This window comes from Dysidea avara, chromosome 9 (assembly GCF_963678975.1).
Source record: "Dysidea avara chromosome 9, odDysAvar1.4, whole genome shotgun sequence".
NCBI lineage: Eukaryota > Metazoa > Porifera > Demospongiae > Dictyoceratida > Dysideidae > Dysidea > Dysidea avara.
The window spans coordinates 35,965,811-36,087,706 of record NC_089280.1 but is presented as its reverse complement, the minus strand read 5'-3'; the positions used below and the strand labels follow the sequence as shown (position 1 = coordinate 36,087,706).

Sequence of the window (121,896 nt, the reverse complement as noted above, 5' to 3'; positions counted from 1 at the left end):
CAACCTGTGCACCAAGTTTAGCTCCCATCTCCACAAATCAAAATCCCAATATTAAACTTGCATGGGGTGGTTCATAGCTCAAAAGATTCTGGATTATAGAGGGAAACTAAAGGGTTACAGCAACACTTTCCTGCTAGTGTGAGCTCCAGTGCTTTTCCTTAGCAGCTTACTACTGTTGATCCTTACTATGATGCACAAAGGCACTACAGGTAGACTCTATATAAGAGCCCAGGCTGGCTATTCATTGGGATCATATGCATTGATAATGTTACATCTTTACCTTAGCATATATTACCGGTCCTAGGCCTGAAGAACTCATTGCAACTAACTAACCAACCACTATTACATCCAGCACTGCTTCCAGGCAACTGGTCATGCTTGATGTCTCCTTTGACAACTCCCAGTTCATGACAATTGGTGGTACCTGCCTGCTACCTTGCCTGCCTGCTGTAAGATCCTGTAGTGCTAGGTGTACAGCTCCAGAAAATTCAGACATCCAAGTCAGTTGTTCCAGTTACATTTTGTCCACTGCACTATTTCATCATTCTTAGCCTTCCTTGTTCTTACCAAAGGATAATTGATAGTTGCGGCATGCGTCACAACACATCATTTTTTGCATTTAATTTTAACAAAGTGTGAACATGTAATATAGCTATCTAGCTAGACATAAAAAAGTAAACAAACTAATTATTAAAAAATAAAAATTTTAATAGGAAGTAGGGATGAGTGCACTTGCCACAAGAAGTAAGGAAACAAGCTCAAATTGTTGCAGATGAAATGAGAATGATCTCCAAAACAAAAAGTAAGGAAACAAGCTCAAAATTCAGTTGAAATGAGAATGATGTACGCAACAAGTAAGGAAACAAGTTGAACAAGATTAGATGGCTACTTGTTAAAATGAGATTACTTTTGTGTAGCATGCGTATTATATTGATCCCTACTTCCTTTTTAGCTAGTAACTGTTATGAATCATATTTGTGATGTAGCATGTTCATAAGTACACAATAATATATATTCACTATATACTTTTGCAGACACTTGTTTTTTTGCATAGTTTTGATGTCGTGTGTTTTCATCTACAGGTATGGGTATAGTGAATCGGAAAATAAAGCCCATACATAAATAAATATACAACTATCAGCCCTACCCCCCCCCCCCCCCCCCCCCCTACTAATAAAGAAAATAACATTTTACAATTGAATTTTTTTATTCTATAATTAATAGTAGAGGCAAGACTCGAACTTGCACCTTTAAACAATGACTCTAATGACCTACCATTAGTTGACTCTACCAATGAATGGCAAATGGATAATCTTTGAGACAAAGTGGTCTACCAGGGAATCCTCATCATGTTGGCTTGGTGGTTATTATACCTGACACCGGTCATCAAATTTTTCCGCCGATAGTTCCACTTCTTCACATCATCTTAGATTGCTAGCTCACATAATATTTCATTCTTTTATACGTACTATAGCTACCATGCAACATGAATGAACACATCAATGGATACTTACATGATACAAGTCAACTATAATTTTAGACTGAATAGTAAACAAGTTAAGCACAGGCTCAGCAGTCATTTCATACAACATTACTGCAGTGTCCATGGAGTGTACACTACTCAGAAATATGCAGCTGGTTATAGTACAGGCAAATCCTCTTGGAAGTAAGACTAGTGGTTTACAGTAGGGTTGGGAAATATTTCAATAAATCGCCAATATCGCCTAAGCAAGTGCTCGCAATACCATTATCGCATGTATTTTGCCTTTGCAATATTATTGCATAGGTAGGGTCCGCAACGCGAAAAATCGATATCCTCCAATCAACTACCTAACTATATTGTCATGTGTTAGGCTAAGTGTAACTTAAATAACACCAGCGTGGCAGCCAAGTTAGTCACTTTCTTGTGGTAGAAAACGATACAAATGTCTTTAAATCATGTGATTTTTCGTTGCAGTGGTTCGTAGGGTTCTTCGTATGCCACGATATTCACTCTCAACATTGTTCAAGTAGTCTATCATCAACTCAAAGTATCGGTGGTTTGATTTTATTGGTCAGTTTCTGGTGGCAGCACGATCTGTGCGGATTTTTGGCGACAAACAAAATGTTTCTTCCTCTAGAGCACAAGACAAGCAGAGCAGCAACTGCGCCGTGGGTCAGCAATGACCATGCAGTACTAGGTAAAGTACCTGCATGCGTAATATGGTTATAATTGAAGCTTGTTAGCCATCTGGCTGAGCCATCTGGCTGAGCCATCTATATGCTGAAATTCGGCCAAAACGACGCGATTTTTGCTAATAAATACCAGAATGGTTGATACATCAGTGAGACAGTCTCCAACAACAATTGGATACTAGCAAGGCTCCAGGTCCTGATGGGATTCCTACGCAAATACTGAAATTATGCAGAGCTGAAATTGCACCTATACTCCAGGTAATTTTTACTCAATCTTTTACCACCAACAATCTTCCAACTGACTGGCTAACAGCAAATGTTGTCCCTGTACATAAGAAAGGCAACCGAAACTCAGCTAATAATTATCGACCAATTTCTCTTACCTCTACCTGTTGCAAGGTAATGGAACATATTGTTTTTCACTCAATTATGAATCATGTAGACCAAAATAATATCCTCAATAATTGCCAACACGGTTTTAGGCCTAAGTACTCATGTCAATCCCAACTAGTAATGCTAACAGAGGAAATCTTAAAGGTAATGGACCAACAGAAACAAATAGATCTAATTTTATTAGATTTCTCAAAAGCTTTTGACTCAGTTCCTCATAAATGATTATTACAGAAACTATCACACTATGGAATACAAGGAGACCTTCATCAATGGATTAAGGCTTGGCTAACACAACGCAAACAAAGAGTAGTGCTAAATAATGTAACTTCCAGGTTTGTTCCAGTAAAGTCAGGTGTCCCACAAGGCACTGTACTTGGGCCATTAATGTTCCTACTTTACATCAATGACATATCTACAAATATCAACTCCTCGATTCGTCTCTTTGCCGATGACTGTATTATTTACAGAATTATTGATTCAGAAGAAGACAATAGTATCCTACAACAAGATCTAAATAAAGTCTTCCACTGGGCTAAAACTTGGCAAATGAAACTAAATGTTGAAAAGTGTGTTTTTCTACGTTGTTCAAGAAGCAAAACTCCCATGCTCACCACCTACAGCATTGACAATAAAGCTCTGGAACTGAAGAGTCAGCATCCATATCTAGGGGTCATATTCCACCAATCAATGTCTTGGTCCCACCACATCGATCATCTTTGCGGCAAAGCAACTAAAAGTCTCAACTTTCTTAAACGTAATATAAGTAAATGCTCCAAAGAAGTTAAGATAACAGCCTATTTAACATCAATACGTCCTCTGCTGGAATATGCTAGTTGTGTCTGGGACCCTCACCAGCTATACTTAATTAATACTTTAGAGAAGGTACAACGTCGTGCTGCAAGATGGGTAGCATCGGATTACAATCCAATGAGTAGTGTCACTTACCTGTTGGATCAACTGCATTGGAAGAGCCTACAGAGCAGAAGATGTATTGATCGTTTGAACTTACTATATAGAGTATTACATCACGCTTTGCCATCTATCCAGCTCCCTGAGTATTTCAAGCCTACTTCATATCCAACTAGATTGCATCACCAATACAGATATATAATTCCTCCAACTAGAACACTTGCTTACCAACAGAGTTACTTTCCAGGAACTATCAAGCAATGGAATAACCTCCCTAATCACATCATCGATACAGAGTCACTAGAACAGTTTAATAATTGTATTTTTGGACTAGATTTGTTGTAATTAACCCCCTTTTTGTTTTGAGGGTCCCCCCCCCTCCTGGATGTAACCAGCACTGAGTGCTGTCTTTCCAGTATCTAATCATAATCATAATCATAATCATAACAGCAAGAATACGAAGCTTATAAACATCTAGTTAAGATAACAGCCTATTTAACATCAATACGTCCTCTGCTGGAATATGCTAGTTGTGTCTGGGACCCTCACCAGCTATACTTAATTAATACTTTAGAGAAGGTACAACGTCGTGCTGCAAGATGGGTAGCATCGGATTACAATCCAATGAGTAGTGTCACTTACCTGTTGGATCAACTGCATTGGAAGAGCCTACAGAGCAGAAGATGTATTGATCGTTTGAACTTACTATATAGAGTATTACATCACGCTTTGCCATCTATCCAGCTCCCTGAGTATTTCAAGCCTACTTCATATCCAACTAGATTGCATCACCAATACAGATATATAATTCCTCCAACTAGAACACTTGCTTACCAACAGAGTTACTTTCCAGGAACTATCAAGCAATGGAATAACCTCCCTAATCACATCATCGATACAGAGTCACTAGAACAGTTTAATAATTGTATTTTTGGACTAGATTTGTTGTAATTAACCCCCTTTTTGTTTTGAGGGTCCCCCCCCCTCCTGGATGTAACCAGCACTGAGTGCTGTCTTTCCAGTATCTAATCATAATCATAATCATAATCATAATCTAACAATACGGCTATCTCGCCCAGTAAACGCATAGAGCAATCCAATGCATGAAATAGGCACTCACGTGATCAAAATTTGATTCACGGAAAATACAACCATAATCTGTTCCAATGACCTTAAAACCGCTTGAAATCAAATGACAATCAGTTTGTGTGCGTTAGGTTCAGCATCTCGATTAGCCCAGCAGTCCAAGACTCCCTATGATGTCATCACACACCTGCACTTGCCTAGACCACGCCTTAGTCAACAATTAACACAAATCTTTACAAAAGGAGCTCACTGCATGGTTCTTGTTCAGAAATGAAAGCAATTTCATGGGCATTTCCGTGATTTGAATTTCGATCACGCGAGTGCCTATTTCATGCATTGGATTGCTCTATGCGTTCACTGGGCGAGATAGCCGCATTGTTAGGTGTTTATAAGCTTTGTATTCTTGCTGTTGGAGACTGTCTCACTGATGTATCAACCATTCTGGTATTTATTAGCAAAAATCGCGTCGTTTTGGCCGAATTTCAGCATATAGATGGCTCAGCCAGATGGCTAACAAGCTTCAATTATAACCATACTCCGCATGCAGGTACTTTACCTAGTACTGGTCATTGCTGACCCACGGCGCAGTTGCTGCTCTGCTTGTCCTGTGCTCCACAGGAAGAAACATTTTGTTTGTCGCCAAAAATCCGCATAGATCGTGCTGCCACCAGAAACTGACCAATAAAATCAAACCACCGATACTTTGAGTTGATGATAGACTACTTGAACAATGTTGAGAGTGAATATCGTGGCATACGAATAACCCTACGAACCACTGCAACGAAAAATCACGTGATTTTAAGACATTTGTATCGTTTTCTACCAGAAGAAAGTGGCAAACTTGGCTGCCACGCTGGTGTTATTTAAGTTACACTTAGTCTAACATATGACAATAGTTAGGTAGTTGATTGGAGAATATCGATTTTTCGCGTTGCGGACCCTAGCATAGGCAATATTTATCGCATTTATCATCTAATTTTTGTCTCCTCTAGGCCTCATATTTTATACAGTTCGTACATATTATTACTAACTGTGTCAATTGGTTAGCTTGTTAGCAAAGAAGTTGTGTTTGTAAACTAGTTCTCAGTAAAAACAAGCAGTCATATGGACTTTTCAAACTATGTGGTTGTGTTTCAATTTTCGCATGCAATATTGCAATAATTGCATTAAATGACTCATGCTATAATTTTAGCCATATATGTCACAAAATTCAATATCGCCCAACCCTAGTTTACAGCTGTACAACATGTCTTATTATGATGACTGTTAAGAGACCTGAAGTCTAACTCATCTAATATGTAATACAGGGCCACAGGGGTTCAATTGGTTCCATGAAACCTCCTTTTGGAAGAGCCTTACAAGTAATTGATCAGCTGCTGACAAATTTCACTAAACCAAATTTGGTTGATCAGAAATACTTATTGCAAACATCTATAATGCAGAACACTTATTTTACATTCTTCACTACAAAACCACTTGCCCCAGTATCTTCATACGAAATTAGCTTCTCTAAACATAATGTATTGTCATTTCATGCTTTAAAACTATTTCTTCTAAGTGCTTCAGTTGCATTTTTAAAGACATAGTGCTAAGATTTAACAATGAAACTGGAGACTGATTACTTTTATTATTTTTTATTTTTTTTATTTATTTAGCTTTACAGCATGCGTGCAAGTAAAATCAAAATTGCATGCTGAAGGTATGCCAGCAACAGGTGCTGACATCCAAGGTGAAAAAAAAATTAATAATAAAACAATTTTAGTTACCGTTAATTACAGAATTATAGTTACAGTTCATTGAAGTTTACAGATATAGGCACACTGGAGCAGCGATGACATGGACAAAGAAGGTGAAAAGTGCAGACTCGATCAGAATTGAAATTATTGTAAAAATGAGTCCATAAGTGTTGGATTAATTGGCGTTTGATAATGTTAGTTGGTAATGAAATGTTAATAACTGGGAGGTAGTTGTAAAGTCGTGAGATTCTATTGAAGTAAAAGTGACGCTGTACCGCTGATGTTGTTCTAGCTTGTGATGTGTCCCTGATCTAGTAGAGTTACTGGTAAAGGTAATATGGTCTCTAATTTCAAAGTTGTCTGATGGCGATTTTAATGATTTTATTAAGAACATAAGGTCATTTATTTCATAGATGTACATTAGTGGTAGGAGGTTTAGTTGTTCCAGTCTGGATTTATAGGTAGAGGTGTAGTCATTTAAAATATACTTAGTTGCTCTTCGTTGTATGCATTCTAGTGATGTTATGTCTTTTATTAATTGCGGTCTCCACATTTGTGAGCAGTAGATTAGTTGGGATCTTACTAATGAGATGTACAAGTTTTTCTTGGCTTCCATACAATTGGTTTTAAAAGTTCTCCTGATAAGACCTAAAATTTTATAAGCTTTTGCAGAAATAGATGAATAGTGGGCTGTCCAGTTGAAGTCACATGTGAATATTACCCCATGATCTTTGTGGTGTGATAAACGAGGGATTGGCTGTCCATTAATGCTATAAATTGAATGGTCTAATGAGTCTTTGGCCCAGAAGCGAAGATGAACGAATTTGGAATAATTAAAAAATAGTTCTGATGTAATACTCCAGATAAAGGCATTGTTGATATCTGTTTGTAATTTCTCAGTGTCATCAGAAGATCTAATCTTACATAGACACTTGGTGTCATCTGCAAAGATAAAGGGAATTGCGAATTGAATATGTTCGGGTAAATCATTGATGAAAATGGCAAACAGTAAGGGTCCAAGGACACTTCCCTGAGGAACTCCTGATAAAACATTACATAGATCTGAAAATGAGTCCCCAACCTTGACGCATTGGTATCGTTGCTTCAGATACGCTTGGAACCACTTCCAAACTGTTCCAGTTATTCTAACAGCCCATAGTTTTTGTAAAAGACGATCGTGAGAAACTGTATCGAATGCTTTTCGAAAATCCATATACACGACATCAACTTCACATTTAGGCTCTAAAACGTTTTTAGCAAATACCAACATTTGTTGTAATGTAGATCTTTTGGGAAGAAAACCAAATTGGCATTTAGTGGAGAGTTTCTGTACATGATCAATAATATTGTTGTACACTAATCTTTCCATTACCTTGGAGAGAATACATAACAGTGAAATGGGTCTGTAGTTGGAAACAGAAGTCTTATCTCCAGATTTATATATGGGAATCACACAGTGGGTGCGCCAGTCCTGGGGTATGGTTCTGAATGATAAACTTGTACGAAAAAGATGGCAAATCACTTGAAGTAATGGTAGGGCACAATATTTAAAAATTTTTGGACTGAAGCTGTCAATACCACATGCTTTACTGATATCCAGGGTTGTGAGCAGTTCAAGGACATCAGAATTAGAGAAATTAATGTCTTGTACAATGGGAGATCTGGGCTGATATTCTGTTTCATTTGTTGGTACATCATCAGATGTGGAAAATATAGAATAAAAGTAGTTGTTGAACAATTGAGCTTTATCTGAGTCTGAGGATACACAGTCATCATTGTAAGTCATGTTGGCTGGTTATTTGTTATAAAATATTACTACTAGGTAGCTGAACTGTTTGCCAGGCTCCAAGTGAACCCCCCTTTTTTAAAGTCTGGCTGACTGGTCATTTACTCATTTTTGTTCCCCTCGTCTTCCTTATTAGAGCTAGTTCAGATGGGTAGAACATTTTCCCAGTAGAAGAATTTCATAATAAAGAATTATTATCTGATTTGTCAAAGACGGTTGCACCAAAAGGCTCCAAGGCCTACATGTGGGTCCTTCCCAGATTACAAAAAAACATGCACAAGAACAAAACTACAGATACAACTATATAGCACAATTATTGTAAAAAAAAACAAGTACAGTGACATGATTACAAAGACAATGAAAAAGACTTTAATTACATAGATGATGGTGGTGATGGCAGAAGAGTCCGACAAAACACTGGGAAATGGGAGAGAGATAAAATGGAGTATAGAATACAGTTCCAAAGGAAGAGCGTGTTCACAAAAAATAAAACCTGTAACAATTAGCTAAGAGTTGTAGTCAGTACACAATGGAAATAAGCAGGTGAGTGGCTTCTAGTGGATATTAAATTAAAATGAATAGATTCTGGTAGTGACAAAGACTGGTGCTTATATTATTGACTATAACATAAAATAGGCAGACAGACAAGTACTTACGTATATGGTGAGTAGAAAGGTCTGGGTCTGAAATACATTCTGCAGATGACTTTGACCACTTCCTGACAGTCGGATTCCAGCAACTACCACACACCCATCGGACAGCCTGTCTGATCCTTAGAAGTGTGTGGATTCCATACAGTGCATGCATATTCCAGTAGAGGTTGCACTAAACTTGTATAAGCAGCAGCTTTAGCAGACCGAGATGCACCCCACAGAGTGCTTTAAATAATTTGGTGTTCTGGTAGCCTTAGCCATGCACAGAGATTTTGCAGTGATCTGACCATAACGAGGTAGAGCTAATAAAAACACCAAAACCAGCTAGAGGTTTCCAATGTATGATGGACCCATTAATAGAAAGGTTTCAAAGTACTACAATAGTTAACCATTACCCCCAGCAACCCAAATTTTACATTATTTGTAACTGTGAATTCACATGTCTAAAGTAATCTCTCCAAGTAAAGAGGATATTGTATGAATTATGAGATATGAATTTTTTCATATTAGCTATCTGTGTGAAGGGGAAACAGTTGCCGCTTATATGCAATCAAATAGATATCTACCCTTCTACATGTATATTGGGGGATTCAGCACCCATAAAAGTATATTGCAAAAGGGGAGGGGCTAGTTATACTTGAGCCCTTTCAAGTTTCATTTTAGAGGTGATCCAAAGCCTGCTGCCTGCATACAAATATACCTACTCTAGTATAGATTATAGGTATACTCTAATAGAGCATCAAGTGAGCAGAAGCTTGAACATATTACCTAGTTAATCCTGTGCCAAAACAAGCCCAGCTGTAAAAAAAGGCGAGGCCAAGAATGCACAAGTACATGTTCATGGAGTAACTACAACCAAAAGACATGATATCAAAATCTGGCCAAGAAAGCATTTACAGTATAGGCACTTTTATGCATTCGTTTTCTATATGCTTCACATTATCACATCCAGCTAGCTGTACATGTGTGCTTGCAATATAAACAATACTACTGAGATGATAAAAGATGATTACACTGCATTGTTACCAAATTTAATTTAACTAAAAATTTACAATTGGTTTCTACTTGGCCATCTTTTTATTTTAATACACAGTGCAAAAAGATGGCCAAGTAGAAACCTATTGTAAATTTTTAGTTAAATTAATTTTGGTAACAATGCAGTGTAATCATCTTTTATCGTCTCAGTAGTATTGTTTATATTGCAAGCACACATGTACAACTAGCTGGATGTGATAATGTGAAGCATATAAAAAACGAATGCATTAAAGTACCTATACTGTAAATGCTTTCTTGGCCAGATTTTGATATCATGTCTTTTGGTTGTAGTTACTCCATGAACATGTACTTGTGCATTCTTGGCCTCGCCTTTTTTTACAGCTGGGCTTGTTTTGGCACAGGATATCATTATTTTTTGTTGAATAGAGAACATACAGTTGGGTATTATATTAGGCCACTCCAAATAAATTCTCTGTTTCCCGTCCACCGCCGCATCTAGTACTGTCAGCTCTAAATTATTCCATTATTCCGTATTTTTCCATTATTTTCCGGTTATTCTTGCATACCGACAGACTCAGTAAAGGCTATCTTGAAACAGTGTCAGCTCACGTGTCAGCAGTGCTATCACGTTGGCACAGACTTCACGTTTGTGCTATTTTGCAACTTTAAAAGGAAAGAACAAGCTTAAGCATGTTTTATGCAGCTTTTTATGGTTGTGCCAGGCAAATAATGGCTTGAAAAGCTGCTAATCTTATAATGAAATAATGGAAATGGACCGCCCGCCCGCATGCAAATGTGCCCCGAGTCCAGGACGGGAAATAGAGAATTTATTTGGAGTGGCCTTACATAGGAGACACTGACTGCATGCATGCATGCATAATAACAGCTTCAGCAACAGATTAGCTAGCTAAATTAGTAGTATAAGCTTCCAAGTTCAGTGTTTAGAAGCGCTACTAAAAGTAACTTGCTAAGAGAAAATTTATTCAAACTGTGAAAGTAATGTTCAATTCCCGCAAGGACTCACGTGATATCTCGCGTGATGTTTCACGTAAATAAGAACCGGCAAAGTCGAGGCTGCTGTTCTTCCTGAAGTAGTGAGTTGGTGATATAATTAGTCTAGCCGAAATCTGTGCGTGACAAAGTGGAGCCGAATCAGCTGCGAGTTGTTGCTGAATGTATGCCTCGGAATGGACATGCTGCCTGACTCGGCCTGACTAGTCTCGCGTGGCCAGACCGCTTTTTTCCGTATATTGGGTGGGGAAAAAAGGGTCTGGTGTAACTCCAATAGCTGTTTACTTCTGAGCTGTCCCCACATTCCGGGGACGCTAATTGAATAACATTGGTCACAAAGGAGGTGCCATGACGTCAGTAAAACTATGAAGTATTCCTACACTCCTGCTCCGGTTGTGAGTCTTGTTACACGATGAGGATTAACTTTCAAGACGCTATAAAAGAGATATCGGAGCAAATTAAGATTCGTTTAAAGGATAAACAGATCTCTAGTTAACTTACTGACGTCATGGCACCTCCTTTGTGACCAATGTTATTCAATTAGCGTCCCCGGAATGTGGGGACGGCTCAGAAGTAAACAGTTATTGGAGTTGCACCAGACCCTTTTTTCCCCACCCAATATACGGAAAAAAGCGGTCTGGCCACGCGAGACTACTGCCTGACGGCACTGAATGCATCACACTATTCTCCCAGCGAATTGCCGGATAAGTTTGTGTATAGCTAAGTCATTGTAAACGGCTATAAAACTACCGTCGTAATTTTAGACAGGAATCTCCTATGCCATATAGCTTCCTGGGATTATATACTATGCTTGTGTTACCTCCCATTTAAATCTACAGTGTATTACGGACCCGACACTCACACAACTTTAAACTAGTACCTTACCAACCAAGAATTGATGTATATAAATATTCCTTCCTCCCAAGAACTGTACCAGAATGGAATTATAGATTAGATGATGAGATTATTGAGACTGACTGTGTTGAAGAATTTAAGCAAAAATTAGCCCCTTCTATGTACAGTGGAAACTGTCTAAGCCGGTCACCTTCGGGCCAAGATTTCTTGGCCTTAATAGGCAGGTGGCTGCTTTAGACAGGTAAATTAGTGTATAAACTTCTCACTAGGGGAATTTAAAGCTGGTCTTTTTAAAGAGGTGGCCTTCTATACAGGTGGCTGCTAAGACAGGTTCCACTGTATATAGTTAAGTAACTTATCGTTATTCGTAATTGTATATATTTTTATAGTTTAGTATTGTAATTGTACATATCTATACAAGGGCGGATCCAGGGGGGGGGGGGCTTTGGGGGCTGAAGCCCCCCCCCCTTCATATCTTAGGCTTTACTTGATCAATATGCTGAGTATTATAATGAAATTTTGTCTTAACATAATTATATGATCACTAATAATACAAATACTCATAAAACCACCTTATAAACATCTTTCCAAGGTATTATCAGTGGATTTATGCTAGAGTTTATGCAACAAGGACCTGGATCAACATTGGAGGTGTACAAGATCGAGATACTCTAATAGAGCAGTCAGCTAACTACTCTAATAGAACATTCACTGGAAACATGTAGTTGGTTCTGTTATGGAATTTTTCCAAATCTGCCTGCACTTATGCATACAATGAAGTGCATTAGTCTGTTTAAAGGGCTTCATTCATGCATCTACTTGTGTAGTTAATATGTATGGCAATACTTAATTCAGGTACACAATTTCCATTGAAAATGCTCTCAGATTCAATCTTGTATTGTTCAAATTTCAAAATTTTCCACTTTCAACATTATTATTCTAACATGCACCTATTCAGTGTTGTGCAATTGTGAGAGGGTGCATTATGTACTTGGTTGTCTGTACCTACCCAAACTTTTCCATTAGCAAAATGCTTCAGAGAGCCATACCTATAATCTAAAGGCAGTATATAAAATATCTACAGGTATGAATTTTATGTAGAAATGTCTCCAAATTGCAGTATTTTAGCATCTATTTTCAAAATTTTCCTGGGGGGGGCATGTCCCCAGACCCCCTAGTTCCAGCATGCAAAGCATGCTGGGAAGTGTGCTTTGAGTACCTTGAGTTAGCCCCCCCCCCCCCTTTTATAAACCCTAAATCCACCCCTGCTATATAATTAAGTAACTTGTCGTAATTGTACATACTTATATAGCTAAGTAACTAATTGAAATTGTACACATGTAATTGCACATCGGCATTATACCCCTGGAGGGTCCGGCTGATTAACAATAAATAAATAACAATAAATGTGTAGGCCAGAGCCTCGTAGCTAGCTGGCTTGTTCTAGCTGTGTGGGTCAGACCGCAAACAAGTTGAGCTGAACCCTGAGAAAACAGCTAAAAATGAAAGAGGGTTTTTTCTCAATGTTTCAACCAACCAAGATGGTTGGTGATGACAACAAAGATTTCAAGAGCAGACAAGTGCTTTCACCAACAGTTCAGGAAAGGTTAATATGGCTATATACTTTTATGGCTTCCTATAATGTATGGTGAAAACTTTGACTATAAATAATGTGTCAGGCATTTGAATGATTAGCGGGTAAGTCAATACTACAAATGAGTTAATATTTTTGAGGGCTCAGCTCAATGCGTACATACAGTATACCGTAATTACTATGCATCAATTGATTGATGTGATAATAATATGAGCAGATCTGATGGACCCTACTATATAGTAACTGGGCAGATATAGAGAGTTATGTATACTCTGATATAATTGTTGAGTGTTGTAGTTTGCCAATGGTCAAAGCTAAATTAACCATTTTAGATACCTTTTTGTGATGTTGAAGGTGTCAGGCAAACTCCAGATGAGGGAAGGCAATAAAAGATTAGTTTTCAAAACAGGAGAAGAACATGCTTAGGCCCGCAAGGTACAGGCTTAATCTACTTACCCCTGTAGATGCACTATATTATATATAATGCACGTATCAATGTATTGCCCTACTATCCCCCCTCGGACATATATGGGGCTATAGTGGGCACAACCGAATGTTAAATGCCCCATGGTAGGGCAAACCTATTGTGTCAAATCCCCACCATTGGCTCCAGTTGCAACGTGGGGGATTTGACATAAAATACTTGGGTGCTTAATGAATGATTGTCAAATGCCCCATAGTGAAGCAGCAGTTTCATGTCAACTCGCCTTGTAAAGCCCCACTTACGGGCTTTACATCCAAGGGGGGTGGTGGGGTAACACATTGCTAGATGCATAATGAGTTTGCATCATAAACCTTGTGTTGAAATTTAGTCTGTCTTGCTTTTTTCATGCTTATAGCAGCTAATGTGATTATTCTCAAACAATCAGGACTGGAAAAACTACAAATTGTCTTCTACTTTTATCTATCAACTATCCAATCACTGCTAGTTTATTAAAATTTCATTTGCTGTTGTAACTTGTTTACCATTATGCTATAACCATTAGCCCTTCCTAGTTCATATGTCTCCTAGCAACAAAAGTTGTTATTATGTCAACAATGTAGGTGAAAACCACAAAAGAAGTCAAGTAATATACAAATTGGTCATCAACTGCTGCAGTATGCTGAATTCATCTTGGGAATGGATGCTCACTTTAACAATAATCATAATAGTGGAAGTAAGTGTTTGTTGACATGTTAGTCTGACTATGATTACATGTTTTTAGTTAGCTGTGCCTTACCATACTGTATCCCTTTCTGTATGTGCAGGGTGGATACTGATGTTGTGACTGTTGGCGGGTGAGTTTATGGTCAATGGACAAATCACGCAAATGGTGAAGAAAAAATAATATGTGGTACCAAGACCCCACTACTATTATGAACTCTTGGTGGTAGTATAATTCATAGCCAAACACTACTGTATCTGGCTTCTTGTGCTATTGTAGTCATCAGCGGCGGAGGAAGTTTACTGATATATATACGTACTCAAGATCTATTACCAGGGGGCATCAATTCAAATTGTTTAAGGAACGCTCAAGACTATTATGTAGATCTAATTACTTTATCAATAGAATCACCAACAATTGGAATAGTTTGCCTAATTATGTTGTAAATAGTTCTTCGATTAACACTTTTAAATCATTATTAGATAGTCATTTAATTGATTCAAGATTTATTTTTGTATAAGTTATTTAATTGATTCAAGAGTTATTTTTGTATAATTACTGCATTGATCGGGTATGCAGGCTGTGCCTTTACCCGTATTTAATCATAATCATAATCATAATCAAGTGGTTGATATGAGGGGGGGCTGGGGCTGACCCAGACTTATTTCTATAGTTTGGTAAGGTGAGACCAAAAAAAAAAAAAAAAAAAAGGTCGCAACCAACTGACAAGAGCTTTTCACCTCACCAGCTACCATTTCTAGCTGATAAACTACATAAAAATCCTTTCATAGCTCGCTACACACTGACTACTTTATTAGAGTGACTGCTCTATTAGAGTATCTCGATCTTTATCACGGTTTTCAGCCCCACTTCAAGAAAGATCATTTCGGTGTGATATCATTCTGAGGGGGGGCTTTAGCCCCCTAGCCCCCCCCCCCCCCCCCCTTTCCGCCGCCTATGGTAGTCATTTTTTAAATTTTATGGGATCATCATAATGTAAATGTTTACTATTACAATATATCATGCTATCATTAAGGAGTTTCTATAATTGTGGGTGGTTGCATGAGGGTCTACGAAGTGCTGTGACTCAGGGTGAAAGGTGATGCGCTGATGCTGGCTTTTTAAGTCAGCATGCACTGAAGTTTCACAGGCACTGAAGGGCTGGGGCGGGATTAGAGACGTACACGGGTAATATAGCAGTAAATTACTTCAACTGTATCACTACAGCGGGTATGAAACAGCTGGCTATAGCTATGTACGGCCCTACATGGGCCGGAGTCACGCTGACGAATCAGTGGAGGCATACCGTGGCGAATTAAAACAAATCAGTGACTGCTCACAATTAAACCAAGAGTTGACAGTACAGTGTCTATCAAATCAGCCAGCTCGCTATGGCTAATGACCTTGCCCACTTCCACTGTTTGGGTTTGGGAATTGAGGCGGGCGCCCACCGCGACGTCATGGCGGCAAGTTGGTAATTGGTAAAACCGGGAGCGGGAGCGGGAGCGGGAGATTGCTTGGTAAAATCAGGAACCGGGAATCGGGAGATCACGTGTCAATCTTTGCTGTCACATGTAACACACATACGTAGCTAGAGCGCCTGCAGTGCTGTGACGAAGAAACTAATATAAACTAGTAAATTATGAGCTTGAGGGGAAAAATAGCTATAGCTAGATAAAGTTTGCATGATGGCCGTATATTAAAGGCTTTCATTAGAGCTTTATAGTTATTAGCAGTGAATGCATAAAATTGCATTGTGTGGGTTTTTAGCACAGTAATTCACAAAGTGGCTGTTTTAGTGGACATAAAATTTCTGAAAGGTAATTTCAGTGAATACATGCAGCAGTTATTTGGCATATTGGATTGTCTTACAATAATGAATGATGAGCAACAGGCCTCCAGTCCTAGCTACATGGTTCTGCCCCAGTCTATACTAAAGTTCATGCACCCTACCAATCTAAAATCCATTCAACTAAACGTGATTAGACTTCCCATCATTGCCAGCAGACTTTCAATGGATAGACTGAAGTACAGTACACCAAGCATAATTATTCTCTGAGTATACAAAACACATTAATAAATCATAAAGTGTTAATTAGCTACAACATACAGTATGTAAAATCAAAGCTGCCTAAAGTAATATGCATATGACCCAGTTTTGTTCTGGAAATCATTAAGTTTAAAAGGTTGAATCCTGTGGCTTCTCATGCCATCATAATATAATGTATGACCATACCAGAAGCAAACTGCAGTAAAATGATTGTCACTACAAACAGTGCAGCCAGCTAGTTGATATCCATGACCATATATAGTTAAAACTTTTGGAATTGTCAATATTGATCTACCAGTCAAGGACTGGATATCAATCGGGATCATCCAAGGCACTCGATTAAGAAATGACGATGCCATTACCTGTGGTACACCACGGCACTCATAAAATGTTTCTCTGTTTCTGCCAGTTAAATTTAATCGGTCAGTAACTGCATGGAGAGATTCATTTGGTGGTTGGCAATGAAATTCTGCACCACAGTAACCAACCATATCTCCAGCTATAGGAAAAATTTCATTAAAGTTATCTAATCCAGAGCTGAAGGAAAACGTAGAAGGGTATTTTGTTACCTCCGTGTTATGATTAGGGCAATGCTCAGAGGTACATTTAAGTTTAATTACCAGTTTCCAGATATGTGTGAACAAGCAAAGACACCTATTATTCTCACCACCAAAACAATCATATTTCAAATTATTCTCCTGAGAAATTGTAAGATTTAGTCTTGATTGAAGCAAATGCAAAAATAGTGTTTTTCCTTCATCCAGCTTTCCTTTATTCATCAATACAATTGCTGCTTTGAGAGAGTTCTCAGCTTCACTGTCACCAAAGGTATCCAAGAAAGATTTGTACTGTTTGCAGTGGAGTGACAATATTGTCAGGAAGTTATCAGAAGTGCAAGATTTGTTTTCTGTGCCTATAAATAGAAAAGTCACTAAATATAGCAACATAAAATAGTATCAACTGTATACGTACGTTCTTCCTTGATGCTAACAAAATCTTGGTCATCAGCAACTCCTTCAACAGCTTTTTCTTCTAAGTCTTCTGGTTCTTCTGTAAAATCACAGATACTTAAAAATTGAATTCATAGCAAATAAGCACATTAAAGTTCCAATTGCTACATTATTAAATTAATATGCTTCTATAGCTTTACCTTGTTTTATTTCCTCTGTTGGACAACAGTCCTTTACTCTGGGTGGTTTCCTTCCAGATGGTCGCTCTTTGTTTTTTCTTCTGATTTTTGCTGTAGCAAGGTCATGTTTGGGTTTGAGAAAGCATCAACATTCTGCCCAATCATTATTTTGCAAGCAAGAATATGATAGCAGACACCTGAAGCTGGACAAGAGCAACTCTCTTTTGGATAAAGTCTGACTGCATATGGTGTAGTACCATCTGTGCCCATAACCATCCAACAGCCGGAATTTACTAATGAAACTTGCTTATTCTGTATAGCTTGATAAGCTAGTCCAAGTTGGCTATTTGGTGGTCTGTTAGTTGTCACATCAGCAGCATTTCTATTCTCATATCCGGTCTCTGTAGAACTGGTTTCATTGCCATTATTCAATTGACAATAAATGTCACCCTTAGCTCTAGCTACAATCTCATCTGGGTTAACCACTTTCGGTAAAATAGGCATCAACGAGGGATCTCGTTGACAAAACAAAAACTCGTCTTTCAGTTGCCACGAACCACATTGATGTGAACCTCGCACAATTTCCCGATGATAATAACAGCACATTTGAAATAATGAGTAACAAATAATATCAAGTGGCACTTGCTTCCAGTTCTGAAGTCTGTGCAGCACAGCATTCATGGATTCCGATGCATTATTGGTAATTCCATTGTGTGGGTTCACTACACCAGCAGATTTTAGTACCCATATTGACGAAGTCTCTTTGAAAATGGGCAGCAGATTTTTCTCAAAATAGTTACGAACTAATGCTTTGGATTGAAAAGGACCTTCCATTTTAAATTCATCCCAACAATTATCAAATTCTGTTTCTGTGGTTTGTTGCATCAATTCCTTCAGTACATTAGCAAAGTAGCTTATTTCACCAGCATTACAATTGGCTTTTTGTTTGAGGTAATAGTGAAGATCTTGTTCTAGGTGGTTCCAGCAATAAACTTGTTGGGCTAGTGGGAACACTGATGAGAAATTGAATTCTCTGTCTGATACAATTATTATCCTTTTTGAAGCTAAAATTGGAGACAACTGACGAATTGCTTCCATGAACTGCATATGGTCTACTTGGTAGCGTCTGGTATGGACTAGAAATCCGAATGGTAGAACAGGAGAATTTTTAAACATAGTGTGTTTGAAGATAAGGGTCGACAAGTAGAAATCACCCATATTAAACACAGTGTCATAATGAAGCGTCACAGGTTCTGTGGATAATTTCAAAGCAGTTTCTAGCTCTTCGATTATTGGCTGTCCAATCATTTGGACAATTACATTAGGATGCACAGAGAATTTTTGTATGAAATCAAGGGGTTCACCTTTTCGATTGTTAAACTTTAGTTGATGACACAAGTGGTACGTGTTAAACATTGCGTCATGGGATAGTCTGGTATGTCTATCCACTTCCTTACGAAAATTTCTAACTTGATTTTGATCTCTAGGTGTGAACACTGCATGTCGAGGTCCACCGCTGCTTTCATTGACCAATTCTTGATAAACAGTTCGATGTGGCTCCACTGAATCTTTCTGTAATATCTAAAAAGCATATTGCATATGATCAAGAGTTAATAATAGTAGGGAGGGAGAGTGTCTAACACTCAATAGGCCTGTATAAAATGAGCGCGTAGAGCACCCCGCTTATTATCGTATACCTTTGTAATTTCCTATAGTGTTGATGACCGCAATAAACACGTTATGTCACATTTTGTATGGCCTTGCAAAATCGATAGTTGGTGAGAAAGCAGTGATGCGAAGGTGGCTACTCCAGTGAGTGATGGGAGAACCAGAGAGAAATCGTTCATAACTTTCATCTGGCGCTTTTTCTTAGGTTGGGATTCTCCAGGCTGTGTTTCATCGGCGCCGCTTCTTTTCCTTGCCATTGCTTTCGTTTGACACTTCTTGGTTACTTCCGGCTCATCACTCCTTGACTGACGCCTCTTCTTGGGCGTTACCTCGGGACGTGGCTGAACGGTAGATTCGTGATGCAATTCTACCTGTGCTTCCGAGCGTGCTTCATCTCCGCTTTTCTTCATTGATCTTCTCTGACGCTTCTTCTTGCTAGGCTGAACTGTTTCTGCTTCAATTTCGGCCAGTACCGAGGGCTGTTCATCACAAATCGACATGTTTGATTGCACACGCTACCTCGCACGTTGCTCACGAGACTGATTTGTGAACAGCTAGTAGTATCGATAACGTCCTTCTGCGGCGTGCCTCATTTCACATCTCCCTTCATGCAATCAACATGTCTGGCCAAGAAGCCAGATTGTCTTACGCGCTCATTTTATACAGGCCTATTGAGCGTTAGACACTCTCCCTCCCTACTATTATTAACTCTTGATATGATCATACGCACGTTTTGTCTTTAAATCAAATCTCACCACTCAAATAACATTTGCATTCTATAACATAGGCCATTCAAATTTGTAAAAGTACTGGAATTTCATGACATAACCTTCTTGCAGAAAATTTATGTGTCATAAAAGGTAGGCAAATTTTATATGTCCATGTTGCCTCCTTTATAGGTTTGGTAACATATACATGTTTATTTTAAATTCAGAGAGGTTTTAGCCAAGCTTAACTAAAAGGCATAGTGTTGCTTTGAGCAATTACTTTTAAAAGATACGAGTGTAGTAGTGTAATATGATAAAGAGCAAAATGAAGCGCCTCAAGAGCAGAGCAAAATTAGCAGTTTTGCTCTTGAGGTACAGTGAATCCGAGCTATACACAACATATACACAATGCACATGCACATGCTATAATGTAAACACAAACAAAAGCAATATAGCTATATACCTTATCAATTATACTATGCACATTACACTCAGACGGTCTTTACAATGCAAACTACTATAGCTTATAAATGTGAGTTGATTCACAAGACTTTTTTTGCTCACCTTATCCTTCACATGTGGTGCTGATCTCACAAAAGACTTGGAATTATTCTTACTGTTCCGATGGCTAAATCCTTGATATAAGGTGTCATCCCCAACGTAGTGTAGCATAAAATGTTGCCCGATACCCCAGAACTCAAATTTTCTGAATCGGTTATCACCCTTTTTATCCACAGAATCAAGATCAATGGTACTACTTTTTTTCTTGAATTCACATCCTCCATGTTTGACAATGTAAGATCCTACATGTGCCCATCTGTATTGATCGCACCTATAATAATTGCAATGTACAATTTATTTAATTACTGTATGACTCTAGAAATATAGTTATGTAAACTTGTTTTGTTAAACTGAGACTAGCTAGCTAGCTATATTGTAACTATACTCTTTAATATCTAGACCTAATCTTAGCTTTTTCTTCTCTTGTTCCCATTTGTCCGAATCAGGCCCGAGGTTGTAGATATACAAGCTGCCGCCTTTTGGCTGAACAGGAGGATCTACACTAATCTGTAGCTTTCCACTGATAGCTTTCGAGAAGTAATTATGCGCCTCCGCAGATGTCAAGTTATTGACAGCGTCTTCTACTGCAGGAACACATAGCACATCTTCCTCCATTGTGCATGCGCGGCCGCACTATAGCTACGTGCAACTCTATACTTGCAACGCTATACTTGCAAAATCACGCCTGCCGTTCGTAGCAAGTGAGAGATTTAGTTTGCACGTGATTACAAGTGAGATATTTAGGAGAAGTCGCACGTGATCTCCCGATTCCCGGTTCCTGATTTTACCAAGCAATCTCCCGCTCCCGCTCCCCTCCCGGTTTTACCAATTCCCGGCAAGTTTGAATCTTCAAAGAGCACTCATAAACTAACAAACAACTTTTAGCGAAATTAAATGTACACAGCGGCGGAGGAAGTAGTTGATATGAGGGGGGGCTCCGCTGGGCTGACCCAGACTTATTTCTATAGTTTGGTATTAAGGTGAGACCAAAAAAAAGGTCACAACCAACTGACAAGAGTTTTCCACCTCACCAGCTACCATTTCTAGCTGATAAACTACATAAAAATCCTTACATAGCTCGCTACACACTGACTACTTTATTAGAGTGACTGCTCTATTAGAGTATCTCGATCTTTATCACGGTCTTCAAGAAAGATAATTTCGGTGTGATATCATTCTCAGCAGACCGAAGGGGGGCTTTAGCCCCCTAGCCCTCCCCCCCTTTCCGCCGCCTATGATTGTACAGATACATTGTGTAAAAAGCCCCTGATAGCCGCAGCCTTTTTACAATACGACTTCATGGTTGAAAGAAAATCGCTTCAATGGGATGCGATGACGAAGAAAATGAAAAAAAGAACGATGCACATTTGAATAAATATGGTAAATGGGTGGGCGATGGAACAAACTACTTCAATAATTCGCCTGAGTTTTCGTGTGGTAGTTACTCATTAATACAAAGGTTACATGCCCCTGGTTTCGAGGTGGAATCTTTTAGTAAGCCTGAGATTTCGCTATGCGGATTTTGAAAGATTGCGTAATCGATCCCTCATGTAAAGGACTCACAGTAGTGGTCGCGTGTTTATTTTGTGGGCGCGCGCTTTGTGCTTCTTGGCCTCGCGACTCACTACCGTGAGTCTTGATACCATACCTGTTTCACTGCCCATACAAAAGTCTCAATGGTAGCAGTGAAATTTATCCCGTATTACACTGGAAGCAGTGAAAAAGTTGTAATTGCAATTTCATTGGCTAGAATTTATGTTAACAATGTAGCGCCAATTATTGACGCGTGTTTAGCACGTAGTGACAAATTGCACCGTTAATGCACAACATGCGTATATGCAGCAAGTATGGTATTAACTGGGAATAGCAGGGGTAGCAGTGAAATTTGGAATAAATACCACGAGTGTTGTATTGGAAATGGTAAATTTCACTCGGCTTCGCCTTTATTATTTATTTATTTTTATTTGTGAAATTTATCCCCATTTCCAATACAACACTCGTGGTATTTATCCCAAATTTCACTGCTACCCATGCTATTACTAGTACCATATATATATATATATATATATATATATGTACCACTCTGCGTGGGCAGTTCAAAGTCACCGCCAGTGCCATAATTTGTAGATTTCACTGCTGCAGACCGCAGCGAGTGCATTGTAACTTATAACGCACTGGTTGCGGTTTTGTAGACCACAACGAGTGCATTATATGTTATAATGCACCGACTACAGTGCAATATACAGATATTGCACTGGCTGCGGTTTTGTGCAGCATAGCACAAGTGCCGGTGGCGAAGACCACTACGACACCTCACCTAATAGGTGGAAAGACACTTCACAGATCACTCGAATTCTTTTATAGCCTGACATGTAAAGGTCTATTGTGGGCCATAACGTCACCAATACGTATAATGTTTACAAGCAGCCAATGGCAATCGAAAAAGCCAACGCGGGTGGCCACAACTCTAGTCTACATATATATAAACGTACTTATACACCTTACTAGTCTGGTACCATCTTAGCCCAGATTAAACTGTAGTCCACTTCGACAATGACTCAATAAAACAAATATATTCTAAATAATACTAACCTTTATGTTCGATTGTGGTAACCAGTTTTGTCATGCCACCAGATTCGAGTTTAGCCAGTGTGAATAGTAAGAATTAGACTAGTATCGCTTAGTAGTTAGGTTTTGTTTACTTAAACCGTCTATTTAGCTGATTTTTTCGCTCGAGAGAATCACTATGGCGATTAGTCTGGTGCTTAGTCTATATGGGACGCTGAGCGCTACATGATGAGAGTCGAACAGCGAATGCAGGTTAGTGATATAACCCATAGCGTACTAGCTTTCAATATCTCTGGTGGCTGCAGTACTGCAAGGGGAACGTCATCGCAACGTCCGGCTTGGTTACCCACAATCGATGTTAGAAACCTGGCCTTTATAAGTGTTACAGCTGTCTTGTGAGACTCTCCCCACCTATTAGGTGAGTGGTACATAACAGTTATACAACGTGCACTCGTGCTCTGCCTGTATAAACGCACTTGCCTTCGGGCCTAACGGCCCTCAGGCTCGTGCGTTTATATCAGGCAGAGCACTCGTGGCCGTTGTATAACTATATAATATGTATATGTTATACTACAGATATCATGGTATTCGAAATATATACCAAAAGATATACATATTTATGAAAGGGTGCCATAGTGCGAGGCAAAAAAAAACGAATACCATGATATCTGTAGTATAATATGTTAATACAACATCTCGTCTCCCACTTGGAAGCAGTAACAGCAATTTCTAATGTTTTTACACCATTATTAGTACTGGTAAGTTAATTCCTTGTGAATAGCATGCTCAAGGAGTATGCACATGTGTTGCAGCCTGCAATCTTCTTGAAAATCGGTCCAACAATCATAGCAACTGTTGCTAGACAACAAAATTTAAATCTGACCTAGTTATATACCTTTTGGCAGTTACTTAGCAACCGCTGTTATGGTGTCAAAAACATTTTTAGATTAGTGGTGGTTGCCTAGCAACGGTTGCTAGACAACAATGTTGTTGCTAGGTAATAGGTATTGGTTACTATGGTGCCACTAGTTGTCAAGTCGGACATACCTAACTGGTAAAACAACTAAACACTATCAAAAAATTTTAGCCAATCAGATGCGTATATCAAATGTACAAGTGATATACTGATTCTATTGGCTAGTTTGCTGTAGTATATCAATAATATACCACAAGCTGCTATTGGAGTTTTTCTACAGGACACGATATTGATGTATTAATATGTATATGTTATACTACAGATATCATGGTATTTCGCCTCGCACTATAACATCTTTTCTAAGCTTGTATATCTTTTGGTATATATTTCGAATACCATGATATCTGTAGTATTTTTCGCCTCGCACTACAACATCTTTTCTAAGCTTGTATATCTTTTGGTATATATTTCGAATACCATGATATCTGTAGTATAACATGTTAATACAACATCTCGTCTCCCACTTGGAAGCAGTAACAGCAATTTCTAATGTTCTTACACCATTATTAGTACTGGTAAGTTAATTCCTTGTGATTAGCATGCTCAAGGAGTATGCATGTGTGTTGCAGCCTGCAATCTTCTTGAAAATCGGTCCAACAATCCTTAGCAACTGTTGCTAGGCAACAAACTTTAAATCTGACCTAGTTATATACCTTTTGGCAGTTGCTTAGCAACCGTTGCTATGGTGTCAAAAGCATTTTAGATTAGTGGTGGTTGCCTAGCAACAGTGTTGTTGCTAGGTAACAGGTATTGGTTACTATGGTACCACTAGTTGTCAAGTCGGACATGCCTAACTGGTAAAACAACTAAACACTATCAAAAAATTTTAGCCAATCAGATGTGTATATCAAATGTACAAGTGATATACTGATTCTATTGGCTAGTTTGCTGTAGTATATCAATAATATACCACAAGCTGCTATTGGAGTTTTTCTACAGGACACGATATTGATGTTGTATTAATATATATATATATATTACATTATAGCAAAAATCATGTAGACATACTAGTAGCTATTAGGCATGAGGCTATTATGCTCCAAAAATTGAGCATTATGCTTTTGAGCAGTGCTCAAAAAATCACCTATTATGCTTTTGAGAATTGCCCATTATTCCCAAAATTATGCCACCATAATTCGCTAATAATGCCAGTTTATTGCTGTATCAGACCGTTTTCATTGATGTTTAAGCTTCAAATACTCTTGAATTCTATATAGCTGGTTGCTGCATTAGAGTATTTCGTTTCAATTTGACTGCTTTATTAGAGTAAATAATATTCATTGACTGTTCTTTTAGAGTTTCTGACTGCTCTATTAGAGTATCTCGATCTTTTTTAACGGAATTGTGCAATCTGCAGATTTTCCTACTGTTAAAGCTTTATAATCACCTCAAAATGCTAGCATAATTCCTGATTCCCACACATACCTATTATGCCTGAAATTATGCTGACACAATCGCCGCATCCCTAGTAGCTATATGATGGTCAGACTAACATGCAGTTTTCACTTTTATAACACATGTATATTATTATTATTATTATTATTGTGATGTAGTATAAGTTAGTAAATGAAACTAATGTGATAAAGTGAATGATCCTACAACTGTCCCACAATGTTGTAGTGTATTATGTATCTTTTTACAATGAGTTCAAATTTGTTGCTGTGCGCAGCTGTTCCTGCTGCATACGGTAACGTTTACTAAAGGCATTCTGAGCTCCATACCAACAAGCAATAGATATAAACGCCATAATGACCACAGCATTAACTTCCAAACTAGAAAAAGAATAACATCTTTAAAAATTCATCACAAGTGCATGCTTATGTTTGATACCTGTAATAAAACAAGTAGCAAGGCGACATGAAGAAGAAACAGTAGAGAGCATACAGTATATGATATATCGTATTGCACCATTGTGGACCACAGGAATGAACTATGTAATATGTTGGTCCTTTGGGAAAGTATTCTATCAGCAAGTAGTAAGAAGTTATGAACTTGTTCTTTTTGATAATCTCTTTTCTGATTATATCAACCTTAAAAGATGACAAAAATAATGTGACGTACAGTACAGTAGTATGTTTTTATAACAACAGAAGGTATCGACACCTTACTGAGCATTATAGGTATTTCTGGCAAAAGAAAAGGCTTAGAAAACTCTTTACTAGCACTACTGTATTCCGAACTATAGACTACATTTCTTACCACTCTTGACTTACCCATACATAATAGATCACTTGCCAAATGCCATAACCAACAATGGGATAAGTAAAAAATTCAGTAAAACTCAAATTACAAATATTTCCAGCCAGTTCAACAGGACAAGTTGTATATCCTTGTATAGAGTTCCTGTACAAGATACAACACAATAACATTATACAGTAAGTAATTATAGTCAGTTTGCATTCACCTGAGCCATCGTTCTTTGTTAATACCTCTTGTTACATGGGCCAGCTGCCCAAACATGTGGTAGCACTGTGAAGCCTTTTAAATGCCAAAACTAATAGTCAAAAAGAGTGGCAGTACTGGTAAGAACAAGTGAGTTATGAGGTTTCAAAAGTATCCCATACATTTAGTATGGACGATTCAGGCACGCAAACATGTTTACAACACGAAAACATGCTTTTTCCAGTACAAAACCATTGGGAGTGAACATACTTATGCTCACCTCTTTGATGTTACTGTTTTTGGCAGTGTCTCAGGTGAATGCATACCAACCGACTATATAACCATTAAATATTAATACCAGACAGATGGTAAAACATGTAGGGGTGAACCTAAGCTGTGTTATATTTGGATTGTTATATACCTTTTGTATACGTAGCAATTGATCACGAGATTAGCAGCAGATACATGCAGGACATTTATTATTGGATATGAGTACATGAAATTGGAATCTACTGTGATTAATTAATAAGCAGTGTTGTTACAAAGTAACTAGTTACATATTACATATTACTTGCAACATAACTATTTAGTTACATATTACCCGAAAAATAAAGTAACTATTACATATTATACTACTTTTGTCTACAGCCTTAAGCTGTCACGTATGAAACTACCACCTTATCACGTGACATGATTGCATTGTTGGGAAATGTGCGAATCTTGGTTATAAGTAAGAAGCTGGTGAATAAGCTTCATTCAGTAGGCTTCATTACTTCGTTGTGGCTAGGCGTTACTCAGTGGATTACTAACGAGATTAGTAACTTCGTTACTTGTAGTAATAATATTACATAATATTAGACTCGTTATACAGTAACTATATTACTTAGGTAACACGTTACATTTGTAAGTAAAGTAACTTGAGATATATTACCTGTTTTTATAGCGCATTTCGTTATAATACTTAGTTACCACAAAAGTAACATCATTACATAATGCGTTACTCCCAACACTGTTAATAAGTCATTCCGATATTATTTAAAATAACAACATAAAGAAGGGTATTAAGTCACCAGAATAGTGTTAGGAGTACAGTAGCTATCAACATTAACACCTCATATAGAATACAGGTTTTGAAGCATTCAACACTTCTGAATTATTCGGTACTGTTAATATCATTGCAAAAGAACAAAACCAGCAGTTTGATTACAATGATGAATTATTGTGTCACAGAGGATATAATATCCTTATGTGAAATGGTGTAATGTAAAGTGCTGCTATGAGCTGATCAGCATAGCTAGTGTTGTATTCTTCTGCATATTGTTCTCCAGACTTAACTCTTGGTATAAAAAATTGCAACTTCTTTTTGGCTATTGCACATTTAGCTAATTTCATGTTTGAATTGCACTTGTTGCAAGTTGCTAAAACTGCACTTGAATCTGGTGCCACCTTTGTCTAACTAAATTTTCTTCTAACTGACTAATGAACTAGCTAACTAAATAACTGATGCCTTCAGCCAAGCATATTTTCACTGTTCAACGTCACTTCGGCCTAGACGTGTCTTTTCACCAACCACAGCAACTATAGTGCATGATGCATCATGGACTTACCTTTGTCCTCCTTTGAGTCCTATTTCTTTCTACATTTCTACTGTTCTATACACTACCTTGAAAGTGTTGATTTGTAGTAACTTGGCACACAGTGGCTTCAGTGCAAGCTGGCTATACATTACAAAAATTGTATGTAAATTTCTGTAGTGAGTGGATTGATTTCAGAGGCCCTTCTTGTACTGTTTTTTGTTTGTAATGCTGTATAGCAGGTAGGGAAAATGAAGTAGAATAGCCTTCCATTTCCCAGCAATTGATAGTCAGGGCGTGTATCTAATCACAATTTCCATAGTGACTGTATTGATTGCAGAGGTGCTTCTTGCACTGTTCTTTGTAATGTTGTATAATGGGTGGAATAAAGCTGAAAATGAAGCGAAATGGAACCAATACTTTTCAGCAATGATAGTTGGGGTGCTCATTATGTCTTCTGGCTGGCACCATCCATTCTTTCCTTTGATGTGGTATGTGTTGATGCTGGCACCAGTTCATTGTTACAAAAAAATAAACAAACAGCTACAAAGAAAATTTTGAATTTTACATTTGAGTAGGGATCATAGTCATAATAGAAAACAAGGGGAGTCATCTACACCTGCAGCTATACACTAGTACTTTAGTCATGGCTGGCTATATCAAGTCGGTTTATGACTGAAATAGGAATTAAATCTCCTCTAGTATACAAAGCTGCAGGTATAGATGACCTTGCTTGTTTCCTTGCTCTTTTTTTCTATGATTCCTACTCAAATATAATTATACTTCTAAATAATTAAGCACCAATATCAGCATTCCTGTGTTATCCAACATCAACTCAACAATGAACACAAATGCACGTAATATCTTAAACAGCTATACTTAGGAACTCACCATCTTATGGAATTGACAATCAGAACAGGTGATACGTGCATATAAATGGAGGTCATTTTGTCCATTGAGTGAAACACAAGGGGATTTTTCCACATCATAATTCCCCAAAGCAGTGGACCATTGGAAAAACAAAACACGGCTATAAACACACATCCAGCATTTTTGCCAGATGGAATCAACCACAGGTAAGCTAACAGAAGAAAGTGTGTGTAGTAGCACAAATCAACGAACAAGTAATGTCGGTTCCTTTGAAAGTAGTACCGATATCGATATGGAAGTAGAATGAATGCTTTCTGTTACAGATAAAAAAATCAATGAAAATACTGACAAAATATGTATATTTCAACATTTTCAGTGTACACTGTCACTAATTGTATTCCAATTTGACTTGTACTATATAACATCAGATTATGTCTTTATAATATTAAACCAAGGTAAGATGAGTATAGTGACTTTTGCTTAAAAAGCCTTTTTACTTACCATTATTCAGTTTTTTTTGTTGTAAAATAATTCCCGGATGCAAACATTACAGTAAGCACATTTTTCGTACTGATTCTTGGAAATATGACATGTGTGAATTGTGTATGTACTACATAAATAGCCATGCAGTTTTCTTCACATAGATAATAGTTAAGAACTTTTCCATGCACTTTTGAGTAAAAGCAGGAAACTCGCACATGGTTTGTGTATTATCCTAAAAGTTGCTTTGAGAAAGAGAGCCATTCTAGGTTTGACCTTTTTTGACTCAAAAACTGTCAGTTTTCATTATTCAAAATCCACAACTTGGTGCCTCTAGCTTTGAAGATGCAACATGTTGATACTTACTGAAAGAACTGTTCTATTTGTAAGAAATAAAGTTGACACATTTTCACTCCCCAATGCACATCATACAATGGTGGGTTTGTGTACAATACAGTCTGAACCAACACATTGCATACACTGAGTTATGTTATTCATAGTTACAGTTTTATTTGTTTTATTTTTACAGGTATAATTTTATGGTTTTACAATTGATGGAAACTTATGCAAGGTGCACACGGAATGTGATTAACAGTATGTAGACCATTAAGCTACATACATATATCTCAAAATATCATATCACTACATATACTGTAAGTGTAGCAGCAAAGTTACTTGGGGAAATGGAGCTCATCTATAAAAGCTAACTACTGCACTTGTACAGTGTAATAGAGCAATCTTATAATCTAATAGATCCCAGAGTATTTTATACATTGTATTTCCTTGACTATCAAGTCACTACTAGTTGATAGCATTAGTACATAGTATGGTCAGTTTACAAACTCAACTGTTACAAAGAGTGCGATAGAAATCTGTTAAACCCCACCCATACTTTTAGAATATATCTTGTTATCAACACCTATATATAGATTTAGGATTTATAGTGAGGTTTATAACATAATACAATAGATACATAGTTATTATTAATATATCAACTTACAATTGTGTGCAATACAAAGTAGAGCCGAGGAACCAATATGACCAGAACAGGACTCATAATTGTGTCCATGGCAAAAACCTAATCACAGGATGGACAAATATAGCTGGAATACTCAGTATAGAAGACAGTAACACTTAATAGTAGGGATCACAAAGGTTTTTGCCAAATACTTCAACTGCTTTTCTAAAAGCTACTAAAAACTTGTCAAATTTAAAGACTGATAACTATTCACAATGTCTTCAGATAAGCACTACTGCTAATGGTTAAATATTGCTTAGGTATGATACATGCATTTTTATTACAGGGGATACGCATGCATCATGCTTGTTCTTCCCTGTGTTCCATTTCTAGTACAAAGTGGTTGATTACCCATCAATGGCTTCATCCATTTACAATTTTGCACCATGCCTTCGGATAAATTTTGGAAACAACTTCACTTATTGTTCTCCATATGTAACAGGTAAATCATGGCTGAAACCAAAGGGAAATGACTGGTTGATCTGTCAGTAATTGAATGTCTGGGATGCACATCTACGTATATACACAATTTATAACTATATCTGATGCCATTCTTTACTTTAGCACAGTATATACTATACAGTTGCACGACCTCATTTCCTAAAAAGTTACAGCAAGTGCAAGGTCTATCATACAGTTCAGTGTAGTAGCTACTGTATATTATGGAGGATTGGGTTTTCTGGCCAAAAATATCACCCCAAAAGCCTGCCAGCCTGCCTGCCTGCCTGCCTGCCTGCCTGCCTGCCTGCCTGCCTGCCTGCCTGCCTGCCTGCCTGCCTGCCTGCCTGCCTGCCTGCCTGCCTGCCTGCCTGCCTGCCTGCCTGCCTGCCTGCCTGCCTGCCTGCCTGCCTGCCTGCCTGCCTGCCTGCCTGCCTGCCTGCCTGCCTGCCTGCCTGCCTGCCTGCCTGCCTGCCTGCCTGCCTGCCTGCCTGCCTGCCTGCCTGCCTGCCTGCCTGCCTGCCTGCCTGCCTGCCTGCCTGCCTGCCTGCCTGCCTGCCTGCCTGCCTGCCTGCCTGCCTGCCTGCCTGCCTGCCTGCCTGCCTGCCCGCCCGATGGCATACTGCAGTACAGACAGGCAACCCAAGGTGAATCAATGTGTAAAATTTATTACAGTAGATGCACACTGTTTATTTACAATGTTTAGAATTTTTGCTAGAAAGCTACACCATTTAGGCACAAGCAGAAAAAGATTTGAGGAGAAAATATTATTGCATGGTGGTTTTACAATATGAAAATACTGTCATGATGTATATGTGGGAAAATATAAGAATACATGTATACTGCTTGTTATAATAGATCCTTATAAAAAAATTCTGTATTTCTGAAGTGGGCTTAGAGGTTACTGATCCAATAAATATCTATATTGTGAATGGAGCTTTTCCCATTCATCTATCATTTAAAAGTCACAAAATGTATGGCAAAAACTATAGGTGGGAAATTAGGGGTTAAATGTCCATTAGTAGATCTGGCTACAGGTGTAGGAAACCTCCTTTGTGCAATTTACTACTATTTGCATAAATTATTGTATGGAATAAATTTGCACAACAGGAATTGAGCTCATTTGTTTCAGTGATATAATAATTTATGTGACCAGATTTTACAAAACAGATCCAAATTGCACATCAAGTCAAAATCAAATTAACACCACCAGTGGATAGCTACACTATAGTCTACTATAGTTGTGACCCTCAGTACTACTCAAACCACTCAAGGCTTGTTTTAACAGATGTCTTTTCTGAGTGGTGGGAAGAGCTCGAACGGCAGTTTCTGGCCTTGTGAAGAGCCTGGCTTGGCAAGAATCAGTGGTTTACTGGTGGACGGCCTGATAATGTTGGCCAGAAGTTTTTGTTGATTTTGCTACATATCAGCCACTAAAATGTCAACACAGCCCTATATCTCAATCCGAACTCCAATTATGGTCTGCAATTGAAGTTTATCTCTTGCCCACTCTACCACCCCCCACCCTTCCTTCCCTTTGTGAGCACTCATGATACTACCTCACTCATCCAACTGCTCTGATTTTCTATCTTATTTGGCAGGAAACTCTATGAGTAGCTACAAGTATTGGAAATGGTCTTAAAGGTAATAGATTGGTGCATCTCTTGTGTAAGTTTCATATGCGTGCTTGCTATCCTTGGAAAGTTGAATTCTTTAAAACCATTATCTTGAAACTTCTGAAGTATGATTTGGATTAGTTTTCCAAAATCCAGTCACATTTATGTATCAGTTATACCACAGCTGTGAGGGAGTTTGCAGATATATTCACCCTAAATCCCGAGGGCCACAGGCTTGAGGGGTTAGAAGTGTATATGTCAGCAATACCTGATGCAGTTGCAGAATTAGTGATGCAGGGGTGGATGCAGGAGCTGGCAAGGGGAGGGGCACAAATAAGATTAGATCCACACCATTAAAAAGGGGAGGCCACTTTGAGTAGCTGATATATTGCTAGCTACAATCTGTTATAGTTGATGTATACACATAGTAGCAAGCAATCACCTCTCAGTAGTGTTCACTGCATGTTGAAATTTGCCATTGTAGAAGGTTGTGAAGTCTTAAAAACAGTTGCAAAAGCTATTACTGGCTTAAACACCTGCCAAACAATAAATATTTTTAGAGGCACTTACTATGCATGAAGGTGCTGGGTGACAGTTTGAATTTGGTTTTGCAGGAGATATCTCTGTCTTTCAAACTGAAAGTATTTACTCCACGTCTGTAATTCTTGAACAATAAACTGATTTTGGCTTTACTGACATTCAAAGTGATAGATCTTCTAAAAGGAAATGAAAGGTTGTGGGGGGGGGGGGGGGGGTTGCACCAAATTTCCCATGCTGGATCTGCCATTGTGATGTATATCACTATAAACACACTCACCTGATACGTAAGTGAAAGAACTAATGAGCATTCACCTTGTTTGTTTTATACATCGGTATCTGATGACTGGTTTTAATAGTGTGGGCTAATGGCCTTCATATGTCATTATGCTCGTACACAATGCTAGAAAAATTGTGAATGTGGGATCTAGTTTTTAGTTTTACTACATTATATGAGCCTACTAATTTTGCTATTGGGAAGTAAATAAGTTAATACATTAAGTTAAGTACTTAGGACTACAAGCTGTTTAAATCTAGTTGTCCTTTTTTGTTGTTCCACGGTCTGCTCAATGACCAACATGTGGTAGGTAGAAATATTATACATCCACACATTGCCCAAATGATTATTTTACTGATAAGAATTGCTAACTATCAACCTGTCAAAATTTAGCAGCAACACTGAGCCTAGTCTAACCTGCAAATCAAAACCCACAATGTAATGCTCCATATATCAGGTCAAATTATATCATATCTTTGAACCAGTTGGGCATCAAAACCATGAGTAAGCTGCATTCTCATAATTATTACCCAGGCGATATGTTAGCTAAACCCCGAGCAGTACTTTTATATGCCCACACTAAAGTGGTCCATATATATTGCACTTGTATAGCGCAAGTATCTAATTATTGGCACACATCAATTATCGGCAAAATATGCATAAATTATTGGCACCATGATATTCAGGGTTTTACAAAAGTTTCTCAGGTTATTGATGCCTCATGTCCAACCTCTTGTGCTGAATCTGATCCCTTGGATTTAACCTTCACAGTGTATGGTAAGCCGCTAAATACGTATGTTTGGTATTTATGTCTACCTCTATTTGTTTGTATATCCATTTCCCTATATATCCTTACTCTCACAAAGTGAAAAGCAAACAGTGAACTGTAGACCCATTCCCAGATGGAGGTATCGATGTATAAGCATATAAGCTATTACATTTAAAAAGAGCTGTTGTTTAACGTGGAGTACAGATGTCCAAAAAGTTCTAAGGGTGCAATATGCACTAAGTTTTTAAAGTTCATGATGATAATTTGTAACTTACACTACGCCCCTCATCCTCAGTCATTGGAAATTATTGTTGATAAACCCCTTGGTAAATTTCTTCTTACTTTGGAGTAAGAATGTAGTACTCCTCATAGCCATGGTTTATATATTACATGCCTTGGTTAATTGTTACTAGGTTAGACTAAAAGTCAAAAATACTGAAGAGTGTTGTCATACAGTACGGTAGTACTGTATAGTAGGGATCATGCAAAACTGGATTTTTCCAGTCAAAAATATCACCCTAAAACCAGCCTCAATTTCTCTTCATGATAACTTGGCGGTATTGGTTAGGCACAGCCAAGCCCAAAAATGTCTTCAGACTAACCCCAAACCCTTCCAAAAAGTTTCATGGAATTTTAAAAATTTGCTATTTAACACAATTTTATTCTGACAAACTGATGCCTTCAGCCAAGCATAACTCGACAGCGGATATAGCTACAGGCTTGATTTCTTCACTGTTCGATGTTGCTTTGTCCTGAGATGTGCCTTTTCACCAACCGCAGTATGTACAATATGTGCATCATGGACTTTCCTTTGTACCCAGTTCTTTTTGCTGACAACATAAGGTGTTCATTTATACGTGATAGCGCATCATGTAGTGGCTTCCTGCTAATAATTTATTTAGTACGCGCTGTTTGACTTTCTGTGCTGGCTGGTACATTTGTTTCTCGTGTGTTTTGAGTTCAACTGATTGTTCCAGACAACGGGTGCAGGATAAGAACTCGTAGTAGAACAGGTATATGCTGATTAGTTGGCACGGTTTAATTGCTTGTGTTTCTTAATGGGTATTTCTGAGAGCATTTCATTCTATCATGGAACACTGGGCCAGCTGTTTCTCGTGTTTTTGAGTTCAACTGACTTGTTCCAGATGACTGGTGGACTGAAAAGAACTCGTTCTTAGCCTGAGTCTCACAGGTCCCTAGTGGGATAGCCAGCACTCACAGACACAGAGAATTAGTGTCTTAGCAAAGTAGAACAGGGACATGCTGATTATTGCTTTCGTTTCTTAATGCACTGCTTTCAGGAGCGGATCCAGGATTTTTCAAGAGGGGAGTCTCTGAGCTGGGTGGAAGGTAACCCCCCTAAAGTTCACATATGCAACTCAGCACATCCCAGCCTACAGCTGTAGCATTCATACATAAAATGTGCCCTTAGGCAAACTTTAACCCCCCCTACCCCTTGGATCCCCCTGGCTTTGCTGTGTAAGTTCTTTGTACTAAGGTATTTCATTCTATGAATGCTGATGTACCACTGGCCTGTATGCCCAGCTTGTTACAATTGAGATTAGTTGCTTATGGCACTTTCAGGACCTCCCATAGGGGGAGGGGGTCAATTGGGGAATTTTGTCCCAGGTCTCAGCCTGAAAGGGGCCCAGGAGGCCCCATCAAGGGCCGCTTGAATACCTGTTATAAGATCGATATACTCTAATAGAGCAGTCAAATCTAGATACTCTAATAGAGCAGTCACAGTATTCAGAAGAGCAGCGTAGCAAGCTTATAAATAAGGAGATATGGTTGGTGAGGGGAAGCTATTGTGATTTTCAGGATATAATGACCTTTTCTTTGGTCTTCGACTTACAGCTTGGGTGAAGTTGTGATTCAGAGTGGAAACCTCCTTGCCCCTGGGGCTCCACTTTAATTCTTTGCCCTGGGCCCTTTAATTTCTCTGGGCGGCCCTGGGAACTTTACACCTGCTACACTGATCAATGTATCTCGTGCATGTAAGTTACCATCCAGAGCTATTAAGCCATTGTTTGATTCAAGTTGCCAGAATTGCAATATCCTGAATTTTCAATGTTTGCTCCTCAGAACTGTGGGATCTGTTAAACTAATTAATTCTAATAATTGATGCAATGTGTGTGTTTTGTTTCTTTTTGCGTGTGTGTTTGCCTTGCCAGGGCTCCGGTTTCTTTAAAGCTTCTTGGTACCCCTGCATCTAGGCCTCTTATTTATTTCCTGTACACTTGTCTTAAACCATATAAGGCATATAAATCAATCAATTAAATCAATTGTTGTAGATTATCAGTACACCAATCTATGTGCAAAATTATAGTTTATGTTCAACAAAAAATTGATGGTGTCTTCTTTGATTGACTTTTCATAGCTACATCAATTCATCTTTATGAAACAAACTACTAGTTACGTAGATTGATCACCAGTTCTATAAAAAGAACAGAAACAAGTATAAGAAAAAATTATGAATTTTAAACTAGAGTAGGGATCAACTAGAATATAGTGCACTAATAAAAAGTACTGAAACAAGCTTGAGTTAGTATATGACAGCAAATTACAGTAGTAAAAGAAGTGAATATCCCTACTGTGAATTTCAATTATGGAAACTCCACAGCACAGTATGTATATTTACTTCTTTTGTTACAGTAATTTGCTGTCATAACATATTAACTTAAGCTTGTTTCAGTACTTTTTGTTGGTGCACTATATTCTAGTTGATCCCTACTCTAGTTTAAAATTCCTAATTTTTTCTTATACTTGTATAATTAGAATGATTATGCAATTCATCTGATAAATTGAAAATGGTTCCAGTGCACTATTTCAAACCATAATCAGACTTCCATGGCACATAATGTCAATACTAAATCACACTACTTACAGTAAACAATATCTTGTCTTTAAAATGATCATCGTCATTGAAATCTCCAACTAAGTCAGTACTGTTGTTTGATCCTTCATTGTTGCCATCTATTGTACAAACAAAATGATGAAACACACACACACACACGCACACAACAAAGCAAAGCTGTACGAAGCCACCCAATTAACAAACCGACACTGGGATGCCTGTTTACTCCCGGGCAATGCAATAGGTTACTGTTACATATTGATGATACATGTCAAAAAGTTTACCTATAACCAAATAGCCAGCTAAAGCAGATAAAAGTTTGTGATGATGTCTTGCTCCCTACATGCGTGTGACTGCAGCATAGCTATTATGCTCAGCCATGTGCATAATAGTTAAGATTGCATGTGATCAACCTGGTAACCATCCTGAAATGTTTTCTAAAGAAGTAACTTTATATATTGGTAATGTATAGGACTACACCTGGTGATGTTGTAGCTATTATTACTTATAGGTATTTCTCATTACACGTGTAATAACAATGTAATCATCCAAGTATATGCATGAGATATAAACAATTTTATATCCCAGTGCGAGGGAGTAACTGACATGTACAGTTTACGGAGAGAGAGAGAAACCATCATTATTAACTATTACAGTAGTACAATAATAAGTGAGTCCTCAGTCACAAACAGCCACAGATGGGGTATAAGTTCCTGTTTGAGTTCTTCCTTTGCATAGGAGTTCTAGTTCCTGTTAGTGACTTAGTGTGCTCAAGATTTAGTCAGAATTTAACTTTGTAGATAGATAGATAGATAGATAGATAGATAGATAGATAGATAGATAGATAGATAGGTGGACATTATATATAGGCTATGAAGTGTGGCAATGGACATTTTTACAAAGCAGCAGTTTTCAAAAGTATGATTTGTCTTTGTCTGGGGTTGGTGGAGTAACATTGTGTGGCATGCAAGGGGTAAAAAGTGGTGGGCATTACTCCTGAGATAGAATGATGGACTAATTGCCAAACAACTGAAAATAGATAGACTGTTTCTTGACATTAATCTTTTTGATCATCACTATACGTAGTACACTATAGTATATTAGTACACCATAGTATAGTACCACTGTGTATAGGATTAAGATTTAGATGGTGTAAGTGGTGTACTGGTATGTGTTTATATTAGCATTTCCATATTTGGCTATTTTCTCCATTGGTAAACAATACCATTAGTGGTTGATATGATGTTACAAACTAGTTTGAGTGGCCACCACAGAGTGATAAGTTAGTTATCACTGTAATTCTATACTGCTAATGCTAAAGAATGCAGTGCACTTTTTGGTTCCTTGTATATATGGCATCACTGAGGCTCTAATGTATGTATCACCTTTGATTAGCTGTTAACCCCATAATATTACTTTGGTGCAGCAATCAGTGATATTTCCTGGAACCACTTTTTAAATTGATCTTTCTTGGATAGTACTGTGACCACTAATGAAGTTTAATATGCAGCGATATTGAGGACTTGTTAATTATGACATAATATTATTTGTGTGGAGTTGTGTTTAACAGTTATGATAATACACATGTAATAGCATTGATTGTGCATGTGATAGCATTGATTGTGCATGTGATAGCATTGATTGTGCATGTGATAGCATTGATTGTGCATGTGATAGCATTGATTGTGCATGTGATAGCATTGATTGTGCATGTGATAGACCATCAAGTCTTACAGTTTGGCAATTGCAATTGACATTTTCTTTGTACTAGTAACATAATATTTCTTAACCTTTGTCTTTCCTATTTTCTAGTTTATGTGCACAAATAATGTTATACGTATGTGAGTGTACTTAACTGTCAACTGCCACTTAAACTGTGCAATGTGCATGAATAACACGTGTACAAAGAGAAAACTAAAATACATTGGAGCTATTGGAAACATAGTTTCATGGTTACAATATCAATAGGGCTAAAGTATACAGTACACTTTTTGGCATCTTGTATGGCTTTACTGGAGTGCCTGTTTTCCATAGGCTCCAATGTATTTTGACATCACTTTTGATTAGCTGTTAATCCGTATACTTTGGTGTGGCAATTAGTGATATGGGTTTTTCAGAAGCTTCTGGAACCACTCTACTAATTGATTCTTGTTGAATAGCGTTGGGACCACAAATGAAGATAATATGCAGTGATACTGGTGACCTGTTAATTATGACATCATTTGTTCGTGAGTTGTCTTTAGCAGTTAAAACAGGCAAGAGGAGAGCTCTTTTGTGAGGTAGGCAACATAGTGGTAAAGAGTTTGAATGATTTCTGGCCTTGTAGCCATTAACAAGTGATGTATTACTTTGCCAACTGAGTAAACCTAGTTTTCACGTGTGATCATAGTAGTGTTGATAGTGGTGTTTGCCTTTATCTAACTATAAAGTCTTACAGTTAGAGATTGTAATTGATGTTTTCTTTGTACTAATGTTTCTGGTAACCTTCCGTACTGGTCTAGCCTTTGTCTCCCCTCCTTAAAGTTTATAAGGTTTCATAGCAGTCACCAATACTGTGAATCATGCCCAAGTAACATGGGTAGAAAGAGAATATATTGCAGCCATTGGAAAACATGGTTTCGTGGTTAAAATAAAGTACTCAATTGAAGCCATAAATTTAATTAGATTCCTTGGTTGCTTATTGAAACTATTGATCATATTTCAGATTATGTGGCTTTTTTACCACGATAACATGTTTGATTACTCAGATCCATATTGATTGAAAAATGATATGTAAGAACATAATAAATTATAATTTTACAGAATAATTGAAGTTTGAGCAAAAACATGCTTAAGTAAAGCCAATATTAATTTTAGTAACACTAATTATGAGTTGTCTTGCAACATATGTGACTGGATTTTGGAAAAACGATCCAAATCGCACATTAGAAGTTTCGAGATAAACGGTTTTAAAGAATTGAAGTCAGCATAACTTGCCAAGGATAGCAAGCACGTGTATGAAATTCACACAGAAGATGCATCAATATATTACCTTTTAGACCACTTCCAGTACTTGTAGCTGCTCGTAGAGTTTCCCACCAAATAAGATAGAAAATCTGAGCAGCGAAGTAGCATCATGAGTACTCACAAAGGGGTGGAGGGTGGCGGGGAGGGCAAGAGATAGACCAGGGCTGTGCTGGCTCTTTAGTGGCTGATATGTAACAAAATCAACAGAGAAAACGTCTGACCAACATTATATGGCTGTCCACCAGTAAACCACTGATTCTTGACAAGCCAGGTCCTTCACAAGGCCTGAAACCACCATTTGAGCACTCCACACCATCCAGAAAAGATGTCTGTTAAAACTAGTTTGAGTAGTACTGAGCAATGGTGGATCCAGGATGGGGCATTTGGGGCAAATGCCCCCCCCCTCTCCACCTTGTGGAGGAGCCAGCCATACTTCTGATTAAAACAGCTAGTACATTTTATGTCAGGCCAAGATCAGTTTAAAACTTATGAAAATATGCACATTTTACTAGCATTTATTACAAATTCATCTGAGACCAAAGCGAACCGAAGTCATACTAACTGTAAAATAGTCACCCAGCACCTTCGTGCGTACTAAGCGCCTCTAAAAATAATTATTGTGTTGCTGTTATTTAAGACATTCAGAGCCTTTTAAACAGTTTTAAGACTTCACAACCATCTGAAAAGGCCAAAATGGCAAACGTCAACAGTGAGACACCACTAAGAGGTGATTATTTGCTGCTTTAAAAAAGCAGCACTGAACTATAGAGAATATGGTTCTCCCCATGCATGCAACCACCTACAACTTACCCTATTTGTGCCCCTCCCCTAGCCAGCTCCTGGATCCGCCCCTGCTGAGGGTCAAAACTAGTAGTATGATAGTGTAGCTAATCACTGGTGGTGTTTGTTTGATTTTGCCTGATGTGCAATTTGGATCGGTTTTGTAAAATCTGGTCACATATTACTAAAGTATTAATAACATGCTATTCCCAATTCTGGTCATCAGCTTTTTCTCTCTGGGGTGAGCATAGCAATGCTACAGCATGAAATGTAATATGAATTCACTCAATGGTATTTCTTTAAAGTTTTTGGAAAAGTAACTAAGTCCCTTAACTTCACTAAAAAGTGTATGTTATAAACCCATTGGAGCTCATTACAATGATCAGGTTAAGATCATCTAGATGTAGAGATCACATGATTCAATTTATTCAGTACTACACATGCGTTGCAAGGACAGAGCGCTCACTAAAACTTGTACACCTTTTATGTAATAAATGTTTGTACAAGACAACCTCACGATGTACAGGCAGACCAAAATATGTAAGTCAACATTATCATGGGTATCACATGATCACATATGTCAGTATGATATATAATCTTATTTAATTTCATGAGCTTCTTGACATCATCGCTATACCAGTTGATCATGTGAAGGTTGTCTGATAACTTCTGGCAGACTAACCAAGTGTATGACAGACAGAGTAACCAGTTTAGCTGTTGTTTACACTTATTTGCAGTAGTTCCTACATTGTATTTAGATCTAGATTGTCCTCCAGGCCCTTTTTTCTAGGGCAGTGCGTATTGATTAGAGATTAAAAGTACCCTCTATAAAAGGGTCTGATTTTATGTTTAATAAAAGGGATTACTCATGCCAATGTTCAACAAAAATCAATATCGCAGCAAATGGTTTATTATTATTATCATTATTACCGTGTAAACCTCACAGAGAGTATATAACACAGATAGTGGTACAAATGAGTTCTATAATTACAAAGTGGTAGATGTTGAAACACAACATCAAGCTTGATTTCGTTAATTTTGTTCATCACATGGTTTTACAGGTACATGTTGTTTGGAGCTGGCTGACTTTACTTGTTGCTTTGGAAAGTAGCTGCTTCCCTCAGAATTATCTTACCATGCTTGATTCTATAACGTTTTCCTTCCTTATTAAGATTAGCTAGTTCTGCATGAAGCATGAAGTTGTTTGTTCTTTTGTTGTTCTAGGGGAGTCAAGTCAGGTGTGATGAAAGTTTTGATGACGTGTGATGGGTGCTCTTTGCTTCTCAGGTTCCATTGGTTACAAAGGATGGCGAGTGTTTCTTCTCTAGAAGAGAGTGATACCTTGATTAGCCTGGGTTTATTACCTTGTTTTCCAATACGTATAGCATTAGTGACTGAAGCTGATACAACAATATACTAGTTGAATAAAGTGGTTAGATTCTGGACGTCTTCTTTTTTCTGGCATGTGCTTCTGTTAAGTTTGATTCGGGAACATTATGTACAATCAGATTTTGTCTCCCCTTTTCCTTTTCTTTTTCTTCCAATATGATGTCAGCAGTCATCAAAGCAATAGATTTGACAGATAAGGGATGTTTGCTGGAGAGTCGAGTAGAGAGCTCTTGTTTGGGTGGCTGACTACTTACTGTAGAGACATTATCCAAATCTTCTACATCATGGCAGTGTAGTCAGGTGTACAGTATGCAAATAACTATACTTTGATCATTCCTCCAAAGTAAGTTCAATAAGTTGTAGCTCTTATTGTACGCCAAGTATTTACAACATGTAGCATCTATGAAATGGAAGCCCTTTATGATGAATCAACTGATTCACTTCAGCAGTTCGAAACTGCAAATGCATACCATCAACTGAAACTGATTGCAAATGAGTCCAGAGAGCTTTACATCATACATTTTGTAATACAACCACACAGCATGTTAGCTATCCTATCATCCTTGTTTCATTAGCTTGTTGTGTACAAAGTCATTCTCATGCTTTGGATGAAGGCTGGCTATGTATCCTGAAATTCACTGCATTTCAGGCTTCTGTTTCCACTGTTCCATTTTCCCACACAATCTCCTTGTAGGAATGCAAACCACTTAGTGTAAACTGTAAACTAAAACCAGAACTTTTCATTTTTGGCACTATGAAAATACTCCAAGCCTCAATAGTAAAATTCTGTGGTTGTACAACCATACCGTATACTGTAGTGACTGTACTGGTTAATAGACCAAAAGCCTAGCAAAAACTTTGACCATTAACTAATTTGATTTGATTTATGGAAAATAACACTGTCTTTCATACAGCATTAAGGCACCGTAACTTCTGCAAACTTTAATTTATGAATCAGATTCAGAATTCTTGATAAATGCGAGTCGCATGATATACAACGTTTATATAGCAACTAAGAAAAAGTTATAGGATAACCCTTGTATGGTAAATTTACACATCCTGGTAGAAATATTTCAGAAAAAACTTATTTTATTATAAGATTAGCAGCTTTTCAAGCCATGCACAAACATGAATTTGTGCTGCGCTTGACAAGTGAGTTAACACTCTTACAAGGTCACTTTCATTGGCTATGTAAAGTATAAAGAGTAACTGGAAGAATATTAAATAATGGAATATTTAGAGCTGATAGTAATCAGATGTGAGCAGTGGATGGGAAATTGGAGTAGCCTAACACTTAAAGCAATAAAGCATTGCCTATGCTTGTGTATACGAAAATACAGCACTTGGTGAGGGTAGTCTCGTGGCACTCAGCTTCCCCTCGTGCTGTATTAGCCTCTCAATTAACATGCTCCGGTAGATATAACTCCTGTAAATTCCTGTATATGTAACTCCTGTACAGTGTAGATATAAGTATGATCATGCTGGTATTGCATGTGTAGCTATTACTCTCACACAAGTCACAATATTACGAAGATCATTGTATCTAGGTCAAGCCATTGACATGCACACACTGTGTAGCTATAGCTAGCTACAAGCCAGCTTATTACGCATGAATCTCTGTGGATCAAGCCATATGATTATATGCAGTGGATACACTGATCCGTCCGGCAGTCACGTGAATAAAAAACTTAGACAAAAAGGGTCCCAAATGAAAATCCTGACTGGGAATCTAACCCGGTACCTCCAGTGAGCCCAGGGTCATAACCACTGTGCTACATGGCTCCCAGCTACCCACCTCCCTTAGTTTCTACCTTATATACGTCATTCAAGAAGAAACCTATATAAGAATTATTATTATTAACATACCCAGTGAAGAAGAAAACAAAGCTGAACCCGACCCTAACCCTAACCTGACGCTTGCCTGTTAAGCATAATGATGACTTTCACTGTCTGTATGAAGCGAGCCTAGTATGAAGGTAAGTTTTTGGGTGAGTTCGAGGCGAGCTAGGGTTGGCCCGGATTCCGGCCGGGACGCTCGCTCCATCCCTAGCTCGCTTCGAACTCACCCAAAAACTTACCTTCATACAACTAATGTGTTTGATAGCTACTCGACGAGTTATGACACTGCCGGACGAATATCCACTGCGATGATTATATAGCTACGTTATTAACTAAATTACCAACCATAACTACTACACAAACTTTAGCTATGCATGCCTAATGTACTAAAAATTTACCTTGCAGCCGAGGTTTTACATTCTCAGAGCTCATTTTTTAGTTTCAAGGAGTCACACACCACTTCTCGCGAAATGTCTCGCCGCTATCCTGACGATGTCGAGGAGACTAACTAACTCTTATAGTTTTGTAATACGTAGTTAAGATTAGCCTGATTAGTCTCGCGTGGCCAGAGCGCTTTTTCTCCGCACGGCGCTTATCGATTGGAAATTATAATCGAAGTAGGCGCTTATAATTTCCAATCGATAAGCGCCGTGCGGAGAAAAAGCACTCTGGCCACGCGAGACTATAGCCTGATGATGAGTGATCACAGTGTAGCTAACGTTTATCAGTCATCGTTTATCAGTCAGCACAGCTGGTGTGCCCAGGGAAAAAAAGAAATTGCAGCATTAGGCCACACCAAGTCAAACCTTAGTTTCTGGTCACCCGCCCGCATGGAAAACCTGGAACCCCAGTTTATGAGGACTATTATTAATGTTACAGGCGCTTAAGTGCCAGTAGAAACCAAGGACACAGATTTTTTTAAATATTGTAAAAGATCGACCACGCGAGATACTCTAATAAAACAGTCAATAACTCGATAACTATTCTCACTTATTAGTATGTGGCGACTTCAACTTTAAAGAAGTTACTTGGTCAGACCTTTCAGGTTCAACTACTAATTCTCATATAGTACCTTTTCTCGACTCAGTAGATGATTTATTCTTGTTTCAGCATGTCAACAAGCCCACAAGAATTAGACAGGGTGATTCTCCAAGCCTACTCGATCTAGTATTCACAAACGAAGAGAATATGGTTACAAACTTGTTGCATCTTCCACCCTTGGGTAATAGCGACCACATTTGTATACAGTTTGATCTTTTGTGCTATTTGGAGCCGAAGAAGACTGACAACTTGAAATATAATACAAGAGCGGCAAATATTGATCTAATGAAGCAAACTCTTGGTGATGTTGACTGGGTATCCTTATTGGACCCCCTTGATATGAGCGATGCTTGGTTGCAATTTAGGTCAATCTTTCAGGATGCTCTTGACAATTGTGTTCCTACTTACAAGCCCAAGGAGAAGAAAAGCCTATACAGTAACTCTGAAGTGTTTAGTTTGAAAAGGAAAAAGAATCATCTTTGGAAAAAGTACCTCTCGACCCGTTCTCTCATAGACCTTGCAAACTTTAAATCAGTAAATAATCAGCTTAGAAGCTTGACTCGTAACCTTAGAAAAGACTACGAAAAGAATCTGGCTCAAGGTGTCAGATCTAGGCCTAAAGCATTCTGGCAATATGTTAACTCAAGGACAAAAGTACGCCCAGGTGTTACCGAGTTGGTCTCCTCGGATGGTTCTGCAATACATTCCGATACTGAAATGGCTACTCACTTTAACGAATACTTTTCTAGTGTATTTACCTGTGAGGACACCACAAGTATTCCAACAGTTGATTCAACTAGTTCCCCTCTCCTTGATGACTCCATTGAAATCACTCCTGAAACTGTTTTCAGCAAGCTAATAGCTCTACAAAGTAATAAATCCTCTGGACCAGACGGATGGCCTATAACTATTATCAAATCTGTAAGTGAATTTATTTCTGTACCATTATCTATCCTGTTTAATAAATCGCTAAATAGTGGCACTTTACCTTCAGATTGGAAGTGTGCCAATGTAACACCTATTCACAAAAAAGGTGCACGGAATCTGGCCTGCAATTATAGACCAGTCAGCCTCACTTCTATTTTCAGCAAGTTAATGGAATCCATTGTCAAAGATCATATACTGAACCACCTATCCACAAACAACTTACTGTCTCCCTATCAATTTGGCTTCATACCAGGAAGATCGTGTTCCACTCAATTGCTTCTGATGCTGGATTATTTAACTCATCATCTTGATGAGGGCTATTCTATTGACGTAATCTACTTAGATTTCCAAAAAGCCTTCGATACTGTTCCACACCGACGTTTATTGCAAAAGTTAACATCGTTTGGTATTCATGGAAATGTGCTAAAATGGATTGAAAGTTTTTTATCTAACAGAGTGCAACAAGTTGTACTTAATGGCCATAAATCTTCCACCATTCCAGTTACTAGTGGTGTCCCCCAGGGTTCTGTGCTGGGTCCCCTACTATTCACGATGTTTGTAAATGAGATACCATCAATTGTATCAAGTCCGGTGCTATTGTTTGCTGATGATACAAAAATCTTTCGAGTCATTAGAAATAGAGAAGACTATACTGCGTTACAGAGTGACTTAGACTTACTTCAAAGATGGTCACAACAGTGGCTTCTGAATTTTAATATTTCCAAGTGCAAACACCTTCACTTCGGCCCAGCCCACCACTATGGTCCTTACTGTCTCAACGGAATATTTATTGACATCAATGCAACGCACAGCGACCTCGGTATTGTTTTTGACGATCAGCTCAAATTCCATCATCACACCACTCAAGTTACTACCAAAGCTAACCGAGTACTTGGTTTGATTAAGAAATCATTTGAATACCTTGACTCTACCATGCTAACTTGTCTGTTCAATACATTAGTTCGACCTATCTTGGAATACAATAATCCTATTTGGGGGCCTCATTATATTCTAGACAACAGAAAGGTAGAGAAGATACAACGAAGGGCTACTCGTCTCATCCCACAACTTCAAGACAAATCTTACTCAGAGAGGTTGACACAACTAGATTTGCCATCTTTTCATTATAGACGTTTGAGAGGTGATCTAATATTTCTTTTCAAAATTCTTAACAATTATTTCACCACCGATTTTACTGATATATATACGTACTCAAGATCTATTACCAGGGGGCATCAATTCAAATTGTTTAAGGAACGCTCAAGACTATTATGTAGATCTAATTACTTTATCAATAGAATCACCAACAATTGGAATAGTTTGCCTAATTATGTTGTAAATATTTCTTCGATTAACACTTTTAAATCATTATTAGATAGTCATTTAATTGATTCAAGATTTATTTTTGTATAAGTTATTTAATTGATTCAAGAGTTATTTTTGTATAATTACTGCATTGATCGGGTATGCAGGCTGTGCCTTTACCCGTATTTAATCATAATCATAATCATAATAATCATAAGTCAAGGAGTCTAGCTAATGCAGCGCTCACATGATAATACCCTTAACTCTACCGCACTACTAAAACGTTTCTGACTAGTTTGTACTTGATTATAAATAGCTAGAAACATGCATAGTGGGCTAAGACTTCAGATTTGAATGAAGAGTTTCTGATGTGCATAGCTATAATTATTTCAATGTGGATCAGCTTACTTTGCTGACATAGCTAATGGGACGTTTCACTTGGAAAGCAAAGAGAGATAAACGTCATAATAATTGACAATTACATGAACAAATAATTACAAGGGGTCAGGAGTCCAGTCTCAGGGTTACCAGGTTATTACTAAAAAGTATGGAACCCTGTCACAAGTAACTATAAATGAGGAGACTGCTGTGCTCAGTTGAATTATACATTGCTGTGCTGAACTATACATTGTTGTGCCATGGAACCCCCTTCTCTTACTCGAGATACTCTAATAGGGTATCTCTCTTTTGATGAGCAGTGTAGGAAGCTATGTATCTACTTATAAATAAGGAAATATAGTACTGTATAAGTAGATACAGTACCATATTATGGAGAATACAGCACTTTGATCCTCCTGCATATTATTGCATTAAATTGTGCCATCAGATAATATCTTTCTATTTTACAGTTCATAAATTTCGTGTCCCAACCACAACTAACATTTTAGTGATGTCCATGAAATCCCTTTGGAAAATATGCAAGAGTTTCCTGTGAGTGAGGATGCCTCCTTGTATTGTTGTATCATTGTGTCTTGATGTAGGCACATTATTTTGTTGAGCTGTTCAGATAATGTTTTATTGTGCTACAGTTGGTAATGATGTCAAAGATGTGAAGTTGTTGTTCACCAATAATGACACTAGTAAGATTATTTTAATTCTCTTCTATCATCTGTCTAGCTCTGTTTGTCACTAGCTGATTTTGATTGTAGTTTATTCATGTAGCTTTGTGTTCTGGGTGAAAAATCGAATCTGCTGACATGGGCGATAAGACCGGTCTCCCCAGACTGGATCACATATATTAGAGTAGTTCAACAGAGCTCTAAATGAAGGATCTTCATTTATCCGAACAGATTCACTACAAAAATTGTCTAGTAGGCTAAATGTTGTTGTAGCTATGTACCCATTGCATGACATTGCAAATGCTAGTATTCATACTGACCCAACATAGGTTGCTAACTGGATACCATAAATATTATTGCCACAACTAAAACACTTTAGGGTCATGCTTACAAACTGTTCATGTACATGATGTCACAGTATTGATGCAATTCATGTTTAGACCACTCATACTAAACAGAATATAATTGGTTGTTACTACTGTAGAATTTAGATATTTGCACCCAAAAACTATAAATTCCACTACCATTTTCATCTCCACCATAACCCTATAATTATAGCTTCCCTCAACATGTATATACTATGGTGCACTGTAGCTAGTTGGTGTAGCTGACTCCCATCATGCAACCGTGCTTCATGTACAATGTACGTCAGCTTTGCCGATGCACCCCCTTTCCAACCCCTAACGCCATACCCTTAAGATGGCACCCATGTATATATAGTGCCAATGACAAAGGTTCCAAAGTTTAATAGTCTGGGCTGAGTAAGCACTGGTATTGTTATAGGTTTGTTAACATAAACAATTTCAGTGGAATTAATTCTACAGGTTTTATATTGAGTCAACCAAAGGATATCTGTCATGTTTCTGTAACATTTTTGGAGCAATTATTGTGATCTGATCTTCTGACTTGGTTTCTGCAAGGGTAACCAAAGTGTTAATTGTGTTAACAAGTATCCAATCTATTCATATTAACACATTCATTTGGAAACCCTATATCATTAACCAGGTGCACAGTATATTAAGTTCATACCAGAACAACAATGTTGTTGTGTACCACTGTGTACTTGACTTATTGTGATCACATAGCTGCAACAAATGAGAAGCCATACTATTGTTGACCACAACATGCTATACACTGCCTATAGTTGGATATGTCAAAGCTGTATAGTAGTAGTACAGAGTACATTCAATAGTAATGAAACTAGTGTTGCACCTATATGAGATTTTGCCAATATTCTGATAACTGATATTGAATAACGTTCTCAAGCCGATAAATGTAACTGATCCGATATAGCAAAACATATCTATTTTGTAGCAGTTTTTACTAGAAATTTGATTGTGAAGGACCAATTTAGCTTGTTTATAGCAGCAGTATTGCTACAACAACAGCTGACAGTACACTGAAGTAGTAATAACAACAGCTGACAGTACAGTGAAGCAGTAATAACAACATTCGTGATTCAAGAAATGCATTTGTAAACATCATTATTTGGTGTACATGATCATGTATTTTTAAATACATACAACATATCTGTATCTGCTGCGTGGTGCTGATCCAATACCGATATACAAAAAAACAAGCTGATATATGGTTTTTCCCGGCGATAACTGATCCAATTATTGGTGCAATAATAAATGAAACCGGCAATACACTGGTGTTTGCTAACTCTGATAATATTAGCTGACTACTTAACAGCTACTATACTTGATGGATAACTTGATATGCATGTTTAGTACCATGTAACATTAGCAACTCGAGTCTTATTATCATGTTAGCTATTCATAAATGGATTTATAAAAGTAAACAAACTAGTATAAAAAATAATTTATAGAATTAAAACATGGGAATAGAGATTGCTGCTCAAATAAACATTTATATAAATAACATTATACTGTTTTTTCTTTACTGTAGTTTCTACCATATCCATTGAGTCTAATATAGAGATCTCTTTGTGTTTAACATGCTGGCTTGGTTGACTCTTGTTTCTTTACTTTTTTCAGCGATCTCTATTCCCATGTTTTAATTTTAAAAATTATTTTTACACTCTATAGTAGTAGTGTGATATGCCAGATTTGCAGTCTCAGACTTTCAAGCCAGTTAAGCGTCTCATGCACTCAGTTGTTCATACAAGTACTCATTTTTCCTGCCAGGGTGTCAGCACCTGTTGCTAGCACCCCCAACACTAGCTAGATGGCAAAGTGCTGAGCAAAATAGCCTCAGCTGTTTGAATGACTCGATGATAAAGGAGTTGCCAACTGTGTAGCTATAGCTAGCTACTTGAAATGATCAATTCCAGGTCTCAGAGAAATCATGGTGTCGATAAGGAGATACTAAAGGACTGAGTGATTATAAGGCACATAATATGATTATGATAGTGAACGTTTATCAGTATGTTGTGCCTACCCTACATGTATCTCGGTTACCAGGCTACACAGGTTACTATGGTTACCTAATAGTGTGGAAGAAGCCTTCGTAGTGACCATACCGCATACGTAATGCCTGTTGTCGATCTTGGCCATAGATCCTTCATGCCCGAAGCTAGCCTATCTATCACCGGGGTAGTGAAATGGACCCATCAGAATTGGCAGTAAGTATACGAGGAGTCTACAAGAGTTATGGAAGAAGGAAGAAAGCGACACGTGTGTTGAAGGGTCTCACAATGGAAGTGGCGTACAACACTGTGTAAGTCGTCTTTCGTAATCTATTTTATTGTTATAGTGAGTGACATTAGCTATCTGTAAAATGCAAGGCCAGGTCTCAACTAGCTAATCCGGGTATAAACCATACCATAGATACTCTACCCACCGGGTAGAGTATCTATGACCATACGAAGTTAATCAGTTCCTGCGCATCACCGGCAGAACAGTCCGGGCGGCTAATCACGGATTCTTGTCGCAGTGAGAGGGAACCCCACGCGTATGATTACTGTTAGTCTTGCTAACTTTAGCAATTTGCGACAGTGGCGTATAGCTAGTATACTATGTACCGCTATGTGCTACGCGATTCACCATGTAATGACCCCAGTTGTTCAAGCACTCAAATTTTGTTAGCTAGCTACACTTTTTAACAATCTATTTTCTACAGTGGGATACACCGCGCGACCGAAGGAAGTTGGTGCCAGAGGTACGATACTAGATAATAAGGGTAGCCGCTTTGTCTTGCACAGGAAAGCATCAGATGATTATTGTGAGACTAAACCTAAGGGGAGCAAGAAACAAACAGCTGTATAGTAAAAGAAAACTATGAAAAGGGTTGCATGTTTTTGACTGCAAGCTCAGTGATGATTATTGTTTAGTTTGTCAGCATAGTATTGGCTGCTCTTAGCTACGTCCATAATTAATTATATTTGCCAATGAAGCAGCTGGATGTAGCTATCATAATGTTGGTCTTGTTCAAAGAAACACACCAAGAAATCAGCTGACAAGCATTTCATTAGCCACTATAGCTATACTGTTTCAATATTCACTATCAGACACATACCGATGAAATTACTTACTATTATATGATTGTCTATGAATTCGCACCATGAAATATCACAACTGATAAATGTTTAACTATTCATGGGTATAGTAGTGTTGCAACCAATTTGTATCCATGGAATGTTTATACCATGAAATTTGTACCTATGAAAATGTGATACTATGAAACAGTATATTACCATGAAAACAATGACCGCAACTTGTCCATGAAAATGCAATGATCAAGACACATGGTAGTGTGTCGTGCGGTCCAAGAAGCTGGTGTGCCACACTGTGGGTGTATTGAAAGGAATAAATGCGATTTTCACACATGTGGCTCCGTGATCCCTTAGCCAATTAGAACCAAATTTGCTGTAGATATGCCCGCTAAGTAGGGGAGTCCACATCAGCGTTGAAACCGGGTCGGGTCATCCGGGTCAACCGGGTCACATTTTCTCCGGGTCATCCGGGTCTGACCCGGTTTACAAATTATCCGGGTCTGACCCGGATTGGATCACGTGAGAAACGAAATTGATCGTTTGGCGACGTGGAACCTATAAACGCCAGTCGCGTAGCTCTTTCATGAGCCACGCCCACTTATTGCGTTACAAACATACGCTCAGCCACGCCCATTTATTAGTAAGTGCAGTCTGTAGCATGAAACTAGTCTGGCGTAGCCGACCCGCTACGCGCGCGGGTCGGCTATGCCAGACTAGCATGAAACTGTGTCCGTTTCAGTCTGCAAGCTTACGTGGAGCCCACTAATCGATTAATGTATGAGTTGTATATAGTCTAGGTCTAGTCTTGCAGCAGGATATTAAGTACTTTTGTGAGCCACACCCATTTTAATATATTGGGAAATTGCAATACTAAGTATGTATGAAGCCACACCCAACTGCTGTCTGTAAACTCACAGTAGCTACGTGGAACCAAACCCACTGACTGATTTTAAATTATAAACTTACCGGCTTAGTTATCACATAACTACTCGTTTACTCAACACGAATCGAACGTTCAAAACGTAGTCTCGCTCGCTCGAGAATACCCGAAACATAGCTCTTATCGCGCGCCTCGGCTTAATTTAATCCGGGTCACATCCGGGTCAAATCCGGGTCAGTGGGTCATCCGGGTCAGCAGTAGTGACCTGGTTTCAACGCTGGTCCACATACCAACTTTGAAGGAATTTCCCCAGCTGCCATTTCTGAGATATGAATGGCCAAAAATTAGGTTTTTTCTTCATTTTTTCTTCTGTACTTCTTTATACACACATTTTGCAAAAATCCACCATAAAACACAAATGGGTACTTAAATCGAGCTCAAATTTGGCACACTTAGAGATCACGAAGATACAAACTTTGGAGCCCCCTCCCCCTACATAGTTAATTCCCCTTCCCTGGATAATTTTTGTAACAACTTAAGTAATTATGTCTGTGCGTTATAATCATTTGTGATTTCTGCACAGTAAAAACAAATAATAATAATAAGTAATCACATCATCAAGGTTTGTTAATAAAAAACATTTAGTTGTCACCCCTACTAGACATATCGCTTATAGGAATGAGCTAAAAATTGCCCTAAAATAACCTTACAGTTTAGTTAAGAAGAATTCACAATAAAAACCACTGAGTTGTACTACAGAAACCAAGGATTAAGATACTCTAATAGTGCAGTCACCTATTAGAACACTCAGTAAGTATTAAGTCACCCTGTAGAGAGTTCAGCTATGTTACAAATCACCTCGTTAAGAGATCAGTTACAATCAAGTCACCGTGTAGTGAGTTCAGCTACAAACAGGTCACCTTGTAGAGGGTTCAGCCACAAACAAGTCACCTTGGGAGAATATCAACTATGAACAAGTCACTTTGTAGAGAGATCAGCTGCAATCAAGTCACCATGTAGAGAGTTCAGCGGGGCCAGGAACATTGGAGCCAGGAACAGAATTAATAGAGTCAGGATTACTGATATGAACCATTTAGTAGAACGGAATTGTGCAAAAAAATACATTATTTTTGATACAATTCTGAAACCTTCTACACAAATTGCACTTCTTATGACATTAATTTTAAGTTTTGATATAGTGCCATCACAAATTTGACCTTTGGTGACCTTAACAACTATTTTCGCATTGAAAATTCATCCTTTTAGTCTTTTTCATTGTTTTGCATGGTTAAGAACATGGTTTCAAATTAATAAAGTAACAACTTGGCTTTTATTTTAACTCAATAGATGATTTTGTTTCAAACTTATGACTGTCTATATTAGTCATGAAATTATATAAGGTTACCTGGTCATTGGTAATTTACACCTATGGAATGTACAAACTTTAACAAGTGAATTTAAAGATATGTTCTGCGTAAATCTGTATATGGAAATTCACCATGAAATATCCATGATATTGTACCATGATATAGCCATGATATTGAACCATGATATTGTACCATGATATTGTACCATTTTATAGCCATGATTTACTTGTACCATGAAAATACTTTTTCATGGGCTATGAAATTTTAGCTGTGTAATATTCATGGATATTTGTACCATGAAGTAGCCATAGTGTAATTTTTGTGGCAGTATAGATGCTTCATGGCCATGCATGTGACCAGTGGCTAACAGTCTTCCAACAATGAAACTGTACAATGGTACATGTTGTATGAGTGGTTCCTAGTAGAGTGTGATATCTAAGAAAGGTTGCTGTGTTTATTGAACATTGCCAGCCCTCAGTGTTTTTGTATATATGGGGGTTGATTTGTGCTCTCTATTATATTATCATCATTTTCTGTGTGCTTGTAGTTTTGGATTGTTAGGAGCTAGTGGTTGTGGTAAGACTACACTATTGAGATGTATCCTCAGTAGTCTTGACCCTGACTATGGAGAAATTACAGTATTGGGACTGGAACCAGGTATTACAATGAGTCATGTTCCTGGCAGAGATATAGGCTACATGCCACAGGTATGTCACTTGTATAGTACAAGATTAACCACAAAACAGAAACATATTTCGCAGGATATTGGACTGATTTCTGAATTTACTGCTTTTGAGTTGATGATATTTTTTGGTGTACTACATCGTATGCCATTTAAGAAGATCAGAGAACGAATACATTATCTAGTTGAGCTTTTGGAGTTACCACCACTTCAAAGAAGAGTTACTATATTGAGGTAATGCTGTGATTGTGTACAGTGTAAGTGTGTTATGTTCAATTGTGTTATTCCAGTGGTGGTCAACAGAGACGTGTATCATTTGCCGTAGCACTACTCCAGGAACCATCACTGTTAATACTTGATGAACCTACTGTGGGGCTTGATCCACTACTGAGAGTAAAGTATGTAGGTACATGTGATGACAGTACATTGGTTGATACTATACACTCACACAAAATGTGCTAGCATGCACTCAATTGAATACTCACCAATATTCATATGTGCATACTCAACACCTCACTTTTTCTGCTGCATGTCCTAGAACCAATCTTCATTACCACCAGACTATATGCCCTCGTGGGAAAAATCCCCCACATAGTCAAGGAATACTGAATGTCTATATACATGAATCCTTTTTTGGTGAGAGAATGGATCAGAGACCTGGTCCTTAGAAGCAAAACCTTCAAGGCATGAAGTATGCATGATGGCATTGTTGACCAACAGTATTAGTTCCAATACCGACATAACAATATCTATATAATAATTCTGTAACTCTTTTCCGGCACTGTCCCGTCGTTCTCGGTCGGATTCCAATAGGATTGGTACCATTCAAATCTAAAATTTGAGGCGAATCTTTTGATCCGGTATTGGTGGCGATTCGTTAAACTACGGGAAATATCCTTTAAACCACCGTAGCTACCGGAGTAAGACACGAATGTGTCCAAAACTTTCTGGAGACCTTTATCGTGTTACCAGCCTTCTCCATCCCAGCTTACACCAGACGTTTCTCTCCCCCTGTGGACGACAGAACGAGAAACGGAAAATCGAGGCCATAAAATTTTTAAACAAAAACTCCTCCCTGGTTTTTCCCCCGATTAGCTTCAAACTCGCTAGACCAACTACCCGTCCAAAACAATGTGTCATAAGGTGGTTTTCGTGTCTGTCATTACGTGTTAACCTTGGTTGCGAGATACTTATCACCGTCAATGGCCATTATAAGTTTACGATACGCGTGTACGGCGTTCCGGTATACACGCGTTGCCAATAGAAATCAGATGACGTATTGGTCTAAAAGCTTACAATGAAATAGGATTAATCACTTTTTCATGATTTAACCAATCACATCAGCGAATTTATCACGTGATCTGGTGTGTACACTATCATCCGGCAACTAAAAAAAAATTTTTTTTATCACACCCACCAGTATAAAAGGAGAGTTTCGTAGTGGGTGTGGCAAGTCTACGAGCTATGGTCGGGCTACTTGACAGTCTACAGAGGGAAGACTCACCGGGAATACACACTCTGCACCCTGCTGTGCTGTCCACTACAAGGATGGACGTCCTGAGACCCACATCACTGTGCACTGGATGAAGTATTTGCTGACTGCGACACGAATACAAGCAGATCAGTGACTACAGATAGACTTATAAAGGAGGATTACTAGCAACACCACTGCAAGGGAGAAGGAAACAGTCGTAATGGATGTGGCAATTTAACGAGCTATGATCACTCCAATCGGGCTGCCTAACAGGAAGATTCGCCATTATGAGAGAGGAAGAACGGAAGATTACGTTCAACTACTCTAATTGAACATACATCTACCTTACCAGGCTACGAATCGTGGACAATATGTGACCGGATTTGCGAAAAGGGGTCTTCAGCACAAATCCCATTTATCTACTTTGATGACTCATAACTTTTGAGTGGAAAAGGCTATTGACTTGAAATTTAGTCAAAAATGAGCATCAACATAGCTTAGTGGATGGAAAAAGTTTCAGGCTAATGTGTTTCTTGAGCACTGAGTTATGGTCTTCTGAGTTCATAGAATTGGATGTGTGTGGAAGACACCTTTTTGCAAATCCGGTCACATATCATGAAGTTGCTGTTGCAGTCTTCAATGTGCAGGGAGACACAAGATACATTTTCACTCCTTGGTAACTCCACAGGGAGAGCTGAAACTTCTAGAAGCTCTATTACTTTATCTCCCTTGAACTACCCTAATCGCGATATCTACCCTAATAGAACACACACAACCTCTCTACAAACAATCAATTTTCAATCAGTCAATCTCTCTAGAGTAACCACTCTTCATATGAAGGATTCATCTTGGTAATGCACCTTGATTCCGAAAGCAACAAAATACAACTCTTCTCTATCCAAATCCACATGGTTGTGTTGACCTTGCTCAGTACAGCTGATAAACTTGAATACCCATACTCAATACTGTACTGCATACACGCTTGGTCATGCGATAAGTAAACATTACAATACCATGACTAGGATGTAGAAATAGAACTACAATTCAGTTACTCAAATTGACTACATAAATACAAAATGTATGCGACAAAAGCAAGTTGAATTAGAACATAGCTCATTGTGGTGATGCATCAACCATTGGTAAATTGATCCTCATACCACACTCATACACTTTATGTTAGTTCATGCAACATCATCTAAATGAAGTTGAGTACATCCCTGCTGCTCAAAACTAATCTTTTTCATGTATGTGCATGGTTGTATTGGGACACATCTTGATACGTCACCTTCATGAGAACTGTGTTCTGCATGAGTACTGCACAGATGTGCAGAAATTCCCTAACTCCACCAACATTATAACTAGAATGAGTACTGCACAGATGTGCAGAAATTCCCTAACTCCACCAACATTATAACTAGATGTTAGTGCCACACATAATTGAGGAAATTATGCGTGCACATCAGTAGCTAGCGTAATCATGTCTTTGTTGGTAGTGATGTACAAATTCACACAATAGGACATAACAATTGTCTTAGTATCACGCGCATTTTGTGCGGGTACCACTAGTAGGCAGTAATGGCACATGATTTTGCTGTGCTCATGGTCTGCCACAGGTAAAAATCATGTGCCAATACTGCCTATACTAATTCCATTGTTATGTCAGTATCGATGGTCCAATATACTGAGCAGGCCCGTACCAAGGGTGGTTCAGTCGAACCCCCTATTTTAAACTGGAAATTTTATTTTTCCTGTAAAATGATCTTTTCAACCCCAATCTGTGTTCTAAACGGCATGTGGTATTAACCCATAGCACTTCAAGGTTATCTGTGTAAATAGAAACTACTTTAATGATGCATGAATACAGACAGTAGTTTTCTCTCTATCGCTAAGGCTTCTATTATTCTACTTACAGTATATATATCTTAATGAGGCCATCCATGACCATACTGCACTGAGAGCTACTATATATTTCAATTAATTCCAATCATAATTTGTTAAATATTTTCTAATAAGAGCCTGGAATAGCAATGATGAACACCAGACTGGATGGACACTGTGACTGATAGACTGTTAACTATAAGCCTGGCTTGTTGCATTCAATGATATGAATTCTAAAGTGTCAAGTGCGAGGGGTAGCCAACGTCTTGGGACTTTCGTACACTATCTGAGATATCTAATTAGAAATCCATTAAATATTTAGAAATCCTAAATCCAGAACTACATACAAAATCGTTTTCATCCGTTCATGAATTCAATTATGGCCACCGCTGTATACAACGATTCAAATCAACAGTGCAAAGTATACCTGTGTCTCTTCTGAAGTGTCTGATCAACTCTCAGCTACTCTCTAAGGTGTTTCTCCACAAGTATTTGAGGTAAAATGTCACGATAATAATCGAAACTAGAATTATATTGTATTTACAAATACTTAAATATTGGGACTCTCGTACACCATGTTGGATTTTGTTTGGACAATGGTGAAATGTAAGGCTTAGCTTATACATGTAGCTCAAATGAATGACCCCGAGCAGTCTTAGAAATGATGGAGTGTACATGCACTACAACCATATTGTATTCTCTTGTTTGCATTAGTGTGCGATGGGCTCATGTTGAGAGGAATTTGTGTCAACACAATGATGTATGAGTTTATATTTTATTTTTTTATTAAGGGTTTACAGCACAAGTGTTGAAGGTCTGTAGGACACCTGGTCCTACAGTCTCTTGAAAGTTTTTACAGAAAGTGTGTTTGAAAAGGTGGAGAAAGGAGAAAAAATCCATGACTGGACCTGGGCAGCCTCAAACCTGCAGCCATCTGATTAACACTCGAACGCTTACAGGAGTCTGCCAGGCAGTTAGGATGTTTTCTCCTTGTCAATTTCATGTATATGTATCCAAGGAACTCTAGAGAGTGACTTATTATCTCAAAGTACCCCATGTGGAACCAAATGGATATTAGTTTATTTATTAAGGTTTTACAGCACAAGCTCTGAAGGTCTGTAGGACACCTGCCTCTTGAAAGTTGTTACAGAAAGTGTGTTTGAAAAGGTGGAGAAAGGAGAAAAAATCCATGACTGGACCTGGGCAGCCTCGAACCTGCAGCCATCCGATTGACGCTCGAACGCTAAAGAGTACATGCATTTCTGCATTTAAGCAATTTGAGGCTATTCTCAGGACATTGAATATTGAACCTTTCTCAGTGTCTGGGATCACCTACTCAGGGGTGTATCTAGACCAATTGTGATGCCCGGGCAAACCACTAACCTTGCAAGCAACTAAGTGAGCAACCTGTGGGATGTTCATACGTACACTCATAAAAATTTGTTTTTAGTGCACAGCATGGCTAGCTATTCTGTATAGCTGCTAACTCTATCTGTATGGTGCATGAACATAAGCATTTATACAGCCTATCTAGCTAATCGCTACTGCATGATTGCTACTTAATCGATTGTGGGATGTATATGTAGTAGTAGTAGTAGTAATCACGTGCAGCGCCACAACACACTTAAGAGATCTTGTGTGATAAGTCCTCCATTGAAGATGTGACTCACTAAACATGACAATTCATCCACTGACTGGCTCTGCTTCAGTGAACTCAGGTCTACAAAAAATGGCGGCAAAACTGGCAAAAATCCTGGTGATCTCCCACCACTGTGACTAATACAATTATGTTTTAATAATAGCTCACATCACATATCACACTCCACTCCTAAATTGTACAACACTGACTCCACACCTCACTCCACACTGTTCCCCTTGTGACACGTTGCATCTAAATAAATTCGGGCGCTATTAGAGGACTCTGTTTAGAGCATTATCACGGACCTCGCACCATCAAACAATAATCAGACAATATCCAACTAACAGCAACTGTGAACACTCACACGTCACGTGGAGAACACATGACGCCATTTTCTGATTTTAACTGAACGCGCAGCGCTAATTAGTTTCATATCGCGCACCCCTTTTTAGAGAGGGTGCAAGTGTTGATGGCAGGAAGAACCCGAGGCAGAAGCTATTGGCAAATACCGTAGAATTAATGGTAACGGGGGTGGGGGAGGATTTATGTGCTAAACGCGATATTTTGAGCGGCTGCGTGACCCAACCATTTTCTGATGCCTGGGCAAAGTGAAGTGATCCCCGGGCAAATGCCTACGCCACTGCACCTACTGCTTCAATTTAGAACCCCCCTTTTGAAATTCCTGCATACGGGCCTGCTGAGTCAAAAAGGGCTGCAGAACAAGTTACTGTAGACCTTCAGTGCTGGTCACTGTAAAGCTCTAATAACAAAGGAAGAAAATCCATCCCTCCTGGAGGAGACTGCTTGACTAGACATTGGGTGGCCTGCAGTTTGAATCCTGGCCCATTTTCTGTTTCACATTATCAACTGGTTTAATATTGGTTTAAAGTCTCCCATACCTGCTTATTAGGTTAGGTAATTCAAGGGCTGCAACACAAGTTGCTGTACTCCTTCAATGCTGGTCACTGTAAAGCTAATAACAATTACAAAAACAACAACAACCACAGGTCAATAAATAATTTATGGGACCAGTGGTCCATTTTGTCTCAGTCTACATATTATTTTGATTTATATACTAGCAATAGTGACGTAAATATGGAGTTAGCAGCTATAGGCATTGTACGTATATTGGAACTTATGGACACCACACACACACACACACACACACACACACACACACACACACACACACACACACACACACACACACACACACACACATGCACGTATGCACACACGCACGCACGCACGCACACACACACACACACACACACACACACACACACACACACACACACACACCCTAAATCACATGTATTATTCTCCCTCAGGATATGGAGACATCTTGTGGAGTTGACTACTACTAAACAGTCAACAGTTATTATAACAACTCATTATATTGAGGAAGCCAAGATGGCACATAATGTAAGGAAATGTGGTTTCACCTCCAGTCTACTAGAATAAACACTAAATACAGCTATCAGTGCCTAAAGCTGTGCAAGCAAAATTTACGCCAATCACTCATCTATTGATTAGCTATCACTGTGTGGGTGTATAAGTTTCTGATGCTGAAAAATTAATATGCTCAATTTTGGGGAAGCTTTTTTCATGTGGGTAATAATATCACAGGTAGTAGTAATAGGAGTGTAGGGTGGGATTAATATAGGAGCGTAAAATGGAGTGAGTGGAATCCAGATATCCAATTCCTGTTCTCCATGGACCCTCCTTCCATTTCAATCACTTCCAAATGAAGGAGAACACAACTCAAGGCACACTATTCAGTGCACACTATTCCAACAAAGCCATAGCCGTAGGATGGAACAAAACCCCCACTCATGGCTTTCACAAGGTTTAGTAAAGGAACCAAACTCACCAGTTCTGGAGAAAAGAAGATAGTGTATTAGGCCAACAATCCATTTGTTGTAAAAGCTTTCGTTTGATTTTGTGTGCATGGAAGCCACATTATAGTATCTCAGAGGTTGCAACTTCCCACAAAGACTATTGACCAGAAACCATACAATCTCACAATACCTTCATAACACCTTAGCAGGCCCAAAATGCATTCAGTATGAAAACGCTTCCAATAGGTTGCTACAAAATAATTTTATTATTTAGCAAATTTTCAGCTGATTGACTAACTAAATGCCAGACAAGTGTAACTCAATAACAGCTAAGGCTGTGGGCTTGATTTTTTCACTGTTCAACATAGCTTCTCAGGTTGACAGGTGTTTTTTTGCAGTATACATTGTTCAGATCATGGACTTATATTTTTCCTCCTTCATCTCTCGTTTATCTTCGATGACAGTGCAAGGTGTCAACTCATGGTAGCTAGCGCATGATGGCTTCCCTAAGTTGTAACAGTAATCATCCGTATTTTCCGTAGTGAATGGGTTGATTGCAGAGGCACATTCTTCATTTGTAACGCTTAAGTATGGTCCATTCTTTCTTTTGATGCAGTGTACAATGGTTCACCAGCCATAATTAATCATGTTACAAAAAAGTAAACAAACAAATATAAGGAAAGATTAGGATATAAAGTAGTGAAACAAGGGAGGTCACGTTTATATACCTGCAGATACTACTGTACTAGTGGACATTTAATCCATAATTCAGTCTATAGCTACACCCATGACTGAATTAGGGATTGTATGTCCACTGGTATATATTTGAAGGCTGAGGTGACCTCTTTTGTTTCACTATTATTTTTAATGGCTATGATCCATAATTGAAATTAAAGTTCCTAATTTTTACCTTCTACTTGTCACTATTCAGTATTAGACTATACGTATGTCACTATTCAGTATTAGACATATATACGTATGTAAGACAAAATTGTAATTTACAATTCTGTGTGGGTATGGTTGTCATAGAAATTTATTTACTATTTTTGATGCATGAGCTTACTGCAGTTACTTGACATAATATACTTACAGTACACACACACACACACACACACACACACACACACACACACACACACACACACACACACACACACACACACACATACACACACACACACACACACACACACACACACACACACACACACACACACACACACTGCAGCTGGTATGCTGCAAGTTCATATCCATGGTTAACACTTCTGACTGTCATGGTGACTGATCCAAAGGGGATTCCACTCAGAGACATGGTGATGACTATACAGTCTATAATATAGTCTAGTTTATAGTTTGAGGTAAAAATTACTGTACAACATTTCACAGTTCAATCTTACCATTCTAGACCTACACAAAAAAAACTTTGAAGTTTTCAACAAAATAGTTTGAAATGTTATAACAATTATTTTTAGGTAATTTTTGTAGTAGCTAATTAATTTTATTAAGTTTGGTTTTTACAAAGAATAATAACTCTTTAGTAATAAAATGGTTTTGATTTATGATACATACTTGATTGCTTTTTGACTGTTCTATAAGAGTAGTGTTTTTTTATTTAAGAATTCTCAGATTTCTGGAAACCAGTAAAACTAAACTTGATCTAAACACATAGTTTTAAAAGCACTTTGATAAATTAAAAGATGAATGCTGATTTGTCAAATTTGCCAACTTTTGTTTCATCCAAACTTCTTGTTGTACAGCATGATATGCTGGTACAGCCTAATACCCCGTTCGCACTACCTTCTAACTCGGGTAGAGCACGGCATGGCTTGAAACAAATTGCAGTGTGAATCAATTGAGCCGTGCCGAACCGGGTCCAGCATGGCATGACAAGGAGAGGTGGGCTGGTACGGGTTGGCCCAGGATCAGTGTGAACGCATTCTGAGAAAACTGCTCTTCATAATGGCTACGACGTACCATAGTTCTGGTAGACTTTGTGACAATTACGCTCGAATGATGCATTAGTGAAAGGAGAGCCCACTAGCTTACACATGGCAGCTATAACATTGTACGACTTATTTCAGCTGATTTTACGCTTTCTTGCTACAATTCTAGTGCCTTTTTATTAAGCCCCTAAATAATCAAAAGCTTTTGCATTGTTTTAGCTTAATTATTATTTGGCGCTTGCACTATCGAGCATGTGTCAGATGTAGTAGTGTGAACAAGTGCCAACCCGAGTTCAATAACCCGAGTTGAAACCAGTCTGGCTAACCAGGGATAGTGTGAAGAGTACCCATAAATAAATTAGGGGTATGTAAGGCAGGCCAGGTGTATAGGGTTAAATTATATATTCATAAAACATGAAATTGTAGAGGTAAGGTTCATCAAAATGTTGGAGAAAGCTATTCAAAAATGTTGAAAAGTTCTCAAAGTATCAATGGACAACGATGACTAATCACAAAATTTAACAAAGGAAGCTCCTTAAAATGTATTTTTTATTGCCTAACATTACTTGCTGCCTGTCACGCTGATTTTAAACCCTCCATTTGTCAGGTTGGATTTATGAGGGACGGAATATTACTGGCTCAGTCATCACCTGAAAATCTGATGAGAGCCTACAATACTACAGTAAGTGTTTGTACAGTGTATAATAGGCCTGTGTCAAATATGCCAGTGTAATAAAAAACATAATAGACTAGAGTGCTATGCCAGCATAATGCTAGCATAGATATTTCAAACTATGGAGCTTAATTCCTTGAAAATAGATCGATATGCTCTAATAAAGCAGTCAGTGGAAAATGCAAACTGAACCAGAGCACTCAAGTAGTTGAACAAAGTAATAATAAAACAAAACAGACTACAGGGTACAACAACTAGTAAACTACATATCTACTTACTCTACATACTACTGCTACAATTACAGGCTGGGGAATACAACTAAGGGAAAAGGAGATTGTCATCAATATCAATGTCCTGAAGTGCCCAATACCTCAAAATCATTCTGGCATTGTTCAACCATAATGCAACAGAAAGTTAAGTTTAGGAGCACTCAAATGCATTAGATCAATGCTCTCTAATAGAACAGTCACTTTGTAGTGAAATACTCTAATAGAGCATTCACTGATTAAAATGTTCCAAGATTATTATAAGAAATATTGTTGACCTAGGAGCATAATGCAAGCATAATGGGGGACACTGAAGAGCATAATAGGCAAAAATTTGGGGGAATTCCTGAAAGCATTTTTGGCAAAAATTTGAACATATTTGATCAGGCCTAAGTGTATATGTGTCTTTGTGGTATGTGCCGTGTGTTATAAATTAATCACATTAGAGATAACAACATATGCTTGGGCTTGATATCATGACAACCAGCTTAATCCATGACTGAAGAACTTATGAGCTGTTAAAGTTTGCTTGTATTTAGTTTAGCACATATTTCAGAAGGCTAGTTATAGACTACGTCAATGGCATGGAGAGTGAAATGTTTAGACACCAGTTGTCATTAATTCTGTCGGTTTAATAACTGAAAGCCAAATGATTAAGTAGCTAGTTGGCCATGCAAGGTGTGTATAAACTGTATTTTTGAGCTTTTCGTGGAGTTACTATAGTTTCTTTAAATGAGAAGTCATTAATCCATTTACATACTGGCTGAATGCAGTAGAAATCCTGGATCCCAGGCTGTGTGACTCCTCAGGCACTTGCCTGATAAAATATATATATATTGTTGCAGAAAATAGATATATACTCCAACTTTGTTAATTTACAGTCCTTAGAGGCTGTGTTCTTGAAGCTGGCATATGATTCATCTAAGAGAGGAGACAAAGATGTTGACAATGTTCCAGATCAGAAGGAGTATTCTCTCTCTGAGGTACTTGCTAGCACAAACTATAACTGTAAGATTATCTGTGTTGAGTATAGCAAACTGGTTCAAGTGATAAGACTGACAGGAAGTGCAAAATATTAAATTGTAAGTAGTTTAGTGTGTTGTGTTTTATAACTGCTACAATATTGATAAGATGATATTTTGGACCTCAACCAGTTCTATACTGAAATTTGATTAGTTGAAATTGTGATCTATAAATCCCATAGTGCCACAATCATGTTCTATAAAGACCACACTCCGAGGTGATACAAAACACAACAATTACACACCTGTGCATATCACAACTAGTTTACCACAAAATTAATTCACTTTATTCAATACACTTGTATGCAAAACATCTTTTTGAGTACAATATTCATTACGGCCTTACACACTGCAGGTTTCCACTTAACACGATTAGAATTAACAATGCCTATATAATCTTCAGCTTTTGATATACTCAAAATCACCTGGGAAATGTCTACTCTTGTATATGAAAGTCTGGTGATTGGGTCCATGCATTTATATTGTGCACAACTCAGTTATATTGCAACGATTCCAAGTTGTACATGGGGAAATATCTGCAATTTCAAAGTTACAGTATTCTAGTAGCTGCAAGTTGGTCTGAAATGTAACTGGATTGTTACAAAATTTGCCATGCTTTGGTGTTTGTATGAAAATCCATATAATTATTTGAATGGACTCATGGAATGCTACTTCCTGGAGTGCTGCCTTTTTGGTGCCACTTGATGTGGCAGTAACAGGGTTTTAGGGGTATGCATTTATATCACATAGGCAAACAAACCGTACTATAATAATTCAGTCACATTTCATGTGCACATATGGCTTCATTTGATACAACGTGTACAATAGTTTTGATATGAAGATTGGCACATTTAAGTGGATAGTAACAGCCATACTAAATTAGAAGTCTTTGTAACGGCCTTGTTTCTACTAATTAATGCTGCATTTCTTGTTTACATCAAAGTATATACAACAGTTAGCTGTAGTCTACATTAGTTAGACTTTGAAACATAGGGCTCTGTTGAGTCTCTATACAGAGGGCCTTCCAATGAACCTTATGTTTTGAAGTGTACGTGTAACTATTAGTACCACATTTTCTTAGGTGTGTCTTGGACTAAAACCTTTAAACCTTTTTGTAACTATCCTTAGATATGTGTACTTATAATTGTGAGTGGAATTTGGAAAACTGATGTACTGTAAATCAGTAGTTTTGAGATAAAAGCCATTATAACTTACCAAGAGTGGTGAGTGCATGCAAAATATGAGAGAGAATATCTGACAAGTTGGATGAGTATAGTAGTATCACTAGTGTTCACAAAAGAGGTGGAAGGTGGTGAGTGGTACATGGGGTGGACAACAGATAGTGGTGGAGGACCATGATTGCTGTCCAGACATGAGGTTAAACAGAATGCTAGTGGTGCTAATTCTAAGTGACTTTGGGCTAGTTGTATATGGTGACTGGGCTAGTTGTAAATGTCAGACCGAATTAGACCAAGATCCAATCTTGATGAGATAGCTAAAAAATATCCCTTTTGTGATCCACTAATGTATGCATTGTGGTCTGTATTAGTGGTCACTTGTCTAACTTCGTATAGCGTGTATATGAAGTTAGACAAGTGACCAACTTCTTAACTTCAGCTTTCATGTAGCAGTTGCTGTCTCATAATGAACAGTTAGTGAACTATTCAGCCAATAACAAAGCACAATTGGCACCATCTCAATAAACTCACAATTATCACACTTAATGAATACTCAACCTGGTTTATTGCTTAAAAATATTCAATGGCCATTAGTAACGTTTTTAACAAGCTCACCTTGTTATTTCTGTACTGATAATTGCAAAATATTATAGTTCAAGCATATTTATTTATTTATGACAGTCAAAGCCACTAAAATGCTGCTGTGATAGCAGTTTTTCTAATATTCCTGGGGATAGCATATCAGTCCACAACCTCCCTTAGTTGGAACATACTACTCAAGAACACTGGCGAGAACTAGCTTCTACTCTCTCCATCACACACACACACACACACACACACACACACACACACACACACACACACACACACACACACACACACACACACACACACACACACACACACACACACACTACACACACACACACACACGCACACACCAAGCTTATATCCACTTTGAAGTTAAAGTTGCCTGTTGAGCACAATAACACATATGCAAACTTCATTTAGTCACACCTCCTATTCTTAAGCTTGGGCTAGTTGTAAAAAATACATTTTAAGATACTGAAATCAACATAGAAAAACATTGGTTAACTGTTACAGGCCATCGACCAGTGCACCACTATTCCCCCAGGTCCTTACCATAATCAGAAATCACCATTCAAACTTGACACATCACCTAGTATGGTACGCAGTGTAGCTATCTATACTACTGGTCTTAGTTTGCCTGATAAATTATTCAGTCACTGTTGTACATGTTTAGCATTAATATGCTTGGGCATAACAAAGATCATAGATGATGAGTTATCGTAATACCAAGAATAATACCATATAAGCAGAAAAATTGATAAGGAATTAAATTAGGCAGTTGGAAAATTTTCAACTTTAAACTGCCAAATATCTGGCTATAGCTAGCTGAAGAGATTGAAAACACAGAAAAATCTAAGAGAAGGCCTGTACACCTACGCAGCCTGATGAAGATTTAGCCAACATTGGAAGATAGCTGGCCACTGAGCATGGTCCCCAGCAAAACATTTCTCTGAACCTTTCTGATTTTTCTTATTGACCAGCTGCAAGGCATTCTCCTACCAAGTGACTATCCTACTAATGTATTGTACAAGGTGTTCTATGTAGCCATTTTGCATAGTTTGCAGATATGCTCTGCCTGTTGCACAGCCCTACACAAGGAGTATGATACGTGAAGTACTTACTTCAACTATTGGAGGTGTGGCGCAAAAATTACGGATTATGTGTTACATGTTAGGCAACATGAAGCTGGTATGGTGTGAGTACCGCAAATCAACACCTTGCACTGTTGGTAAAAGAAATGGGACACAGGAGGATGAAGGTACTGCATGCATTACACATACTGTGGTGCACCACAAGACCCTGTTGGACTGAAGCGACAACATTAGTTGAGGACAATCATGATAAAATTAATGCTGTTTAAACACCAGGTCCAGTTCCACACAAATAATTATCTGCCAATGCAAACACTTGCTCCAATAGTATGTGTACATTTTCTGTCCAACGGAAGTAATTACTGAATAAGGCTTTAAAACCAGTTATAGGCTGACTTTAAGGTTTGCTTTTATATGCCACATTTCTTCTATCTATACAGTCACAATGATGATTATGGAAATAGTTATTATTGTATTGCATTCATTATTTAACCGTCGTTAATATTATTATCTTTACAATACTCTATTAGAGTATGCATTTTTAAGAACTTAAAATAAAATGCAGATAGAATGTTTAAGAGTTTTTATTGGCACATCTATGCATTAATTTTTGCTATTAAGTATTAAGACTCTCATTTAACTAGCTATCTGTAGGGTAACAATTAAGTGAAGAGAACAGTTGTGGTAGCAGTAGCTCAATGGCTTAAGGATATTTGAGTGTTACGTCAGTTTGAACTCTGGCAAAAATTTTCATCTACTTTTTACTCTGAGGTGACTGTTCTATTAGATTATCTCTGCCCCATGATTTTATACTTCCTTGGCTTTTGTTTTTAAACTCAGTGGCTTATTCTTCTGCTTTCTTTCAAACTATCAAAAGGCACTGTTATGATTAATGGTTAACTATGTCACACCAATTTGCAAGGCGTTCCCATAGCTTTACCCTGTAGCAATACCAAAAGTTAAATGCACAATAAACTGTAATACTATGAGTAGTGCATAAATGAATGCTAGAATTAAGGATTCAATTGTTTGAATAAAAACTGTGAATAATTTAATACAAAGTTTGTAAAGACCATATGTTGTTGTGAGGATGTACATAGCTACTTACTTATTGAAATACAGTTGTTACAGACAGTAAAGGGAGCGTAGACAATAGCAAATTTATCATGTAAACAACTTCACACCTCTGACTTCACCTGTAGACATCAAGCTGTTAAATAAGTGTAAACAATAGTGGAGTACAAGTTTCACTCATATGAACAACTTGACACGTGGTGTGGCATGTCCAGTAATAAATAAATAAATAGAATACTGTTTTATATTGCCCAGGTTGGCTGTTCTATACCTGAAATTGAACTGCGGTCACATGACTGAACCATTCTATATGGAGAATTGTTTTATTCATTCATGTACTATATTTAAAGCACTGTCATATGTGTAAAAGAAAATACAGCACAAAGGGCCATGTGAAAAGACTAATACAGCAAGAGGCATGCAAAGCTGACTGGTCATTTAGTCTCAAAACACCCTGGCCTGGAGTGCTGTATTTTTGTACACACAAGCATAGTTAGTGCTTAAAGTGATTTATGTTGTACTTCCTGAGTCATATCTTGTTAGGAGCATTTATTTCCAGTACTTATTCTGGTAGGATTAGTTTGGATACTTTCAGTAATATAATAGGGTTGTGTTCCTTTGTATTGTATCTCCCTGTATCTGCCCAACTATCAGCATAACTGTACTGTATGAGCAGATAGAGCACTTTGTGAAGGATACAGCACTTTAATCCTCCCACATAAAATACTATTACATTAATTTGTGTCATCAGATAATATCTTTCTATTTTTTACAGTTCATAAATTCCGTGTCCCAACCACAACTAACATTTTAGCGATGTCCATAAAATCCTTTTGGAAAATGTGCAAGAGTTTCCTGTGAGTGAGGATGGCTCCTTGTATTGTTGTAGTACATGTATCATTGTGTCTTGATGTAGGCACATTATTTTGCTGGTCCTTCTACCAGCTGTTCAGATAACATTTTATTGTGCTACAGTTGGGAATGATGTCAAAGATGTGAAGTTGTTGTTCACCAATAATGACACTAGTAAGATTTATCCTCTTCTATCATCTAGGGCTGCACTGATTCTAGTATTGGTATTGGGCAGATACTGCTGTTTTATGAAGTATCAGATTGACCATTATATAGCCGTGGATACCACTGCACATGCAAGAATAAAACAGCATCCATTTGTGCTTGTTTATTTTGGGTACTTGAAAGTATCAATTATAATAGCTCCCTTATTTGATTACTGCTTAAATATAAATTTCCTCACATTTGTTAGTTTACTTTATTACATGACTAGTGAACTAACGTGGTATACCACATCAAAGGAAAGAATGGCACCAATCACACTTATTATAAAATCAAATAAGCAACTCCATTACTGCAATGTGCATAGTCATTCTGTTTCGTTTTCAGCTTTGCTCCAACCAATATACAATGAAGAACAGTATGAGAAGCACCTCTGCAATCAATCCAGTCACCACAGAAATTATGACTAAACACATGCCTATCAATTATTGAGGAGTGAAGTGGCTATTCTGGTTTGTTCTCAGGTATATTCTACCCATTACACAGCATTACAAATGAATAACAGTGAAGCATACAGTTATATGCAGAAATTACGGATAATTCTCAAAACAGTCAGCTGCATTGACACCACTGCACATTTCCATGAATCAATACCTATTATAAGCAGTAGGAAAATAGGACTACGGTAAGGCCAAAGTCCCCAGTCACAAATCTTGCAGCTCTTCATCACACAGTTAATGTACAAATGCTAAGGATGGTATGCTAAGGATGGTTTTCATATTATGTACATTAAATGCCTCACATGTAACTTGGTTTCAATGTTTTATCATTAAGGATCAACTCCTGAGCAAGCCACCTTGGAGAACAGAACACAGAAACTAAGAAATTTTTAAAATTCAGTAGAAATTAATTGGAAGAGTTTGGGGGTCAACTCATTGTGAAGATATTTATGAGCTTGGTTATGCCTAATCAATACTGCAAAAAAGTGTTATAAAGAAATGAGGCTGCCTGGTTTGTGGGTGATAATTTTGGGAAAGAAAGCCCAAACCTCCATGATCCTTGCTATCAAGAGTTTATAATATATATTTAGACTCTATTTAGGTTGTTTTGGGTGGGTAATAAATCTCATATACTCCACCTTGTTTTCTAATATACTCCACGCCTTCAGGCACAATATAGCATATGCTCAAAATCTAGGTTTATCCAATTGCTACGCATTGTTCACTTGCAGTGATTTAACGAGCGCTGTTATTTTGTCACGTGAGGACGCATAGTTGCCATGGCGCTAGTATTATCTCAAGAAAACCAGCCGCTTTCGCCGAGCCTACAGCAGAAACAGCCATGGATGAGGTAAGTAATCTGAGTGTAATGTGAAATAGAGTCTAAAGCAGTTATACGGGCACAATGTGGAGTCTATGAAATTTATAAACCCTCAGGCCCTTAGTAGTGCCCTCGCTTCGCTTGTGCGCTACAGCCCGGGCCTTCAGGTTTATAAATTTCATAGACTCCACATTGTGCCCGTATAACTATTGTTTAGGCTCTATGTAGGCTATTTTGGATGGGTAATAAATCTCATATACTCCATCTTGTTTTCTAATATACTCCATGCCTTCAGGCACAATATAACATATGCTCAAAATCTAGGTTTGTCCAATCGCTATGCGTTGTTCACGTGCAGTGATTTAACGAGCGTGATTATTTTGTCACGTGAGGACGCATAGTTGCCATGATACTAGTATTATTGCAAGGAGAACCAGCCGCTTTTGTCGAGCCTACAGCAGAAACAGCCGTGATGAGGTAAGCAATCTGAATGTAATGTGAAATAGCGTCTAAAGCAGTTATACGGGCACAATGTAGAGTCTATAAAATTTATAAACCCTCAGGCCCTTAGTAGCACCCTCGCTTCGCTCGTGCGCTACAGCCCGGGCCTTCGGGTTTATAAATTTTATAGACTCCACATTGTGTCTGTATAACTATTATATATATATGTATTTAGGATGTTCCAACACACCCCGCCCCCCTTTAATGTAACTCTTTAAGTATAAGTAACGTAATTTTTATAAAAGTAATGTAGTACGGTAAGTAAATTTTTGTTTTTTAATGGCTGGTAGCCCTGAGCTAGCGGGCCATCAGTACTGTACCCTAAAGATTTCATTGATTGTACATCTGTTATTCTATACCTGCATGCAGTACTGTAAAGTTATAATCAAATCAAATCAAAAAGGAGAGTATCCAATGCTGTATTGCCCTTTCAAAATGCACTGCACAGTAACGTTATGCAATAGTCATCATCATCAAAGGTGTTAACTTGCTTCAAGAGCTTTAAGGGCCTTGAAGTGCTTGCAGGTCTTCGCCTTAAGTCTTTCATGGCTAAGCCATGTGTTGGAGTTTACTGAAATTATACTAAAATATTCGGATATTTTGCACAATGTTGCACAATTATTATGCAGTGTGTTTTGAAGGGGCAATACAGGCATTGGATACTCTCCTAAATATATATATTATAAACTCTTGCTACTATACAGTACTACCATACTGTATAATACAATTAAGGGTTGTCTTTAATATTAGCTTGTCCTACATCCATCAGCTGAGGTGTTTAAAATGGTAAAGTTGTGGTGAAGGATATAAAACCAGCACTGTGCATTAACAATTTGCAGCAGTGTACCTGTGTTACTCACCACCTGACTTGATGTATGTATATATGTATGTATTGTGTGGTATGGTATAGGTACTATAGGATAATAACAACCTGTTTACTTATATATAAACCACTGTCACATCTACAGGTCTATATGAGGGTGTTTCATTTAGTCACTATTACTTGAGATCCTTGAGTAGAGATATTTTCGACTTGGTATAAAATAACTATTAAAACAGAATTTTAAAATTTCCTTCACAGGAAAATGTTTCTTTTTATCAAAATGGTTTAGAGGAGATAAGAGATGGGGATGCTTGGGGTACTCTGGGGCTTCAAGCAAATTACACATTAGCAGTAGTGGATCGGTAAGTGATCACATGAAAGTGTAGTTTGTGATGTTACCAGTTGTGGACAGGTATCAACACACTTGTACTGATATATTGGGCAGACATAACCAGACAAGTGTTAATCTTATTGATCGGGCCACCATTGGATTAGGAATAGACACTACCAGTTGAGCATGATAATGGTTTAGTAATGTTTTTATAAAATACTTTTCAGATCGATTTCTCACTCAACAATCTTATCAAGAACTCTATGATGTTGCTAATGTTAGTGTTTTTTTTGTAAATGTGTCTACTTATTATAGGCTGGAGACAATACCATTTATCTGTGCAAGAGTACATAAAGTCTTGGTTTTGTAACACAAGAGCACCCTACCATAGTGTTCTCCAACTTGTTGCTCAGATAACTATTAGTCTTGGTCTCTTGTATTAGTTTAGCACGCAACTACAGTTATAAAAATTTACTTATTTTAAATTTTGTTTCATGAAATGAAGTCTTATCCAATGTCTATCCCTATACTATTCACACACAGGAGAAACTGATTGATAATATCAGTCTGATACTTACAAACAGTACTGCTCTGTACTCTCTAAATGTTGACCTGAATGTGAGGAAATGTGTTATATGTTACTTGTAATAATGTTATACACAGGTCACTGAGATTGTCTATGGCAATTCTGACTTCACATTCAAAGATTTTTTTGCACCTGGTTCAGCTGTGATGTAATATATTAATTGTCTGTGATGTGTTAATGACACTGCTCCATATATTAGAGATGCTGCCATAGTTGTTACATATGACATTGCATGATAGAAAGTTCCTTGACAATTCAGCATAATATTATGTCGGGACATAATATTATGTCGGGACATAGAAATTGCATGCAACTTGGCTGTGATCTATAGTATTAACGAATAATGTTGGCAAAGAAAGATCGCATATTATATTTCCTTACCTTAATAATAATTGAAGCTTTTGATAATACATGTATTACAACATTTATATACCACAAAATAATTAATGATGTCATTTAAAATTTCTTTAATGTCATTAATACAATAAGGGGGTATGCAGCCATGACAGTAATACAAAGTACACACTTAAAGTACACACTTAAAGTACACACTTAAAGTACACACTTAAAACAAGTGCAGTCACTATAGTGATCTATGTAACAGGTATAATCCATTATGTAATCCTTCTAATAATAATATCATTATTATTAATATGTATGGCCGGGTTTGTGAAAAGGTTACCTATTCACATACAAAATGTGACCCTTTTTAAATTTACAACCTCATAACTTCTTTGTCATTGCATATGATCGTCTGAAATTTTTCTACCAGTATCTGCATGGCTGTATTCTAGTACAAAGAGCACTTAATCAGTATGAGGAGTCAACTGTTGTAACTAGGGCTAAAACAAACCATTCAAATAGTTTGTTATTCATTCTATATCAAGTATTCAAATGCAGTTTGAGCAGATTCAATATTCTATAGACATACACTCACAATGGTAAAACAATAGAGTTTAAAACTTTATGAAATTTTTACATAATTTCAGTATTTGTGAGCTCAATGCATACATTTAGAATATTCAAATGCTTGTTCCTTTTAAAATTATTTATTTCATTAGCATTTAGAATATTTGTTTTAGTCCTAGTTGTAACATTATGTTTGGTAGTATTTAAAATGTGTGAAAAGGCACCTTTTAGCCAATCTGGTTACATGTGGTAAAATCTCTTTGCTCTATAAATGATGGCAGTTTGTGGGACCACATTTGATAAAATTGATCAATTGGCAAATGTAACATTTAAGGAAAAAAAGCTCTAGGCTATGCCAGACCTAAATTACAGGGCTAAACTGATTACCCAACAGTAGAAATTGTTGAGAAGTGAAGTAGCTACTTTGGCCATGCTCATTACACAGCTTTATATGTGGAGAGTAATAAGCAAAGTATGTCAGAAATTAATTGACTATCTTCAACTGTGACTACAGAATATATACACATTATTGAAAATTCTCCTTTTGGTTATTAAATACAAGTATAAGAAAAAATTTGGAATTTTAAACTAGTGTAGGGATCAACTAAAATACAATGCTCCAATAAAAATACTGAAACAAGCTTGAGTTAGTATATTATGACAGCAAATTACTGTAACCCCAAAAAGAAGTGAATATCCCTACTGTGCTGTGGAGTTTCTGTAATTGAAATGTACAGTAGGGATATTCACTTCTTTTTGTGTTACAGTAATTTGCTGTCATAATATACTAACTCAAGCTTGTTTCAGTGCTTTAAATATATACATATATCGGTGCATTATATTCTAGTTAATCCCTACTCTAGTTTATAGTTCCAATTTTTTTCTTATACTTGTTTCTGTTAGTTTTATAGAACTGGTGATCAATCTACATAACTAGTTTGTTTCATAAAGATGAATTGATGTACGTAGCTATGGGAAGTCAATCAAAGTAGACGCCATCAAATTTTTTTGCCAAACATAAACTGTTATTTTGCACATAGATCTGTCCACTGATATTCTACAACAATTGATCAATTTATACATCTTATGGTTTAAGACAAGTGTGCAGGGAAATAAATAAGGAACCTAGATGCAGAAGCTTTAATTAGCTGGAGCCCTGGCAAGGTAAACACACACACAAAAAAAGAAATGAAACACACACATACATCAATTATTAGTTAAATTAATTGGTTTAACAGATCTGAAAGATCTGACAGATCCCACAGTTCTGAGGAGCGAACGCTGAAAGTTCTGTATGAGCAATACTGGTAGTTTGATCAAACAATGGTTTAAAGGCTCTGGATGGTAACATGCATACACAAGATACATTGGTCAGCATTGCAGGGGTAAAGTGCCCTACTATGTAAGTAACCAATCTCAATTGTAACAAGCTGGGCATACAGGCCAGTACATCAGTGTTCATAGAATGAAATACCTTAGTACAAAGAACTTACACAGCAAAGCAGTGCAAAACTGTGCCAGCTAGTCAGCACGTCCCTGTTCTACTTTGCTAAGATCAAGTTCTTATCCACCCGTCGTCTGGAACAGTCAGTTGAACTCAAACACATGAGACTAATCAGCATGTGTAATTACTTGTCCTAATTTCTTTTTTTACTTTTTTTTTCATTGGATGTAATCAGCATTGTGCTGCCTTTCAATTATCATAATCATAATCACATGCCTATTCTACTTTGCTAAGAACGAGTTCTTATCCATTCGTCGTCTGGAACAGTCAGGTGAACTCAAATACACAAGAAACAAACAATTAACAATGTTTATAAAATGAAATACTGACCTTAGTACAACTTACACGGGCAGCAAAGCAGTGCGTTAATGAAAAATGCAAGCGATTAAACTGTGCCAATTAATCAGCACGTGCCTGTTCTACTTTGCTAAAAATGGTGCTTATCTACACCAGTCGTCTGGAACAATCAGTTGGACTCTAACACATGAGAAACAAATGTGAGCGGCCAGCACAGAAAATCGAGCAGCGCATACTAAATAAATTATTAGCAGGAAGTCACTAGTGTGCTATTGTGAATAAATGCATTGTCAGAGAAAAGAACTGGGGACAAAGGAAAGTCCATGATGCGTGTATTTTACTTACTGCGGTTGGTGAAAAGGCACATTTCAGGATGAAGCAACATTGAACAGTGAAAAAATCAAGCCCATAACTACATCCATTGTCGAGTTATACTTGGCAGAATAAAATTCCATAAAACATTTTGGAAGGGTTTAGGGTAGACATTTTTGGGCTTAGCTGTGCCTAACCAATACCGCCAAGTTGTTATGAAGGGAATTGAGGCTGGTTTCAGTTAGGGTGATATTTTTGGCTGAAAAAGCCCAGTTCTGCATGATCCCTACTATACTGTACTACCATACTGTATGATAAAAAACCATAAAATGTTGAAAAGTGAGGTTTTAGACATTAGCTATAAATTTTTGAGGCTTTTATTATATATAGAAAAGTTGTGTTTATTGCTTACATATGTAAGTATTTTTGTACTTGTGATTTTTGTAGAGTTCTTTTTGGAAGAGCCATGTTGTTGTCAGCTGCTTCAGTGATACAGGAGAGAAAAGAAGGCATGTTAGATCGTACTTATGTGGCAGGTCAGGATAACATACACACAGCTACTGTAAGACTTACCTGTATTCTAGTGTGTGAAAAGGTGATTTTTTTTAATGTTTAGTAAAATACACAAAGTGTACAGTTATTAATCATAATAAACTATTAAACCTCTGTTGGTGAGTCTTTCAAAACAGTTCTTCATCTTTGACGGTTCCTTGTAGCAAAATTTCTGCTGTGATCAATTTACCACTGCTAGCTACTTGCCAATTGCGATGGAATTGATCTAATGTATGAAAATTGCAAGGTTTCTGAAAGCGAAGATGACTGACTGAGTCAACGCCATGTAATCTATGGGATGATCTAAGTGAAACAATTAGCAAAAAGACTGCAGGTTTCCTTGCCCTTTGCCATCAACACCAAGACAGAGGCATTACGATGGGTAGTTAAAGTAGGGAATGTACATCCGCACATTCTTGACGGTTCCTTTTGATTTTTAAAAAGTACTTACACTGTATTAGAACAACTGACTGTTAACTAGTGTGTAATGCTTTCATTTTCTGTGATAATGTATACAAGACTCAAGACTATTTTGCATTGTACCCTTTAGTAACAAAAAATTGGTCTGATTAGGGATAGAAAGTAGAGAAACAAGGGAGGCCACCTACATATGTAGATATGCTAGTGAACATTTAATTCCTAATTCAGTATATACCCATGACTGAATTGGGGATTAAATGTCCACTGTCTGTGAGTTTAGGTTACCCCTGCTATTATGCCTAATCTGACTGAAAATTCCTAATTTTTCTTTCTACTGCATACCACATAAAAGGAAGAATGACACCAGGCATGCTATTAAATTAATTTCGTGTCTGCACCCCTGATTACTGAAAAACGAACTGTCATTACACTTCATTTTCAGCTATGTTCAGTGCATTACACAGCATTACAAATGAAGAACACTGTGTGAAGGATCTCTGTAATCAATCCACTCACAATGGAACTCGGACAATTTTCATTATGTAGGGAAGCCATCATGCTGCACTACCTAAAATTGACACCTTTCGCTGTCAGCAAAGATAAAGGGACACAGAAGGAGACAGGTAAGTCCATGAAGCATGCAGTTGTCAACATCTATCAGTGGAAAAAAATCTAGCTGTAGCCTTAGTGGTTGTCAAGTTACACTTGTCTGAAAGCAGGCAGTCAGACAGACCAGGCAGGCAGGCAGTCAGACAGACCAGGCAGGCAGGCAGGCAGGCGGTCAGACAGACCAGGCAGGCAGGCAGGCAGGCGGTCAGACAGACCAGGCAGGCAGTCAGACAGACCAGGCAGGCAGGCAGGCAGGCAGGCAGTCGGACAGACCAGGCAGACAGGCAGGCAGTCAGACAGACCAGGCAGGCAGTCAGACAGACCAGGCAGGCAGGTAGGCAGGCAGGCAGGCAGGCAGGCAGGCAGGCAGGCAGGCAGGCAGGCAGGCAGGCAGGCAGGCAGGCAGGCAGGCAGGCAGGCAGGCAGGCAGGCAGGCAGGCAGGCAGGCAGGCAGGCAGGCAGGCAGCCCTCTTCTAAATTTTAGTACCAATTTTTTGGAAGTGTGTTGGGCCGCACTGTAGATACTTTTGGGCTTGTTATATCTCACCAATACTGCCAAAGCACCATGAAGGTATTGTGAGGCTGTTTTGGGATGATATTTGTGGCTAGAAAAGTCCAAATCTTCATGATCCTTAATAGTACGTTTGTACTGTTATGATTTTAGTTGATAATTTGTTGAGTGTTCTGTGATTTTATGAAGCTGATTGGTTACCTGAAACTGGTGAACCCCTTAGAACCACTCCTGAAGGTGGTTTTATCAAGGTCATGAATTACACGTTACCAATCTTTGGGACCTACCAATACCAATACATTTTAGGTCATGAAGTCACATGAGCTATGTTTGACATCTACCAAATTGACAAAGTAGTTTTGTAGTAATGAGGTGGCTGCTAAGTGAGGTCCCACCATATGTTATATGTGACTGGATCTACGAAAACCGTTCTTATCGCCCAAGACAGGAAGTTTGATTTTTTCACACAAACACAAAGCTTAATGAATGCACTATCAAGTTTCACTGCCACAGTCGACCAGAGTAAAGTGGTCTGCTTTTGCTGGCTGCTTTTCTAGAGCACAGTGGCGAGCCGTACGAGTGGTCTGGGGTCTTGATTGAACCCTGGCCAACCAGGAGATGGCTGTGTGTGGCTGTACAGCTCTGTGGTGTTGGACAATGACCTGTGCTGTAAATTTCCTTTCATTTTAGCCAGTTCTGAGCCCTGAATGGCCTATAACTTGGCCTAATTCATCCCAGCACGTCTCTTTTCAATTTTTGAACACCATCTTGCCCGCCTTCCAGGACCCCTGCCTCCCACCCTTCTGGAGCTCGCCTGATACAGACAACCTCGGTTTAAAAACTATCTAAAATGGCGGGAAACTTAGCTGTTGACTACTTCTTCAGTGGATGATCAGGAAGGTAAGAAATTGTTGTGAAACGTGTGAAAATTTGGTATGCGTAGCTACCACCATTGGCCAGCTACAACACACAGAATATTTAAAACCGACATTCCTCGATACTTTTAAATGGGCGATAAGACCGGTTTTCCCAGAGACAGTCACATATTTTGTTAATTATTGTTCTTGTTATAGGTGTAACCATTACTGAAGTGATCTTATCAGAACTATTATTGTATAGCCTACTATCTATTGTGGATGTGGTGATTGTTGTTGCTATAGTGTTTGGAATATTTGATGTGAGTTGTAATGGAAAGAGTTTTCAACTTGTCACTAGGAAGTGCATATTACAGGTTGAGCAACATGGAAACATTGCATTGGCATCTTTTATTTTTTGGTTGATATCTTTGTCAGGTGTGTAGTAAAATGTGTGTAGTGTGTGTGTGTGTGTGTGTGTGTGTGTGTGTAGTGTAGTGCTCTGTGTGTCTTTGTGTGTGTGAGTGTGTCTGTGTGTGTAGTGTAGTGCAGTGCGCGCGTGTGTGTGTGTGCGTATGTGTGTGTGTGTGTGTGGGGGGGGGGGGGGGGGGGGGGTTATTGTTGGTTAATTGTTAGTGTGACCACAAGTTTTTGCTTTTGTGTAAGACCATGTGACTCTGATGGGAAGTGTACAGACAGGACAGGAGTGTGTGTGTATTATGTTGTGTTGTGTGTGAGTATGTACATATGTATGCCTGCATTGTGGTCTAATGTTAATGATGTTTGTATCATTTTTCTGTAGGACTAACTGCTGGTAAGGACATATATTTGTACTATCAAAATATCCTATTCTGTGATATGGTATGCCAAAAAGAAGCTAATTGTATTTTATGTCTTGTGAAAATAACCCTTATGCTAAATGCATACATAGATTGGTGGAGCTGTGTTGCCAATACGTATGTGTAACTATATTTGCATGTTGCAAGGAGTAGCATCAACGTGTATGACAGTTGTGTATCATAGTTATGCATGCAAGTATATGTGTGTGTGTGTGTGTGTGTGTGTGTGCGTGTGTGTGTATCACATAGTATGGTGTAGCTGTATATTAGGGATCATGAAACACTTTCTCATGAAAAAGAAAATATTGACCAGAAGCCAGCCTCACAATACCTACATGGCGACTTGCCAGTTTTGGTTAAGTTGAATCAAACCCAAAAGTGTCTTTAAAATGCTTTCGATAAGTTGCTGCAGATTTTGGTAAAAAATATTCAACAGAAGTTTCTATTAACTGACTAACTAACTTTCTGCTTGTCTGATACCTTCAGACAAGCATAACTCAATAACGGCTAAAGCTACGTCTTTTTACTGCTAAATGTCACTTCAGCACAACAGGTGCTTTTATGGCATACCACAGTATGTACAATCTACGTATCATGGACGTATCTTTTTCCTCATTTGTGTCCCATTTCTTCTTGCTGACAGCATTGATTCATGGTAGCTAGCACGTGACGGCTTCCCTACATTTGTAATGGAAATTATTCATATTTTTGTAGTGACTAAATTGATTGCAGAGGTGTTTCTCATAATGTTCTGTATAATACTGTATGTATAATTGGTCAAACCTAGCTGAAAACGAAGTGCAATGGTTAGAAAAATAGGAATTTTAAGTTCAATTAGGGATCATACCATAAAAAGTAGTGAAACAAGGGAGGTCACCTATACCTGAAGATATACCAGTGGACATGTAATCCCTAATTCAGTCATGGGTATAGACTGAATTAGGGATTAAATGTCCACTAGTATATCTGCAGGTGTAGGCGACCTCCCTTGTTTCACTACTTTTTATAGTATGATCTCTAAAATCGAAATCAAATTTCCTAATTTTTCCTTCTACTTGTGATGATTGTATGTGTTACATGTGTGACATACATACATGTAAGCACTTACATACATAAGTACATGCATACATATATAGTACATTAAAAATTATAAATTTAAAAATGAAGTAGGGATCCAAGCGATAAAAAGTAGTGAAACAAGAGATGAACGATGGTAGCTATTACAGCATAGCTTGGTGGGAAATCCCTACTTTGGCATGGTATAGCAATTATTTTGTGTTCAATTCCAAAGTAGGCATTTCTCACTGAGCTATGCTGTAATAGCTACCATCGTTCATCTCTTGTTTCACTACTTTTTATCGCTTGGATCCCTACTTCATTTTTAAATTTATAATTTATGTACTAGTTTGTTTAGTTTTTTGTTAAGGCGTACAACTAGCTATGAACATGTGACTGTTCTATTAGGGTGACTGCTGTATTAGAGTATCTCAAGTCAGCCTGCACAGATGTGCACTTTCTCAAAAGCGGGTGTGGTTTTGATCGATTTTTAGAGTATCTTGAGTCAGCCTTCCAACTTGAAGGTGTGTGGTCACTGAAATACAGCTAGCGTTAAAGAGGTGTGTCTCAATCGATAAGGTAAGTAAGGGGGTTTCTGGACAGCTGCATATTCCGGATGCTTTGTTTATACTCTGCTACTGAAGGATGGAATGGAAACCAATCAGGCTATGGTTTGAGTACCTAAGTACCCCACTCGTGTGCTATAAAATGCCAAAGTTTTATCCCGATAGCTTCAAGGATTACTGAGATTCGTCATGATTTGCTTGCGCATGTAGAATATTTTTGTGTAAAATTTTTATACGCGTGTTAACAGTAGATTGAGGGCATGTTTTGTAATTCTAAGCGACCATATGCACCACAAATTGTCAATCACACTATACAGTGAACGGATACATGGTTTAGAGATAGTACAACTGGATTCCAAGCCCATTACCTGTGTCGTGTCAACTTGAATGGGCAATCAACACAACCAGCTCCCCAGAGAAGCCTGCAGCAAGGATCCGCTGGGCCACATTGCTAAAGTATGCTGTTTCTGTGTTCAGGTAAGGGCTGGTACAGATTTCCAAGTAGTAGATCAAACGTCGCATCTTCAAAAGCCTTACAAGACAACTGCAAGGTCCGAAGCAGCATAACGCAATTCTGTTGCTAAAAAAATCGCTGCCATAAACAAAGTAACCAGCTAAACAGAACGCTGTCAGTCTCTGCTGGGCCATGGCACTCAGTGGAGTGCAGAAATTCCCATAGCAATGCCAGGTACGCCTACTTTTACTGGTGTCCGGAAACCCCAGCCACATAATTTTTTTGTATTTTCTCAAATTGCAAATTTAGACCTTTCTTTCTCCTAGTACCCTACACTTTACCACTCACAATTTATATCACTGATAGCCTATTTCATTGGTTACAATTCGGCACCAGGCATGTTAGAATCCATTCTTCACTCGAGGAGAAATAAACAATTTTCTAATACATGCACAAACTTTGTCCGGAAACACCCGCCCCTACCTTAATGCGTAGAATAAAGAATGGACATGATCTTGTGACCTATCGTGAAAGCTATCTAGTACCGGTACCTCTGTACAGTAGCGCGTAGTCTAAGTGCCTTAAATAATCACTTGGCGTCTATTATGCTACTTAGAGAAAGTGTTGATACAGAAAATTAATGCCTCGATATGGTTTCGTTGGATGAAGAAGAAGACAAGCAACCTGATTGAAGATAAAAGAAAAGACAAAGCGCAGGGCGCACACACTCGTCGGAACCCCAAAAGGCACATCCCACTGGTGAGTTTGTTATTGTGGCGTAAAATGGTGGCCGTGCACTGCTTCATTTGGCCTCTAGGCTTGTGACTGTGGTCAGTCAGGCTGTCAGTCAGTCTAAAATTCAAGTTTTGGTGATTTTTAAAAATTCTATATCCGGTCACCTGTAAGTGTTTGTTGTATTTAATGCTGCTTTATGCATTATATCGACTAGTACTATTCCGTAAAGGTGATTTTCATCTTGTAAGATATCTCTAGGATGCTTTTTAAAGGTGGAATTTTGAGAGGCGCACGAAAATTTCACCTGGATCCCTACTTAAACGGTTCGACTGTACTGTTTGATTACTTGTGTTCTTTGTTGTTATATAGGATTACTGATCTCAGTAGTTTCTCAATCAATGGTGGATATCATATTTTTGGGTTCAATGTGTTCAAATGTTCCTTGTTTTTTATCAGGTATAGTCTGTCTAGTAATATGAAATAAGGTACTTTATAAGAGCTATATAGTAAGCAATTTACAGACCATCTTTGTTATATGCAGGGGTGTACTGATATACTTTAGGGGCTGAGCTGGTTATGTATATCTATATTAAAGAAAGGTTTTTCGAATCTGAAAAATTGCTTCTTGAGTGAACAAGTGTTTGCTTGTCTTATGTTTGCTAAATGTTTTAACGTACACAATACATTCATTAAGTTGTCAACTTACGTATTATCAAACAGTGTTTAACATTAACCTGAATAGCCTACACAACAGGTATAAGGATAACTAATGATACAGTGGATTGTTATAACCATTCACAGTTGTTTTTCCTAATTTTGCTACATACACCCATACTCCAGACTTGATATGCAAAATTAATTCATTAATAATCTTAATTATGTCATAACCTCTATCATTCTAAAACCTGTCACATATACTTATCTATATAGGAGCTTGAAAATTTCCAACTGATTGAAAAGTCATAAATGAGCTATAAAGATTCATGTTTGAATTGTTGGTGTTGCAGTTTATTATGTCTTAAGTGGTTGCTATAATGGTTATCATGGACAATCGATATTGTGTAGGTGTGTTCTGGCCATTGGAAGGGCTACCAAGTGGCATTCGTTGGGTATCCAACTTTATGCCAATCACTTATGGAGTGATTGCTTTGAAGGGTGTCGTTAGTAAAGGTATGTAGTCATCATCTATTGTGTAATATACATATGTATAAACATTATTTGTGACCAAATGTTCGATCTACGCACACACCAGTGAAGTTCACTTTTCACCATGAATGGATAGTCACACCAATACTCTACACATTTGCATCCTCTGATTTGCTCAGGCTGATTTTCACAAGTGGATTTCTAGAGATGTGTGCTAGCCACTAGAAATGCGGCATCTGGTAATGCCACTGGCCATCTGAAACACAAGACTAGATACATGAACAGTCCCCAGATATTTTCTATATACATTTCTTTAATTTCAGTGGCACAAGTGGTCTTGAGAGCCTAATATTTATGCTGGAGATACCATATGATCCACTTGGCCATTTTCTGTTCATATATCAGTCACCACCATCGATGGAGACGTGCTTGTGTTACAGAGACCATTGTGAAAAATGGTGCTCAACATCATCAATAGCAAGCTTGCTATGAATTGAAATAAAATAAATACTATGGCTGGTTGCATTCACCATTCATGGTGAAATTTTCAAACTCGTAACTTTTGACCTTCCCAAGCTGTACTGTATTAAAATGTTTAAAATCGCAATCTATTGATGTGCGTTGATCGATGGCTCTCCCAAATTAGGTTGCATTTTATTTGTTATCTTTGTTTAGTATTCATACCAGCGTTGAAACCGGGTCACTACTGCATGCTGACCTGGATGACCCACTGACCCGGATGTGACCTGGATTGACCCGGATTAATTAAAGCCGAGGCGTGCGATTAGAGCTATGTTTCGGGTAGTCTCGAGCTAGCGAGACTGAGCGTTCGATTCATGTTGAGTAAACGAGTAGTTATGTGATGACTAAGCCGGTAAGTTTATAATTTAAAATCAGTCAGTGGGTTTGGTTCCACGTAGCTACTGTGAGTTTACAGACAGCAATTGGGTGTGACTTCATGCATACCTAGTATTACAATTTCCCGATATATTAAAGTGGGTGTGGCTCACAAAAGTACTTATCCTGCTGCAAGACTAGACTATATACAACTCGTACAATAATCGATTAGTGAGCGTGGCTCCACGTAAGCTTGCAAACAGCTACAGACACAGTTTCGTGCTACAGACTGCACTTACTAATAAATGGGCATGGCTAAGCGTATGTCTGTAACGCGGTAAGTGGGCATGGCTCATGAAAGAGCTATGCAACTAGCGTTTATAAGTTTCCACGTCGTCAAACTAACAATTTCGTTTCTCACGTGATCCAATCCGGATCAGACCCGGATAATTTGTAAACCGGGTCGGACCCGGATGACCCGGACAAAATGTGACCCAGTTGACCCAGATGACCCAACCCGGTTTCAACGCTGATTCATACTGTCTTATGCATGCTGTCCATGATTGAGTTCCACTATATTATAATTCCTTGAATTGGTTTTCCTACCAGATAACCCATGACTTTGTCTATGTATACCTTAGGGACTATGCATTGATCATCATTGAGTGTGTCTTGGCTGCTTAAGAGTGCATGACCTTACTGCCTTCTACAATCTACTGCTACCTGTGACAGCCATAGCATTTCATGTTTACACTAACTTTGTCAGCTGGCAACTGTTAACCACTCTCTGGAGTCTGGATACAAAGTACAGATACCTCCCAGATCCTGTACATAGTTTATATAAGCTACCAGAGGATGCCCTTACATGTGCAACGAACACTTTTAAAAGGATTAGTCTTAGATGCTTCATAATTTTATGTACCTGGGGTCTTGTACATTGTCAAGTGAATTATCCTTGCAGAAGAGGAAAGCCTCTATAATATTATATCATCTCCTAACATGTGGTACATTACTACCTGAGCATAATGTGGCCACATTGTTCTTGGGCTGAAACTAATACTATTTGAAGTAAAACTAACTGGTATTTGAGTACTCATTAAGACCACATGATCCATTAGCTCACATGATGTATTTGTCATCAAGAAGTGACACCATAAATGCACTTTGTTTGCCAGGAACATGTACATGGCAATCAGCAGCATTTTTATTTACAGCCTTTTACTTTGTGTTACATTGTGGGTACACTTCCATTCTGGTAACTGTTTAGTGGCTTAATGAAGTATAAGATAGTGATACAGAAATAAATTCACTGCCTTGTAGATTTAATTATGCATAGTTATAGGCCACCCATCTGGTTCAAGAGGTTTAGCCTTTTGCAGGTCATTTGTTTATTGAGGAGGAATAGAATCACGCAGTAAGAAAAGGGTCAATCAAGTGTAGGAATAGTGGTAATCCTGGGGCCAAGTTGTACTTTAAGTATGCTGCATTGGCAAAGGCTTTAGCTGCCACTGAAGCTGCTGAGGTATAACAGAAATAATGATAGAGGTGTTAAGGGCATGACTAAAACACGGAACGGACTGGGAAAACGGACTAGCAAACGGACTGGGAAGAACTTGCCTGCAAAACATTTTTTGGCCATAAAAATTCACTGTATACTGTAGCTGCTAGAAAGAATATAACACGCAACAACGACCTGAAACAAACCTCTGAACTGCTCTGAACATGATGTTGAAGTGTGCTCAAGCCGATATTAAGCCCTGTGCTTAAAGATAGTCTGAAATTAAATTCAATTTGTGTTTAATTAAAAGCACACTTGTTTTCGCATGTGTCAACAAGAAAACAAGTGCGCTTTCTAGCCTGTTAACCTTTCTAGCCTGTAACCCTTTCTAGCCTTTCTAGTGCGCTTTCTAGCCTTCCAAGCCTGTTAACAAGTGCTCTTAACAGGCTTAAAGCATGTGTCAACACAAGCTTTAAGCCTGTTAAGACACTTTGTTACTTGGAATTCATGGTGTGGTTAATTGCTGCAATTAGTTTGACGGCTGATCTTCAGTTTTACAGGTGCGGACAGCTTGTGACAGGGGGGTTTCCAGAACCCCCTCTGAAATAGTGCGCACCCCTACAATTCATCTGGGTGATAAAACAAAGAGTTATGTATACTTTATTATATTATGGCTTTTCTATTGGCAAAGCTTGCCTTTGAAATCACCTTCACAGCATTCAAAACTATGTAGTGACCTTTTTCTTTTTTTGATCTTCAACTTGCAGCTAGCAAGTTGCAGTTCCAGAGAATCGAAACCCCCTCTGAAAATTTCTAGATCTGCCCCTGCATACCAGTAAATATGAAGCAATAAAACTCATTAAAGTTCTATAATGTTATTAAGTATGGTATAGTACTTAAATAGGTAAGAAATCATATGGCTTCATAAGTTTTTCGCACTTTAAAAGACAGCCTTGCAATAAATTTTTACCTGAAAAATCCACCTGGATTGCATTAGTATATTTGATTAAATGATGCGAAAAGTCAAATGTTTAAATATACAATGAGTTTTTCAAAATTTGGAATTCACCTGCATTTCATTTGCCTGCCTGCCATAAGACCCGGTAGCACTAGGTGTGTACGGCTCAAGAAATTCAAACAGCCAAGGTAATGACAGCAGATTCACAAATCTGTTGTTCCAATTTGTCCACTGCACCATCATGATGCTGTTCTACGTATTTCATCATTCCTTGTTCTTCCTGAAGGATAATTGATAGTTGCGGTGCGCATCACTGCCTTTACACATCATTTTTGCACATAATTTTAACAAAGTGTGAACATGTAATATGGCTAGCTAGACATAAAAAGTCAACAAACTTTCTATGCATGTTAAAAAATAAAATTTTAATACGAAGTAGGGATTGATATAGTGCGCATGCTATAAAAAGTAAGGAAACAAGCTAATAAATGTTACAGCTGAAACAAGAATGATCCATGCAACAAAAAGTATGGAAACAAGTTGAACAAGATTAGCTGGCTACTTACTAGGCAGTAATATGTGTCTCATTTTAGCAAACATCCTTCTAATCTTCTCAACTTGTTTCCTTACTTTTTGTTGCATGGATCATTCTCATTTCAGCTATAACATTATTGAGTTTATCTCCTTACTTTTTGTAGCATGTGTATTCAGTCTCTATACTTTCTATTCAAAATTTTCTAATAGCTAGTAACTGTTTGAATCATAATGTTTTGTGATATAATATTGCCTGCATGTTCACAAGTACACACATTATACACACTGTACTTTTGTAGACACAGTTTTTTTGTATAGTTTTGATGTTGTTTGCTTTCACCTACAGGTATGGGTATAGGAGACAAAGTGGTCTACCAGGGAATCCTCATCACATTGGCTTGGTGGTTATTATACCTGACACTGGTCGTCATAGTTTTCCGCCGATAGTTCCAGTTGTTCACATGACCTTAGATTGCTAGTTCACATATTATCTATTCTTTTGTAATGTACAATAGCTACCATAAAAAAACAACATGAATGAACTCATCAATGGGTACTTACATGATATCAGTTTTTGATTTAACAACAAACAAGCTCATGCAGGTTCAGCAGTCATTTCATACAACATCACTACAACATTCATGGAGCATACACCAGTCAGGAAGGTTATAATACACTCTAGTAATCATAAGGGACTTCTGGTTTCTTAATAGTCAATAAGACACACGGTACAGCTGTAAACTACTGTAGAGCCCTCGTTTCTTGTTAATAACTCTTGTTACATGGGCCAGCTGCCCAAATATTTAGTAGAACTGTGAAGCCCTTTAAATACCGGAAACGTTAATCAAAAAAGCATATTGATACGGGCAAGAACAAGTGAGTTATGGGGTTTTAAAAATATCCCATACATTTAGTATGGATGATTCAGGCACGCAAACATGTTTACAACATGAAAACATGCTTGTTCCAGTACAAAACCATTAGGAGTGAACACGTGTTCACCTCTTTGATATTACTATATTTGGGGGGGGGCTCAGGTGAACGTGTACTGACTATGGTCTTCTCCCTCATCCACTATAAGGACCACTGGTCATTTTGTTTCCCTGGTCTTCCTTAATAGAGTTATATAGTTCAGATGGGTAGTACACCATCCCCAGTAGACAATTTTGTAATAAGGAATTATTAATCATTGCCCCTATGCAGTTAGCTGTGAATTCAAATTTTTAAAGTAATCTCTCCAAGTTTAAATTAAAAAGGTTGAGATATGAATTTCATCATATCTATGTGAAGGGTAACAGCTACCCCTTTTGGGAAATCAAATAAATATCTACGTATATTGGGGAATCCAGCACCTATAAAAGTATATTGCAAAAGGGGAGGGGTTAGGTAGACTTGAGCCTTTTCAAGTTTCATTTTAGAGGTGATCCAAAGCCTGCACACTTTGAATATCAAACAGACCATTCAACTATACTCTAATGTGTATATTCTATCAAGTAGGAGAAGCTTGAACATAATATTTGATTAGCAAGAATCATGTAGACAATCTGGTAGTTAGTTATATAATGATCAGACTAACATGCAGTTTTCACTTTTATATACTCATGTATATTATTATTATTATTATACAGTAAGGACATAACGATATAGTATAAGTTAGTAATATAACTAATGTGATAAAGTGAATGATCCTACAACTGTCCCACTATGTTATAGTGTATTATGCATCTTTTTACAATGAGTTCAAATCTGTTGCTGTGTGCAGCTGTTCCTGCTGCATACGGTAATGTTTACTAAAGGTGTTCTGAGCTCCATACCAACAAGCAATAGACACAAATGCCACAATGACCACAGCATTAACTTCCAAACTATAAAAAAGAATAACATGTTTAAGAATTTAATACAAGTACATCATGTTTGATACCTGTAATAAAACAAGTAGCAAGGCAACATGAAGAAGAAACAGTAGAGAGCATACAGTATATGATATATCGTATTGCACCATTGTGGTCCACAGGAATGAACTATGTAATATGTTGGTCCTTTGGGAAAGTATTCTATCAGCAAGTAGTAAGAAGTTATAAACTTGTTCTTTTTGATGATATCTTTTCTGATTATATCAACCTTAAAAGATGACAATAGAGTATTAATGTCACTTACAGATAGGCACCAGCCTATTATGCTGGCATAATTTTGAGCATAATAGGTGCCTGAAAGCATCAAGCATAATGCTAGCATAATAGGCAGAATTATTAGGTCATACTGTAAGCAAAAATGCATGCTACTGAAAAAGGTGGACAGAACAGCTGATGCTACAGTAGAGCGTATAGTTCTTTGACATGACTATTATCATAGTTTGCAATGCAGCCAAATTCTTAATGCACAATGGGCGTTAACTACCAGTTATTCATAACAAACGTTCATCATTATCCATTAGAAAGTAACAAAACATGGGAACTGCAGAAATTTTGAGCATAATTATGAGCATTATAGGCAAAAATTTTGAGCACTGCAGCATAGCATAATAGGCAAAATTAAAAGCATAATAGGCTGGTGCCTACTTACAGAACAATATATACAGTATGTATTTGTAACAACAGAAGGTATCGACACCTTACTGTGTATTATAGCAGAAAAGAAAACTCTTTACTAGTGTTATACATACCAAAATAGAATTGCACTACATTTCTTGCCACTAATGATGCACTTGGAGTAATATGTACATGCAGTGTAACAATTAACAACTACCACACAAAACACTTCATGCTTGTCCATGTCAAGTTAGGTACAGTCTATATTATAATTATAGTCCATAAATAGTGGCGGATCCAGGGGGATTCAAAGGGTTCTATGGAACCATCACTTGACAAGCTAGCTGCTAACACATATTTGACAAAATTTATCAAAGTATAATTACAAGACTTCTATGTGACAAAACACTCATTTCACCTCTTGTTACTGGAATATCACTAAAAACTGCTACCTAGGATAAGTTGATCATCTAAAAGTATCACTTCTATCATCTATGTTTTACCGATATTTTGATAGAAGGAAAAGCTAACTAATCCATACTTGATCAGTTTTGATGAATTAAATGTTGAGGAAATCACATGATCTTAACACTCAGGTACTTATTGATGAATTAAAAGTCTTAAACCAATCATTATTTTTTGTCAACTTTTCCTTTCATCAAAAACTTCCTGTCATCTACTGTATTGCTATTACAGCTACTATTAAAGACTTCAGTTTAGAGGCCTAAATGGTAAGATTTATAGTTGCTGGGGGTGGTGGCAAATATTTGCTTTGGAGTAGGGATGCGGCGATTATGCCGGCATAATTTCGGGAATAATAGATATGTGTGGGAATCAAGAATTATGCTAGCATTTTCAGGTGATTATAAAGCTTTAACAGTAGGAAAATCTTCGGCGTGCACAATTCCGTTTAAAAAGATCGAGATACTCTAATAGAGCAGTCAGAAATTCTAATAGAGCAGTCACTGAATATTATTTACTCTAATAAAGCAGTCACATTGAAACGAAATACTCTAATACAGCAATCAGCTAAAGAATTCAAGACTATTTGGATCTTAAACATCAATAAAATGGTCTGATACAGCAATAAACTGGCTATGGTGGCATAATTTTGGGAATAATGGGCAATTCTCAAAAGCATAATAGGTGAATTTTTGAGCACTGCTCAAAAGCATAATGCTCAATTTTTGGAGCATAATAGCCTCATGCCTACTTTGGAGTATTACAACTAGGCAGCTAGACTGGAGCTACGTATCTATGCACAATTGCCATGCATGCTCCAGAGGGGATTCCCCCTTTTTAAGTCCGGATCTGTAATTACGTTACTTACCAATTGTAACTTACCCATACATAATAGATCACTTGCCAAATGCCATAACCAACAATTGGATAAGTAAAAAATTCAGTAAAACTCAAATTGCAAATATTTCCTGTCAATTCAACAGGACAAGTTGTATATCCTTGTATAGAGTTCCTGTACAAGATCCAACACAATGCAGTAAGTAATAATGATAACCATTAAACATTGATATAGACAGATGGCAAATTGTAGGAGTAAGAGCCAAAACTGTGGATTACTATACGTACTTTTTTAGCAATTGATCACAAGAAAAACAGCAAATGCATGTAGGATAATTGTGAAATTGGAATGTCCTGTGATTAATTGATAAGTCAATCCTTATTTAATTATAACAGCATACAGAAGGGTAATAAAGTCACAAAAATAGTGCCAGTAGTATACAGTAGCTATCAACATTAACATCTCAGAATACAGGTTTTGCAACATTTAACATTTCTGAATTATTCATGATCATTACTGTTAATGTTATAAAACAGCCAGGCTGTATACAAAGAGTGTGGCCTTCTGGGTAAAAAAGTTGTGAAATCGAAGATGGTGGCCACGAAATAGCTGCATGATGTGGATGATAATAAATGTTAATTATGACCTTTGTATGTGTACATTAATAAAACATATTATATATCATTGCAGCCATTTCATGGCCACTACATTTGATTTTGCAACTTTTTCCACCCAAGATTTTTTGAAGGCCACACCCTTTTATACAACTTGGCTGTTTTGCATGGATTTCACTTCTTTTTGTGTGCTTAAATAATATACCCAAGGGCCAACCATTTGAGGTTTAAGTTGTTACGTAAATCATTGTTCTTCTTATCTACAGATGCAATGAAGATGATAAAAGACAAACTAGTGCTCTACCAATACAGAAAATCAAATCCAATACTGAAGCAACTCAGTACAACTTCTTTTGGTTATGTTCTGACTTGCACATTTTTGTTTGAATTGCATTTGTTGCAAGTTGCTAAAAGTGCATTTAAATTTGGTGTCACCTTTGGAATTTTCTATTTAACTGAATTTTCTACTACCTGACTAATGAACTAACTGACTAACTGATGCCTTCAGCCAAGCATAACTCAACTATGGTTGACGAAACACACTTTATTTCTTCACTGCATGTTCAATGTCACTTCAGCCTAGATGTGCCTTTTCATCAACCGCATCAGCTACAGTGCGTACATCATGGATTTACCTTTGTTCTCTTTTGTGTCCTTTTTCTATCTCGGCAAACAGTGGCTTCAGTGCAAACTGTCTATTACAAAAACCGTGTTTAATTTCTGGATTGATTTCAGATCCTTTCTTGTACTGTTCTTTGTTTGTATTGAATAAAGCTGAAAGCAAAGCGAAATGGAACCAACACTTTCTTGTTATGATAGTTGAGACGCTATAGGCCGGCACCATCCATTCTTTCCTTTGATTTGGTGCTAGCACCAGTCATTGTTATAAAAAGAGTAAACAAGAAATGTTACATTTGAGAAGGGATTACAAAAATAAAAAAGGAAACAAGGGAGGTCATCTACACTTGCAGCTGTATACAAATGGTGGATATTTAACGTAATTCTTCCTTCAGTCATGACTATACCAAGTCTGTTTGTGACTGAAGTAGAAATTAAATCTCCACTAGTATACATAACTACAGGTATATATATATAGATGACCTCGCTTGTTTCCTTGCTCTTTATTTCTATGATTCACAAATATAATTATACTTCTAAATAATTATGCACCAACATCAACATTCCTGTGTTATCCAACATCAACTCAACAATGAACATGAATGCATGTAATATCTTATACAACTATACTTGGGAACTCACCATCTTATGGAATTGACCACCAGAACAGGTGATACATGCATGTAAATGGAAGTCATTTTGTCCATTGAGTGAAATACAAGGGGATTTTTCCACATCATAATTCCCCAAAGCAGTGGTCCATTGGAAAAACAAAACAAGGCTATAAACACACATCCAGCATTTTTTCCAGATGGAATCAACCACAGGTAAGCTAACAGTAGAAAGTGGGTGTAGTAGCACAAATCAACAAATAAGTAATGTCGGTTCCTTTGAAAGTAGTACCGATATCGATATGGAAGAAGAATGAATGCTTTCTGTTACAGATAAAATCATTGAAAATACTGACAAAATACTGACAAAATACTATGATCTTTTACAGTATAATAACATTTTCAGTAAACATATTCATACACTATTACTAATATATTCTAACTGGTTTCTAACACCAGATTATGTTCTCATAATAACATGTGAACTAAGCCTATAGGTATGGTGAGTAGTGAATTCTGCTAAGAACACAAGCAAAATTGAAATGCAAACAGAGGCAAAATAAAATTGGTTTGATTGTTTCAGTAGGATATGTATACACATGATGGTAGATTCTGTATCTCATATCATTGTGTATTAAGGTATTTTCAGAGACTTACTTACCGTAATTCATCTTTGTGTGCAAAAATTTTAAAAAAAAATTTTTTTTGCAAAAGATTGATACTCGGCAATCATACAAAATGGTTTTATATGAAAATGTTTATCACAATTTTTTTGCACAAAAATAAAGCAAACTAGCTATGGTACTGTACTACAGTAAGCACATTTTCTTACTTTAAGCACTGATTTTTAGGAATGACACATGAACTGTGCACATATTGCATGAGTAGCTAGCTTTGCACAATTTTCTTCACATGGGTAACAGTTAAACCCTTTTGATGCACTTTTGGATAAAGCATGAAATTTGGCAGATAGTTTGTGTATACCTTTGAGATAGAGAGCCATTCCAAGGTTGACTTTAGTTGCTTTATTTTCATTATTCAAAATCCACAAACTTGGGTCCAAATTAATCCTCTAGCTCTGAAGAGCATGTTGATGCTGACTGAAAGAACTACATGCTCTATATACGATATGCTCTATATATACGATATTTAAAAAGTTGACTTATTTTTAACCTCCAATCCACATCATACAGTGTTGTGTTTATATACAATACAGTTTGAACCAACACAATACACACTCTGAGTTATGTATTTGTAGTGCAGTTATTTAGTGGAACCTGTCTCAGTGACCACTAGTGTTAGTTGTACTACAAAATGATACACACATTTATAGTAAGGACCCAAAGTTACAATACAGTTTTATTTGTTCTTATTTGAGTACTTTGGAGATTTTGGAGGTGTATAGTTTTATAATTGATGGGAAGTTATGCAAGATGCACACAGAATGTGATTAACAGTGTAGCTATAGACCAAAAAGTTACATATGTTCCAAAATATCATATTTCCGCATATACTGTACTGTATATTATGCAGCCTTTTATTAATCTAATAGATGTAGTTATAATAATCTCAGAGAAATTTATACTTTGTATTTCCCTGACTATTAAGTCACTACTAGTTAGTATCATCAGTAGTATACTGTAAATTCAGAAGTGATGTTCATACTGATGGTATGACTCCTGCGGTCGCTTAGTGTGATGCTCATACTTCAGAAGTATGATGACCACACTAAGCGACTGCAGGAGTCATACCATCAGTATGAACTTCACACTTCTGAATTTACAGTGTATGGTCAGTTTATAAACTCAACTGTTACAAAGAGTGTGATTTAAACCCTACCCATGCACAATTTTACAATATCTTTTATCAAACCTATAGGTTTTGGGTTTGTAGTGGGGTTTATAATTTAATACAATAGATTTACATATTATTATTATATTAACTTACAATTGTGTGCAATACAAAGTAGAACTGAGGAACCAATATGACCAGAACAGGACTCATAATTGTGTCCATGGCAAAAACCTAATAGAATAGACAAGTATTAATAGCATGACTGAGGAAGTGACCTGGAATATTCAGTAGAAGAAACACTATGCACTGATAGTAGGGATCATAAATGTTTTGCAAAATACTTGAAATATTGTCTATAAGTTACCAAGAAACTTTTAAAATTTCTAACTGATCACAATGTCTTCAGATAAGCACTACTGCTAATGGTTGAAATATTGATTGGGTCTGATACATGTGTAAAGTAGCTGAGAACTGGGACTGTAATAAGTAACTGGTGATGATGCGTGATGATGCAACCCTGATGTAATTGAAACCTTATAGAAACAATAAACAATTACTAGTATAAAAAACACTGATTTTGTAAATTTATTGCTGCTGCATATTGATGTGCTGATTCTTTTAATGCTGGATAAATGAAGTGCTGATTCACAGTGGAGGTCCTACCGAGATCTTGCAGGCTTACTTTGTGTAGTAATTGGCAAGAAACTGAACTCTTGGCTTTAGCAAGAAGGACAGGGAGGAAAAGGTCAACAAGACAGGTACTGCTGGTATAACATACAGCTTACTGTAAAGAGACAACTCCCATGAACTTTTGGCTTTTTGGCTTTCAGTGTAGGAGAATTTCTTTTAGTGAGAATGGACAATACAGTTGGAACAGTGAAAGGGACAGCCTACCCTTTAAGCTCGAAAAGGCTAAAACTCCAGCACATTCAGCACTTGGCAAGAGCCCTTGACTTGCCAGCAGCAGCCCCAAGAAGTGACCTTGAAGTAATGATTACTGGAAGGATAGCAGAAACCCGTGGTGAAGAAGCACAAGTTCAAGTCATTATTTCCCTGACTGAGGAAGGAGAACTAGTTTCACTGAGAGACATGGAGGGTACATTTTTGATTGCTCCACCACTGCCAGCCTTGCCTAGTAGAGGATCTAGCAGAGTATCCAGAAGGGCATCTAGTATGGCTTCCAGTATGGTGTCTACTTCTAGCGAGGAGCTTGAAGATTTGGACATAGCAAAGGACTTGGAGAGTCTAGCAATTGAGGTAACCCAATTACGTAATCTTCTTCAAGTGAGAGAGGAAGAGAGTGGAGCTTTAAGTGCCAAACTCGAGTTAATGAGAGGTGAAATAGATGATCTGAAGGCTGAGCTCAGTATCGCCCAGGATAGGATCCTGGAACTCTGGCAGGAAAACTGTGAGCAACTAATACAGTACGATAATGCTATGTCCGAGAAAGATAAGGAGCTGCAACTTCTGAGGGAACAGTTGCAAGTGAGAGAGCTGGAGCTAGCCAGGTTGAAACTGTCGAGTTTGGAGAGGCCAGAAATTCTAAGTGATACTGCTAAACTTCTCAAGGAGGAGTCAGTGAGTTTACTTGATGGTAAAAGTGTTTCTTTTCCTACAGGAATTGCTCGAGACAACCTACCTGGAGGAGGTCTCCAGAGAAGCCCTGATGTTAATTTTACTTGTTATCCAACTACTATGGCTTCAACAACACCAGAGCAACACAGAGGTCAGACCTTTGTACCTGTAGCACCACTAACAACAACAACAACAACATCCTTACCTTTGGGACATGTGACAACAACATCAGCTGATATTTTACCTGTCACAACAAGAGCAGCCACATCTAATCCTTTCCAACAGCCATGGCCATTACCTACCAGCTGCATACCAACAACAACCCAGGGACAGTTGAACAAACGTGAACGGAGTGGTTTTCTAGGAAGTGCTTATGAGCAGAGCTTACCTTCAACTGGTCAAGAGGTAACCAATATAAGTGCATCGTTATCTGATGCCCTTTCTGTCAGCAGACCTATAAACTCTATTGGAATTGCTAACTGTAGTAAGCCGGCTACCGACAGTCAGACTTATTCTCGCCGAGGGAAAGCACCCCCAATAGATCCTTTCAATGCTGAAGAGGTCACAGTAACTTTTGAGGATTGGCTACTGACACTAGAGAGAGCAGCCCAGTGGAATGAGTGGACCACTGAAGAGACACTGATGCAGCTGGCTGGCTACTTGAGAGGAAGAGCAGCGCAACAGTGGAAACTACTACAGCCAGAGAAGAAGAGGACATACCAAGCTGCCATAGCTGCTCTGAAGGAGAGGTTAGACCCGGGAAATCATACTTTGGCAGCTCTTGATTTCCGTCACATTTCACAGCACATAAATGAATCTGTTTCAGATTTCATAGGTCGACTAGAACAGGTGTTCCAGACTGGATTTGGGCGTGAACAACTTTCCAATGAGACAAGGGAGATGTTACTCTTTGGGCAACTACAGGAGGGCCTACTCTACACTTTGATGGAGGCACCATCTGTGTCTGGTGCCCAGAACTACAAGGAGCTTTGTTTAGCAGCCAAGAGAGAGGAGAGGAGGCTCAATGAGCTTAAGAAGAAGCAGCATTACTTGAAGAATGCTAAGCAATCGATCATTGGCTCAACCTACAAGCAGCCTACAACCTCACGAAGCTGGCACTGGAAGCCAGGGAACAGGTCGCAGAAAGATAGTAGCAGCCCAGTCTTACAGCAGAAACAACGAAGATGTTACATTTGTGATAGCCCAAATCACTTGGCTTGGCAATGTCAACAGCCAAAGACCGAGAGCTCTGGTAAGAAGTCGACACAGACTAAATCATCTAGTTCTAGACCTGGTGCTAATGTAATTCGAGCTACTCCTCACAGTCACCCTAAGTGTGGATCCCGTAGTGTGGAAGTCAACATTGAAGGAATTCCCATAACTGGTGTTATAGATACTGGATCCGATATCACAATACTAAGAGGAGATCAATTCTACAACATAGTTTCAAAAGCTGGCTTGAATGTACAAGATCTTGAAGTTGCTGAACAGATTAGAGCCTGCACTTATGACCAGAAACCAATACGACTAGATGGACAGATGAAGATGAGTCTTAGTTTTAGTGAGAAGGCAATTGTTACTACTGTTTATATCAAGCTAGTTGCACCTGACGAATTACTATTGTCAGAAGAAGTTTGTCACCTCTTGGGAATTGTGAGTTATCACCCCAGTGTGAAGTCAGCTGAGAGGTGTCAGCCTACTAGTGAAGAGAAACCTCTGAAAGAAAAGAAGGAATTCCCAATTAGCATTAATGAAGCCTCAATTTCTGATCAGAGTAGCTGTGATTCTACTAGTGATAAGATTCCAGTAGTAGATATGAATCAGTCTTCTGATACTCCAGCTATTCATGTTCTGCCCGATGCTAAGGAAAGTGAGTCAAAATTGATAAGTAGTGATGGATACCCACCTTCGAATGATGTTGGCGATATTTCTAAAACTCAGCCTGCACGAGTGAAACTGATTACTGCTGTTCGACTACCAGCTTATTATTCAGCAGCTGTACCAGTGGAGGTTGAAGCAGTGAGAGGACATGTTCTGATAGAGTCAGAATACTTACCTGATGATTGTTTGAGCATTGATGATTCTCTGGTGAATGTTAATCAAGAGGGACGAACCACTGTAATAGTTTCCAACAACAGCAAAACACCTTATCAACTGAAGAGTAGTATCAAGCTTGCATGTGCTAGTGAGGTGGAGGTGGAATCAACTATAGAGAAGAGTCAATTGTCAGACCAGAAGTGTTGCTTTGAAGATGATGCTACTATTTCTGATGTTTCTTCACCTAGTATGCCAGAGTCGTTACAACCAGCTTCTGGACAGTTGAACGTATGGACTATAAATACATTGTCCAATAACCATCTTAGCTCTAATGAGCATATACGATGGAGACAGCAACAGCTTAGAGGAATCTTAATAAAGTCTAACAGAGAGCTATCTGATGATAAGTCCACGCAGTTGAGTAAGATTTTATCTGAGTACCATGATGTATTCAGCCTGAGTGATGATGAAAGGGGAGAGACTGATTTAGTCGAGTTCAAAATTGACACTGGAGATTCACAGCCAAGGAAGCAACCAGTCAGAAGAGTCCCTTTTGGGGCTCGGCAAGAGATAGCCGATCAACTTAATAAGATGCAGCAAAACAATGTGATCCAGCCATCTGAAAGTCCATGGGCAAGCCCCGTCGTATTAGTGAGGAAAAGAGATGGAACACTTAGGTTCTGTGTGGATTATAGAGCTCTGAATTCACTAACAAAGCCAGATCTTTTTCCACTTCCAAGAATTAATGACCTGCTTGACCAACTGGGGAAATCAAAGTATTTTAGTACATTAGATCTCAAGTCTGGATACTGGCAGATTAAAGTTAGTGATGACAGCCAGGAGAAGACCGCATTTATCACTCATAAGGGCTTGTTTGAGTTCCGAGTGATGCCATTCGGGGTTACCAATGCCCCAGCAGTCTTTCAACGTTGATGCAGCGAGTGTTGTCCGGATTACAGACATCATCTACAGTTGAATTTGTCTCTGTTTACTTGGATGATGTGATAGTGTTTTCTGAGACTCTGCAAGGTCACATCAAACATCTTCGAGCTGTGTTTGATCGACTAAGGAAAGCTGGACTGATGCTCAACCCTAGTAAATGCAAGTTATTGAGCAAGGAGGTTGAATATCTGGGACATATTGTGACACCTTGTGGACTCCAGCCCAATAATCGTAACTTGGAAGCTGTGAGAAATTTTCCTCAACCCACCACCTTGAAACAGTTGAGACAGTTCCTTGGTTTGACTTCGTACTATCGAAGGTTTATTCCTGGCTATGCTAAAGTAGCCCATCCACTTCATGCCCTCACTAGGAAAGGAGCAGTGTTTAGCTGGTCAGCAGAATGTGAAGTGGCATTTGAATCCTTGAGAGTGAAACTGTCCTCTTCACCACTGCTTGCTTACCCTGACTTTACCAAGGACTTCACACTGGAGACTGATGCAAGCAAACTGGGACTGGGTGCCATACTATCGCAATATCAAGATGATCTGAAGCTACATCCTGTTGCTTATGCCAGCAGATCCATATCCAATGCTGAAGCAAATTATGCCATAACCGATCTAGAGACCCTTGCAGTAGTATGGGCTGTTACCCATTTCCGCTACTATCTGTATGGTCATAATGTTATTGTTTTTACAGATCATGCTGCAGTCAGAGCCATTCTTGGTGCACCAAACCTCACTGGAAGACACGCGAGATGGTGGAGTAAAGTCTATGGTAGCGGCATCAAGCACATTGACATAATTCATCGGTCAGGTAAAAAGAACCCACATGCTGATTGTCTCTCTAGACAGCCGGTCATGGCTGCACCCTCAGATAAAGATAGTAACACTGAGGTACAAGTTGCAGCCATCTCTTGTGAGCTACCAGCCACTATCAGTGATGTGCTACAAGAGGAACCCAGAGAAGCGGAGCATAATAGTACTGCATTTTGTGATGAGCAGATGAAAGATCCAGAACTGAGTTCAATTATTCTCTACCTAAGAGATGGAACACTACCAGGAGATGCTACTCTGGCCAAGAAAATAGTAGCTGAGTCAACTCTGTATGCTTTGTGTAACAATGTGCTATACTTTGTAGGTCCCAAGCAGACTGAGATTTCACGAGTGGTGGTGCCACAGCATTTGCGTCATAGAATAATGCAGGAACACCATGATGGACCATTGGCTGGTCACTTCTCAGGACCCAAGTTGTACAAGAGTGTGATACGGTGTTGGTGGTGGCCACATATGTATACTGATGTGATGAAGTATGCTGACAACTGTCCACAGTGTGCCATAGTAGAAGGTACAGGAAGGAGACAGAAACCACTACTACAACCCATTGCTACTGAGCGTCCCTTCCAAATACTTGGAGTAGACATCATGGAACTACCTGTCACCACTAGAGGGAACCGTTATGTGATTGTTTTTCAAGATCTGTTTACCAAGTGGCCCATGGTCTTCCCTGCTCCAGACCAGAAGACAGAGCGTATAGCAAGATTACTGGTTGAAGAAATAGTCCCATGTTTTGGTGTACCTGAAGCTGTTTTGTCTGATAGAGGAACCAACTTGTTATCGTATCTTATGAAAGATGTCTGTAGAATGCTTGGAATAGAGAAGTTAAACACTACAGCAAATCACCCACAGTGTAATGGGGCCATAGAAAGATTTAACAGAACCCTCAAGACCATGTTGAGGAAGCACGCAGCTAAGTTCGGGATGCAGTGGGACCAGTATCTCAGTGGAGTTTTATGGGCTTATCGTAACACCCCTCACAGTTCCACAGGGGAGAAGCCATCATTTTTGTTGTATGGCTTTGATTGTCGCACTCCCACTGAAGCTGCGTTACTGCCAACCAGATCACTGAAGGCTACCAATCTGAATGATTATCGGGAACAGATGGTACTGTCCCTATCAACTGCTAGGAACCTAGCTAAAGAAGCTAACAAGATCTCTCAGAAGCGGTACAAGACCCAATATGACAAATCAGCTAAACCATCTAAATCCAAAGTTGGAGATTGGGTATTAATCTACTTTTCTCAAGATGAGACTGGAAAAAACAGGAAACTCTCTCAGCCTTGGCATGGACCATACCGGATAGTGTCCCAAGATGACCCAGATGTTGTAGTGACCAAGATTTATTTCCCTGATGATCCGGCCATTCAAGTCCATCAATCCAGAGTACAACCTTGTCCTCCATCCTTACCAACAGGCTTCTTCTGGTATGGGAACAAGCGATCAAAACCTGGTAGACCACCAAAGAAAGTGCTGAAGCAATTGGAGAACCTGGACGCTGAAATGAAACATCAATCAACACCCGGACCAAAGATCATGGACAGAGAGTCACTACCAGAGCCAACAGCCACAGGAACTTTTCCAGCAGAGTCATTACCAGAGCCATCACAGACTAGTTCAACTAATCCAGCAGAAGTTCCACCAACAAGTGCTTCCCAAGTTAAGGAAGTCACATCAACAGATACAACCAATGATGAGCACCGATATTTTCTAAGAAGTCGAAAGAAGCCTAGTGCAGAAGCTCGGGTCGAGCTTATACCGGCGAGGAGATGATGTAAAGTAGCTGAGAACTGGGACTGTAATAAGTAACTGGTGATGATACGTGATGATGCAACCCTGATGTAATTGAAACCTTATAGAAACAATAAACAATTACTAGTATAAAAAACACTGATTTTGTAAATTTATTGCTGCTGCATATTGATGTGCTGATTCTTTTAATGCTGGATAAATGAAGTGCTGATTCACACATGCATTTTTATTACAGGGGATATAGACCCTATAGTTAAATGCTTCCAACAGATTGCTACAAAATTTAATTTTTTTTGTTCAACGGGATTTAACTGCTGCCTGCCTGCCTGCCTGCCTGCCTGCCTGCCTGCCTGCCTGCCTGCCTGCCTGCCTGCCTGCCTGCCTGCCTGCCTGCCTGCCTGCCTGCCTGCCTGCCTGCCTGCCTGCCTGCCTGCCTGATGGCATACCGCAGTACAGACAGGCAACCCAAGGTAAATCAATGTGTAAAATTTGTATCATGTGATCTACAAAGTTACGTAAAATCTTCCCAGGAGTATAGCTCTCAAGTGGATCTCCAACCTTCTACCAGCATTTTGCGTGAGTGTAAAGTACGTAAAATCTTCCCATGAGTGACCCAAGGGTATAGTGACGTTATTCTTTCCCATGAGTGACCCATGGGACTGCTCACGTTAAATCTTCCCATGGGTGCCCCATGGAATTAAGTGCCTTTTCACGTCAAGATGTAAACGACTGTGTCAAAATATTTAAACCATCCGGCCGGCATCCATGCACGTGGTACTGTAACCTGAACACTTTCGCTTCAAAGTCCTTAGTGCCCAGCTTACTAACTGTCCAATCATACTCTCCAATAGCTATGGCCTTAAGATCAATCAGTTCTCTTCATGTGGACTGATGAGTCGTGTTCTGGTTGAAGTGACTGCCGGCCGGGTGAAGTATGGCGTACCTGGCTTTATGGTGTTTGGTATCTTCCAAGTTATGAATAGCAGTCGGGGGATTCCAGCAGATATCTGTAAGTCATGAAAGTTGAGTGTTGATGTAACAGATTCAGGTAATGGTCAAAATGGTTTGTAGCAAAAATTATGCTCACCCACTAACTATGGCTGGTTTAAAAGGCTTAAACTATAGCTAGAGGCTTTTTATAATGACCTGTAGCTAAATATTTTATTAGTTATAGCTACATAATATTATTATGAAGTTTGTTCATGACAAAATGCCAACTGGAATAGATCATGTCCAGATCAATATATACTCTAATAGAGCAGTCAGTCAAATAATCTATTATACTGAGCAGTCAGCCCTGCTGGTATGCTAAGCGAAAAAAAAGTTACAATGTAAACCAATTATCTAATGACAAGTGCAGTAATGTGATTGTAAAAGTGACGTAAATAAATCAAAGTCAGAGGTTTCAATATTATGTGGCAAGGTGTTCCATTCTTTAATAGTTCTGGAAAAATAACTGTTCTGATATGACCTTGTGGATGAAGATAGTATGATGAAATGTAATGGATGGTATGATCTGGTTGCTCTGATCGATGGTAAGTAATATGATGGAATTGGAGATAGCAAGATGGTGATACAGTGCCTTGTGTAGGACTTGTAGCTAATCTAGATATCTTATGACGGGTCTCAAGAGATGGCCAGGATAGTTCACTTAACATTGCTGAGACTGAGCTAAATCTGCTATTACAATCTAATAGAACAGACACCACAATTGAAAATCTCCTCCATAGTTGCTGAGTATTGACAACTAACATCTGCAGCACTATCCCAGCATGCAATACATGGGCAGATTTAGCCTGCTAAGAATATTCTGTACAAAATTAATGTTCTTGTGTATGCCATACTTTAGGCTGCAATTTAATGATTTTCTGTTTTTCATCAGCACCTGCATGTATTTTTACTGTTGCACGTATTTTCCCACTAACCATTATCATCTGATATTAAGGATGTGCAGTTCAGTTTTCAAGATTGCTGTACTCATACACTATAGCTACTAGTTACCTTACACATCGTAGCCAAGATATAATAGCTATACTCATAACTGTCACTTGGAGTATATAATTAGTTATTTGTGCATACATCAATTGAAATGTTCTGTCCTGAAACATATGAAATAGCTTTAGCATCATGGGGGACTGTCCCTAGGTCTTCTACCCTGGTGCACCTCCCTGCCCTTGCCAAACTCTGGATCCACCCTTGGGATTCAAGTGATATAAAGTAATATAATTTTATGAATGATGGTGTTACCTCATAGCTAGCTCTGTGAGAAAATACCTACATTAGAAGTTATAACAATTATTTGTTCAATGCTAAATGCTATAAAGAGGGATTTTCCTGCTGAGCTATGCTGTAATACCATCATTCATCTCTTTTATTGTTTTGACTCCAACTTCTTTTATTTATAGATACGCTAGCTAGTTCGTTTAGTTTCTTGTTATAGCATATAGCTACAAGTGTGACTGTTCTATTAGGGTAACTGCCTTTGTATTAGAGTATTTCAAGTCAGCTTTACACCTACCAAGTCACTTTTCACCATGCTATCATTATAAATACAACTATGGGGGTGAGGTTATTGTGTTCAAATAATCAGAGGTATGGTATGGTCTTTGCATTCAATCAACCTAAATCATTAATGGACATGGTATTGAACCTAAAATATTATCATGAAGTTACAAGTATCTATTGGGTTTTACAATAGCGTAAGTTGTGTGCCATCTAAATAAATTAGGAAAGTGCTGATAAGGAAATTAGTGCCTCGATATGGTTTAGCTGCATGAAGAAGACAACAACCATTGTTAAAGCAATTCCTTCATTATTGAAGATGAAAGAAAGAGAAGCGCAGTGGCACACACTCATCAGAACCCCAAAAGGCACGTCCCACTGGTGAGTTTGCTATTGTGGTGTAAAATGGTGGTTGTGTTAGCTATGTTTGTCCTCCTGCCTTGGGACTGTACTCTGGCAGGCTGGCAAACCAAAATTTGAGTTTTGGCAATTTTTTATAATTCTGCATGTAAGTCATGTGAGATGTGTAAGATGATTTTTATGGCTGACATTTTAGGAGGCATGTGTCATTTTAGAGTTGATCCCTACTTAAAGTACTGTATTACTATACTGTTACTATACTGTTACTATACTGTTTGATTGTTGTGTATACGTACCACCTACCCAGTAACTTTCTGCCTAGCAATTAACTCTCTGTGAACACAGTGATGTTAGAAGCCAAATCCATGAAAATTTGGCATGTCAGAAATGACCAATGCAGTGTAACAACTTCCCCCATACACTTTGTATTATGTGTTTTGGGGCCATGTAACAAATGGCAAAGTAACGCATAACATGTCAATCCAGGGGGGTCTGGGGTATGCTCCCCTGGGAAAGTTAGACCATCTGAGATTGATTGTGAAATCAAAAATGTTATATTAAAAATTTGCTCGACTGTAGTATTAGGGTGAGTGTTCTATTATGTTGACTGTTTTATTAGAGTAGATATTCATGGATCTTGCTTGACCAGCTCAGTAAACTCCTCTGCATGGACTCTTACAATGTACAATAAGTTGGACTGAATAGCACTTGGTTAATGCAAGTTTTCAATGCATCTAAAAGGTCCAATGTAGCTCTCAGTTCAGTCACGAATATTTGGTGAGGCGACTGCCTACAGAGTAACTACGCTTCTGTGTCACACTGAAACAAAAGCATTGTGAACTCTGCAGGTTAGTTTGTGAAATTTACGGTGTTTCCATGATTAAGCACAATAAGGTCTATTTTTGTAGCAAACTCGGTGACTTCTTCACATGCAAACATGTGCCTTGAAGCTTCCACAATACAAAAGAATGGATTATTTTTATGGATAAATGGTCCTTATTTTCAGATCACTCATGGCAACAACTGGGGTACAACACCTGGAGAATAATCAAGAAAGCCAGAATGTTTGTTGCAGAATAATAATTAATACCTGGTATAGATCCTTTGTATTTCAATGTATAATATTGCTAGCAGCACAATGAACGAACAGAGCACAGAAGTCTAAGATTGAAAAATCATAAAGATTATATACCATAGGCTCCATAGCCAAATAACCTGTGTTCCATCCAGACAAGAGTGAATAGCCTATACATAGCTCAGTAACATTAGTGGAGTGACCACCCTACCAATATAATTATGTCCCAAAACTCAATAGCTGCTACTAAAATAATAAAATTTGTGACCGGCTGAACAAAAACTGGTTGTTTTTGCAATATTCTATTCTGTCATAAAATGTATTGAATTAAACTAGGCAAAAATATGCCCATTAAAAGTTTATGACTGGTACTTACCCACTGTGTATAGTGGTGATATTATCTCTGATGATGAACAGTACCTAAAGTATACCTATCATAGAAGTCACTATACATTATTGTACATATTGTATTAAGTCAGTTCAATATACAAGACTCACAACTCATGATCACCACGTAAGAATATGATAATAAAATGGGTTGGTAATTAAGATTGATATCGATCTGTGTATAGTAGAAACTGTATGCAATTTTCCAACAATCACCTTATTAGGTTGTAAATTGACTATAATGGGGATTCATTTGATCATACACAGCTGGCTTATAAAATTCTATTATTTTCATGCATTACATTAAACTTCTCTCAAAGTAGTTCTGTATTGTCAGCGTTCAGTGAATATAGTTATGGCCTGCGACAATAATATCAGCGCAACATGTACACCATGGACAAAAATATGTTCTCTTGCAAATAACAAGACACTGTACCCACAAAAATGAATTATGCAGGAACCCCAACAAGTAGCTACTTGACTTCAAGATTGATGCCAAATATTGATTCTCAAGTTTTGATAATCCCTACTATCATACACACTAGTGTGGTGGATACTGGCAGGAGCACATCGCAGCTATAGGATTCTATGAGCTGACACTGGTAATACTGTTTATCATGATAAATTAACATAACTGGTTATCATGCCATCACAGTCTTTGATAATTGGTATATGGTATATCAAAATATCGGCATAGGAATTTTTTTTATCCCAGCTACTTAATGGTTTAGCAAGCCACACCCTAAACAAACATTGAGGTCAGTGGCGGATCCAGGATGGGGCATTTGGGGCAAATGCCCCCCCCTTCAAGAAATTGCATACAAGATCGAGATACTCTAATAGAGCAGTCAATTACTCTAATAAAGCAGTCACAATGTTCATGAGGCAGTGTAGCTTACCTATGAAGCTATAAATAGGATTTTATTTCACATAACAGACGTGATATAGTTGGTAAGGATAACTAGCTATTATTGTTGTGACCTTTTTTTTTTTTTTTTTTTTTTTTTGGTCTTCAACTGGTTTTCAGCAAGTTTTTTTGGTCTTCAACTGTTTTTTAGAAAGGTGCCCCCCCTCTTTCCAAACTCTGGATCCGCCCCTGGAGGTTGCTACATTACAAGCAGCTACCTACTTGTAGTGAACTACATTCTTTGTTTTTGGGATGCATACCACTTCATATGTGCCAGATCTGCGAAAAGGGGTCTAATAGCCTTTCTAAATTCCCGAGTTTGACTACTCATAACTCCTTGAGTTTTTATCCTGTCACCTTCATATTACACTATGAAATAGTGCTATGTTAAGTGTGTAGTGTGACCTAATTTCAGGCTGGTACCATATCTATAACTCAAAGTTATGGGTTGTCAAGTACACACAATAGGAAAGGCTATAAGACCCCTTCAGTCACATATTAGGCCAAAGAAATACTGACTGAACAAGTTAACTATATACCAATATACCATGATAAATAATACTGTGTATTCAAATTTCAATACCACTGAGCACTAATACACATGCGTACATGCAATCTATTTATACTCTTGCATTGTGTGTATAGTCCTTCCCTTATACTATCTATCAATTCAATCACTAACAGTTGGTATGTGTTACACAACCAGTTGTAACACTGTGAAGCCATTGAAACACTGTAAAACACATGGATATGAATAATTTTAATTTACTACACTTTATATTTAGTTCTGGTGCACAAACATGTTTTAACTATGACTTGTTCCAGTACAAAACAATAAATTAAAATAATGCTCTTACACAGTTCCGCATACTAAAGAAGCTGTATGTAGCATTAAAAATAAATAAAAATATAAATTAATGTGACCGGATCTTGGAAAACCTACCTTTTGGGGACAAGCAAACATTTTGGGAAAACTCCATTGGAAATTTTAACAATTTTTTCAATATTATTTTTTTGCACATTTGGATAAAGCAACCATTAAACCTTCTTGCTGTGAAGTTTCACACCCATAGCTTCTTTTTCTTAGGAGATATGGATGATTATATGAGACTATGTAGTAATTTCACATGCGTGGGACAACAATTAACTTGCAAATTGGGTGATTTGTTCAGGTGCTGGAATGGCTAAAACTTAGTCTTAGACAATAATACATGGGATTTAATTGCAGAAATGTACCAAGAATACTTCATTAAACTACCAGAAATGTCTTTTAAAGTATTCTAGATGGTAAAAACGGAATTGCTGGTAAACAAAGTGATCTGTCACCATTTGTCACCCTTAATCACTCACAGAACTCAATACATTACCATAAAAGTTAGTTTGTAATGTACAGGAGAGAAAATTGGCCATATCTCAGGAATGCTTAAAGATATTAAGCTGAAATTTTGACACAAGATAGATGAGTACCCAGTACCTTATTTAAGCTATAAAACAGAAAATTGACCAATGTACCAAAAAGGTAGGTTTTCCAAGATCAGGTCAGGACACATGTTTCTCCCTTTGATAGCTTTTGTACACGTCCGCACACATACATGTGTGTGTGTGTGTGTGTGTGTGTGTGTGTGTGTGTGTGTGTGTGTGTGTGTGTGTGTGTGTGCGCGTGTGTGTGTGTGTGTGTGCGTGCGTGTGTGTGTGTGTGTGTGTGTGTGTGTGTGTGTGAGCGACGGGTGTGCAACCAACTATAGCAACATCAGCACATACAATGCTTTAAGGTACATTAGCAGTGTGAGATTACACAGTATACAAGTATGTTTAAATGGCTACCAGTTACACCAGCTGCACGTCACTTAGAACAGCATAAGCCTCATCATCACAAAGATGACCATCATGTAGACACTGATGGTAGAGGTGGTAGCAGCAGCCTGTGAATTATATCATACACAATATATGGCTCAGTTAGGATTTATATTATCTGAACATCACATGCATACCTGAAAAGACTGTTCTATTAGAGTATTTGCTGCCAATATATATTCTTAAGTCTATAAGGAAAATTTAAGAATTTCAAACTTAATAGGAATCATATAGAAAAAAGTAGGAAAACAAGGGAGGTCTCCTACACCTGAAGATATACTAGTAAACATTTAATCCCTAATTCAGTCTTGGGTATAGTATAGCTAGGGATTAATTGTCCACTATATAGTATTTCTATGATCCCTAATCAAGCTTAAATTCCCAATTTTTCTTATACTTGTTTGTTTACTATTTTGCAACATTATTATTATAACTGGTGAACCCGCTCACACTGCATCAAAAAAAACTAGAGCACCAGAGTTAATGATCTTGTCTGAATGCACACCCCACCTATCAATTACTGACTAGAAAGCGAATGGCCACTACGTTTTGCTTTCAGCTATGTTCAGCCCATTACACAGCACTACACATGAAGAACAATTGGAGAAGCGTCTCTGCAATCAATCCAGTCACCACAAAAAATACGGACAATTCATGCACCCCAACTGTCAATTACAACCTTGCAATAAAAAAATTACTGATCATGACTCGTAACATAGATATTATATATACGCTACACATGTAGTACATAACATCTATGCTCATAAGTGGCCATTACGCTTCACTTAAAGTTATGGTCAGCCTATTTCACATTGTAACATATGAACAACAGTACAAGAAGTGCCCCTGCAGTTACCATGGAAACTATGGATGATTCCTGACATGTTAGCTATTGCAAATCAACACCTTGGGCTGTCAGCAAAAAGAAATGGGACACAAAGGAGGACAAAGGTAAGTCCATGATGTGTGCATTGTACACATACTGCGGTATGCCACAAGACACATTTCTGGATGAAGTAATGTCAAACAATCAAGCCCGTGGCCTTAGCCTTATCAAATTATGCTTGTCTGAAGGCAGTATCAGTCAGTCAGTCAGTAAAAAATTCCACTAAATATAAATTTGTAGCAGCAACTTTTTGGAAGCATTTCAGGTCATATTAAAGGCACTTTTGGGCCAATACTGCCAAGGCGCCATGAAGGTATTGTGAGGCTGATTTTAGGGGAATAATTTTGGCCAAAAAAACCCAAACCCTACTTTATAGTACTACAGTACTGTATGATTTGAATAAATCTCATCTACGACTAATGGCCAGTGTTCAGATAACTAAGACCCACTGGTACACAACACATACCCCACAGTAACCAGGTTGTGATATACCACACTGATTGTAGAACAGGTCGGTAACATTGGATACACTGTAAAAATATCATTACATATAGCTATGGAAACATTGATAGTTCCACACCTTTGTGATGATTCAGTGTACTCTCTCATACAACATCCTGCTCCTGAATGCCTACACGTAATATAAAAACTTGTCTGCACATCTTGTAACCACAATCATGTGATTAAGTTATTAGTGTACATGATCAGATTTACACAGTCAGTGACATTGCAGGAAGGTGGAAAAACAAACTTCAAAATATGTAATACCAATAGTTACAATGGCTGAAAACATAAGATGTCAGATGTATGCATTTTGTAAGATAATAGCACCTGACAAACAGCATCCTCCATTTACATTGAGTGCGAGAACTTCAGTCTCATGCATGTAGCTTAAAAATTTTCTTTTACCCACTCTACAAGGATGATATGGCTCAATGGGACTATGAGGATTTGTAATACAAAGGAAAAACTATAACAGTGGGAAGCCATTGAGGGTAGCTTCAACTTCAGCGAGTCTCATCAAGTCTAATCATAAGTGAGCATAACTATTTTATCATGTGCTTCTTTGCAGCACAACAGAATAGTATCAGGGACTTGACAAGGGTAAAGATTTCTAAAATGCTGATGGCTGGTCAGTGGAAAGAGATAGCCTTTACTTTAAGTGAAATGGGTGAAAGGGAAGAGCACAGCTTACAGTGGGTTCTAGAATTTGATCTGTGGATGTGACAGGCATTTACTCTTGAGGAAACGCAAGACACTAAAATGAAGCATCCACAGTAAATACTTTCAGTAATGTACATTGAGACTATGTAAGGACAGACACATGTAGTTTCCAAAGTGTTTCTGGGGTTATTTAACAGAAACTATTTTATTAGAATTTCCGATTGCTCTATTAGAGCATTTTGATCTTTTTTCAACGGAATTGTGCAACCAGCAGATTTCCCTACTATTAAAGCTTAATTATGCTGGTATACTCACTGCACCCTACTTTTGCACATATACTTAATTTCAATGTTGCAACTAGAACAATAAATGGGTCAATCTGGATGGTGTGAGCAACTGTAATAATACCAAGACCTACTTGATTTACCACATTCTATACTCTACAATTATGATATCTTTATGTTTGATCCCTCAAGAGACAGACATGTGTGTATCATACAGTACAGTAGTACTCTGTGTAGTACAAGGTTTGGACTTCCTTACAAAAAATATTAACTATACGTATAACCAAGCCCAAATGTGCCTTCAATACAACCCAAAATGCTTTCAATAAGGTGCTACTAAATTCATTTGTTAATTTTTATTTAGTAAAATTTTCTACTGACTGACTATATATCTTGTGCCTTCAGCCAGTCATATTCCTACAACAGATAAGGTTATGAGTTTGCATTTGTACAGTTAGCTGTTCTCTTCAACCCAACAGGTGCCTTTTGGTATACCACAGTATGTACAAGTCATACACGTATCAGATTTACTTTGTTCTCCTTTGTGTCCCATTTCATTTGCTGACAGCACATTCAAGGTATTAATTTGTGGTAGCACATAATGGCTTCCTTGTGCTGACTATCATATGGAAATTCTGTAATGGCCAGATTGACTGTGGAGGTGCTTCTTGTGCTTTTCTTTGTTCATAACATTGTGTAATGGGTTTGAACATATATAGCTGAAAACAAATTAAGTGTAATGGCTATACTTGACTTTCCAAAGACACAAAAGTAATTTTATGATATGTCAGGCACCATTCTTTCTTGTGACGTGTGGGTTCATCATACAGTGGAACCTCAGTTATCTGAACCCCTTGGGACCAGGGGTGGTCCGTAAGTCGGAAAAGTCCATATGTCTCAAATTGTATATAAATAACCTTAAAATAGCATAAAGAACATTTTTTTTTAAATTTCAGTATTATTCCACTACCCTAATAGAACAGTCACTACTCTAGTAGAGCAGTCATTCCGTAGTTCGGTTAACCAAGAATCCAGATAAGTGGGGTCCGGATAACCTGTATTTTACAAAAAAGTAATCAAATGTAAGAAAAATTTGGAATCTTAAGTTCAGCTAGAGATCATAGCTACATAAAAAGTATAGTGAAAGAACATGAGATCACCTACACATCTGTAGATATACTAGTGGACAATCAGATAGTGATGTAGTTATATACTTCAGCTTATATTGGTAGGTAAAATTACTTCAAAATAATAGGGCAGTGTCAAGTCATTCAAACACTTTTATTCCTAGAATTATACTAGATGTTCAGATATGACAGGAAATTTGACAGAAGGAAAAGTTGCACACTTGATCAGTTTTGATAAATTAAATGTTGAAAATCACATGATCTTAACATGTCTTTTTGGGGAACCTAGTATAGCTAAAGGGTGAGTTGCTATGTAGCCAAACATTCTAATAGAGTAACTTATTAATAGAGTAACTTATTAATAGAGTAACTTATTAATAGAGTGCTTTGAAAATTCAGTTGGAAAATAAGAAAATGTAGAAAACATAAAATTCAGTTGGATATTTTCTTATAAATGTCTTGTACTGTTCTATTAAACTATGGGGTACTTGTCAAATTAAAATTTGATGAATTAACTGATTCATCAAATCTGCCAACTATTTCTTTCATCAAAATTCGCTGTCGCATGGTAAGTGAATTTGTTTGGATAAGTTGATGTTTAATTACTCTAGAATGAACACCAGCAACAAATACTCTAATAGAACAGTCACTTGTGTGTTCAGATAACTGAGGTTAAGATGCTGAATGTAACATAGTAGCACATAAAGTAGTCTATTGCAATTTCAAGAGCTGGCCATGTGTTATCCAACAGAGGATCAATCCACACTTCTCACCAACTGATAAAGTGTGACCTATTACTAAAAGCCACACAGCCATTTCTAGCCTGTTATAAATAAGCCCTGTAGCTATTATTCCTTCTTGTAACAATCCAAATACTCAAAAAGACACTGCCTAGTTCAGTAATGTGATGAGGGACCTAAATGATGTTTACTATGAGAACACTGTTGTTCTTTTTTGGCAAATTACTTCCAATTTAATAATCATTACTATCACATTAGTTTTGTCAGAAATGTATTTGCTTTTGGTTAAGGGGCTCATATAAAGTTCATAATATATACACTGTATACTGAGGAGTATCCTACTATCATATACCCTGTAGAAGGGTGTATCATGAAGTTATGATGTAGCACTTCTGAGTTTGCCCATTTCTTCTTTGTATAATTAGTGACACCATTAGTTGAACATGAAATCATTTGAATGAGTGCCTAACAACACAGCTAGAAACCAAATTAGCCCCAGCTCTAAGATTTCTCACTGGACTACAATTTTCTTATGGCTGCTTGTATGTCACAAACCACAACATCTTGTCATTACGTCAGAACCTCACAATATGCCAATATATGTGAGTAGGATACTCTCCTCAGGCTCAGTATATATGTTATGGACTCGTGATATAAGCCAACCCAATAGTGGCCAGATTGAATGTGGTCTCCTGCCCTTTGAGTAGACATCTTTGTTACTAGATAAAATTGATGAAGTCAGTTGGTTTATATATTTATACTAGTGTAAGAAATTTTACTTCATTTGAGTAGGAATCATAGAAATACACAAGGGAGATCACCTATACCTGCAGCTATACTAGTGGCCATTTATCCTTACTTTGGTCATGGCCATATACACTGTATATGACTGAAGTAAGGATTAAATGTCCACTAGTATAGTTGCAGGTGGAGTTGACCTCCCTTGTTTCATTGCTTCTTATTTTTATGATTCCTACATAAATTCCTATTTTTCCTTACCCTTGTTGTTTACTGTTTGTATATAACATAAAGGTGTACCAACGTACTGTAAAGGACAGAATGGCACAGGCCAGACATATCATGAAAATCAATTGAGCAACTTAACATGTGTCCCAGCTATCAGTTACTGGAAAGCAATGTAACCATTTTGTTGTCATTGTTGTACTCATTATACAGTATTTACAAAGGAGGAACAGTACAAGAAGGCTTCTACAATCAATCCAGTCACTGGCAGTTAAATGGGTGCCCCCAATTACTGGTAGGTGAACAGTCATCCCACTTTATTATCAAGTACATTTCATCTGTTACACAGTGTTACAGAGTGTTATAAACAAAGAACAGTATGAGAAATGCCTCCACAATCATTCCAGTCACTTGGAAATTATGGAGGATAATTGTTGTGACAGCGCCAGCTGTACCGATAACACCACACAATGACACACATTACTGTGGATCAAGTGGTGACCAAGTGATGTCAAACAGTGAAACAATCAAGCCCATAGTATTGCAACCAAAGATGAGTTATGCTTGGCTGAAGGCATCATTTAACTAGTTATGTAGTAGAAAATTCAGTTGAATATATGAGAAATTTAAAACTCCACAGAATCTTGTTGGAAGGGAAGGAATTGGTTTCTGAAGGCAATTTTGGGCTTGGTTATGCCTAACCAATACTGTCAAGCTGTTATGAAGGAAAAGTGAGGTTGGTTTAGGGTGAAATTTTTGGGTAAGAAAGCCCAAAACTCCATAATCCTTACTGCACTGTATGATACAAGAGCTCCATTAAATTACTGTGATAGAACACACATAACAAAATACTCTAACAGAACAGTCACTTCAAATGTTGACTGATGTGCTCAGATAACTGAGGGTGTTGTTATATTACTTTAGACTTTATTTAGGCTGCTTTTGGTGGGTAATAAATCTCATATACTCCACCTTGTTTTCTAATATACTCCACGCCTTCAGGCACAATATAACATATGCTTAAAACCTAGAAATCAGTATGCATTTTTCACATGCAGTGATGTAATGAGGACGCTTAATTTTGTCGTGTGAGCATGCATAGTTGCCATGGTGTTAGTATTATTGCAAGAAAATGAACCACTTTTGCCAAGCCTACAGCAGAAACAGCCATGGATGAGGTAAGTAATTTGAGTGTAATGTGAAATAGAGTCTAAAGCAGTTATACGGGCACAATGTAGTCTATGAAATTTGTAAACCCTTAGGCCCTTATATTAGTAGCGCCCTCACTTCGCTCGTGCGCTACAGCCCGGGCCTTCAGGTTTATAAATTTCATAGACTCTACATTATGCCCGTATAACTATTATATACAATAGATGATACGGTAGCATTAGTATAGATGAAAAAATTACATGTGTGTCACCACTAATCACTGGTTGGCTGGAACATTACTTTTCTTGAGAAAAAAATCCACTTTTTAAAAGCTGTTTTTCAGGATCCATGTACATACTACTATAGGTCTTGATATTTAGTATACAGTTAAATGGGCCACTCCAAATGAGACCATATAGTTAGTTTCCTGTACATGTCCTCCACCAGTATTACACCTGGGCAGTACCCACATTGAATTTTTATTATTTCTCCAAAACCATTTCCTGTGCTTCTATTATGGAAAGTTCCCATGGAACCTTCCATTTTGCATTGCTAAGAGAACAATGAATACCTAGAAAGAATGGTGGTTGCTAGTTACTCACAAAGAAAGGGTATTCTAATAGAGCAGTCAGCCCACTGCATATACCAATTGAAAACTTTGACTATGTCTCATTTGGAGTGGCCTAAATAGTACTAGTTGTTGTGTTGTATGTAGTTTTGAAATATGTATTCTATGATTAAATGTGTACTCCTAGTATAGAATGACTTAGCTAAGTACATGCAGCGGATTAAAATAATCAATCAATATGGTTAGGCCTCTCAACATATCCACACACCATGCCCTGTACATATCTATGTGATTTGTCATTGACTAAAAGTTAGTACTACTCTAGTTCTGTTGGCTTACGTACCGTTCTACAATCATCTGGACAACCGATATTGGTGAAAACAGCTGATGAGTTGCAGTTATTCACCTGTCAACAGAACATGCCCATATTGATAACACACTGAGTGGATTGAAGTGTTACTACTTACCTCAGGGAATACACCACCAGATAGTACCGACCAACAGTACTGCCCTGCTCCATTCACCGTGCAACCAATCGTGCTTATGGGGTGCGGGTCATTCTACATAATGTGAGGGTAGCTAATTCCAGCAAATGGTTGCTATGTAAAACTTACACCGGGAGATCTGCAAGCATTGGTCCATGCTCTCACGAGGCTGAAGCAGTTAGCATTTCCACACACGTACTGAACTGCAGTGTCGAAGGCACTCTGTGAATTGACTGTCGGATCATACGTTAAGACAGTCGTGGTGTAGTTCTGACATTGAGTAGCGTTCGCCAGGGCCAGAGACGCCTGGGGACATTCATTGGCAGAACACAGTGACGAATAAGTCACAATAACGGCCAGCACGAGGAGCGAAAACCATCCCGACATACTGAACACTTTACGCTAACACTAGGTTGCGGCAGGTGGAGCGGATCGATGAACAACTCTCAGTGAACAATCTAACCAATCACAATGCAGAGCCATTACGGGACCGCGCAAATCAATTTCTCACGTCGCATGCGTCGGCTAAGCGCGGCCCTCGAATCTTACCAGTAGGCCACTCCAAATAAATCCCGTTTCTCCTCATCTCGAGCTGAGAGAGAAACTATCATTGGTGATGAACAAACAAACAAACAAACAAACAAACAAAAAATTAATGTAGCTAGCTACCGGCAAGTGTGTGAGTGAGTCCTCGGACACACACTACCACTGACAGAGAGGGCAATAGGATGCCCACAAGTGGGTGTGGCAAGGGAAAGAGGAAGAAGAAAAAAAACAACTATAGTTACAGCAACACACAAAATGTAATTAGCTACAATAAATAATAGACAACATTCAAGCATCTTCACTGAGACTATTCAGGGAAATCTCTTGCCATGAAAATTCTTGATTGATTGATTTGATTTATATATTTAATCTCCGAGCAATCGGCTGCAGCTGTTCTTCCTTGCCCGGAGGGACACATACAATACGTAGATAATACACACAACTGAAACTAAACAAAGCAACCGATACAAAGACAACTAAAGTAAACAACTTACCACACACACACACACACACACACACACACACACACACACACACACACACACACACACACACACACACACACACACACACACACACACACACACACACACACACACACACACACACACACACACACACACACACACACACACACACACACACACACACACACACACACACACACACACACACACACACACACACACACACACACACACACACACACACACACACACACACACACACACACACACACACACACACACACACACACACACACACACACACACACACACACACACACACACACACACACACACACACACACACACACACACACACACACACACACACACACACACACACACACACACACACACACACACACACACACACACACACACACACACACACACACACACACACACACACACACACACACACACACACACACACACACACACACACACACACACACACACACACACACACACACACACACACACACACACACACACACACACACACACACACACACACACACACACACACACACACACACACACACACACACACACACACACACACACACACACACACACACACACACACACACACACACACACACACACACACACACACACACACACACACACACACACACACACACACACACACACACACACACACACACACACACACACACACACACACACACACACAAACAAAAAACATGCATATATAGTTACATCATGTTAATGCTATCAAAGGAGTGAGTCACAGTGCTGCTTAAGGACATCCACATACTCATAAAATGGAGACTTAATACAATCAGTTACAGATGATGGTAATGCATTCCACCATTGAATGGTTTTGTAGCAAAAAAACATTGAGTAAAGCATAAGCGGAACATAGGTATGTTTGCAAAATACACTAGTATCCTTGTACTATAAGGAGTAGTTCCACCGAAAACAATTGGTGGTTTGAGTGGAATACATTTAACTTGGTGGTACTGGTGGTACATTAAACACAGTGATTTAAACTGAATAAAATAAGGCAGTGGCAATCATTGCAATCTATGATAAAATTCAGACACATGATCATATTGCCTTATAGGTCATAACACAACCTTACTGCACAGTTCTGCATCCTCTGAAGTCTCTGCAGTAGAGTGCTTTCTTCTTGATGAAGAAGTAGAAATGGTAGCAGCGCCTAAGTCAAAATTCCTTCTGCAGGTGGATTTAGAAATTCAGTTTTGAATAAAGTCAGCACAGTTCATAAATGATGACAAAGATGCGACGCCGGCCAGCAAGTAGCTAGTGGCCTAAAACAATCATAAAAACAAGGAATTCTTGACGATCAAATTCTGATTGTATCTCCGTTACTGTCAGCTCCAAAATACATTATTCTGTATTCTTCAATAATTTCTGGTTAGCTAGCTAACTGAAAGGTTCAATTGCATGACCAAATCACTCCCCCCATATTGAAAACAAAAAAAGCATCTGCATGCATGGCCATGGCATTGTAAGACTAAGCTATTATGTTCCTATATAGTATTCTCCCACTATACCCACTCCCATGCACTGACTTGTGGAAGCTTATACTGTGCAGCAATCAAGTACATGCATGCAGATTATAATGTACATGCAGGTGTTATAAATGTAATCAAGTTAATACAAAAACATTTACGTGGGGGAGTTGTCTGCAGATGGGCTGGGGTATACCACTCCATAGTTTGATCACAGAAGGGAAAAATGAAAATTTGTATTGACAAAGTTAAAATTTTTGTAATGAGTTGAGTGTAATCTTGGCCTCCTCAAAGTGATTATAGTTTCAGAATAAGGGTTGTCTATGAGATCATTGCTTACTTCGCTTTCTCCTCTGCTTCCAGCTGTATCTATCTATCTAATCCAAAACAGCCAAGCTGTAAAAAAAAGTGCGGCCCTCAAAAAGGCTATGGTGAAAAAAGATGTGAAATCCAAGGTGGTGGCCAAGAAATGGCTGTGATGGTAGGTTAATGGTAAAAATTTTAATAACAACAATTCAGGTGAATTTTGTGCCGCTTGGTCTTGGCAAAAAATTCACCTAAATTGCCGTTATTAAAATTTTTACCATTAACCTACCATCACAGCCATTTCTTGGCCGCCACCTTGGATTTCACATCTTTTGTCACCATAGCCTTTCTGAGGGCCGCACTCTTTTTTTACAGTTTGGCTGTTTTGGATTAGATTTCACTTCTTTTTGTATTTGTATACCCCAAAGCCAGCCTATATGGCTGGCTTTAGGGCTTTTTAACCTATCATTTTTTTCTTTACCACAGGAAGAAAAGATGAAGCAGGGTGATTTCTTTGTAGCTGAACTCTAGCTGATCTCTCTACCAGATGACTTGTTTGTAGCTGAACACTCTACAAGGTAACTTCTTCTAGCTGATCTTTCTACAGGGTGATTTGTTTGTAGCTGAATTCTCTACAGGGCAATTTGTTTGCAGCTGAACTCTCTACATGGTAGTTTCTTTGTAGCTGAACTCTCTATTAGGTACCTTCTTCTAGCTGATCTGGCTACAGGGTGACTTGTTTGTAGCTGAACTCCCTACAGAATAACTTAATATAATTTTATAATGGAGTAAATTATAAACGTAGCTGAATGCTCTATTAGGGTGACTGTTCTATTAGAGTATCTCGATCTCGCATATGCTACACGTAGTTGGCTTTGGAATGATAACTCAGTGGTTTGTAATCCGATTCTTCTGTACTACTGCAAGGACTTTCTATGATAATTATTCCAGCTACACACCGATTTTCAGCTCACTGCTCTAAGCGGTTTGCCTGGTAGGCGTGAAAACTAATAGTTTTTTTTATTCATAAAAATCGATCGCGTAATTTTGACACAGGTTGGGTTTTGTGTCATATCTTGATGGCCTTTAGGTGGATTCCTTTCAAACCACAAAAAGGCACTCCTACGATAGTTACTCCATCTACATAGCAATTTTCAACTCATTCCTTCAAGCGGTTTACCCTGTGGGCGTGACAGACCTTCGACCTAATTTTATGCAAATAATCGGTCATAATTCCGTGAATGTTCACCAGATTCTTACCAAACGTGGTACTGAGATTCGCCTTAATGAGCCCTTTACGTGTGCCAAATTTCAGCCCGATTGGAGCACGCATTCGTGTTTTATGGCGGATTTTGCAAAGTGTGCGAAAAGAAGTAGAACTTCAACTTCTTCTTTTCACAAGAAAAAAAACCAAGAAAAAACCCCAAACTTTGGCCGTTCGTATCTTTTTTTTTTCTTTTTTTTCCTCCGGCCCTAATGGCACTCCCTTCCTCCCACACATCTCTATAGAATGCTAACAAAATATTTGAAAAATTAATTATAACCTACAGAAAAGAACAGCCGTTCGTATCTCGGAAATGGCTGGAGCAATTTTC

General features: G+C 38.1%; 4 protein-coding genes and 1 long non-coding RNA gene across 11 annotated transcripts; 1 reads left to right on the top strand and 4 right to left on the bottom strand.

Annotated features, from left to right (window-relative positions):
- Window positions 1-16,261: 16,261 nt before the first annotated feature.
- LOC136267226 (uncharacterized) lies at window positions 16,262-21,232 on the bottom strand. 2 transcript variants are annotated; one of them, XR_010706590.1, is made up of 4 exons: window positions 20,458-21,232; window positions 17,540-19,099; window positions 17,362-17,439; window positions 16,262-17,302 (listed from the first exon to the last, which is right to left on the bottom strand). XR_010706590.1 is itself a non-coding variant. In XM_066062312.1 (3 exons), exons 1-2 carry the CDS (start codon window positions 20,563-20,565, stop codon window positions 17,573-17,575), a joined length of 1,635 nt encoding a protein of 544 aa, XP_065918384.1. In that variant the 5' UTR covers window positions 20,566-21,232; the 3' UTR covers window positions 17,301-17,439; window positions 17,540-17,572. The 2 variants fall into 2 exon arrangements, 1 of the variants encoding a protein (XP_065918384.1); XM_066062312.1 differs by having other exon boundaries at window positions 17,301-17,439.
- A 4,286-nt stretch (window positions 21,233-25,518) lies between these two features.
- On the bottom strand, window positions 25,519-44,394 carry LOC136266283 (uncharacterized). The gene is made up of 7 exons (XM_066061294.1): window positions 44,229-44,394; window positions 36,847-36,935; window positions 30,305-30,382; window positions 28,846-29,138; window positions 26,212-26,341; window positions 25,829-26,028; window positions 25,519-25,770 (listed from the first exon to the last, which is right to left on the bottom strand). Exons 1-7 carry the CDS (start codon window positions 44,260-44,262, stop codon window positions 25,635-25,637), a joined length of 960 nt encoding a protein of 319 aa, XP_065917366.1. The 5' UTR covers window positions 44,263-44,394; the 3' UTR covers window positions 25,519-25,634.
- A 6,240-nt stretch (window positions 44,395-50,634) lies between these two features.
- Window positions 50,635-88,929, top strand: LOC136265621 (ABC transporter G family member 20-like). 5 transcript variants are annotated; one of them, XM_066060516.1, is made up of 23 exons: window positions 50,635-50,843; window positions 54,413-54,572; window positions 54,627-54,781; window positions 54,838-54,945; window positions 60,870-60,963; window positions 63,930-64,004; window positions 65,143-65,244; window positions 65,295-65,343; window positions 69,993-70,074; window positions 70,134-70,243; window positions 73,021-73,088; window positions 73,134-73,237; window positions 73,288-73,385; window positions 73,434-73,483; window positions 73,750-73,824; window positions 73,870-73,940; window positions 77,262-77,350; window positions 79,980-80,083; window positions 80,138-80,198; window positions 80,563-80,574; window positions 83,780-83,866; window positions 84,476-84,580; window positions 88,730-88,929. In XM_066060516.1, the coding sequence occupies exons 1-23, from the start codon at window positions 50,728-50,730 to the stop codon at window positions 88,828-88,830; spliced, it is 2,076 nt and encodes a 691-aa protein (XP_065916588.1). In that variant the 5' UTR covers window positions 50,635-50,727; the 3' UTR covers window positions 88,831-88,929. The 5 variants fall into 5 exon arrangements, with proteins under 5 accessions (XP_065916588.1, XP_065916589.1, XP_065916590.1 ...); XM_066060517.1 differs by lacking the exon at window positions 63,930-64,004; XM_066060518.1 differs by lacking the exon at window positions 73,870-73,940 and having other exon boundaries at window positions 80,026-80,083.
- Window positions 88,930-90,161: 1,232 nt separating this feature from the next.
- On the bottom strand, window positions 90,162-94,242 carry LOC136266080 (uncharacterized). Its single transcript, XR_010705903.1, has 3 exons — window positions 94,086-94,242; window positions 90,305-90,504; window positions 90,162-90,248 (listed from the first exon to the last, which is right to left on the bottom strand). It is a non-coding gene; the product is annotated as an uncharacterized lncRNA (long non-coding RNA).
- A 15,726-nt stretch (window positions 94,243-109,968) lies between these two features.
- LOC136266709 (uncharacterized) lies at window positions 109,969-117,892 on the bottom strand. Of its 2 annotated transcripts, XR_010706238.1 has the most exons (6): window positions 117,568-117,892; window positions 117,421-117,513; window positions 117,297-117,359; window positions 111,539-111,589; window positions 111,425-111,488; window positions 109,969-110,140 (listed from the first exon to the last, which is right to left on the bottom strand). XR_010706238.1 is itself a non-coding variant. In XM_066061714.1 (5 exons), the coding sequence occupies exons 1-4, from the start codon at window positions 117,823-117,825 to the stop codon at window positions 111,551-111,553; spliced, it is 453 nt and encodes a 150-aa protein (XP_065917786.1). In that variant the 5' UTR covers window positions 117,826-117,892; the 3' UTR covers window positions 109,969-110,140; window positions 111,539-111,550. The 2 variants fall into 2 exon arrangements, 1 of the variants encoding a protein (XP_065917786.1); XM_066061714.1 differs by lacking the exon at window positions 111,425-111,488.
- Between the last annotated feature and the right edge of the window lie 4,004 nt (window positions 117,893-121,896).

What these genes read in the sequence shown, in the direction of transcription:
- LOC136267226 (XM_066062312.1), bottom strand. Translation starts at nt 20,565, where the DNA reads ATGCTACACTACGTTGGGGATGACACCTTATATCAAGGATTTAGCCAT. An exon ending in CACCACATGTGAAGGATAAG is followed by an intron (nt 19,100 to 20,457) that starts GTGAGCAAAAAA and finishes TATGCTTTTTAG; the next exon opens with ATATTACAGAAAGATTCAGT.
- LOC136266283 (XM_066061294.1), bottom strand. Translation starts at nt 44,262, where the DNA reads ATGAGCTCTGAGAATGTAAAACCTCGGCTGCAAG. An exon ending in ACTTTGTATTGCACACAATT is followed by an intron (nt 29,139 to 30,304) that starts GTAAGTTGATAT and finishes TATCTGTAACAG; the next exon opens with AAAGCATTCATTCTACTTCC. An exon ending in TGCTACTTGTTTTATTACAG is followed by an intron (nt 25,771 to 25,828) that starts GTATCAAACATA and finishes TTCTTTTTCTAG; the next exon opens with TTTGGAAGTTAATGCTGTGG.
- LOC136265621 (XM_066060516.1), top strand. Translation starts at nt 50,728, where the DNA reads ATGGACCCATCAGAATTGGCAGTAAGTATACGAGGAGTCTACAAGAGT. An exon ending in AGGAGTATTCTCTCTCTGAG is followed by an intron (nt 65,245 to 65,294) that starts GTACTTGCTAGC and finishes TGTTGAGTATAG; the next exon opens with CAAACTGGTTCAAGTGATAA. An exon ending in ATTAGGAATAGACACTACCA is followed by an intron (nt 73,386 to 73,433) that starts GTTGAGCATGAT and finishes AATACTTTTCAG; the next exon opens with ATCGATTTCTCACTCAACAA.
- LOC136266709 (XM_066061714.1), bottom strand. Translation starts at nt 117,825, where the DNA reads ATGTCGGGATGGTTTTCGCTCCTCGTGCTGGCCGTTATTGTGACTTAT. An exon ending in ATGCTTGCAGATCTCCCGGT is followed by an intron (nt 117,514 to 117,567) that starts GTAAGTTTTACA and finishes CACATTATGTAG; the next exon opens with AATGACCCGCACCCCATAAG. An exon ending in GTCCAGATGATTGTAGAACG is followed by an intron (nt 111,590 to 117,296) that starts GTACGTAAGCCA and finishes TATTACGTGTAG; the next exon opens with GCATTCAGGAGCAGGATGTT.